The following is a 127,817-nucleotide window of genomic DNA, read 5'->3' as shown; positions in this document are numbered from 1 at the left end:
CAGTGCCCGATGCGGGCTCGAACTCACGAACCCGTGAGATCATGACCTGAGCCGAAGTCGGAGGGTTAACCGACTGAGCTCCCCAGGCGCCCCCTGAGCTTGTGGTTTTAAATACGCGAGTGTAGATCACGCACCGCATCTGTCTTTCCCTGTACCGCGGTCCAAAGAAGGACAAGGTGAGCCTGCAGCATGTCCTCTGCGCCGGAAACTGCGGGGACCGGCAAAAGCACACGGGGGCCGGCTGGAGGACGGTCCCCCTGGCCAGCCTGGCGACAGGTCGAGCGTCAGAAGGAATCTGCGACGGGAATTTCCGTGCGAGGCCCCGACTCCGTACCCGCGCGCAAGGCGTTTCGCTGTCCGCGTCGGAAAGGCTCGGGTTTCCCTGCGGGCTCCCCGGCGGGGGCCTGGCGGACGGGGAGGGCTCGCCGCGGGGCCGCGCTACGGCTCTCGGGCGCCCTCTCCCGGCGTCGCCGTGCCGCCCGCCCGGGGCCGCCTCCGCCGTCTTCCCTCCCCCCCGCGCCGCCCGCCTCGCCGCTCCCCGGCGTGCGTCCACCGCTGTCAGCCTGCGGGCTCGGGCCCGGCCGCGGGGCGCGTCCTGCTCGCTGCGCCCTGGGGACCGCCGGGGCCCTTCGTGCCGCCCCGCTGCCTGGCCTCGCCCGCCGTAGCGGCTTCTGGTGCTGCGGATCCCTCTGCTTGCTTCCTGGTCTCAAGAAACACGGGCATTGCTGGGGGGGAGGGGGGGCTCGGGAGCAGTGTCACTCGAGCCCCTTGTGTTTTTGTGCTTTTAGAAGTGGGGGGGGGCAGGGGGTCCGGGTTTTCTGCTGCCTTCCGAGTCCTGCCTGAACCCAGAAATCTCTGATCTTTTTTTTCAATCGACTTTTACATTGCGGTAAAGTACGCAGAACATTTACCGCCGTAACCATTTCTAGGTGTGCAATTCAGTGGCGTTGGTACATTCCCGTTGTCTTTATTGTCTTCTTTTGTATTAAGATCGTTCATTCAAGTTGTGGTCCGGTTAATTGGTTTTTTATTTTCGTTTCCACCGACAGTGGGAATCGGACAAAAGCTTACACAATATACTTGCAATTAAAATTATCAACAAGATGTGCCCGTCTGATATGGTTCCCTTTAACTGTCCGCCACCGTTGGGGAAGATATCGCAAACAAAAGCCCAGGGTGAACCCATTTTAACAGTAGCTCAGGGTCCTTTGTTTTTATTGTGTATATTCCCTTTATCTCTTACTGCCTGTGTTCTTTATCTGTCCTCCCTTTTTTACACAGTGCAACAAGAGATACGCTTTGTTTCCATTGTTCTAGAAATGTTCTTACTGGCTTTGAGTCAGGGAGCCAAGGACAGAAAGCTTGACCCCATTGGGTCTCACTGCAGGGCCCCCTCTTCTCTGCTGGTGTGACATACGCCCTCTTGTGCTGTGACCCTCTATGTCTGTAGGGGAGGCCCCAGGCCATTTTCCGGGCGGGCCCTCCGCACCTTGTTCTGTAAGGTGGGGGGGGGGGTGTCTTGATCTGATTACTTAAGCTTTACCTTTACAAGTGACATTTCTGGTAAGGTGGTGATCGCTTATAGTCTACAAGGCAAGAGGGGTGACCGATTGGCTGATGCAAATAACCACTTTGCTCATAAGCCCAGCAGCCCGTGGGGAAAGGCCCAGCATGCTGCCCGGGCTACAGCGCTTAGGGTCAAGTTCTCCTCTGACTTGCTACAACCACCGCCCCCCCCCCACACACACACCTGAGGTTACTTACAAATGTCTCACAATTTGCGATGACCTGAATGTTTGTGTTCGCCCCCCACCGCCCCGCAACTCTTATGTTGAAATCATAATGGTCGGTGTGCTGGTCTCAGGACGTGAGGCCTTTGAGAAGTGATTGCATCATGAGAGGGGAGCCCGGCTGAGTGAGATTACGCCCTTATCGAAGAGCCCCGAGAAAGACCCCTTCCCCTTCTCCCACGGCAGGACACAGTGAGAAGTCTGCCACCCGGAAGAGAGCTGTCACGCAACGGTGCTGGCCCTCCCATCTCTGCCTTCCAGCTTCTAGCACCGGGAGAAACTACTTTCTGTTGTTTATAAGCCAAACCAATAGGTGGTATTTGTTATAGCAGCCCAAATAGGCTAAGACGGTAAGTTGGTACCAAATATCGGGGCGCTGCTGTAACGGATCCCTAAATGTGTGGAAGCAGCTTTGGAACCGGGTCATGGGGAGAAGCTGGAGCTCGGAGGCATATGCTAGAGAAAGCCTGTGTTGCCATGAAGGGACCTTCGAAGACGATTCTGATGAGGTCCCAGACATTAAAGAGGAGAGCTGGAAAAAAGTCCTCATCTTCTCAGACGCTACCTAAGGGTCATGAGAAGAATGTTGGTAGAAATGAGGGACAAGAGGACATATCTTTGGACATGGCAGGAAAGGCCGCCCTTGCAAAACGGCCAAGAGCATGGCGGAACCGCGCTCGCATCGTAACGTTGTGTGGAAGGCAGAGTTGGCAAGTGACAGGATTGGGTACTTGGCTGAGGAAATATCTCAGCAAAGGGATGAAGCTTGCCTTCTCTTGAATGCTTGTGGTAAACTTCGAGAAGGAATGACTTCAAGATGAAACGGTTAGTCCAAAGAGAAGCAGAACTTAAACATTTGGAAAATCTGCAACCTAGCCGCGTCACAAAATATGAGAGAGCACATTTGGAAGAGAATGCTACGGGCGTGGCCAGGTGAGCCTTTGGGAAGGCGTCTAGTGTGGGTGTGAAACCCTGGACCTCATCGGCCACCCCAGCGGGCACACTGCCACTTTGCACCGAAGGGGAAGGAGCCAGGCAGGCAGGCAGGAAGGCTGGGGACAGGTCCAGAGAGCTCTTCTTCAAGGCAAAGGAAGGACCCCAAAATCGCTTCAGAGATTGTCAATGCTGCCGCCTCGGCGTCAAAGGGGGGCCACTGCCTGGGTTTCATCGGGCCGGTGCGCCCGCCCAAAGCTGTGGGGACGGGGCCTCCCGAGGCCCCAGAGACGGGGCTGCCCAAAGCACGAGGACTGACTACTGCCCGGCAGAGCTGTGGCGGGGCAGGGCTCCCTCCACCTGGGTTTCCAAGGATGGAGCCCCCTGGAGATGCAGGCATGTGACCCCGGCAGAGGGCCGTGGCCAGGGTGAGGGCCAGCAAGAACCGTGGGGTTGGGGCCACCTGTAGCTCAGGGACCCACACTGATAGAGAGGCTCCGGGCATGCGACCCCAGTGTGTGAGAGCTGCCGTGGGGGCTGTGCCCAGCAGAGCTGTGGGGACAAGGATGCCCATGGTGTCTGGAAGGCAGGACCTCCACCCCAGTGGGCCTGGTGAGCTATGTACTTGCCTGGGACCTTTCAGCCCTTTCTTTCCAATTGCACCTCTTTAGAATGGGGGTGATTACCCTCTGCCCATCCTCCCAGCGCAATTTGGAAGCCCTGAACTTGTTCGCTCTAAAGGCTCACAGCTGGGGGCGCCTGGGTGGCTCAGCCGATTGAGCATCTGACTCTTGATTTCAGTTCAGGTCGTGATCTCACGGTTCATGGGATTGAGCCCCACGTCGGGCTCTGTGCTGACGGCGCGGAGTCTGCTCGGGATTCTCTTTCTCCCTCTCCTCTGTCTGTCTCTCAAAATATGTAAATAAAACATTAAAAAACATTCACAGCTGGAGAGGAATCTGCCTCGGCGTGAATCAGACCTTGAGTCTTACTCATTTCTGATTTTTAGAATATATAGATGAGACTTTGCGCTTGGACTTTGGGTCAGTGCTGGAAGACCTTTGGGGCTGTTGGGACGGAATGAATATATTTTGCATGTGAGAAGGACATGAATTTTGGCGGTGCAGGGTCAGAATGCTAAGACACATTTGAATGACTAGAAGTCAAGGTGACTGCTCTCAGCACAAATCTCTCTCTCAAAACATGGGCGTACTCGTTGTCTTGAGAAGTACTACAATGCAGAAAACGGATAAGAAAACCCGAAGACACAAATGTCTGAACCTCCATCCGTTCTCATTGTCTTCAGGTTTTCGTATCCGTTTTCTGCATTGTAGTATTTCTCCTTCCCGTGGTGGCAGCCAGGGAATGTGATGTGATCCCGCTATCCGTGGGCCGCCCGGACTAGTCTGCACCGGCGTCACCTGGTAAACTAGAGGTAAACTAGGCACCAAGGACAATGCCAAAAATATTGTAGGAACGGTTTCACTTGATCCCCGAAAGGCCTCTGTAATTCTGCCCGACTCCCCCGGTCGTGGGCCAGGAGTCTTTGGTGTGGACTTGGTCCTAGGCGTTCTGGGCTTCAGTCCTTTACAAGCTTTTCAGGTGTGTTGTTCGAGAACTCTGGGGCTGTTGTCAGGACTTCACGTATATTCTGCGATTCCGTCTGGATCTCAAGTGTCTCTGCTGACAAGCCACGCTAAAACTTAGTGGCCTAAAACAGCAATGATTTGTCATGTGTCGTGAGTTTGTGTGTTGACTGGGCTCTGGGGGGTGGTCCTTCGCGCCACATGGTGTCGGTTGGGGTCCCTCGTGTGACTTCGTCCAGCCGGGAGCACTGCCGAGGAGGCTCCGTCTCACGTCTGGCAGTCGGTGCTGGCTGTTAGCTGGGCTGTATTATCCTCCTTTGCGAGGCGGCTCGTCCTCCAGGGCCTCTGTCCTCGCGGCCTCTCGAGCACGACGGCCCAAACTTCCTGCCACGGTAGTGCTGGGTTCCGAGAGGGCAAATAGACCGCAAAGCCTCTTCTGGCTTAGGCCCGGAAGTCGCCCAGTGCCATCTTCTGCCACATTCTGCTATAGTCAACCCAAGTCACCGGCCGGCCCTGGCCAAGAGAAGGGGAAATAGACCCCACCTCTAGTCGGGAGGGGGAGGGGTCAAGTACAACGTGCAGAACGGGAGCGACCGAGGCAGCCATCTTCGGAAAGTGTCCACCTGTCCTGCGAGAAGTGCACTGGCATCCCCACACCCGAGAGGAAAGCCAAGGGACCAGAAGAAGCTGTTGAACAGTTGGCGCTGAGGTCTCTGGTGCGGGCGCCTGTGGGTCCGTGACAGCGGCACCGCCCTTCCCAAGTGTTGGTGACCGCGTCGTCACCACTGGACAAGCCAGGCTGCGCGCCACAACCCCGTCCTGCTGGCCGCTTGTTTGCAACCACCTCGAGCCCGACAGTCTGTCCATTCTGTGTGTCACTGAAGCTATTAATAAACAAGGGGATTTTAAACGTTGGAATATGATCTTTCAGAAGGTATAAAAGCCATCGTGCCAAGAGAACTTGTATTCGCTCTTTCGTAAAAACACGAGCATTTGAACATTCACCCTGAGAACTTTTGCAATGGCCGAAACACAGTTTGAGTGTTTTCTTCTTGAAGAGAAATTCATATGACATGAAAGTCACCATCTTAAGATGTACAGTTCAGTGGCATTCAGCACATTCACAGTGTGGTACAACTATCACCACTAATTCCAGAACCTTTTCATCATCCCAAACAGAAACCCTGGACCCATGAGCAGTCACTCCCCAGTCCCTCTTCCCCTACCTCCCCAGCTGCTGGCACCTACCCGTTGGCGTTCGGCCTCCGTGGATTTGCCCGTTCTGGACATTTCCCGTCCGTGAAATCATGCACCATGCGGGCTTCTGTGTCCGGCTGCTCTCACTCCACCCCGCCCTCCAGGTCCTGTTGTGGCAGGTCCTGTTGTGGCAGGGGTCAGAACCGCATTCCTCGTTCCGGCCGAGTCGCCGCTGTCGCCCGGACAGACCGCATTCTGTGTGTCTGTTCACCTGTTGACTCGCTTTTCCACTGTTTCTGCCTTTTGACCTCTTGTGAGGTGCCTACTATTTTTGAGATTCGCCTACAGTGTGTCAGCACTTTATTCCTCTTGGCCAAAACGTATTTAAATTAATGACGTCTTAATAAATGCACAGGGGAGCTTTGATCATCCCTCTGCTTTCAATAACTGTGGCGCATCGTGATCCTGTCTCATTATTCCCAACGGCCCCCCTTTATCCGCATGCAGCGTACAATGGGTCACCCGGGCCAGCCAAAGGAGCAGACCTTGGCGCCGCGGAGCAGCCTTCTAGCGAGGGCAGTGGCGTGGAGAACACTCTCGTGGACGTTATTAATGTGAGGACTCATCTCGGAGAAAGGCAGCATCAAAGAGAGTTGTCAGAGGAGTCTGGGCAGTTGCTTGGTAAGAGCACAGGTGCCCTGGAACCAGAAACGCCCACGGCCTTGCCAGTGTAACCAGAGTCACAACATTTGATAACAACCCACAGGAGGAAGAAACATGATAACCAGTTGGAATTTTAGCTCCTCCTCTAAGAAAGAGTCTTGGCCGCTTGGTTTGCTTGTTTTCTTATAACTGGCCTCCGTTGTGAAGGACACACACCTCCCTTGACAGAGTTTTGGGCTGTGAGTTCCTACTAGGCTAGCGATTACTTCAGGACCCAGGCCTCTCTACTCTACTGTACGTAAGCTTGTAAAACATCTATTGACTTGGGGCGCCTGGGGGGCTCAGTCGGTGAAGCATCTGACTCTGGGTTTCTGCTCAGGTCACGATCTCACGGTTCTCGAGATCGAGTCCTGTGTCGGGCTCCTGCTGACCCTACAGAGCCTGCTCGGGATTCTCTCTCTCCCCCTCGCTGCCCGTCCCCTGCTCTCTCTCAATCTCTTTCTCAAAATAAAAAAAAAAAGAAAAGAAAAACACATTTATTGACTTCATACACCTGTATACGTATTATACAAATGAACACTCATGTCCAGTCACGGTAAAGATGTTCAGATGGTGATATTATCTAAAACTTTAAGTCTTTAGGGGTTTTTTTTGTTTAATTTTTAATGTTTGTTTATTTTTGAGAGAGACAGAGAGAGACAGAGCATGAGCAGGGGAGGGGCAGAGAGAGAGGGAAACACGGAATCCGAAGCAGGCTCCCGGCTCCGAGCTGTCAGCACAGAGCCCGATGCAGGGCTTGAACTCACAAACCGTGGGATCATGACCTGAGCCGACTGAGCCACCCAGGCGCCCCTAAGTCTTTAGGTTTTTAAAATATATTTAAAACAACTGGGTGTAACACAAAGCAATGTTTATACTATGGTGATTTTCTGAGTTTGAGCCGTATGTGGGGCAAATGTGTTTATACGCAGACAACAATGTGTAAGTGAAAAGTTCTCCATTTTCTGTCTGTATGAATTTTAATTCCTTTGGAAATTGCCCAGGTAGAGATTATGTACTAACCACCTCAATTTATTGTTCACCCAAGGTCACAAAGTCAATGGATTAAGAAATTATAGTAGATTGACATTGAAGAACAATATAATCACACTTGATGAATAAAAAATAACCCAGTTTACAAAGTGGAGTAACTTTGGACAACTAAATAATTACTGCTATTGTTAGACATTTAAAAGGATCAATTTTTCAAATGAAGACATTAATTATTTTAACTCAATTTCATTCAACTCATGTGTACACATTTACATAACCATAGATATTTAGTGTAAGAAATGATAACATATCTGATCTATAGGATAAGTACGACAAGTTTAGGAAGTTCCATTTAATAAATCTTCTTGTAAGAAATTAATAGTAAATGCATCTCAAATCTGACAAAACCCCAAATGTAGCATTTGCATATGGTTTTTAATGTTTACTTATTTTTGAGATAGAGAGAGTGAGCAGGGGAGGGCAGAGAGAGAGAGAGAGAGAGAGAGACAGAGAGACAGAGGATCCGAGGCTGGCTCTGCGCTGTCTGCACAGAGCCCGATGCGGGGCTCAAACTCACGGACCGCTGCGAGATCATGACCTGGGCTGAATTTGGATGCTTAACCGACGGAGCCACCCAGGCACCCCTGCATGATATTTTATACTGTAATAAAATTTGGGAGGAGACATAACTATCTTTCAAATTAACATTAATAAAACAATTTATTCAGGGGTTTACCTTGCAAAGAAATATTGAAGGAACTCGGGAAGCTTGGATTGTTTTCTTGGCTTTATTTTACCAAGTGGAGTAGAACAAAAGCCACAGCTTCAGAAGTAGGGTCCGAAACTTTGAATCACAAGTAATGAGGGGTTGCATCATGTGGAGATGGATACAATGACCAGGGCCTGTGCCCCCCAAGGCCACCCAGTCCCCAGCTCGAATGGCCAGAGAATCCCATGACCGGTAGGGCCTGCAGCCCCCCTCCATTGGCCCCATGGAGGCACGTGAGGCGGGGTGAACCTCTCTGCCCTCCCTTTCCTGTCAGGCTGGAGGCCACTTCCCCATTTGTCTCTTACGTTGTTAAAGCCCCTGAAATATCAGTAAGAGTGTTTAATACAGGAGAGGTTCCCGAAGCTTCTTCGCAACTGTTGATGTTTGGCCTGATAGCGGTGTGTGTTTCCTCGTCCCTTATCCTCTAACTTAGCAACCAGGATATCATGGCAATTAAAACACACACACAACAAACCCACTTCTCATTTTCTCTTACTCAAAACCTTTTTGAGAGAGAGAAAAGCAGTGTATTGTGGAAACAAGACTACTGTTTCGGGCTTTTACTAATAGCTTGGTTGGTTTATATGGTTATACATACATATTTTATCCTCACTTATTAGAGTACAGTAACCAAAAATTCAATGATTTTATTGATCAATTTTTCTCTTTACCCTTTTGAGCACTTGGAGATTGCCTTTGTGCATAGAAAAAACCATGATATTAACGAGGGAAACAAAGGTAAGAAAGATGTAGTTTAAATTAAATTCCCCTACAGCGTGCAGCCCATTGGTAGATGTCAGACATCTGTAGTGAGTAACACTCCCCTAGATATTTATGGCTGCCTTAATGCCCTAACGTTTACACTCCCTTAAAAACTAAAAGCAACCTTATCTTGACACTAGCTAAATCTTCAGGGTCCTGAGAGTCCCTGCTTTCAGCATCCAGAAATTCCTTGGAGACTCACGTTATCTATCCCTCCCCTCCCTCCACAAACTTAAGAGTATATCATCAGTCTCTCCTCACACTCCCAGCGCAGCTCTTCTGCCCGTGGGTCCTGTCCCCGTGCTGTAATAAAACCACCTCGTGTACCACCGATGTCTCAAGAATCCTTTCTTAGCCGTTTGCTCATGAACCCCACTTCAAATTTCATCAATGTGATTTTTCCCCCCTGTAGGATCAGTATCTTTTATTTATTTAAATATCTGAAAAGGCATACCAGAGGATAGATCCGCATTGCACGGGGACTGATGTTCACACAATTGGGGTCCTTCTTTAAGAAAAAGAACACAGGGGGCACCTGCGTGGCTCAGTTGGTTAAGCATCCAACTCTTGATTTCGGCTCAGGTCACCATCTCACCGTTCTCGAGATCAAGCCCCATGCTGGGGTCCGTGCTGACAGTGTGGAGCCTGCTTGGGATTCTCTCCCTCCCCCTCTCTCTCTGCCTCTCTCTCTTTCTCTCAAAATAAGTAAACAAACTTAAAACAAAGGAAAAAGAATACAAAGTTAGTTTCAGAAACGTCTGTTTATTTGGCAAGAGAAAAGAAATCACAACAAATCGCTCCCTGCTCTGGCACCAGCCCTTGGGCTGTGGCCTGGGGTGTGGGCTGAAATGGCCCATCTCCCTCCTCGTGGCTGCTGGGTCACTGTCAGGGGAGCGCCATCCCTGCTGCTTCCACTGCAGGACCATCCTCGTGACCGTGACCGTTGCAGCCTCACGTGACCACCCTAACAACCCACCCTCAACCTGTGGCCCCGTCCCCTCGAGGTCAAAGAGAAGTCAGGCTCCTTGAGGAGGCCTTCGAGCCCTGACCAGGGTGTGATGGTAGGCTGGGCCTCTAGTGTCTGCTCCCTGATCCCGGGGACAGCCCTCCGAGCTGTCAGGGGACTGGCAATGAGAGTTTTGCTCAGGAAACCTGCCTGGGCTCAAACCCAGCCTGTGGCTTCTTGTTTCCTAACCTTAAGGAGCCAGCACTTTCACAGCGTCGGAGGTGTGGGCTTACATTTGTTCGTTTCCTCCGGATGTGGGCAAACGTACCTTTTAGGGAAACTCCTCCCACCGATACGCATACAGACAAAATGCCCCGCCTTCACCCAGCTGAAGAATCTGGAGACTGTCCAGGCGGCCTCCTGCGGAGGATAGAGGTGCCCCCCACCCCGCCCCCACCATGGCGACCGTGCCCGAATCGGGGATCTTCGTTGGGTACCAAGTTTCAGCATCTCCGTGATAAGCTCGCTAACTCCTGGGTGCAGACTGACACTTCGTGGGGCTCCACGGGAAGTTGGTACTTGGTCGGAGCGCACTGTGGGCAGGCTAGGAATCGGTGCGAAGGTTCCACATCAGACTGGCATCCACAGCTTCCCCTGCCATCCCGCCTTAGCCTACATGTGTATTTTCCTGAAATTCCTCCGGTTCTTCTGAGGGGGAGAAATAAAGAGAAACAGAACCAGCCTCGGGGAGCTTGGGTAGAGAGTGGGCTCATGAGCTGGCTGGAGCTCACTGCTTCCCTCCCAGTATAAGACTCAGAGCCGCAACAGCCATGCTCCAGATGTCACAGGTGCCCTGGACTCCGCCAGGAAGCACACTCCTCCAGGAGCCCATTCGCATGCAGGCACCTCTCCTGCGAACCTGTCCCATTTCTACAGCTACTTGCATGTACCTTTCCTTAAAAGACACAGACGCACAGCGCGCCCCAGTCCCCTGGACTCCAGGGAGCACAGCTCCTGGCAGGCAGAGACCACAGGAAACAGGCAGAACCAGTTCTGCAGCTAGAGCTGGAGGTTAAGTGTAAACAGACCCCCCCCCCCCACGAGGTCACAGGGAGGGCCACCAGGCTGGGGCTGGCCCTGGGCACAAAGCATCAGCGCAGGGGCACAAAGACTCTGGCGTGTCACTTCAATCTGGGAGAAGGACACCTCACCCATGCTTGTGATTTCTAAACTGGGAGACGGACCCGCTAAAGTGGTCCGGTCAGTTTTGCATCCTGGGACACGGTCACAATTCACAGAAACAGCACTCTCACTGTCTCTGCATGAAACACCAGAGAAACTAACAAGGACGGACCAGGAGACCGGAAACGTCAGGTAGCCACCAGACTTTGACAGACAAGAACCCAAAAGCCTGCTCAGTCACTGCGAGCAACATTCAACTCCCCAGTCAGTAGCCACCCTCCCGGAAGGAGGGCTGGAGACTCGAGGACCCTAACCCCCAGGACTTCGCAAGGGCCAGGGCTCCCCTTCGATGGCAGCTATCGTGAGGTGAGTGACAGTGGGGGAAACCTCTAAACTGTGAAAGTGACGGTCTCAGCCAGAGATATGATATGTGATGAGGGAAACCAAGGCAAGAAAGATGTAGTTTAAATCAAATTCCCTTACAGCCCGCAGCCCGTTGATAGACGTCAGAAACCTGCGGTGTGTAACACTCCACTAGACGTTTATAGCTGCCTTAATGGTTACACTTCCTCAAAAACTAAAAGCAACCTTATCCTGACAATAGCTAAATCTTCAGGGTCCTGTGAGACCCTGCCTACAGCATCCGGAAATTCCATGGAAACCAACTTTATCGCTACCCTCCCCCCCCAACCTAAAAGTATATCATCGGTCACTCCTTACAAGCCCAATGCAGCTCTTTCTGCCCACGGGTCCTGTCCCTGGTGCTTTAATAAAATCACCTTTTTTTTTTTTTTTTGCAACAAGTGTCTTCAAGAATTCTCTCTTAGCCATTTGCTCGTGAACCCCACCTCAAATTCCATCAATAACAAAAGACGTATAAGCAAAGGGCAGTGAGGCAGCCGGCTAGAGAAGGCTGCCTTAAGGTGCAGCTCTCAGGGACAGGCTGCAGCGGAAGAGGCACGTGTCGACAAACTTCTTACATAGGTGTAAAGCATGTTACTTTCCCAAGGGCATGATCTTAGGGTTGTGGGATTGAGTCCAAAAACAGGCCCCAAAGATAGGCTCCACGCTCAGTGGGATTGTCTCTCTCTCTCTCTCTGCCCCCTCCTGCTCTCTTTCTCTCTGAAACAAAAAAAAAAAAAAAAAAAAGAAAAAAAAAAGGAAAGGAAAGCACCCCCCCCCCAAAAAAAAAGACAGAAAGAAATACAGTGGAAGAAAGTCCAGTTTATTTCTCATGAAAAAGTCCTGCTTAGGTTGGGAGACATTCCATTTTTTTCTTAAGTTTAAATAAAATTTACCCACTGCACTTGGGGTCTTCGTGTCGTTCCCACTTCAGACACCAATCTGGACTGTTGTCAAAAGAATGGTGACATGATCGGTAGAGCAGGGGGCAAAGCAGATCTGCCTGGCGGAGGTGGAAGCTTCAGGATCATAATAACATTTGAAAACGCTGTTGAAATGAACAAATTCCAAGAAAAAAAACAATGACCAGTATTGACTGAAGAAAAGACAGAGAGTATTCAGAGCTCCTTCCACATGTGTGTCTGTGCCTGTTTCGTGGACTGTCCTCGCAGCATGGCCCCCAAATGCCAGTCGTCGCTCCCGCCGCCTGGAAGAAAGAAATAAAGACTACCTCCCGCCCCCAAGCTGGAGGAGACATCCACCTGTCAGCACGTGCCGAAGGGAGAAAGGGAACAAGAAGCAGTTGAACATATTGATGAGGTACAAAATGAAAGAGACAGACTTAATGAAGAAACCAGGGAGCCCGTTTTGGAAGTAGAATCGAAGTGTAACAAACGCCGCCAACCACGTTTTCAGAAGCGGTCAGAATTGATTGCCCGGATCCCAAGTTTGGGGGTGACGACGTTCATCAGCCATCCACAAGTGTGTGCTTCTTGGGGAGGAGGATGAAGGGCACTGTGTTATTTGACAAGAGTTGAGGGGACAGAATTTGAAGATGTTAAGTCAGGCGACAGAATAGATTTCTATTTTGCTGAAAACCCTTATTTCTAAAATAAAGTTCTCGCCAAAGAATTCCATCTGAAGGAGAGTGGTGACCCATCTTCCAAGTCCACGAAAATCAAGTGGAAATCTGATGAAACGTTCGAGTCAAACGCAGAGTAGAGCCAGCGGGGAGAGACCGTGTGAGGGACCAGAGGGCAGATGAGTTACGAGAGGCCATCAAAGATGCTATTTGGCCAAATGCGTTGACAGCGCTACTTGGTTCCCGATACAGATGATGAAGGAGAGAAAGGAGTGGAAGATGACCGTGACAGGGAGAAAAGACCTTTTGTACTGTTCTCCAGTCCCGGGGGGGCAAGCTGCTGTCTTTTCTTTTTCCCTCCTCTTACGCTGATTTTTGAAGTCTCTTTTCTCTCCCTTTGTACCACGGTTCTCAAATTATTTTGGGGGGAAATACCCGGAGCAGAACAGCGTGGGAAAAGAATCTCCCTGCTTTTCTGTTCCAAATTTATTTTTAACCCCTCCCTGTCTCAACGCAAAGTGTATGGAATCAACACACTGTGCTTGCTCTGTGGGTGAAAAGAAAACCCTTCTGGTCCCCTAGCTCTGCCGGAAATGGGAGGCTGCGAGGCCCCTGTGCAGTAGTATGTATAATCCTAGCTGTCCCCTCCTTTCTCTGTATATTGTGCTCAGAGATGACATTGTGTCTCTGGGAGAATATGGACAGTTAGCATTTACCAACATGTATCTGTCTGTTGTCTCTTTAAAAAAAAAAAAAAAGAAGAAAACCCTTAGAGAATAGGGTTTTAGAAGGTCCACAAAGGGTGGGTTTGAGATATTTGGGTGGGTTAAGTGGGCACTTTGACAACATGGCTTCTCCTCTGGCATGTTTAATTGTGATGTTTAACAGATATCCTTGCAGTTGAAGATGACACTTTTATTTATTTATTTATTTATGTTTATTGATTTTGGAGTAGACAGAGGGAGCGCACGGGGAGAGGCAGAGAGGGGGGGGACAGAGAATCCCAAGCACGCTCTGCACTGTCAGAACAGAGCCCGACTCGGATTTCGAACTCAGAAACTGTGAGATCATGACCTGATCGGAAATCAGGAGTCGGATGCTTAACTGACTGAGCCACCTAGGCGCCCCTGTTCCTGTTTATTTAAAAAATTTTTTTTTGTTTCACTGAAAAGGAAAGATAATGCTCAGTTTTAAATGTTAAAATGTACAGTTGCTTTTTTAAAATAAAACTTAATGTGGACACACACAAAGAAAAGGCAGAAACCCTATGTAGTCATATAATCATAAAATTATTTTTACCAGTAAATATCCCCCCTATAGCAAACTCCAGGCCCAGATGACCTTGTCAGCAAGATCTGTCAAATATTGAAGAACAAACAGTTCTAGTTTTATACACATTCTCTCAGAAAATAACAAAAAAGAATACAATTTTGTTAGAAGGCAAACATAACTCTGACTCCAAAATGTGTCAAAGACATTACAAGAAAGAAAATTATTGGCCGAGCTCACTCGTGAGCACAGATGCAAAAAATCCAAGCAAAATATTAGCAACATCTAAAGATGATAACACGTGGTGACCAGGTTGCATTTATCTGTGGAGTGCAAAGTTGGTTTAACAAGAGAATATAATTTATTGGGGCACCTGGGTGGCTCAGGCAGTTGAGTATCTGACTCTTGATTTCAGTTCGGGTCATAATACTGGCTCATGAGATCAAGCCCTGAGCCGGGCTCCTCACTGAGCATAGAACCTGCTTGAGAGTCTCTCTCTCCCTCTGCTCCTCCCCACCTCTCTCTCTCTCTCTCTCTCTCTCTCTCTCTCTCTCTCAAAAGTAAAAAAAAAAAAATTAAAAAATAAAAAAGAATCCCTCTTAAAAAGAGAGAATAATTTATTGTAATCAACCACATTAATAGGTTAAGGCAGAAAAATTACATGGTCATCACATTAGGTGCAAAAAAAAAAAGCATTTGATAACATGTCTACTATTCATTAAAAAGAAAACTCAGGAAACTGGGAATTAAAATGAGCTTCCTTCGCAAAAGCCCTATAAAAATAGTGGTAGAAAATGAAAGCTTTGCCTGGAGATCAGAAGTAAGAAAAGGCTGCTTGTTACCGTCGCCACTTTTGTTGACATTGTAATGTCCGTTCCAGTCAGGACAAGAAAAATAAGTAAAAGCTAAAGGCGAGGGAAGGCTGTCATTATTCACCGGTGATTTGATGTGTATTACGATACACCAAAGAATCTAGAGATAAATTATTATACTTACGAGGAGTGTGTAACAAGGTTGCTGGATGTAAAATCCATATATAAAAATTATTTATATTTCTATTGGGAGCGAAGAGTTCAAAAATGAAATTTGAAAAAATAATACACCATTTGCAATAGCATTATATATTTTTTCAATGTGGAGAGAGAGAGAATGAACGGGGGAAGGGCAGAAAGAGAGGGAGACAGAGGATCCGAAGTGGGCTCCGTGCTGACGGCAGACGGCCTGATGTGGGGCTTCAACTCACAAACCACGAGATCGTGACCTGAGCTGAAGTCGGGTGCTCAACCGACTGAGCCTCCCAGGCGCTCCTGCAATAGCATTAAAAAAAACACAAGATAGGGGCGCCCGGGTGGCTCAGTCAGTTGAGCATCCGACTCTTGATCTCAGCTCAGGTCACAATCCCAGGGTTGTGAGTTCAAGCCCTGCATTGGGACTCTGCGCTAGGCACGAAGGCTACTTAAAAAAAACACTTAGGAATACATTTATAAAAGACTTGCAAACCCTTTGTGGAAGAAGTTATAAAACTTTAATGAGGGACGTTAAGGAAGAAGACCTAAGTAAATGAGACACATACATGGCCAGACTGGAAGCGTCAATACTTTAAAGGTGTCAATTTTCTCCAAGTGGATTTATTACACATTTGATGCGATATCTATCAAAATCATAATACAACAAGCTGATTCTAAAGTTTACTCCCCTGCTTGCACTCTGTCTCTCTCTCCCTTTCGAAAATAAACAAACATTAAAAAATTTTTTTTAAAAGGGGGCGCCCGGGTGGCTTAGTCGGTTAAGCGTCCAACTTGGCTCAGGTCATGGTCTCACGGTTTGTGAGCCCCGCGTCGGGCTCTGTGCTGACAGCTCGGAGCCTGGAGCCTGCTCCGGATTCTGTGTCCCGCCCCCCGCCCCTGCCCCACTCCCGCTCTGTCTGTTGAAAATAAATAAACGTAAAAAAATTAGGGATATCATACAGGAATGAAAATCCATTAACTGTGGCTATATTTAATAACATAAACATAAAGGTTAGTGAAAGGAGAGAGACACGAACTAATGTATACGAGGCAGTGACTATCACAACAGCGCAGGCTGGAGTGACAGCCGGTAGCTGTGGACGGGCACCTGGCGGTGTTGATTTATTCAGCTTCGAGGTGGCGACACGGCTGTGTACCTCAGGATTGTCCTTTCAACCGTGCAGTATATTTGATGCACTGTATTTCAAACAGCTTTATTCGGATGGAACTTACATACATCAAAGGGTGTTGTCTAAAGTATACAATTTGGCACATTTTGACACTTGTTTACTCGTGTAAAACCACCACAATCGGGATGATGAGCATAGCCAGAACCCCCCGAAAGCTTCTTCGTGCCCGTCTGGTCTGTGAATCCCCCCTCTCACCACTCCCCTTAGCCCAATCCCCGTGCAACACCGATCTGCTTTCTGTCACTACGTGTTCCTTTGCCTTTTCTAGGGTTTTATAATAAATGGAATTGTGCAGTGTAGACCCTTGTTGTGTCTGGCTTCTTTTCGCTAGCATGATTACTTTGACGTCGTTGAGTAGCATTCCCCCGCATGGGTATAGCGCGATTTCCTTCTCGTTCATCCCTCTGAAGGATGTCCGCCCTGTTGCACCTGCTGAGGGTGCTGAAATTCTACCTGGAACAGGGAGACCCTGTGAATGTCTCCAGCCTGGGTGCTCAGAGTGGAGACCCCTCCTCCGCACCCTGATCCGGGCCTCCAGGTGCGGCGTAAGCCTTGTCTTCTCCAGGGAACTGGGGTGGGACTGAGCTTGTAGCCACTCTGTCAGAACTGAAGGCCCACAGAATGCCCAGCACGTGGGTGAAAACAGGTGCATCCTTCTAGATGCCGGAGGAAAATCACTACCAGCCGGGACTTCTATAAAGTAGCCAAATTATCACTGATATCTAAAGGCAGAATACAGGTTCCAGGTCCGGGGCGGCCAGTCTAGATCGGAAAAGTGTCACAAAAAAGACAGACATATGCGGTCCTTAATCCTCATCCCAGCCCTGCCGGATGCCCATCTGGGGAGCCCTGTTTCCCAATGGTCACTCATGACCTTGCCCACTGGCTTCCCCGGAAAAGAACTCCCAGGGAGGGTGAGGCCAGACCCCAGCCCAGAAACTCTGTCCGGCTTCTCTCCAATGATGCGGTTGCCCTCTCCTTAGTTATCACTCAGCTTTTATATTCATCAACCTTCTCGTGCCTTTCTACCAAGTGAGCCTTCCCTGTCACCCTGTCCAGACTTGCAACACTCCCTCCGTGCATCCTTCTAGACCCGAGCTAGCGGAGTGAAGAAGTCTGATGAAGCTACTAGTTCCTTCTTGACACTGACAACAAAGGCATTAGGGACACAAGTGTGTTTGGGGAATGTATCTGTTAGGGCACCTGACATTTGAGCGCTGACTGTGGGCCAGGCACTTTTCTGGCCCCGGAGAGAGCAGAGGACAAGGCACAGCCCTGTCCTCATGGCGTTCACTTTTCGGTGCAGGGGACGAAAGCTAACACGCATCCAGACTCTATAACACTGGGGGGAAATAGGTGCCTGGAAGGGAAGGAGAGCCAAGGCATAGTGCAGGCCAGCACTGCCGCTATTTTACGCGGGACGCATAGTTTGCTACGTAGACAACTAGTGTCACAGATTATAGTGTTAGCCAGTAGGGGCGCCTGGGTGGCCCCGTTGATTAGGCGACCGACTTCGGCTCAGGTCATGATCTTGCAGTTTGTGAGTCCGAGCCCACGTTGAGCTCTGTGCTGAAAGCTCAGGGCCTGGAGCCTGCTTCGGATTCTGTGTCTCCCCCTCTCTCCGCCCCCTCCGCTGCCCACAGTCTGTGTCTCTCAATAGTAAATAAACGTTAAAAAAAATGTATAGTGTTAGCCAGCTCTATTGGAAAGATTTTTAAATTTTCTGTGTATTATGATGTTTTGACATCCAAAAATGGACAGACAAAAAAACCCCTTTCTGGCCGGGGAGACACTGCCCTTCCCATGGCCGGCCAATTCTTCGGCTCAAGCCAGGAGCGTGTCTGTGGTATGCAAACTAGCCGATCCGGGTCAGGTCAGCCTCTAGCTGGCCCCTACAGCACAGCAGGCTCTGTTCCTCTGCCTTAATCATCCCAGGGTCGGGTGTCGGGCAACTAGAGACACCCCCCATAGCCCAGGGCCTACTGAGACTATTCAAATCAGTCAATTCTAGACTCTTAGGCCTGTCCCGCCTTGCCGTCCTCGCGGAAGCCCCGGTAAAGTCTCTGGCCTAAACCGTCCCCTCACTCCTGTCGTCTGCCTCCTGACAACCTGACTCGTCATCCCGTAAAAGAATACAAAATGCTAACTTGTGTCCTTCTCTTTGTTTTGCCCCAAGAATAGGACTGTCCTACTTCCGCCCATTTCTTTAGGGACTTCCAGCAAATTGTGCAAGTTCTGCTTCAGTGAAATCCTGCTCTGTCCGTAAGCATTCGTTACAGTGGCTTCTTGATGGCAACGTGCTCCCTTTATTGACATACACGGAGACTGTGTGGGTGCCACTGAATATTCTCTGAATTCCCCTCTGTCAGATGCTAATATTGCTGTTTCCATTGATTCAAAAAGCGGCAGCTGAGAGCAGACCGGTCTCTGAGGAGTTCAGCCAGTGCACGGGCTGTTCAAATGAGCCGGGACATTTGTCCGTGAAGACCGAGAACCGCGAGACACAGAGCCACGAGGGTACAGAAATGAGAAGTCAGAGAACGGAAGCAAGCATGGAGGGAGGAGAGGTGGGAGAAAGATTCCCCGATGCCCTGAGCTCTCGACAAAAGTTGCCCTTGTCAGTGGATATCGTTCAATGTTGATCAGTCGCGTAGTAAAGGTTTGACTGCATTATTTAAAGGCATAAATAAAAGCACGAGAAGATCTGAAAGCAATACCGTAAACACAAAGTTCGCCAGAGAAGCAGGCAGAGAAGGAGGAGGGAAGAGTGTACTTACTTCCTAGACTTTCATTTATTTATTTATTGAGAGAGAGAGAGAGAGAGAGAGAGAAAGCGTGTGTGTGCGGGGGTGGAGAGAGAGGGAGACAGAATCCCAAGCAGGCTCCATGCTGTCAGTGTAAGTCCGATGTGGGGCTCGAACCCATGAGCCATGAGATCGTGACCTGAGCTGAAACCAAGAGTTGGACGCCTAACGGGCTGAGCCACCCAGGCGCCCCCACTTCCTAGGCTTTTAAAGTTCACCCATGGGCCTGTTTGTCCTGAGATCTGCTGCTCACCTCTCCCTCACCCTGTGGGGAGAGGCCTTGCTGCCGGCCCTTCCCAGGCTTGGGGCTTAGCCAGTTTCTGGCAGGGATTGATCATGGAAGGCATGAGCAAGACTAGAGAGGAGGAGGAAGGGGACTCTCTTCCTCTTTGTCTCAGGGGCGGCAGCTGCAGCTCTCACCAGGAGCCCTCCTTGATTCCGCCCTAGGAATGGCAGTGATCTCCTATCCAGGTGGATCTCTAAGCTGCCTGCACATTAACCTCCCAGTAGTCCTAGGTGACCCTTTCCTGGCATTCAATGCCCTCACTTGAAGTGGTTTCTGTTTTCCTGGGAGGACCTTAATGCCTAAAATAGCCAGTTTGAGACCACAATAAGGAAAAGCCCATGCTGGGCATCTTGGCAGAGGGAAGGAAGAGACGAACCACTGACCGCATACTAAGCCAGAAAGGGTCCTGAAGAAATTTCAAAAAACAGAAAAGAATATGAACACATTGTTGGAATACAATGTTAGCAACTAAAATGGAAAACAAAACAGAAGCCTACCCTTAGAATTTAAAGCTCCCTTTAAGGGGCGCCTGAGTGGCTCAGTTGAGCGTCTGACTTCGGCCTAGGTCATGATCTCATGGTTCATGGGTTTGAGCCCCGCGTTGGGCTCTGTGCTGACAGCTCAGAACCTGGAACTTGCTTCCGATTCTGTGCCCCTCCCCCACCCACGCTTTCTCTATGTCTCTCAAAGAATGAATAAACATTAAAAAAATTTTTTTAACTCCCTTAAAAAAAAATCTTTCATTAAAAAAAGTCAAAGAAAACTTGCCAAATGCCTAGAAAACAGGAATGATGAGAACAGAAAGTACTGAGCTGGTACACAGAGAAACCAGAGAACTGATAATCTCAAAACTGGTTCTTTGAGAACCCAAAAACAAGACAAAAAGATAAAACAGTAGCCAACCTACATAAGGGGTAAAAAAAAAAATACAAAAGAAAACAAAATTAGGGGAGCCTGGGTGGCTCAGTCGGTTAAGCCTCCTCCTCTGGATTTCGGCTCAGGTCATGATCTCAAGGGTTCGAGAGTTTGGGCCCCACGTCAGGCTCTGTGCTGATAGCTCTGAGCCTGGAGCCCGGAGCCTGCTTCGGATTCTGTGTCTCCCTCTCTCTCTGCCCTCCCCCACTCGTGCTGTTTGTCTGTCTCTCTCTCTCTCTCTCTCTCTCAAAAATGAATAAATATTAACATTTTTTAAATAAAAAAAAAAGAAAACGAAATTGAAAGCCCAAACTGGGAAATAACAGATACCAAGGAAGTCTCTAATCCCTCCAAGACCTCACAGAAGGGCCATAAGCCCCCCAGGGTCACAAACAACTTGTGATGTAGGCAACAAAACCTTTAACCACAGGGGAACCCTTAACCACAGAGAACGTTCTCCTAAAGACATCCCTGATGCCTCAGTGAGCTATCGCCACTGCTTCAGAAGTCACCTCCGGACCCAACCCAGCCCAGGAGGAGAGAGGGGCTGTGGCTTCCCAGAAGGCCCCAGAGGACTTGCCGGAACTTACCACGGGCCGGACCCAGCTTAGTGGCCCCCACAGTTTCCCACAGCAGGGTTTCTTCCTGAGGCACACAAGAGCGGAAGCCAGAATCTAAGCAGGGCTCTACAAACAGGGGGAAAGGGGCATCTGTCCCGAGGGTGTCTGGGTCTCTTCGGGGCAGCTCTCAGTCCCACTGATCACTTGCCTCTTTCAGTAGCAGAGCTGTGCTGTCTCATCAACGCGTTGAGTCACCGTTTCCGTGGCCCATCTTGCAGAGTTACTCCAATGAGACCTAGAATCGTATCGTCACGTTCCATGACACTCGGGGAAACAATGGGCATCACTTCTCGGACCCCTTCAGAGCCCAATGTTTCTGATCCCCTTCCCTCCACTCTCTTACTTCTCGGAGATTATCTTTTCACCTGTATCGGGATGACACGTAAATGTTAGCTCCGACAGCGCAAAGGTAAAGCGAAGCTGCTGTCGAGTGGTCAAAGATACATTTCTATTGAAAGTTAACAGCACAGGAGGTTCGAGTGTATTATTATACTTACAAACAACTAAAGAGAGCAGTATGACTATCAAATCTGATGCGGCAGGGGTTCCCCAAGGCCTCTCTCAGGAGCACACGGGCCTGCTGAGTCAACCCTTCACGCTACACATAAGGAGAAGGGGGCCGTGTCCCATCCTGCCACACAAGCCTGTCGTTCTGCGTTTTGTGCATAGGCTGACTCTACCAGGTGAAAACCAAAGACACAAATATACGTTATGATGTTTATGTAAATATATATTTTTAATTTAATTTTTTATTTTTTAAAATGTACATCCCAATTAGTTAGCATCTAGTGCAACAATGATTTCAGGAGTAGGTTCCTTAGTGCCCCTTCCCCATTCAGCCCATCCCCCCTCCCACACCCCCTCCAGTAACCCTCAGTTTGTTCTCCATATTTGTGAGTCTCTTCTGTGTTGTCCCCCTCCCTGTTTTTATATGATTTTTGTTTCCCTTCCCTCATGTTCATCTGTTTTGTCTCTTAATGTCCTCCTATGAGTGAAGTCATATGATACTTGTCTTTCTCTGACTAATTTCACTTAGCATAATAGCCTCCAGTTCCATCCACGTAGTTGCAAATGGCAAGATTTCATTCTTTTTGATGGCCGAGTCGTACTCCATTGTCTGTATAGACCACATCTTCTTTCTCCATCCATCCATCGAGGGACATTTGGGCTCTTTCCATACTTTGGCTATTGCTGATAGTGCTGCATAACCGTGGGGGTGCCAGTGTCCCTTCGAAACAGCACACCCATATCCCGTGGATAAATGCCTAGTGCCATTACTGGGTCATAGGGTAGTTCTATTTTTAATTTTTTGAGGAACCTCCATACTGTTTTCCAGAGTGGCTGCAGCAGTTGGCATTCCCAGAAATATATTTTGATGCCAGCTGAAGAAGAGACATGCTAGGATTCCATTTCCCTTGTATAAGTCAAATTTGGTGAGCCCTGGGCCATCAGGAAAGACTTGTTTCAGCATCGAGTTATTTGTCTCTTCTTATGCACCATCGGTTGGTAAACTTATGATATGTTTTGCTTTCTTTCCTATTTTGATTGTAAATTCCTCATAAGTTCTTTTTTTATCCTGTTTCTAGGGCTGTTTCTAGTTGTTTTTCCTTATTTTCTCGTACTAATTACCATCGTCCCATTCAATTTTCTTCCAACTCCCAATCGCAACAGCTAATACATTGAGTTCACATACACACGCTCTTTCTTTTTTCAATTCTTGGAGTCCTCTCTCCCAGGGCCTGCCATTCTCCTAGTCCAATCCACGCTGATTGCCAATCAGGCCTTCTGCCCAGTTGGCATCTCCAGTATTTCCTATCACTGTGGTCCTGGATTAGATCCACTGTTTTGTGGATCCCACATTTTCCTTTTTCTTGGCTTCCACCCTTGTGTTGCTGGAGAACATCCTCAAGTAGATTCCTAAGAAAGTATATTTGGGAGGTGAGTTTTCTTAGCCCTTCCATATCTAAAAATAGTTTAATTCCATTGTCACACTTGATGGATATTTTGGCTGGAATTCTAAATTGAAAATCATTTTCTCTTGGAATTTTGAAAGCATCACCCTATTACCTATTATTTTTTTAAAACTTGTTGCCCTATTGTCTTTTATCATCCAGTGTGGTAATGAAGTCTGATGTGACTTATTCTGATTCCTGTTCTTTTTTTCTCAGTTTTATCTTACAAGAACTCTTGTTAGTTGCCTGCTGGACTTCCTAGATCATTCTTTGAAGTCCTTATATTTCCTCTCATATTTTTTTCATCTGTGTTGTTTTGTTCTATTTCCTGGGAGATTTCTTCAGTTTTGCCTTTTGATATTTCTACTGAAACTTGAACTTCAATAATCACATTTAATTTCCAATAATTCTTTCTTGTTCTCCACTCCTTTAAAAAAATTTTTTTTAACGTTTATTCATTTTTGAGAGACAAAGAGAGGCAGAGTGCAAGCGGGGGTGGGGCAGAGAGAAAGGGAGACGTAGAACCCGAAGCAGGCTCCGGACTCTGAGCTGTCAACACAGAGCCCGGCGTGGGGCTCAAACCCATGAACTGTGAGATCATGACCTGAGCCAAAGTCGGACGCTTCACCGACTGAGCTATCCAGGCGCCCCTTGTTTTCTGCTCCTTTCACATACTATTCTATTCTTGTTTTGTGGATACAATAGTTTCTTTCAGTTCTCTGAATATGCTAATTAAATTTTTCCATATGTTCCCTGCATTTTCTGGGGTTCCTCTGAGCTCATTTTTCCCTACAGATTATACTTGATTTAAAAAGAAATAATTTTATTTATTTTTGAAAAGAGAGAGAGTGCGCACAGGGGAGGAGCAGAGATTCCGAAGTGGGCTCCACACTGACAGTCCCCGACGTGGGCCTCGAACTCACAAACTGCGAGATCACGACCTGAGCTGAAGTTGGATGCTCAGCCGACTGGGCCACCCAGGTGCCCTTATACTTGGTTATTTTTAATGTTGAAGACCTTAAAATTTCTGATGATCCTTCATGGTTGATTTAAATTTAATAAAAAAGGGCTGGGTAGCTATTTTGGATTTAATCTGCTTTAGGGCAAATAGGTGTGTTTTTCCTGCTACGACTCTTCTGTGTAGGACGGGGAGCCAAAGAAGCGTGTTCGCATTCTGCAAATGCTAGAATGAGGAGAAAATTGCCCAGGAGTTGCCAACATCCATGCTGGCAGCCCTGGCTCTCTACAGACATTTCGTTCAAACTCTTTAGAGAACTGTCGGGTATTTTTCCTGCGGGCCTCCGCCAGCTGTCAGCCCGGCTATCCGGTAGAGAGGAGGAGGGGACGTTCCCACTCTCCGGTCCCATTGATTTTGATTTTGCCCTTGTACCACAGGCCTGCCGATTCAGAGCCTACTCTCTGGTCTTACATCGGGCGAACTCGCTCCCACGTCTTCTGTAGCTCCCTTATCACATATGCTAGGCTCGATTTTTTCCCGCCTAATTCTTTCAACTAATTCCTACCTGCTTTCCAAAAAACTTGAAATCTGCCCATTGTGGAGAACCTCCCGTCTTCGCCACACTCTCTTCACTTTGATGGGTTTATTTCTTTCTGTTCCTCAATACTGTTCTTATAGCGAGTTTCTTTGGGTCAAGAAGGAAAAACTCTGCGTGTGGGCACGCACGAGAGTGACCATGATGTATCAAAGTCTATTCATTTCTGGCCTATTTTCCTGTTTTCTAGTACAGGTAGTTAAGGTTATTAACTTCTTCTAGATGACCATTTTGGCCACACAGCTTAGGTTTTAATACGTGGAACTGTCACAGTTGGTCGTTTCTGAAGAGCTTATCATTTTGGTGCTGTTTCCCCTTTAACCAGAGAGCTATTTTGAAGTCTGTCTTAACACTTCCAAGCAGAGAGTGGTTTTCATTTCGTTTTGTTTTGTTTTACTTTTGCCCACTCTTTTGTTTCTAAGTTTTCATTTTATTCTATTGTTGCCAGAGACTGGACTGCACGCTTTCTACAGTTTGGAATTGACTGAGACTTTTGGTTTGAGGAGTCTAATTCATAAGTAACTTTGGGAAATGTCCCATAGTACTTGAAACAAATTTATGTTTTCAATTTTTTGTGGTATCATCTGAGATGCTAGCTCTAAGACTCTGGACCGTCTGTTTTTACCCTTCTTATTTTCCAGTGTCATTTTGCATTTGCTTTTTAAAAAATATATACAATCTTATCAGTTCAAGGGATTTTTAGACAGATTGAGTAGAAGTTGGTGCTCTGTCTGTTTTATCGATAAAATCCTTCTGGTTGTTGTTTTTTTGTCAACTGCTATTCATACTGTGTTTTCCTGGTTTTTATCTTGTACAGTCTGAATTTTGAGGGGACCCATTTAAAAAATAGTATAACCCAATGTTTTAAATGACACATTTTTAATTCTACCAGTGAATATTTTTTTTTAAGTTTGTTTATTTTGAGAGAGAGAGAGAGAGAGAGAGAGAGTGCACGCAAGCGCACACACACACACACACACACACACACACACGTGAGAGATGGGGAGGGGCAGAGAGAGAGGGGGAGAGAATCCCAAGCAGGCTCCGTGTTGCCAGCGCAGAGCCCGACGCAGGGCTGGAACCCACAAACTGTGAGATTGCGACCTGAGCCGAAATCAGGAGTCAGGCGTGTAGCCAACTGAGCCACCCAGGCGCGCCCCCCCCCACAAGTGTATACTGAAAACTCTAGTATATTTTTCTACTTTTCAATGGTAAAAGTGCATTTGGATTATTTAAGCCTCATTTATTGAAACTAAGGTATTTAGCAAGACCCTCTTCATTGGTTTTCTCTTTCAAAAATGTTTTGACTTCTAGTCTTGTACACTTACTCTTCCCAATCTTGAGTGAACTTGCTCCAGTCCACAAAAACTCCTCGATTTTGACTTGGGAAAAAAATTTCCAGATTAATTCCTGAAGAATTGACACCTTCTGGCGGCGGCAGCTCCAAAGCAGAGTTTGCGCTGTGGCGGCCAGAGTCAAAGCAGGACAGGCGTTTAGAGAGTTTCTTCCCCTCTTTGACCGGCTTTTGGTTGAAAGGAGTGCAGCCAAAACTATAACTAAAGGAGGCATTGTGCTTCCAGAAAAATCTCAAGGAAAAGTCTTGCAAGCAACGGTCATTGGCTAGGGCTCTGAAGGAAAGGGTGGAGAGATTCAAGCGGTTGGTATGAAAGTTGGAGATCAAGTTCTCCCAGAATGTGAAGGCACCCAAGTGGTTCTTATTTAGAGATGGAGACAGTCTTGGCAAGAATGGAGACTGAAATACGTAATTATCAAAATGGCATCAAGTGAAGCTGCCCATTCCAGTGAATTTGTGAAAACTTTCATCAGGTAGATAATTTTCATGGCTCTCTTTTATAATAAACTAATGACATCCAGTGTCTCTCAAATTAGGTTTAGGGTGCTGTTATAAACATCACCAAATAAAAATGCATAAATGAATGGTTCAACAAAATTGATATCTTTATTATGTCGACCTCCTTCTAGGAGTATGATAGTTTCTTTCTTCCTTTTTTTTTTTTTTTTTCAGGTCTTCTTTTATGTTTTTCGGTAAAGTGTTATAGCTTTTAAATATAGGTTTTTGGCATTTCTTAAGTTCATTCCCAGCTGTTTTATAATTTTTGTAGCCAGAGTGAGTTGAATCTTTAATTACATTTTCCAGCTTTTTCAAAAATATTTGTTTTGAGTGAGTGAGAGAGAGAGAGAGAGAGAGAGCATGAGTCGGGGGCGGGGGGGAGAGAGGGAGAGAGAGAGAATTCCAAGCAGGCTCCGCACTGTCAGAGCAGAGCCTGATGTGGAGCTCGACCTCACGAACCTTGAGATCATGACATGAGCCAAAATCAAGAGTCGGATACTTAACCAACTGAGCCCCCTGGGCACCCCACATTTTCCAGATTTTCATTACTTGCTGAGGTCTTTCTCTACGAGGTCTAATGGCTCTTTCTCCTCACAGTGAAACACAAAGGATGGGGTTTAAAAGAGAATCAGAGGAGGATACATGTGTTTTATTTTACATGAATGATGTTGCACCATAGCTCCTGTTCCATTTCTTGCTTTTTTCCCACTTCACACCATTAAATATGTTTACGCTAAGTTTTTTAATAGATACCTTTGATCAGATTGAGGAAGCTGCCTTCTATTCAGAGCTGTCTAGGTTGTTGTTGTTTTTCTCGTAAGTAGTCGCTGTATTTTACACTTGTATTAAACACTTTTCCTGTATCTATTGAAATAATCATATAATTTGTTCCCCTTAAATCTCTTAAGGTTGATTTTCTAATTTTAAACCATCCTTGCATTCTTAGGATAAATCTCAACTTGGTTATATCATTATATTCCACTGGATTCTGTTTATTTGGCTAGAATTTTTACATGTACTTACACATCCTGTGGCACACTTTCATTGGCTCATTATAGTAGTTATATTAGTCTCATAAAATAAGTTTCGAGGTTTTTTCCTCAGTGTATGGTTGGAATTACCCATTCATTAACAATTTGGTAGAATTCATCTGTAAAGCTCTCTGAGCTCATTGTTTTTCTTTTTTTTTTTTTTTGGCAGGGGGTAGATTTTTACAATATGGTATATAGTCAATTTCTTTGTGGTTATAGAGGGTCTATCCAGGTGTTATGTTTCTAGAGTCAGTTTTGGTAATCTGTGCTTTTCCAGGAATTTATTCATTTTGTTTATGCTTTCCAATTTTCCGACATACAGTTGTTCATAATATCCTTTTAAAAATGTATGTTTTATCTATTATCTGTTGTATAAGCTGTTGTATTTGCGGTTACGTCTCTTTTTCATTTCTAATATAATTTGACTTTTCTCTCTTTATAGCTAGACTGTTAAAGGGTTGGCTCTTTCCCCCAGCTTTTCAAAGAATCAGCTTCTGGTGTTCTCAATCCTATCATTTCTTTCTGTTTCATCGATTTCTACTCATCCTTATTTTTCTTCCTTCTATTTTCTCCAGGTTTACTCTGCTGTTTCTTTGATAGCTTCTTGAGTTGGATGCTGAACTTGTTGAGTTATTAACCCAAACACCTACTCAACATCTCCCCTTGCACATCTAATGGGCGCTCCAAGCTTAACATGGCCAAAACAGGACTCTTGGTCTATACCTCCAAAAATGTGTTTTTCCCAGTTTTTCCCATCATAGTGAAAGGCACCAGTTCATTCAGTTGCTCAGTGAAAAATTCAGGAATCATCCCTGTTTCCTCTCTTTCTCTATACTCCACATCCAATCTTTTCTGCCCAATTTTAAAAATATAGCTCGACTCTCACAACTTTGCAGAACCTCCCCTGCCACCACCCTAGTTACTGCCATGATCACCTGTCCTAGACTGTTGTCAGGGCATCCTGACTGGGCTTTTCCTCCTAGTTTTGTCCCTCCATGGAAGTTCTCCACACCACACGTACAACATAGATCTGATGATGTTAACTCTCACTTCAAAATCCTCCCGAGGCTTCTCATCTCAGAAGATCCCAGTTCCCAAGGTGGCTCTAGCTGCCTCTCCAACTGTGCACCCTACCATTCTCTAGCCACATAAGCTTTCTCCCCAATATTCCAGGCATAGTATCTCCGCAGGGCCTTTCAACTTGCCAAATGGATATCTCTCCTCAGATATCCATATGGGGGAATAAAATGAGGGCAAAAGCCTACAGATATCTAGATAGCTCCTCCTTCACCCTTGTTTTATCTGTCTCAAAGCCCTTATCATTATGTAACATTATATTATATACTTATTTATTGTATTATATGTTTAGTATAAATCTTTGCCACAAGAATGTTAGTTTACAGTCTTGTTCAGTACCGTGAGTCCAGAACCTGGCATATAGCAGGTATTTAATAAATGAAGTGGGGGGGGGGGGAAGAAGCAGAACTAGAAGATTCCTTGTTAAGCACAGAACTAGTACAAGGAGCATTGGATGGATTGGATGGTGGCTGGAATCTGAGTAAGGTTGCCTTGAGAAATAGTCCTGTCCTGAACACCCCATTAGATAAAACTTTTCTCATACTCTTAAATATTTTTTCTGACACAGAATTGCTGGATCTTAGCTCCCAAATCAGCTCCTCTAGGAAGTCTTCCCTCTCCCCTCCTGGCAGAGCTAAGTGCTGCTTCCTTTGTGCTCCCAATGCCCCTTCGCCACACCTCCAGCAAACCATCTGATAAAATGACAGGTCTCGGTGCAGTCCTGGCATGCACCGTCTTCTCCGACCAGAGTTTCAGGAAGGCCAGGGCTGTGATTTGTTATTTATTCCTTGATCCTATGAGAGGCAGGCTCAGATGAAAGAATGCAATGGGTAGGCCCCTGAAATGAAGGTCCCTCGAAGGTCCCTCGTCTGGAACAACGTCAGGCTCCAGGGCAGGCAACTTTGCTGCTTCTACTGAAGGTGACGATATTGAGAAAATGCGGGTGCGGTGAAACTCTTATGGCAGTGCAGTTTGTGCGGTTGTGTACAGAGGGTCAACGGCCCGGAAGGGCCACACAAAAAGACGTGCGAAGCCTAGGCCTTTACTTGCCCCAGCATCCGCAAGGGCCTATTAATCCTTAATATTCAAATTCCTCCCACTAAACCTGCCCCTCCGCGCCAAAGCCGCCTCTTTTCCCCAAATGACGGTCGATGGCAACCAATCGGGAGCTTGACACGGTTTCCACCCCCTTTTCCCTGGCCGGAATGGACACAAACCCCAGCCAATTGGTAGCGTCGTCGCCGAGGCCCCGCCCCACCCTGGCCGCCGCACCCAATGGCGGGCGGGCTCGCGGCGGCGCCGGGGGCGGGGCGCGGACGCGCAGGTGCAGCAGCGCGCAGGCCGGCCGGGAGGGCGGGGCGCGACGTCGGCCGTGCGGGGTCCCGGCGTCGGCGGCGCGCGCGCTCCCTCCTCTCAGAGAGAGGGCTGTGGTAAAAGCCGTCCGGAAAATGGCCGCCGCCGCCGCTGCCGCGCCGAGCGGAGGAGGAGGAGGAGGCGAGGAGGAGAGACTGTGAGTGGGACCGCCGTGGCCGCGGGCGGGGACCCTTGCCGGGGGGCGGAGGGTAGGGGCGGGACGTGGCGCGGGAGGGGCCCGCGGGGTCGGGCGACACGGCTGGCGGATGGCGTCCCTCCTCTCTACCCTCCCCCTCCCGCCGCCACCGGTGACGGCTCCCCCCTCGGCCCGTCACCCGCACTCGCGGTGACCGTCCTCGGCGCGGTCTCCCAGGGCAGCCTTCGCCTGGCGCCCCCCTCCCTCCCGCCTCCGGCGCGCATCCCGGCCCCCGGGCCCGCGGGCGCCCCTGTCGCCGGGGTTTTGCCTGTCGGGGCTGCGCGCGCGTCGTGCCCTTCTCGGGGCTTCGGGCCCGCGGCGTCGTCGCGCGCCCGCCGCCCCAGCCTCTCCCTGGATCGCGCTCTCCCCTCTCCCTCCCTCGCGCGCCCCCTCTGCCGTTACTCGGCCCCCCCACCGGCGCGCGTGCGCAGTCCGCCTCCCGTCGGGAGAGTGCGCCACAAGGGCTCCTGCGCTCTCACCCCCATCTCCAGGCTTTGCCTCCCCCTCCTTCTCGCCCATTCCATGACTTTCTGCCCCCACTGCGAGCGAGTCGGTCCACCATCTCCTTTTCTTTCTAGCAGGAGCAAGTAGGTGGGAATTATTGTCCACCCACCAAAGGGACTAGACATTGTGTTCCTGGTCCCACAACTCATCATAAAGAGGCGGTTATAGTTCCCATCAGGAGCCGTAGGTAGGGGACTGCGTGTCAGGGAGCACCAGAGGCTCTTCGGTGGGAGTGCGCCCCCAGGGTCTTTGGGGGGTTCCGTGGCCTCAGAATATGAGCGCCCTCCCATCCTCCCCGCCCCCCTTCGCCGGAGATCTTCCAGTTACATAAGTGGAGTGGGACATAGTATGTAACCGGCTCCTATGGTCCTGGAGCGCGCCCTGCTCAAGATCATCATTACGATGGGGGCAAGTTCATCGCATCGCTGTGGTTCCTGTCATTTGCCCCTGAAAGTTTATTTCCTTTTTAGTTTGGTTATAACTGAATCACCCAGACTGAAACTCAGGTGACTTTTACGTGGTGTGGCATTGTTTCTGTGGGTTTTGCCCTTAAGACTTAATGTCATCGTAAAGAGTCTAAAAAAAATTGCTTTCACCGAGAAGACCGTTGATGACCTTGCTAAGTGGACCCGAGCCTGGGAAAGCTTGCTCTGGAATACCTACCTCTGTGGTGGTCGCCTGTGTCGTGAGTGTGTTCGTTGTGGATTGGTCACAGCAGAAATGGGCTCCACCACAAAAGTGATATTCCTGACTCATGGTCAGGCAGATGTGTGCTTTTGGTTCTTTTTCCAGGAACAGGAATGGACTCTGCAGAGCCATTCACACATTGTGTCTCTGTTGTGTGGGATCAGTACCCCAAATTGTGAGATGGTAGGCTCGAATTCAGGGGGGTGGTTGGTGATGGTGGAAGCAAATCTAGCAGTGCGTGATGCCGAGTGGCTTAGACTTTGGAAGACTCTCACAAGTTTCAGGTGTTTTGTTATACTAGAAGAATGAAGCTTATTGGTGCCATGGTAGTAAAATTGACTGTTGTTAACAGGCAGTTATTACTTGCGGAGAAATTTGGGGTTCGTGGCCAGAATTTTCATTTGGATCTCAGCGATTTCAGTTAACAAGATTAAGCTGACCTCTTGGGTATTTTGAAATATGCTGGATCCTTATGAAAACAAAAACGGTGTCTGGGTTTTTTTTTTTAGGTCTTTTAGGAATTTCCACCAAGGATTTAGGGAATAGGCTTATTTATGGGTTTTTTTTAGAACTTCTATTTCAAACTCCAGTCAAGAAGCCTAGGAAACACTTTTATTTTCTTACCCGGACACAGAAGAACCGTAAGGGGCACAGCCAATCTAGTAGAGTACTGTCAGTTAAATAAGTTGCCACAGACACCGATTTGTGGCATGTCAGCTTCATGGCCGAACACTGAGGGACATTCCTATCCACAGACACACAAAGATTCCAAGGTTTGTGCATCTGAGCCACTGATGTGACAGGATGAGGACTCTGCTTTGTTTTGCATCATTGGCAATGCGCTTGCCTCCTCGGGTGCCCCTCCAGTTAGCTGTCCGTCATACCCCCAGCCTTCTAAACAGCACAGGCTGCTTCCAGAATATAGTCTCTTCGAAAAGTGCCTGGTGGCATCTGAACTCTGTATTCCGACAGCTTGACTCTATGGCTTTTTTGCTATTAGGGGCCTATCACACTGTCCTATTTCTTGTTGTTACAAATGTGCCTGGGATGCTTGAAACCTAGAGTAGCAAGTCTTTATTTCACCTGATAGAGCATGATGTGCTCAAACCTTACTCCCCCTTTTGTGCTGTTTCCCTATTGGGAGGGTTAGAATACAATTTTGCATTCTATATGCAGTCTCCAGTTAGAGTCATTGTTTCTTCTTTGCTCTGTTTCTATGTAGCCAAATCTAGATGGTGGGGAGGCACCCTGTGGAGTTTGGCTAGATAAGTCCAATATGATGTCACCCCCACTGGAATACTGCTTCTCCCATGTGGACATAGAATGAAAAGAGCAGAGGTAAAATTGTTAGTTCCTTACTCCAGTCCTGTTTCCACCGCTAATGTATCTGCCTGGGACTATTTGCATGATAAATGTGTGTCCTGGAACCTGTAATCTTTTCAAAAGGCAAATATCAGTGGACATCTTTTAATTGGTTAGGAGCAGTGTGTCCTAGGCTGCTTGAGTTATCGATGAGACTACCTACCTCTGTGGTGGTCACCAGGAGAGAATCACAGAAAATGTTTCACGTTTGTAGTAACTACAGTTGACTTTTGAATGATGCAGGGATTAGGGGCCCTGACCCGCACCCCCAATGCAGGTGACAATCCACGTATAACTTTTGACTCCCCCCAAATTTAACTACTAATAGCCTATTGTTGACCGGAAGTCTCACCATTAACATAAACAGTTGATTAACGTATTTTGTATGTTATGTGTGTTATATGCTGTATTCTTACGATATAGATAGTAAAGAAGACGTTAAGAAAATCATGGGGAGGAGAGAATACATTTACAGGACTGTACTGAAAAAAATATCTGCATATAAGTGGACCCGCATAGTTCAAACCTGAGTTATTCAGGGATCAACTGTAGTGTCTGTAGTGTTTTAAGTGCACGGGATTGGACGGGTGGGGGAAACACAGTCCTAGACTGGTGGTGAGTTCCAGGGAGCACAGCAGGACACCTGCTTGTTTTCACCACCCTCTGCTTTGGTGACGTGCGTGCAGACACAACCTGTTTTCTTCCGTAGAGCATTATTGCTGTTCCAACAGAAGGACCTTGTCCTCAATTTTTCTATACCAGCCTTCTCCAGTCAAATTGCCGTTGTCACCACTGTGCCTTTACCTTGTTTCCAGCAGGACAGATGTCTTCTTCCTTGGGCTCACTTACACAAAAGTTACGCTCTTATGCCTTTATCTGTTCTCTTCTGCCTTTCTCTTGCAAGGACCTTTTTCCTTTTGAAATCTTGATTCGCATGCCGTTACTAAGTACTTGGCTCTACCATGTTTGATGGTAGGTAATGGTGTTCGGGGGAACTGAATGGGAATTTGGCAGCAGGCAGGGTATCCCCACTCCCATAGCAAAAGAGGGGTGGTTATTCTCATGAATAAAGCCTTGGCCTTTATAATTTCTTCAAGGCACACTTATGTTGGGTCTGCTGGCATATGAAGGTGTCCTCACCGTGGCTATTTTGCAGTTACTCCAGATGTCTGAACTCTCAGGAGCGAGCCTTAGGAAGGGTTCACTTGTCTTCCTTGCCTAGGAGCTGGGGGCACCATATATGTAGACCTACAAATTACTGCTTTATTGGGTGTTTGTCTACCTGCTTTCATTTGCTGGCTCTTTTTTTCCATGAAATCGTGAGTTAATCAAAGATCTTAAAAATTTCAGAGCTGGAAGGCACCTTAGTCCAGCTCCCTCAGTTTACAAGTAAAAAACAGATTGTGGCTGTGAGAAGTTGTGGCTTTGCCAGGGCCTCCCAGCCAGGGTACCAGTTTGATTTTTATGATATAGCTGAGTAGTACTGTTACCTTGACTTCTGGATTTCAAAGCATTCTATGACTTGACTATCTAAGGGAATTGTAAGGCCTCACTGCACCTCAACAGATAATTCTAGGTGGTATCCTGGTAGTTATAGACCAGTGGTAAAGACTTAGTTGGTGTTGCCCTTCCTCTGAGTTTAATTACATGAGTAATTGCTTGTGTGAATAGTCTCGAAGTCATATGCTCTAGGCTTTTTTAGTCTAAAGATAAAAGTGCCGCTCTTGGGCCAGTAAGGGTACCAGAGATTAGCTAATGTGGGGCGGTTTAGGTTTTAACAAGGAAATGATGGTTATATTGATGAAAAAAATGTAACGACAAAAGTCTTTTGAACATGTTCAAAAGCAAAACAGAAACTATCAAATTAATAACTTAGTTTGTTGAACATCACGATTTACTGATCTGAGAGGCTTAACAGTGATCGCTCTGAAGCACACGTGCGTATTTTGGAGGAGGGCTTTGGATCTCCCAGGGCGCTTGGTTTCTGTTGGTGCTGCTTTCTCTCTCTCTCTCTCTCTCTCTCTCTCTCTCTCTCTCTCTTTCTCAGGGTTAAAGCTCCTTTAAGCGATGTTACAGCAGCGTATTTCAAATTCAGCTGCTTGAAAAAAAAAGGGGGGGGACACTTTGTCTCTGGATTTTGCATGTTCTTTTTGGGATGACATTTTGATGTTGCATGTTCTGTTGAACATGTGTTCTCTCCCTGAGTATTTCTGCATGACATAGCGCAAGAAATACTTACCGGGGATCACCACTAACGGTCTGCTGTATAAAAGTGTCGAAATGTCCCTCAGAGGTGACAAGGCTTGTGATAGTGTTGATTTTAACACACACGAATCTTTATTTTAGTAATGTGTGTTATGTTCTAGTAGTCGGTTTATCCTTTGTTTCTAGTAGGTAAGCTGGGAAATAGTATAGTACTTTGTCTATATGTTTATCTTCAGAATGTCCCAAATAGCCCTGGGAAAAAGGTCGTGCAGCACAATGGGGGCTTTCAACTTACGATTTTCTTTGTTTTAGGCTCCATAAAAATACAGACTCACCAGTTCCTGCTTTGATGTGACATGTGACTCCCCAGAATACATCTTGCTTCTGTAGACCAGCTCCAACAGGATTCCATGGTAGCTGGAATGTTAGGGCTCAGGTAAGTAACCTTCCTTTTTTTTTTTTTAGTATATGTCCTGGTTTGGCCATCTGTTTTTAAAAAAAAAAAAAGGAAAAAAAAAAAACAAGATATACTACTCTTGGACAGTATAAAAGTACCCCAAAGACTAAAGATATAACTGTGCCAAACTGTGCCATATAATAAAAAAAAGTCACTTCCCTGAGCCCTGAAAGGTCAGTTTGGGTAGGGTTACTTGGTAGCCACAGCGTGATCTGGGGGCGGGCGTCAGATTAGAGCCGGAACTGGTGATCTGCAACTTCAGTTCACCTTGAAGCAGGTCAGCTGAGCTGAGAGCCCTTTGACTGAGCTCTTCACCTGCCACTGCTGCTGTCACCTAGCAGTCTTCAGCGTGGTGCTTTGTGTGCTTTGGTCTTGGGTAAATGACTTCCTGGTCAGTGTTAGTGCTCAGTGGGAAAACATGTTCAGTTATGGGGACTGATGAGTGGTCCCCTAGAAGGACGGCCTCCTGAAAGCTGCCCCAGAGCAGCAGAGCCCATGGCTAATAAGGTGTGCACGGGAACTGAAGAGAGCACCCAGACACGGGTCTGGCTCTTGAGACTCTAGAGCAGAATGAATGTCTTTTGAAAAGCTGAGGATCTAAGCCAGACAAGGTCTGACACTCAGGTGCTCTCAACCACACTTTGGGCTACTTTGGTACCATCGTGTGGACTTTAATTTTGTAAAAATTAGTGGTTCCTTAATTTCTCAACTGTCAGGCTCAATATCTCCAGCTTTTTTAAAATCAGTGGTCACTCCCCGTTTGATGTTTTGACACCTGGATTTCAAACATTCCATGTGGTAAGGCAGAACATACTAATTGATTTTTTCCGTTCTTTTCCTTAAGAAAAAATGTGAGTTTACACATATGCTGCCATTATGATTCCAGCTGAGACCCCCCCCCAGTAGCACTTTGTTGTGTTTCTCTGGTAGTTTCGGACGCCTCAGTCTAAAGCTTTATGGACATCCGTGACATAGCCTGTTTGGGGACTATGTAAAGGGCTGGGATTTGGGTGGAGGAGAATAGAAGGTGTGAAGGAGTGAAGAGCCTGGCACTGCCTGCAAGTCCCAAATTTGGTTCCACTTCTGATCCTGTGACTCAGATTGTCATTTCTCCTTGATTGCTGCGGGGTGTACTCTGGGCCCTGCTGACAGGACGTTCTTTGTGAACCACGTATTTATGCTGGTGGGAGTTGTGTGGCTGGCGCTTTGTGCATTGTCTCAGAAATTGCGTGGACTAAATGTCATATGGGCAGTGAATGGGTTTCTTCTGGTAGATATTAGGCCTGGGGGATGGCTTATGTTTTTAATAGTCTTTTTCTCAGATTATGAATGGATTTTATAAAACAGGCAGTGGTCACTCTATCTAGTTCCTTCTAAGAAATGTAAAAAATATCTCTTAGTACTTATGAGTGGGAAAGACACAGCCACTTAAGCTGCAAGAAACTTGGAAAGGAATTCTCCAAGGATAGAACCTGTGTTTAGTAGATAAGTGTTTGATATCTTGTTATTTTCCTTCTTTTCCTTTTTTAAAAAATTATAAAAATAATGCATGCTTTTATGGAAAACAAACCATTTTAAAGCCTACCGTGTAAAAAGATGAAAGCTCCCTGTTAGTCTCCGTGCTCATTACCCAGAGTAACCACTATGAATGTAGATCCTTCTGAGTCTTCTCAGGCTCTACAAATATGCACTCTTTGTGTTTTTAACAAAATGAGGATAATATCATACATATTCCGCATCTATCCAAATCCATGTGATACGTTTCTTTCTGCCTCACTTCTGTTAAGTAGCAGTGTGATCTGGTGCTGACTTACTGTCCTGCATTGTCCTCCTGTTGGTTTTCCCACTGGTTTGCTATTAAACATACTACAGGATTGAACTTCCTTGTGTGCCACTCTTTTTGAAGAACGGCTACCTAGGCTTGGAATTGCTGATGGGTGCCACCACATTGCCTTCCAAAATGGCTGTCTCAGTTCTCATGACAGTCTGAGAAAGTACCGCTTCCTATACCCTCCCTGAATTGGATGCCCATCTTTTAAATTTGTGCTCCTTGGGTTATTACTGAGGCTGAACCTCAGTAATCATCAGCCATTTGTATTTGGTCTTTGTGAATTGCCTATTCATGTTCTGCGTTTATTCTTCCATCAGGATGTTTCTTTTTACGTTGATTTGTAAGAACTTGTATTAAGGATATTCTTTGTCGTCGTGCAGATGTTTTCCTACTTTGTCATATATCTTTTGATTCTCTGCTTGTCATGTTGCCGTATCCAATTTCTGTTATGATTTCTTCTTTTGATTTTGTACTTAGAACATCCTTTCCCACTTAAAGAACGTGTGAATATTCGTCTATATATTTTTTCTTCCTAAAAAAACGTGATGTATTGATATATACAAAAGAATCTTCTAGGTAAGTTGTCCTTTGTTTTTCATATGGTTATAAAAATGCCTGGTTTTGTATTGAGCATCGTGTAAGGATGGGATCGAGAGCCCACTTAGCCAGTCGTGTCATAGCCGCGTGGGGATTCAGTCAGTCATCTGGTCTTCACCTTTATCATATGTCGACTTCAAGTAAACAAACATCTCTTACTTTTCTCTTTCCGAAGTTTTTCTTTGTGAGACTTGATGGCAAGCCTGTCAGCAGATAATCATTTATTCATTCACCCAACAAATATTCCAGGCAGGGGCAGCGTTGGGCCCTGCAAGTGCTGCCTTCTCCTTGACTTGGGGCAGGGCTCTAGAGGCTGCAGTGCCAGTGGCTGCGGCCGCAGCGCTCATTCCAGAAGACTCAAGAAAATAGTGGATCTTCACAAAGTAGGTTTTGGATCAACGAGGAGGAATCCAGAGGGTGTGTGCATGTGTGTGTGTTTAAAATTCTGACACAGAAGTTAGAGCTTAGGGTAGACTGAAACATAAGCATAGTTTGTTTTCTGTCTCATGTAATTGCGGGCTGATTTTTGTCTTGAATTATGAGGGCTTTTTGCTGTTGAAACAGTTCTATATTCGGCTATCTCGGTTGTGATGGAATAAAAGTTGTGTACTGATAAAAATGGTAATTTTCTTCTATGATTTTGAAGCATTTCTGTAATAGCTGATAAAAATAAAGTCAGGCTTTTGGTGAATATATTCTTAGGGGAAAAAGTGTAATTTTTTGCAGCTTGCATCATTTAAATCTAATAAATAACCTTAAAACTGAAGTGGAATCCTGGTTTGGAATGAGAAGTATTTTTTTACTTAGAGAAAGGATATGAACAACTTATGATTAAGGAAAAAGCTTCTTGTATGAGGCTGCTTTTTTCATGAATTTTAAAAATAAGTATATGATACAGAATGAGAAAGGTTGTATAAAAGGTTATATGGTGGGGCGCCTGGGTGGCGCAGTCGGTTAAGCGTCCGACTTCAGCCAGGTCATGATCTCGCGGTCCGTGAGTTCGAGCCCCGCGTTGGGCTCTGGGCTGATGGCTCAGAGCCTGGAGCCTGTTTCCGATTCTGTGTCTCCCTCTCTCTCTGCCCCTCCCCCGTTCATGCTCTGTCTCTCTCTGTCCCAAAAATAAATAAATGTTGAAAAAAAAATTAAAAAAAAAAAAAAAAGGTTATATGGTTAAAGAGCTCCTTGCCACCCTGTCCCCAGATATCCATTTCTCTCCCTGGAGGCAGCCATTGTTACCAGTTGTTTTTTTGTTAATCTCTGTGTGTATGCATGTATGTATCTGTGTGTGTGTGCAGTTTTTAAATTGTGGTAAAATATACATAACGAGATTTACCATTTTAGCCATTTTTAAGTGGACACTTCTGTGACACGGAGTACGTTCTTGTGCAGCCATCCCCATTATGCATCTCCAGGATCCTTTTCATCTTGCAAAACCAAAACCATCTCCATTAAACTGTAATTCCCTATTCCCCCTTCCCCAGCCCCTGGCAGCTACCCTTCTCCTTTTTGTTACTATGAAATTGATTATTCTAGGTACCTCATATTATATTATATTTTATAATCGTGTTTATATATTTTGTGGGCATATGCACACAAACAAGGGTGTGTGTGTGTGTGTGTGTGTGTTTACACAAACAGTGAAATGCCATGCACATTTCCAGAATTTGCTCTTTTTAGTGAATGTATCTTGGAGATTGGTATCAGTTTCTATAGAGCTGTATCATTCTTTTTAAGGGTTGCTTTACTAGTATAGAAGAAATTCCTAGAGATGGGGCTTGCTTGGTCAAGGGGTATGTGCATTTTAAACTTGGAGAGATATTGCCAAGTCAAGGGTGACCTTTTAATTGCATAGTTTTAAAGAAAAGACTACATATGAGGAGATGAGCACACGAATTTATGTCTGCAGTGCTATATGTAGAGAGTAGAGAGCTGTTAATTAGGCTAGGAAGAAATAATTTTTAGCAGTTAGCACTAGAAAGCAAAACTTTGGAAGCTTCCATTTCATCAGATGTGACCTCATGTGAGCAGAGCCTGTGAGGCAGGACCCTTTACTTGACAAGGGGAACTTCAGCCAGTTCTCGTTTGTGAATATTGAAGAAAATGGAGCATTTTTATTTTGCTACTAAGTTGCAGTGGCTCCTTGGGACTCAGAGTTACAGGGTCTCCTGAAGCTGCTGGACCTTCTGTCTCATTTGTATTGTAATATGCATAAGGAATATACTGGAAGTATTCAGGACCAGAATGCTGTTGCGTCATTCTCTTTGATACTTTATAGAACAATACTTCATTAATTTACCCTATACCAATTGAGTGTCTATTCTGTCATTTACTGTACTAGACGGTACAGACTTCCACTATCCTCAGTGATCTTCTGATCTAAAAGAAGATACAGATCGGCAAACAGACGTTATTTACAAGGGGCCAAATGCTACGATGGAGGAGTACTGACCACTGAGGGAACACATCAACGTTAGAGAGGTCCCACCTAGACTTGAAAGTGAGATTGGGGAGGAGACTTCTTTGAAAAGTGACCTCCACGACCTGAACCATAAGGCAACATTAGCTAGTCCAGGAGAAGGTGGAACATAGGAGTGGGGGAGAGACCAGCATGCACAGAGGCTCAGACAAGAGAGAACTGTTGGGCTGGGCCTGAGGAGTTTGGAGGATGGAGATGAGACAGGTGCAGCAAGCCAGGCCTAAGGGCTAGGAGCAGTTTGCAGAGTGTGCTGGTAGGAAATCAGACACACCACACCAGCTGTGCTAAGCAGGCTCTGCTTTCCTTCTAAGTCACACCCCATTCTGAGATGTTCCCACGCCCCAGAAGGCAGTGTAAGGAGCTCTGGCCATCCATCTTGTCCCCTTGCCATCCCCATGGCTCTGGAGGCCATCTGCCCTGAACTGGCTTCCCACCCACCCATCAGGGCCCCGGGGCCCTCCCTCCAGGTCTCTTTATGGAACCTTCCTTCCCTCCACTTCTGCCCCAGGAGACCCATGAGGAGAGGGCTTCCCATTCTCCAGCACACTTCCTTCTGTGATACTCCATGCCGAGAGGAGGGCGGGAGCTTGTGTGGCATGACCGTCCACTGTGGTGCCAAACTCACTGCTTAGTTCTTCTGATTTTTATTTATTATTATTATTTTTTACCAAGACTTTCATGGTGAAGAAAGCAGTGCATAATCAAGCTCACTCTGTCTTGTCAAGGGCCAGGTCCACCCTGATGAGCCATCACGGATGGCACTGCTGCGATTCCCACAAGCCTGGGCTCAGGAGGTTGGATCAGAGCCCTCTTTACCTCTTCTCTGTGTGGCTACTCCTTGGCCCTCCCTTAGGCCATCCTGACCCTCCCGTCTTTGAGGTCTTGCCTTCCTGCCGTCCTCCTGGCCCTCTTCCTCCCCAGCCTCTGCACTCTGCTCAAGCGTTAGCTACTCCGGTGCTTTCCACTTGGACCTCAGAAACGTTAGCAGTTTGCCCTGTTCACATCAGCCTCCTTTATGGAGCTCCATGTGACGGCTCCCGTGAAGTCCCGGGCACGGTTGCACTTGCTTGCCCTGCCTCCCTGAGGTGGCCTGTCCTCCGCAGGTGATGGGGATGCTCTCCATGCAGGCTTTATGCTGCGTTACACGTGAGAATGTATAACGTTCAAAACTGTTTTTACAGGCTTGCGGGAGGGTGTCCTACTGGATGTAACATTCTGCAACTCGCTCTTTTCACTCGGTACTTGGCTTTTGAGTTTGGTCCGTGTTGCTCTGTACAGACCTTCATTCAACATGTCTCCTTGTGCTGTAGAAACATCTTTACAACAGAAGCCCCACCAGAGCCCAGAGGGAGAATGGAATTTAGAGAAACGGGGATTGACATCTGGTTTATGTTTACATCCTTTGGTCCTATTAACCAAGAAGATATTTTTATTTCTTTGTTTGTGAAGGCTTTCCACACAAAAAAAGGCATCCATTTTCTAGATTTATTAATAGGGCAGTCCGAAGGTTTTATTTTTAGATTTGAAAGAAAGCAAAGCAGGCTTCTGAGATACGCACGTTTCCCTTTGTTCCCATCTTTGCAGCATTCCACACTGCTGCTAAAACACAGACATGAGCACTTTAAAGCATGAGCTGACCTCTACATGTGGATTCTTCTTGAAAATATTAAAGTATTTTGATTTCTTTGGGGCCTCTAGTGGTACTCAAGTTTTGATAGTACTTTGATAAGTTATATTTTAATTTTGTCTATACATATTCAATAATACAGTTTTAAAGTATAAATTTGTGTGTTTCTGGTTTTTGTGTTTTTGTAAACAGCAGAAGGTATCGGTCCATATTAGTGCTAATTTGCTCTAATATTTTCAGCTGTTTTTGGAATTGCACTTGGCAAAAAAACACAAACGTCTGCAGTTGTGACAGTTTGTCTTTTTGTTCCACTTAACTCCAGAATAAATAATTCTAGTGATTTTTTTTTTCTAGGCTCGTAAGAACATAGGAATGATTAAAGTCGTCGTAATACTTAAGGAGTTAGGGAAAGTTGAAAAGTCTTTAAGTGGTCACCCTATAAAAAATGTTAATATAGCTTGTATGCAGCTGTCTAAAATTGCTTAGCCATTCTTCTAAGTTGTTTAAGACAAAAATGTAGTATTTATTAAGCTCTTTATTTTTTAATTCCACAAGTAATTTTATCATTGTGGAAAACACATATGGAAATGACTGTGGAAATTCCACCACGTGGAGAAAACTGCCGTTACTGTTTGGTCTGTATGTTCTTAGACCAACAGTTCTGACTCATGGTTGAAAATCCACGGGTTCCGTAACCTTGGATGGGAAAAATACTTCATCTTGATTTTCACTAACCTCTCACTGAAAATTCAGTTTTCCTTCAATGACAAATGTAGGCCACAGACCATGGTAGTGTTAGGAGTACCTGTGACTTTGTCACCAGTAGAGATGAAAGATGCTTTCTTACCACATTACAGTTACAGATATTTTGGAAACATCATTTGTCCTTATCATACTTCAAACTTAGGGTAGTTATTAGACCTAGGTGTTTAATGGTTTCCCAAAGAAGCACATAATACTCCAGCACCATCTCGATGTGCATAATTCATCACTTTCTGTGTATTTAATTTTATGCATTTCAAAACATTCTTCTGAGAAGGGTTGTGGAGAGCCAGAAGGGCCCGCGGCAGAAGAAGGTTAAGAACACCCAGTGTGTATGTTACGCCGTGCGACTGCAGACATCGGAACTGCCAGCCCTTGAGTAGTCGTATGTGGGGAAAAGAGTAAAGAAAGCCCTAGAGTACAAGTGCCAGAAAGGGAGACAAAATGGCATTTAAAGCTTACTTCAAACTATTCTGTCAAATATTTTTATGAACCCATTTAGTGTTTTTGCAAAATCCGTGCAAAGTGTAATGCAACTAAAACTGTTTAAGAATGCTTAATACCACATAAATTTCTTGATAAATAATAGTCTTAAAGTTACCTTTGCTGTTGGCATTTTAAACATTTTTCTTGGAGCCCCTGCATGGCTCAGTCGGTTAAGCGTCTGACTTCGGCACTCAGGTCACGATCTCACGGTTTGTGAGTTCAAGCCCCACATCAGGCTCTGTGCTGATAGCTCAGAGCCTGGGGCCTGCTTCGGACTCTGTGTCTCCCTCTCTCTCTCTGCCCCTCCCCCACTTGCACTCGGTCTCTCCCTCAAAAATAACCATTAAAAATTAAAATTCTTCTAGAGTCTTCCTTATGCACCCTGTGCATACGTACATACTGTTTTAAATAAATGGGATGATATTATAAATGTACTGTTGTAACTTGCTTTTTTTCCTTAGTGATGGGTTGTAGATATCTGTCTGTGTCAGTAAAAGTAGATTGATAACACCACCTTTCTCTAAGATGAAAATAATGTGATTGTATTTACTAACTATAAAAATAATATCTGTTCAATGGAAATTTTTTTTAGAAAAGAAAGAATTGCCCATAAATCTGGCATCTACAGATAACATCTGGGTAATGTCTTCACGCCGTCATTTTTGATGATCACATGACATTTCATTGATGACTATGCCTCGATTTAATTTGGGGCATATCCATTGTTTATGTGTTTCCATTGCTTTGCTGGGTTCAGCTGTGTGCTGGTGATTCCACTCTGTGCCTGCATATCTAGCCTCCCTCTTGAACCCCACATTGGATGGCCTCTTCAGTATTTCCACTTGAGTTCCTCATAGACATTTCAAACTTAACAAGTCCCAAACAGTTCCCTTGCTTTTTTTTCTCCCCTCAAATCTGCTTTTTCTCCTGTCTTTTCTAATTTTTTTTAATGTTTATTTTTGAGAGAGAGAGACAGAGCATGAGCAGAGGAGGGGCAGAGAGAGAGAGGGAGACCCAGAATCCGGAGCAGGATCCAGGCTCTGAGCTGTCAGCATGGAGCCCAACTTGGGGCTCAAACCCATGGACCATGAGATCATGACCTGACCCGAAGTCGGACACTTAACCCACGGAGCCACTCAGGCGCCCCTCCTCCTGTCTTTTCTATCCCAGTAAATAGCATCAGTATCCATCCAGTTACCAATGCAGAATTCCAAGAGTTGTCCTTTGCCTTCTGTTCTTTCCCTTACCAGCGACTCATGTGGGGATCCGTGTTCAAAATGGACCTCACAGCCAGCCGTGTCTCACCACCTCTAATGCTAAGGCCTCAGTCCAAGCCCCAGGTCACCTCTCAATGGATGCAGCGGGACCTTGGGTGACATTGAACAGCTTCCTCACTGACACTCATGAAACACCACACATTTCATAGGACTATTTGTTATACTGACACTCAATTCTGAGTGACAGGACTGTTCCATATTTAGTAACTTTTTCATCTGGCTGATACAGTTCAGTTTAAATACTGAATTCCTTGCTGCTCCATGCCGAAGGATCTGCAGTTCATCAGGCTGTCCCCCAGCCATTCATGCCACGACGGAGTTAGGTGTCTCCAGTACCTCAGGCACTGTAGTAGGCAGGTGGAGACTGCTTGGTACCTTTCCTCGTGGAACTTAAGTTTGGCAAGAGAAACAGACTTAAATAATTCACAAGTAATTATGTAATTACAGCAGGTTAAGTGCTCTGAAGGCCAAGTGGCGGTGGCGGGGGGAGGGGTGGTTACTCACCATGCTCATGAGTAATGGGGGAACAGTGAAGCCTTGGGAGGGATAAGGAAACCAGTGCTAAGGAGGCAGTGCTGAAGCCAAGACTTGAGGGGTGAACAGAAGTGGGCAGGACACAGAGTGGGGGAGGGCTTTCCCAACTGGAAAGGGCATGTGTGAAGGCCGCGAGCCTGGCAGGAGCTTAGCCCTCTAAGGCACTTACAAAGCCCTGTGTGGCTGGAGCAGAGTTGGGGCGGGGCAGGTGGCGGTGATGCAGGCAGAGAGAGGTTGACAGGCTAGGTAGAGGATTTTTTATGTTAATCTCAGAGCAATAGAAAACTACTGGAGGGTTAGGTTGTTTGGCGTTTGAGTTTTTATCAAAATACTATGGCCACTCAATATAACTCCTCAAAAGAGGTTATGGTGAAAACAACAGCCTACCCCTTCCCCTTCCTGTTCCACAACCCAGATAGGACAGCTTTTAACTGTTTCTACTTTCAGTTTCTTTAATGGTTACCTTCAAAATTAAATCATCTGCTTATCCATCTCTCTTGGTTTACCAACTTTGCAGAATTAACTCCCTGAAATGGAAGAGGATGGCTTAGCTTCCATCACCTCCCATGTTGAGACTCACACTCACATTTTCTCTCTGACTCCGGACGGTGCTTCCTCTTCTGTCAGCTTGCGGCCGTGTGGCACTTCCCCTCTGTTAAGATGAGGATACTAGCGACCCTGCTCTTCCTCCCACCTTGACCTAAAAGCTATACTTGACCTGGGCACCTGGCTGGCTCAGTCGGTGGAGCATGCAACTCTCAATCTCGGGGTTGTGAGTTTGAGCCCCATATTGGTGTAGAGATTATGTAAAAATAAAATATTTTAAAAAATAAAATAAAAAATAAAAGCTATACTTGATCATATTCATTCTTACAATTACTAACATTTGTGCTCTGCCCTCCAACTACATCCACGTGGTCGTAGGTTAATTCTAAAGTTGAATGAACACCTGTCAACATCCTTGACACCGTTACACGTACATAAATATTGTTACCCTGAGGCCAAGTCACAAGTGCTAGGATTACATTCCCTTCTTTATAGGTCTGGAGTCACAGTCGCTAGACCACTCAAAGGAGAATGACCAAGCAAGGTAAAATGGATTCTCCTTTCTTACACTCCCATCACCTGCTTACAATCTTTGCCAGAATTTAACGTGCTTCATGTTTGGACCTTGGCTTTCTTGTACAGATCTTTGTTTTCCCCACTGTTTCTGATGGCCATTTGCTCTTCCTTAATAGTATTTCCTGGTTTTGTAAAATCTTTCCAGCCGTGCTGTTTCTTTCCTGTAGTTCTGCATCGTCCTCTCTCCTGCCCCCCTCCCAGAGGGGGACAGAGCTCTCTGTCCCCCTCCTGCAATCTGGATGAGTACTTGCTCTCTGAGGTGGTACACAGCTGCCACCTGGGTCTTCCCTTCGCTGAGATCTTGGGTTGGAGCCACTGTTTCTCAGAAGCCATGTCTTTTACATGGTTTATTCCTCATTTCCTGGATACTGGGATAGGGTGTGTGGGTAGTAAACTGTAATGGACACGGTTGTTCCTCACCACATCCATTCCCTCTTTCCCCGTTCCTAACAGGGCCCTGGTGTCATCTACCTTTCTACCTTGCTGCCGCCACCAGCAGGGATCCTTAAGACATTCCACACATTGCATTCCCTTGGCAACTGATACTGTGTTTTAATTTTTTTAGAGAGAGAGTGTGAGCCGGGGAGAGGGGTGGAAGGAGGGAGGGAGAGAGAGAGAATCAAGCAGGCCCCGTGCTCAGCACGGAGCCCAGCACAGGGCCCAATGCAGGGCTCGATCCCACGATCCCTAGAATCATGACTCAAGCCAAAACCAAGAATCGGACACTCAACCAAGTGGGCCACCTACGTGCCCCTTGGCAACTGTTACTGATCCAGGTTAGACCTATGTTCTCAGTCCACTCAGAATGAAGGGAAGGGCTTTGATGGCATGTTCAGGGTAAACCGACCCTCACTGGGTATAAATAAGGAAGATGCTGTTGGCGGCTTTGGTGTAACCTCAGACTGAGGTGTCAAGCCTGAGGACAGCACTTCCTCACCAAGGATCTGGGGGCAGATGGACAGGAGGAGCCTGGGGCCTGCCCCCGCTCTGGGCTTCCAGTTGTAGGAGAGAATACATTTTCTTACTGTGTAAGCCAGTTTGAGTTGGCTTTTCTGTTACTTGCAGCCAAAAGCATTGTAACAGACATGTCTTCCGAGTCACTGCATGTCTGAAATGTCCTTCTTCTGCTCTTCTAGTCAATTGACTGAGCATAGAATTTCAAGTTGAAAATCATTTTCCCTCCTAATTTTGAAGGCATTGCTTCCATTGTCTTCTAGCATTCAAAGTCACCGATGGAAGAAACATCTGATGTCAGTCTGATTGGGGTTCTTTTGTAGGTGTCTTTCTTTTCTTTTCTTCCCTGGAAAATTTTTAGGATTTTTTTTCTTTTTCTTTAGTGTCTTGGAATTTCATGAGAATGTGTCTGGAGTTGTGTCTTTTTCATTCATTGTGCTGGGGTCATTCAGTCAGAATACTTTTGTCTATTGTCAACTCTTTTCTAAAAAATGTTTCATTTTTCCATTTTCTCTTTTTTATGGAGATTCCTCTTAGCTTAATTTTGGACTTCTTATATTGGTCCTCTGTCTCAATCTTCTCTCATATTTTCCTTTTGTTTTCTTTCACTCTAAATTTTGGAATGTCTCCTAGACTCTATTTCCATCCCTTCTGTTAAATTCTTTATTTCAGCCAAATCTTTTTTTCTACTTACTGTGAAGCCTGTGTGCCTACTGCCTAGATTCAACAATTGTTAACATTTTGACATATTTGCTTGGTCTGTTTAGATGTGTGCATTTTTAGGGGCACCTGGGTGGCTCAGTTGGGTAAGTGTCTGACTCTTGATTTCAGCTCATTGATTTCAGCTCAGGTCATGATCTCACGGTTCATGGAATCGAGCCCTGTGTTGGGCTCTGCTCTGGCAGTGCGGAGCCTGCTTGGGATTTTCTCCCCCTCTCTCTGCCCTTCGCCTGCTCGCGTGTAGGTGTGCTCTCATAATAAATAAACTTAAAAAAATGTGCATTGTTATATCTTTATGCTGACCATATGAAAGGAATTCGCAGACATCATGACATTTCCTCCCTAAGTACTTCAGCATACATCTCCTAAAATTAAGGATATTTTCCAATACAACACAATGCCCTGAGCATACCTAAAAACATTAACAGTTCTCTAATGTTATCATCAGACAGCCATTCTAAATTCTGATTTCTCCCAAATGTCTCTTACAGCTGTTTGGGAAGAGGGGAGCTAGAGAGCAATTAAGATTTATTCGTTATATTTGAGTATGTTTCCTTTTTCTCTTTTGACAAGAACAGCCTCCCCACCTCCAGTCCACCTGTGACATTGGCTTTATGAAGCAACTAGCCCACTTGCTTTACAGAAGACCCACATTCTAGATGTGTCTCTTTCCCTGTTTATCTTTTATATTAATTGTAAATGAGAGGTTAGATTTTAGGGCTTACTTAGGCAAACATTTTGGGCAAGAGTATTTTGTATTAGTATCAAATCAGGAGGCACGTTCTGGTTAGTTCTCTTGTGGCTCCTGATGCTGTGTTTTACCACTTGGTTGAAGAAGTGGATGACTACCAGATCTCTCCATTGCAGATGTACAGTTTTCCTGCTGTAATTGATAAGTAATATGTGGTATGCTTTGGCACCATACAAAGATCCTGTTGCCCAGCAGTTCACCTAATGATTTAGCATTCATCGATGATCCTTGCTTCAATCGATTACTTCATTGGCAGTTACAAAATGATGGATTTTCTAGTTCTGTCCTCTCTTCTACATGTAGTATTGGCATTCTTCTGTAAAGAACTTTCCCTTACCAAGTAAGGAGGAACTATATTTCCTCCTAAAAAGATAGTATAAGCGCTAAATCTTTGCCTTTAATTACTAAATTAATTACTAGATTCCAGAGCAAGGAGTTGGTGTAATAGTCACCTCCAGGTGGTGGCAAACCCTTTGCTGTTGTGTTTTCTCTTCTCTTTTATGTCAATATGAACTCATGGATTTTTATTTGTTGAATGTTTTGCAATTCAGCTACAGTCACTATCTTTTTAATAAAATTATTCCTAATTTGATCAGTGGGAGTCCCTTCATGCTGGCACCTGTGTCCTCTTGGCATACTCTCATTAATTAGTCTTTGAGTGATTCTTTGCTTTCTGGCACAAGACATTCCATGTGTGCTTTTCCTGACCCAGAACTGGTTCCAAGAGCTCTGATTCCTTTTAGTGGAAAATGGTATTTAGGAGCCAAGCTTTGGGTGCTAGATGTGCTCATTCTTACTGGGGTGACATTCTCTCTAGGTTCTCTCAATGGACAAAGCTAAAAACGCTGAAAAGATAATTTTTAGACTTCATGAATACATAATGATGTCTTTGGTGGAAATTTAACATTTGAGGGTTTGTCTTTAACTTTTATCCTTATATATCAACTGAAAACGTTGACTCCTAATTAGCCTACTTATTTGCTTTATCTAGTAATATATAAAGTAGTTACAAAACTATAATACCAATATTACTACTAACCTGCAGTCTCAAGGGCTGAAGAATCACAGGACAGAGAGTTCACAGCAACCACAGCAGCTGAAAACCAAGAGCAGAAATCCCGGAAAGCAGATAGCCACAGGCAGGGGGCCCACATTCTCCATATAACTCTGCTAAATTCCAGCGAAGGCAAAAGAAATGAACAGAGATTTCAGATGCTGCCCACCATAGGGAACACAGTTTGGAGTTTGAATTCTACTGAGTTGACTTCCTGTTAAATCCGTGTCTTTATTGCAGTATAGCCGAATCCAAAGTCTGACAGTGTATCATTCACAATGTCTAGACGTTTGAAAAAATAGGAAAATGTGACCCTTACTCAGGAGCAGGGGTAAGCAAATTATTTTCTGTACATAGTAACTATTTTAGTCTTTGCCAGTCATATAGTCTCTGTTACAGCTACACAATTCTGCTGTTGTAGTGTGAAAGCAGCCATAGACAGTATATAAATGAATCGGCCTGACTACATTCCAATAAAATTGTATTTCCAAAGATAGGCAGTGAGTCATATTGGGCCTGCAGGTCATAGTTTGCCCACCCCTGTTCAAGAGAGAGGCAATCAGGGGCACCTGGGTGGCTCAGTCGGTTCAACGTCGACTTCAGTTCAGGTCATGATCTCGTGGTTTGCAAGTTCGAGCCCTGCGTCTGGCTCTGTGCTGACAGCTCAGAGCCTGGAGCCTGCTTCAGATTCTGTGTCTCCCCTGTCTCTGCCCTTCCCATGCTCATGCTCTGTCTCTCAATAATAAATAAACGTTAAAAAAGTTAAAAAAAAAAAAGGCAATCAATGGCAACCTACCCCAAGATGACCCAAATGTTGGAATTAACAGGATTTTATTTTATTTATTTTTGAGAGAGAGAGTGAGTGCATGCGATGTGGGGAAGGACAGAGAGAGAGGGAGAGAGAGAATCCCAAGCAGGCTCCTCATTGTCAGTGCAGAGCCTGATGCAAGGCTCTATCTCAACGACCCTTGAGATCAAGATCTGAGCCAAAACCAAGAATTGGATGCTTAACCAACTGAGCACCCCCCGCCCAGGTACCCCTAGCAGAGAAGGATCTTAAAGCAACTGTTGTAAACTGTGCTCAAGAATGTAAAAGAAAATATACTTGTAATGAAAGGACAAATCAGTAATCCTAAATCCACTCATATCAATAATTACATTAAATGAAAAGTGGATTAGACATTTTAGTTAAATGGCAGAAACTGTAGGCTGGATTAAAAAGCAAGGGCCAACTTTTGTTGTCTATAAGATAAGCAGTTTTTTAAAGTTTATTTATTTATTTTGAGAGAGAGTGTGTGTGCACATGCACATGGGAGGGGGGGAGAGAGAAAGAGAATGAATATTCTAAGCAGTCTCTGAGCTGTCAGCACAGAGCCCAATGAGGGGCTTGATCCCATGAACCATGAGATCATGCCCTGAGCCAAAATTAAGAGTTGAACACTTAACTGAGTCACCCAGGCGTCCCTGTAAGAGAAGCAGTTTTAATGCTAGACACAACTAGATTAAAATAAAAGGATGGAAAAAGGTATACCGTGCAAACAAACAGTAAGCGTAGGAAAACTGGAGTAGCAATACTAATATCAAAAAAAGAGACTTTAAAACAAAGGATATTACCGGAGATAAAGAGACACACACTTCATAATGAGCAAAGGGTCGGCTCATCAGGAATACATTAACAGTCATGAATGTGTATGTGCCTAATTATAAAACTGCAAAATACATGAAGAAAAATTGGCAAAATTAAAGAGAAAAAGACAAATTTCATAATCATACTTGGCAATTTTAATACTCTTCTTTCAATAATTGTTAGAACTAGACAAAAGAATTAGGATACAGATCTGAACATTACCAGCCACATTGACCTAATTGATATTTATAGAATAACACACTCAACAACTGCAGAACACACAGTCTTTTCAAAAGTACATAATATAGTTCAACAGTGTAACATTTACTGGACCATAAACAAGTCTCAAGACATTTCAGAAGTTTGAAACATAGATTATGTTCTTTGATCAGAACAGGATTAAAATATCATAACAATAAGATCTAGAAGAAAAACCCCTGCTATTTAAAAATTAATACATTTCTGAATAGAAATAGAAGTCAAAAGAAAAATTAGGAAAAGTTTCAAGCAGTAACAAATTATAATGAAAATAAAACATGTTAAGATTTATAGGATTCAGCTAAAGGAGTACTTAGAGGGAAATTTATATGAGGTATGAACAGCCAAATTAGAGGTAATTAACAAAGCCAAAAGTTGGTTCTTTGGATATATCAACAGATAATCTGCTGGCCAGACTAATCAAGAAAAAAAGAGAAGTATGTAAGTTACCTACATCAGGCAGAAAAGGGATATTACTGAAGCCTTTTCAGACATTAAAAGGATTATAAGGGAATGTTATAAACAACTAAAGTTGGCAAATTGGATGAAATGGATAAATTCCTTGAAAAACAGGACATATCAAAACTGACATAATATGAAATAGAAAGTATTTAGTAGTCCTTCATCTAGTGAAAATATTTAATTCATTATCAGGGCACCTGGCTGGCTCAGTCAGTAGAGCATGTGACTCTTGATCTTGGGGTCGTGAGTTCAAGCCCTACATTGGGCGTGGAGCCTACTTAAAAAAACAAAAAAAAAATTTAATTCATTATTAAAACATTTTCCCAAAAAGAATATTCTAGGCCTAGATGGTTTGGTTTCACTGGTCAATTTTATCAAACATTTAAGAAATAGCACCAATCTTAACATAAACATTAGCTTTTAGAAGAGAGAGGAGGAAGAAGAAACACTCCAGCATAACCCGGATACCAAATCTTATGAAGACATTACATGACAAGAAAGTTCAGACCAATATCCGTCATGAACATAATGTAAAAATCTTAATAAAATATTAGCAAATCACATCCATCAGTATATAAAAAGATAATGTGTCACAACCAGGTGAGGTTTATCCCAGGAACACAAATATGATTTAACATTCAAAACCAGTCTATAATTCACCATATTAAGAGAAAAAAGGAGAGGGATGCGTGGCTGACTCAGTCTGAAAAGCATGTGACTCTTGATCTTAGGATTGTGAGTTCAAGCCTAGTGTTGGGTATAGAGATTACTTAAATAAAAACTTTCTGAAAAAGAGAATAAAGGAGAAAAATATGGTTATCTCAGTAAACATAGAAAAAACATTGACAAAATTCAGTGCCCATTCATAGTAGAAACTCACCAGATTAGAAGGGAACTTCCTCATTTGATACAATGCATTTATGAAAGCTACAGATAAACTATTTAGTGGTAAAATATTGAACATGTTACCCCTAAAATCAGGAAAAAGGCAAAGATATCCATCCTTAATACTTATGTTCAATATCGTACTAGAGGTTTAGGCCAGTATAATAAGGCAAGAAAAAGATAAAAAGCATGAATGTTAACAGGAAATAAAACTTTCTTTTTTGGAGGTAATGTAGAAAATTTGAGTCTATAAAAGAAAGAAAGAAACACCTTTACTAAAATTAAAAAGTGAATTCAACAAGGTCTCAGGACACAAGGTCAATTATACAAAAATTAATTAGAAAGTGAATTTTATAATGCAGTACCTCTAAGAATAATTTAATGAAAAATGTACATGGTCTATACTCTGAAACTGAAAAACTTGCTGAAAGAAATTAATGGCCTAAATAAATAGAAAGATATACTGTGTTCACAGATTGAAAGACTGATCGATCTTTGCAGTGTTAGTTCCCCCATATTGATCTGTAGATTAAACATAATTCCAGTCGGAGCGCCTGGGTGGCATAGTCAGTTAAGCGTCGACTTCGGCTCAGATCATGATCACACGGTTCATGGTATCGAGCCCTGTGTCAGGCTCTGTGCTGACAGCTCAGAGCCTGGAGCCTGCTTCAGATTCCGTGTCGCCCTCTCTCTGCCCCTCCCCCACTCGTGCTTGGTCTCTTTCTGTTTCTCAAAAATAAATAAAAACGTTAAAGGTTTAAAAAATATAATTCTGATCATAACTAAAAGCTTTTTTTTTGTAGAAATTGACAAGTCAATTCTAAAATGTATATGGAAATGCAAAGTACCTAGAATTTTCAGAGCAATCTTGAAAAAGAACAAAATTGGAACATTTACAGTACCTGATTTTGACTTACTATAAACCTACAGTAATCAAGACTGCTTGGTACTTGCATAGGATAAACATGTAGTTCAGTGGAATAGAATAGAAAGCCCAGACTTGACCAAAGTTCTATGATTATTTCATTTTAACAGAGGCACCAGAGCAGTTCAATGGGAGAAAGGAAAGCCTTTTCACCAGATGGTTCTGGATGATAGCAAATGACATTTATACCAGACAAAAATGAACCTTGACCCTATCCATATTAGTTTCCCGGAACTGCTGTAACAAAATACCACAAACTGGGTGTCTTACAACCCAAGGTGTCAGCAGAGCCATGCTCCCTCTGAAACCTGTAGAGAAATCTTTCCTTGCCTCTTCCTAGCTTCTGGTGGTTTGCTGGCAATCTTGGATGTTCCTTGACTTGCAGCTGGATAACTGCAGTGTCTGTCTTTCTCATCACATGGTGTTTTCCTCATAATATGTGTCTTTGCATAGCTGTCTTCTAATAAGGACACCAGTTATAGTGGATTAGGGGTCCACCCTATTCCAGGACGACCTCGTCTTAAGTGATTGCATCTGCAAGGACCCTATTTCCAAATAAGGTCACATTCTTAGGTACTAGGAAACTTTAACATTAAAATTTAAAACTTTTGTTCTTTAGAGGATACCATTAAGAAAATGAAAAGACAGATCACTGAGAAAATAGTTGAGACAAGTCATAGAGAAAATAGAGAGTCATATATTTGACAAAGGACTTCTATCTAGAATATGTAAACTACAGTTAAATAATAAAAAGAGGCAAGATTTTAAATAGATACCTCGCAAAGGAAGGCATCTGAATGATGACCATGAGAAAGTGCTTAACAGTACCCATCGGAGAAATGCAAATTAAAACCACAATGAAACACCCCTACACACCCCCAGAATAGCCAAAATTGAAAATTGACAATACCAAATGTTGAAGGGGATATTGAGTATGACTGAATGAGAAGTGGGGCCAGGGAACTTTCTGTGGCCATAGTGATGTTTTCTATCTTAATAGAGATTTGGCTTCTACAGATGGATGTACTTGACAGAACTCATTAAATGATTTTGTCACTTTACTGGATGTAAGTTTTACTAAAAAAATGAAAATAAGTTTTCAACTCTAGTTAATGATACACATGCTAAAGTGTTTGGGTGTACTAGTGTGAGAACTTTGAAATGCATCAAAAATAAGATGGATTGATGGATAAGTGGCTGATGTCAACAGCAGCAGAATCGAGGTGATGAGTATGTGGGTATTCTTTGTGCAGTTTGTTCAATTTTTCTGTATGTTTGAATATTTTCTTTATAATATGTTAGGGAAAAGTCACTTGGAATAGTTCTTTTCTGTGTGGTTATGTTATTTGATATACAGCTAGGTTTATTTGTTTTCAGTGTTGGTTGCGCTTTTCTCTGTTTTTTGAATATGTCAAGTATTTAATGGTTCAGAAGTCAAGTCTAATTTATTATGGGGATTGCTACTTTACTGAATGAACCTTGTTTAGTTATGATTGTAGAATAACAAAAAGTTAACGATTGTAATAGTGATTCTTTACGTTAAGGGTTTATATGCACACATTTTATATACATGTAAACAACATTAAAATGCAAGTTGATGTCTGTTGAATCTAGTATAATAGACTAATTTTTTTAAAGCCCCGCCTATGTAAGAAATATACACTTATAAGTCATATTTCCATTTTATTCCCTTGATCCCCTTTTAATTAAAAATTTTTTTAATGTTTATTTATTTTTGACACACACACACACACACACACACACACACACACACACACACACAATCTAAAGCCAGCTTTCAGGCTTTGAGCTGTCAGCACAGAGCCCGACGCAGGGCTCAAACCCGAGAACCATGAGATCATGACCTGAGCCAAAGCCAGGATGCTTAACCAACTGATCCACCCAGGCGCCCCTAGGTGATCATTTTATTAGTTCTTTGCTCATCCTACTAATGTTTCCTTTTACAAAGATAAGCTATAGACATGTATTCTTATTTCTTCTTCTTTCTTACACAGAAAGTTAGCACGATGGATATACTGTTTCACATTTTGTTTTCAGTTTGTTTTCATTTGGTCTGTCCTGGAGATCAGTCCGTATCAGTGTAAATTCCCTCCTTTTTTATGGCAGTGTGGTGTTTTCCCTTCCTCATTCTTATGTCCCTGCTGCATGGACTCTGTTGTATAGATAAACTATGCTTTAGTCGAGCAGCTCCCTGTGGATGGACATTTGGAGCCTTTTGAGCCTTTTCCTATTGTAAACAATGCCACCCTGTTGTTTTGTATTTGTAGCTAATCCGTTTTTAATCTCTGAACTCTTTTATTGTCTGTTTCTTTGTTGTTTGTGGACACTTCTGCTCTGGTTTTAGGGCTACGTTGTCTTCTAGAATTTCTCCCAGAATATTATATTTCCTCTAGGGACAGAATTGGTCTCTCTTCCATGTTGCTGGATCTCTTCCTCTGGCCCTGGAAAGCCATTCAGGTTGGGGACGAGAGGCCTGGGTAGCTGGCACCCTGCCTCTGCTCTGGTGGAGTCCTCCACTTCCTGTGCGGTCTCTCCCCCAAAGAGGATTTGGAGTAGGGTTCTATGGAGGGCAGGTAGGGCAGGTTAACCAGCAGTTGGCTTTGCAGGGTAAGCAGATAGGGGTCACCCTCATGCCATGGACTCTGAGAGGCCAGATAGAGGCGGGCTTCACCTGGGCTGCTGCCTGCCATACTGGGAGCCTTGCCGGGAGGAAGGGAAGGTTCAAGCCACAGATTTAGAAAAGACCCTTGGTTTCTTGCCCACGGGAGAAAGGGGCACCTTGCCACTCAAAGTGTGCTCCACTGACAGGCCCCAGTATCATTAGCCTCACTGGGAGCTTTCTGGAAGTTCCCTGCCCTAACCTTCTGGATCACAGTCTGATGCTCAACAAGCCCCCTAAGTGGTTCATATGTATGAGAGTTTGAGGGGCTGCTTGTCCCTGGTCTCCTCTGCTCTGAGAGCCTCTTTGGGCTTCTGACTGGCACCTGGGCTCCCATATTCTTTGTAGTACATTCTGTTCTGTTCCATTAGTCAATACATTCCTCCTACTTCCAGCATTTAGAAATTTGTGAACCATATCTGTTCATAAGTCCCCTCCTGTTGTCATCTCTGTTGGAGGTGTCTTTCTCTTCATACATCTATACTTTGTTTCTTCAAGGTTTGAAGGGCTAGGTAACAAGTGCATGTATATAGTTGCTTATTCTCTAGGAGCGAAGGATTTTAAGCAGGGACCTAGCTGTAATATGGTGAACTTCATCAGAGGCGATGGAGACAGAAGCCAGGTTGGAGTGAGTGGGAGGTGAGGCAGTAGAGAGCAGGTATAGACAACTCTTCTTTTTTTTTTTTAATATTTTTATTTATTTTTGAGACAGAGAGAGACAGAGCATGAGCAGGGGAGGGGCAGAGAGAGGGAGACACAGAATCCGAAGCAGGCTCCAGGCTCTGAGCTGTCAGCACAGAGCCCGATGTGGGGCTTGAACTCACAGACCGTGAGATCGTGACCTGAGCTAAAGTCAGACGCTCAACCGACTGAGCCACCCAGGCGCCCCAATATAGACAACTCTTCTTGAGAAGTTGGGCTATGATGAGGACCATAGAAATGGGAGTGGGGTTGAGGGTGATGGGGTTGCAGAAGGTCTTTTTCAGGTGGATGGCTATGAGAGCTTGTTTGCATGAAGAGGAGGAGACAGAGCCCTGGAAGAGCAGAGTCCTTGCACGGAGAGTGGCCATTGGAGGGTGGGCTTTGGGTGGGAACTTACTCTTTGGTAAGAGTGGGGAGAGTAGAACATGGATCCTTGGTTAAGGCTCAGGAGTCCAGTGAGACTCACTAGACTAGAGCTCACACAGTGCTGGAGGCCAGAGGTCCAAAATCCAGGTGTTGCAAGGCCTCACTCCTTCCCGGGGCTCTAGTGAAGAATCCTTCCTGCCTCTTCCAGTGGCTGGCAACTGCCTGGCAGTCCTAGACTTTCCTTGGCTTGTGGTCACGTTACTGCAATGGTGCTTCTGTCTGCACTTGGCTTCTCACCGTAATCTGGGAGGAACTCATCTGAAGACCTTTCACTTAACCATGTCTGCAAAGACTCTTTTCCCAGATAAGGTCATGTTCACAAGGCCTAGGGGTTAAGATGTGTACGGACCTTTTTGTGGCCACCATTGAACCCACTATAGAGGCCTGTCCACCACAAGGGCAGAAGGGCCCAGGGAAGGCCAGGAGTTCCCACAGAACAGTTGTTTTCCAGTGGAATCCAGGCCCTAAGCAGAAGGACAGTGGCCATTCAGTTCTATTTTGTGTAGCATGACCCACAGTATTTTGGCTAACAGAGTTCGTGGTAGACTTAATGAGATGTTTATCTCGTCCTGAGTAGTCTTCACACAGCACCCATGTAACTCCTGACTGACTGGCTGCCACAGTTTTGGGGAGCTATAACAGGACAACCTTGTTGTTCACTGGAAAGTTTGTGTAGTTAAAATCAAGGGTCCCTTTAAGTCTGTTCTCATACTCCTGTACCCTGTGCTATGACCAGACATGGAGATGGAATATTAAAAAATGAAAGTGCTGGAGCACCTGGGTGGCTCATTCGGTTAAGTATCTGACTTTGGCTCAGGTCATGATTTCACAGTTTGTGAGTTCGAGCCCCACATCGGGCTCTGTGCTGACAGCTCAGAGCCTGGAGCCTGCTTTGGATTCTGTGTCTCCCTCTCTCTCTGCCCCTCCCCTGCTCATCCTCCCCCCCTCCCTCCCTCCCTCCCTCCCTCCCTCCCTCCCTCCCTCTCTCTCTCTCTCTCAAAAATAAATACACATTAAAAAATTAAAGAAAAATGAAAGTGCTGGGACGCCTGGCTGGCTCAGTTGGTAGAGCATGTGACTCTTGATCTCAGGGTCATGAGTTTAAGCCCCACGGTGGGCGTAACGCCTCCTTTTTAAAAAAAAAAAAAAGTGGAAGTGCTTACAATTGTGCTCTTCAAAATGACTTTTTTTTTTTTTTAAGTTTCTTTTGAGAGAGAGGAAGAGAGAAAGACTGTGTGTGTGCACGGAGAAGGGGTAGAGAGAGAGGGAAAGAGAGAATCCCAAGCGGGCTCCATGGTGACATGGGGCTCAATCTCAAACCGTGAGATCATGAGCTGAGCCGAAATCAAGAGTCTGACGCTTAACCTAGGCACCCCTATATGACCTTTTAAAGATGCATGTGCTCTGAAGGATAGCCACACCTTTTTCTTCTTTCTCAAAGTCACACAGCTTTTCCAGTAGCCACTGGTGCCAAAAAATGTAGCCCTAATCATTTCCATCATCTGCAAAAACAGAGCTCCTTCTATGTGTCCAGCCGACTGCCTCTGTACCCAGCTCCCATAAGCTTTTGTCTTTGCAGGCACTCAGACACCAGTGAAGGCTCCATCTGCTCTCTGGCCCAGGCTTCCCTCGAATCCTCACTCCTCTCCTTCCCAGTGTGAACGGCATGGGCAGTTGTCTTAATTCTCTGGCACACCACCTCCACAGGCTCACCACTTTCATGCTTTGTCATAGTCTGTCGTCGAAGCGTGAACCCTGGTGAAATGTAGTCATCGCTTGCCCCACACCTGTTCTGCCATGCAGCTGAATAGAGCCCCCTGCCTTCTCCGGCCAGCATACCGCAGATCCCAGTCTCTCTCCCTGCCTCTCCCACCCACCCTCATCAGCTGTCTCACCATCTCGAAGCTGATACCTCATTTCCTAGTTCCTGGAGAGCAGGGAAGCGATCCAGAGAGAACATCAGCAGGCCCTGAGGCTCCTCGCCAGCACCTACCCCCACCCCATGCCCTCCTCTCCTGGGCCCTTGCTCCTGCTCCGGGCCATCTCTGCCGCCCTCTCCTGTGCCAGAGATTCTTTCCCCGATGCTGCATCCTTCCCAGCCCCCTTGAAGCTTACTGCTACCTCTCTAACTTGAACCAAAGTGGCCCTTGACCCCACCATCCTTCCAGGTTTGCTTCTTTTTTACCAGCGGGACTCCACTTTTTCTCTCTACATACTCTCTTGAGCTCTCTCTAGTCGGCCCTTTCCTGACACGAATGATGGCCTTTGTGTTGTTAAATCCAGGAGCCAGTTATTACTTCTCTTTCCTGATGCCCAGTTATCCACATGACTCGGTCCCTTCCCTCCCTTGACGCTTTGCACCAATGTGTGTCTTCCCAGTGGGGCCTACTCTGACCACCCTGGTTTTTTCCCAAACCACAGCTTTGGTCCCTTTCTAACAGAATAGGTGACCGACCGTATTTGTCTGTCATCCCTGCTGGGGCAGAACTCCGCAGGGCAAGATTGTCCACTGTGTTCATTAGTAGTCCTCAAGAGGTCCTTGGTGAGTATGTGCTGGCTCTTCCCTGCACCCCACGTGATACTGGAGGGCCTCAGGCTCATACTTCTCTACCTTCACTCCTGAGCTGATCCTGTCCACCCTTGGGGTTCTCTATCCATTTGCAAACTTCTGGCTACCAAATTTATATCTCCAAGCTGACCAGGTCCCCTGAGCTCCAAACCCATGCTCCCAGTGCCACCTTAATATCTGTTCGTCTTCTAACAGGTTTCTTTGGCTGTCCCTGTTCAAGCCTGGGCTTCAACACCCGCCCCCCCACCGCCCCCCCCCACGGATGCGTTCTCTTTCCCTTCCCAATATACAGCAACTCCCATCTTCTTGTTCCTTAGGCCAGAAACCTGGTGCTAGTTACCCACAGTGCTTTCACATTAGGTCCTCTTCGTCCACAGGCCCTGTTCGTTCTCCCTGACGAGTTCTCCCCATCTTTGCCAGTCCCATCCTGGTCCAGGCTCCCAGCCTTCCTGCTTGCCACCTGCATCTCTGTTCAGTCCTGCAACATGCAGGCCAGAGTGTGACCCTCTCCTGTTCAGTACCCTGCCCTGGGCTCCCCTCTCACTCAGAATTAGAGCCAAAGTTCTTATAGTATGATCACCTCTCCTGTCAGTCATCCACTGCGGCCTCCCTAACCTCCCTGCCTGGACCCTCGGGTTATACCTCTGCCCTTCCCTGTCTTGGGGACATTCTTCCCCCAGGTATCACATGGGTCCCTTTATGGTCTCCTTCAAGTCTGCTCAAGCGTCGCCTTCCCAGCGTGGCCCTCCCTGAAAGTTGAAGCCTGCCTCTACCCCACCAGTTTTCCCTGCCTAGCCTAGCGCTTGTCACCATCTTCTGTATGCTCTTTTACCCGTTGGTTTTATTTGTGTTCTGTCTCTGTCTGTCTCTTGCACTAGCATCTAAGCCCCAGGAGGGCAGGAATTTTTTTTTTTACCTCTTTCATTGCTGTATCTCCAGTGCCTAGAATCGTGCATACTTCTCGCATGGGTGGATGAATGGATGAATTCTGTAGTGGCACCTTGCCCTAAGATTTTGTCTTCTGCTGAGAGGGACAGAATAGAATGCAGACTGCTCTACTGTTGACTCATTAGCTTCTCTGTGGCCAAGAGGAACGATTTTGTTTATGGGTTAATCAAACCTGCAGTCTGGAGTCAGAAGGTACACATAAAGGGCAGATATGTGGAGTGATTAGTTTGAGTTACTTTTGGGGGGTTTGCAGTTATCTGAAAACATGGAACAAATTGATGAAAAGTCTACAAAACACCCACACAGTTCCCCCACTTTTTAAACATACATCTTCGAGGAGTGTATAATTTAATAGCATGGTTTTCCAATGCAGCTTTGCAAAACAGGAGAAATGAACTTTAAAGGCTGTCAGGTATCTTTGCAACCCGTGGCTTCGTATTTGTGTAACAACATTTGTGTTTTCCCAACAGATGTGCTGCTTAAAGTACCCATGAGAATGGCCTTTATGGTTTTCTGCCTGACCAGACGGAACTCAGGAACTGATTCCTGAGAAGAGGCTGACACCCCCCACCCCAGCTCCCAGGCCTCAGGAGCCTGACCGCTCCCCTCCTTGGGCCCTTAGTGACCCCTACAGACATCCGGTGCAGCCCATATAGCTAAAAGGGACAGTGGTTTTCTGGCACATTGCTCTTTCCCTAGTGGCCTTTCCCTTATGAGCTTCCGGAGCAGAGACCCCATGGGACCCCTCGGGACCCTCCCCTGTGTAGTACAGTGCCTGGCATGAGTAGCTGGCGGGGTCACTTGGAGTTTCCCAGGAGTGGTAAGGGGCAGAGTTTCCGGCTCACCACGCGGCCTCCAGGCACGTGTGTGTGTGTGCCTGCTACCTGGATCTGATGTCCAGGCTCCCTCAGCAGGCTTGGGTTGCTCCTTTTCCTGCTCAGTGGCTACAGTTTGGGAGAGCAGAATGATCTGGCTAATTGAACTTTCGGAGTCTCGGCAATTTGAACAATGTTTTTCTTTCCCTTCTGGGCAGGTTCTGACACCCATTACTGTGAAGGCAAGGAAAGGAATCTGGTGTTGTAGGTGGTAGTGTGTTTTGTCATTAACTGTTTTACTTTTAGGTTTTTTACATTTTTTGCAATGAAGCAGGTTTTTTTGAATAAATAATGTTGAGAGCTTATCGCATAGAAGACATGTGTGGTCCTCGGTACATTCTGAATTATCTGGGTTTGTTTTTGTCCCTCGAATTCACTTATAAACAAATCAAAGGCTGCATTTTTAGCCAACAGAAATAGGAAGAATCTCAGAATTTGTCAGTTTTCAGTAGCTTGAATTAATAGTGATTGTGTTAACTTCAGTGAAAAAGCCATGTAATGAGTAAACCTCACATATAGCTTATTTTGAACATGTTGTCGTGGGTTTTGTTTGTTTGTAAGCACCTTGATACCTTTTTTGTTGTTAAATTCCCCATTTTGTGGATCTTGGGTAGAAGTAGACCTTAGCTTCTACTCAAGAAAGGGATTATCTTCTCTCCTATGCCCTGCAGTCTGGAGGCAGGTTGCCCAGGGCCCCTGCAGTGGCTCCATAAGTATCTGGGATCCCTCAGTCTCTTTCCTCCATCGCCCTAACCAGGTGACTTCTGTCCTCAGGGCTGCCCGTGCTCACAGCGGGGCAGCTGCGGTTCTAGCCGTTGCGCCCCCCTCTCCAGGCGGGAAGGAAGAGGCATAGAGGAAGGGCGGAAGAGCGGCTGCTGGCTCACCCTCCGGGCCCGCTCAGTAACTTCCGTCTCTAGCTCCACATCTCTCATTTTGCACTGAGGGACAGGCGGTGCCTAGAACAGCAGTCGTTTCTTTCTCACTCACGGGCCCAGGTCAGCTGCCAGCTAGGGTTCAGATCCATTCCCGGGCCTGTCGTTCCAGGACCCGGGAGGGAGAAACAACTGCCGGGGACAGTCTCTTCTTAAGCAGACGTCATCCCCAAAAGGATCGAGGAGGGACACAGAAGCCATCTAAAGTCTCTTCCTCCTCAGGCTCATCAGTGGAAGCCAGACCTGTGAGCAAGTGCAGGGAGGTGTGCTCTGCCCGCAGTTCACGGGGCAAGAGCAGGCATGAAGAATAGGACAGGCAGTGCACTCTGCCACTGTCTCGTGGGCCAGTGTGTCATCCCAGCTCTGCTGGGAAGCTGGAAAATGTCTTTTCTGAGCACAGGGTCCTGTGAGGATGGCTGACGGCGAACTTGGGTGTGGACGGGTGGCTGGCAGCGCCTGCTACAGGGGACGAATGTTCCCTCTCCTTGCTCCCTGGAAGCTAGGGGATGGTCGTGAGATGTAGGCTTGGCCAAACCCATACTGTCCTCAGGCACCTCAACTCTTGAGGGACAGTGAGAGAGAAGTCATGGTGGTGGCACATGTATCAGGAAGCCAGCAGTAGGGGCTGATCCAGTGACGAGGTGATGATGATGGTGGTGGTGCCCAGGGTTGGGTGTCCACCCGGACGACCCCGGTGGTATAACTGTGGCTGTGTTTTCAGTTGAGCAGTTGCTTTTCTGGGCTTGGTTCTCTAGTCTTTTCTACATTTCCAGATCTGCCGAAGAATTCCTTTGTGATTGAAGTTAACTAGCGTTAGTTTCTGTTGCTTGCAGCACAGGACCTTGATGTAATACACGGGGTCTAGGGAAGGTAAAAACTTGCTACTTTCACAATTTTATCTTAAGTATAGTAGACAAGCATAGGTTCTTGAGCCATGTCACCTTAGGATTAAATCCCAGCTCTCACCTACTACCTGTCCGGTCACTTCTCCCTCCTTGAGCCTGTGTTGCCCTTGACAACATTGCTTTGCTGTGTTGCCGAGCATTCAGTGAGATGGTCAAGTGATGATTGTGAAAGTATTGGGGAAACCGTCCTGGTCTGAGCTGTTTGGTTGACTATATATTGTCTGGGTAATGGCCTAGTAACTTAAGAGTACTGACAGCAGGTCAGAGGGCCCTTCTGGAAAGCAGGTGAGGAAGGATAGGAAGCACCACTGGTGCCCGCTTTGAATGACCCTGGCCTCCTTCAGAGCACAGTGCTTGACAAACAGAGGCTATTTGGTGAATGAATGCACGCATGCCTGTATGTTTGGGTGCAATTTTATGGGATTTGGGTGAGTCTGAAGTGTTGGAATAGTTCAGTTGCAGATCACCACCATCCAGTGAATCATTCTAGGCTTAACGCTTCCAGCTGGACACTGGGAACAATGATCTTGGGCTATTCCACAGTTGCTTGTTGTGAGTGCACTTGGGGAGAATTTTAAATTTCCTTTCCAGTCTAGACTTGAATGCAACAGCTCTTACTGCAAACTTACAACTAGTCAACTGCTAACAAACAAAGAGTGTGAACAGGAAATTTATAAAAGAAGAGGCACAGGGGGCTTCTGGGTGGCTCAGTGGGCTAAGTGTCTTGAGTCCTGATTTCAGCTCAGGTCGTGATCTCACAGGTCGTGGGTTCGAGCCACGCGTCGGGCTTTGCACTGACAGTGCGGAGCCTGCTTGGGACCTCTCTCTCTCTCCCTCTCTCTCTCATGCTCTCTGTCTCTCTCAAAATAAATAAACTTAAAAAAAGAAGTACAGCTGTCCAGTGAAGATAGCAAAAGAATTCTACCTCAATGATAATCAGAGACACAAGTGAAAACAAAGATGCCATTTTTACCTACCAAATTTGTAAAGGTGAGAAGGAGCGAGAACACCTAGTGCCAGCTAATACTGGGGGTTTGCTCCTGCCACACAGCTCACTCCCCATCAGCCTGCACACCCAGCCAGGCAAGGCCTTTCCTTGTCTACAGGCGTGTTTGGATCCACTGTTGAGTGGGTGACCTATTCACATTGTTCATAACTCACAAACTGCACACTCTAGGGTGACCCTTGGTCTGTGAGTGTTCCTGCTGCCACCCTGGCCCCTCTGCAGGGAACAGCCACTTCCAGGATCTGATAGAGTTCCTGTGAGGTGTTCTGTGCACGTACACACAATTTGAAACCTAATTTTATTTTCCTTCACCTGCTTGGGTCAGTGTGGCTAAGGTATATTTTTGTCCATTTTTTCTGGACATGCTAAGTTTACTAGCATGAAGTTGTGCCTAACTTTTATAAACTTCTGTAGCATCTGTATTTATGTCCCCTTTTTTGTTCTAGTATTGTTTACTTGTTCCTCCTGTTTTCCTTGTCTTGTGGAATTTTGTTGGTTTTATTACTTTTTCAAAGAGCAAACTTGGGGCATTTTTGTCCTGTATTGCTGTGTGTGTCTACAGTTCATTATGTTCTGCTTTTATCTCTGTATATCTTCTACCTTCTTGGAGGACATTCTCTGGTTTTCTTTTTCTTGCTTCTCAAATTATAGACTTCACCCATTGATTTCCTTCTTTGTAAATATAAACACTTAAAGCTGACCTGCAGACTATTTCACATGTATGCATCAAGTTTTGATGTGTACTATCATCACTTAAAGTCAGCTGAAAGGGTTTTTTAATTCCCTTTATGATCCTTTATTTGACTCCCCCAAATTATTTTTAAAAAATTTTAGGGGTGCCTGGGTGGCTCAGTCGCTTCGGCTCTGGTCATGATCTTGCAGTCAGTGAGTTCAAGCCCCACGTCAGGCTCTGTGCTGACATCTCGGAGCCTGGAGCCTGCTTCGGATTCTGTATCTCCCTCTCTGTCCGTCCCCTGCTCGTGTGCGCACGCACTCTCCCTGCCTCTCTCAAAAATAAACAGACGTTAAAATTTTTAAATAAAAAAAATTTTTAACGTGCATTTATTTGAGAGAGCGAGCGAGCACACACAAGCAGGGGAGGGGCAGAGAGAGGAAGGGACAGAGAATCCCAAGCAGTTTCCATACTGTCAGCGCAGAGCCAGATGCAGCAGCTCGGTCTCATGAACCTGTGAGATCATGACCTGAGCTGAAATCAAGAGTTGGACGCCTAAGTAACTGAGCCACCCAGGTGCCCCCGGAAAAACTATTTAGAAATGTGGGGTTTTTTCTTTTTTTCATTTCCAAGCATGTGGTTTTATGGATTGTTTTCTAGTTGCCGTTGTAAAAATCCAAGTTTCTAGCTAAACTGCACCGTGGTCTGAGAACGTTGTCTGTGGTATCTGCCCTTGCAGTTTGCTGACAAGTACGTGGCTGCCTGAGCAGAATGTCGGGCTCTCAGGTGGGAGTGCGGGGGCCCCTGTGAGCTCACCTCCCCAGTCTCGTTCACTGGGTTATGAAAGTATCCTCTCTTCTTACTGTCATTTTGTCTGCTTGATTTGCCCACCGCTGGGGGACGTGTCTCAGTCTTCTGTGCTGGCAGACACATCAGTGTTTTCATAAGCTTTGTTGATTTGGGCTCTATTATTTATTTCGAGGGAAATGGTTCTGTCTTCTGGGTGAATTGAACCCTTTGACATTATCAAGTGACTGTCTTTATAATTAAGAGTGCTTCTGGCTTGAATGTGACTTCATCTGGTGGTAGTAGCACAGCATCACCTGTGTTTTCCGTCAGCACTACCACTTTTCATTTTCTTCACTTCTGTGTCTTTGTGGGTTAGATGTAGCACTTTAAAAAAAAATTTTTTTTAATCTTTATTTACTTTTGAGAGAGAGACAGAGTGTGAGCAGGGGAGGAGCAGGGAGAGAGGGAGACACAGACTCCAAAGCAGGCTCCAGGCTCCGAGCTGTCAGCACAGAGCCCAGTGTGGGGCTCGAACTCATGAGCCGTGAGATCATGACCTGAGCCGAAGTCGGACACCCAACCGACTGAGCTACCCAGGTGCCCCAGATATAGCTCTTGAAAGATGGCAGATAGCTGGATTTTTATAAAATCTGTTTCATTAGTTAACATCTATTTAATTAGTAATGTAGTTTTGTTTATGCCATTTTGTACATTCCGATTTTTCCTCATTTTCTGTTATTTTTTTCTTTCTTGCCTTCTCTTGGACTGAGGCTTTTTTTTTTTTTTATTGTGGTAAGATACATATAATCTTTACTATCTTAACCATTTTTTTAAAATATTAATTTATTTGGAGGAGAGCGCAAGTGGGGGTGGGGGGCAGAGAGAGGGGGAGAGAGGACCCGAAGCGGGCTCTGCACTGACAGGCTGACAGCAGTAAACCCAATGTTAGGCTCGAACTTACAAAACCGCGAGATCGTGACCTGAGCTGAAGTCAGCTCAACCGACTGAGCCACCCAGGCTCCCCCTATCTTAATCATTTTTAAGCGTACAATTCAGTGGCATTAAATACATTCGCATTGTTGTACTAACATCTCTCAGATTGAGTTTTAATTGGTGTCACACAGTGTACATAGTGCCATACACTGTCTTTTCATTTTCCATTTAACAATAGAAAATATCTCCATTGTTATGGACTAAAGTGTTTGTCCCCTCCCCCTAGGATTTATATGTTCCCTCCCTAACTCCTAATGTGATAGTATTTGAAGATGGGGGCGGGGGGGGGGGCTTTTAGGGGATAATTAGGGTTAGAAGAGGACGTGAGGGCTGGGCCCCATGATGGAATTAATAGCTCACTCCTGCCCTTCTACCATATGAATACGCAGCGAGGGCTGTAGCTCCTTATTTTGTCCCCAGAGCTAAGACTTTTCGCTAGGAGTTTGGTTTTTGCATTCCCAGATTTATAAACCTAAACCTAAAGGTGGCACATGAAACACTAGAACCCAAAACTGAGCTCAGCTAAACTCAAGTACCCCAGAATTTTTGTCCACCAAGTAAGAGTTTCATGGATGACAACACAGTGGTTTCCTCAGTACACTTCAATTTGACAGTTGGTCCTGGGAGCGCAGAGAAATCAAGGTCAGAGCATGTCTGGAAAACGATCATAGGTTGAACAAGGTATTTCTAATGAGTGAGTAGCTCTGTGAGCTCCAGGAAGCTCTGATCTTCTAGTCGGGGGTCCCATGGCCCCTAGAGATGGTGTCACACATGTCAAGTTAGCTGGGCAGGCCCTTTTCCACCCAAATGTTGCCCCTTCCCCGGCCCCGCTTCAGGAGCTTCCCACTGCCCACCGGGCAGTCCACAGGTAAGTCTCTGGGTTTCAGCTGACATCCCATTAGGTGGCGACAGAGGGCACTTAAAAAGAAGTTGGAAGGAAATAAAACTTGTTTTGCTTCATGTGAGAAAAGGCACGTGGGGTTATGTGCACATTAGTCAGATTTTACCCAAGGCATTTGAAGTTTTTTCGCCCTTTGTTCTCCCTCCTTTTCTCCTCAACCCACTGCCTGCCCTACCACCTCCCCCAAAGTAAAGTGGATAGATCTGAAGACCAGACAGCCAAACCCCATGTCCTCTGGTCTCTGTCACAGTTGATAGCAGCAGCAGGCATGCAAACTGGGACCCGACCCCACCCTTTGCTGTCCACATCCGGGGAGCCAGCCCACCCTTGCCCGTTCCTTTATTTCTGCCACCTCTGTCTTCTACATCCCGTCCTTCACCAACCTGGTGTAAGCCCTCGTCTCCCAGGACTCCTGCAGTAACTTGCCAACTCTCCTCCACGACGTCCCCAGAGTCAGCTCTCACTCCCCTGCTTTAAACCCAAGAACAGCACCACTGTCTTCAAATGGCAGTGGGGCCCCTGACACGACCCCTGCCTCTTTCTGTCCTCTTCTGTTGCTGTTCTTTTTCTCATACATGTACCCCTCAGCTGCCTGCCCTCATACTCCTGGCTATGTCCATGGTTCCCTTGCCACATTTACCCTTCTTGCTTATTTTTTAAAGCTTATTTATTTATTTTGAGACAGAGAGCAGGGGAGGGGCAGAGGGAGAATCCCAAGCAGGCACCACACTGTCAGCACAGAGCCCGGCGCGGGCTCGATCTCACGGACTGTGAGCCAAAATCAAGAGTCTGACGCTCGACCCACTGAGCCACCCAGGCGCCCCGCCCACTTACTCTTGAAGACTCAGTTCAGGTGTCTCTTCCTGAAGAGAGCCCTTACTAAGCCCCCAGGCCTTATTTGGGTTACATCCTTCTCTTGCAGTCCTGGCTCCCTGCCAGTACCTCATGCAGAGAGAACAGACTGTTGACTGCACGTTGGGGTCGCATGGGTCAACACAGCCCATAGACCCCAGGGAGAAGGAGAAGCTGTGTCCTCTGTATTCAGGACCCATGCTCATAAAAAGCACGCTGTGACACTCATGCCACTCCGCTTTGCAAGCTCACACACTCCCTGTCGCAGGCTTGTTTGCTGCCCCAGACAGTCCCCCTCTGCCGAGGATTTGGTGCCAGGCCCACAGTCTTTGTTCCTGTGTCCCAGTCCTTTCCATTCCAGAGGTGACTTAAGTGTGCATATAAGATGGCCCTTAACCTCCTCTGTTGCAGTGACTTTTGCCACCCACTGCCATCATCACAGCCTGGACTTTGTCATCACTGGAAACTGCTCTACCCACAGAGCTCTAATAGCTCCGCTGGTGACACAGACTTCCTGTGCTCCTAGCTCACCGATTCCACTCTCCCCGGGACCCTGTCAGTTTTCTCTCTCGTGACTCATGCCCATCGCCATACAAACATGTTGTAGAATCTCCCATCTTCACTGTGCACTCCCTCCTCAGCTCCCACGCAGTTTTCTGTTAGCCCTTTGGCCAAGCTCTTCAAGACTTGACTCCTCGCCTTCCCCCTCCTCACTTGCCACTCTGCTCAGCCCAGTCCGTGGAAGTTTTCCTTCCCCCACAGTCCAAGGAGCAGTCTTGTTAGCCCCCCGTGGATGTCCCCCCTGTGGGAGGCCATGTTGCCACGGCCAGTGGCGAGTCTTCCTCTTGACGTGGTTGTTCCCTCTTGGAAACCCTTCCTTCCTTGTGTGTCTCTTTGGAGACCCCACCCTTACTGGTGCAGCATCACTGGCTTAGTTTTATTTTTTAGATACCTCATTTCACATCTGAGCCCCCTTCTTTGTTTGGGGGAACTCTCCCTCCACCTTATGAATTTGATGGGAGGCCAGATGACCTGACTGTAGTCACTAAAATGCCAGATGCTTTCCTTTTTAGTTTCCCTTTCAGCCAGGGCAGCAGTCGGCAGACTATATCCCAAGGTCAAATCTGGCCCACTGCCTGGTTTTATAAATAAAGTTTTATTGCATCCCAGCCCCACACTTCCTTTATGCATTGTCTGTAGCTGCTCTCCCAGTATACCAGGCAAGTTGAATGTTTGTGACAGAGATCATGTGGTCTGCGAAACAGAAAGTATTTACTGTCTGGTTCTTTACAGAGAGAATGGCCTGAGCTATGCACAAGCGTATGGGTGTGTGCCCCGTATGCTGGTCAGACCCGTCCTCAGTGGGGATCAGGGCCAGGAGAGGAGCCTTTGCTCAGCGTCTGGGCTGCAGAAAGGACAAGTTCCTGGGCCACGCGTTGGCCGTGGTGCCGGTGGTCAGCGCTGCCCCCTGCAGGGTGGCAGAGGCAGCGCTAGCTGCCCTGCACCTGCCTGACAGCAGTGAGATTTGGAATGTTGTTCCTGGCCAGCTAGACTCAAACCTCTGCCTCCAGCCTTCTAAGGATAGTCTGGCCACCAGGGAGCCTTTTCTCTTTAATTTTTGTTATTGTGGTAAAATACACATAACAAAACTTACCATTTGAATCATCTTTAAGCGTACAGTTCTGTGGTATTAAGTACATTCTTGTCATGGAAATGTCACCACCTTCTATCTTCCAGTAGCCTATTGATCAAGTCCTTGTCTGCATGAGTCAGCCAGAGTTGGTCTCTGTCTCTTGCCACCAATAATCTGGGCAGATACACCTAACCGTGCTTCCTCTGCCTTGGTTCTCTTCCTCTACTTCCTTTGCTGACTCCTTCCCATCACAACTACAGATAGTGGGGAGAGGGTTGTCCACATTTGGCGTCCAAGGTGCCCCAACCTGCCTCTTCAGACCTCTGTGTTGAGCACCCCCAGATATTTGTCTCTAGCCCAGACCTCTCCTGCAAACTGCGAACTCACATGTCCAGCTGCCCTTTAGATCTTTAGAAGGTGAAATGCCTCAGTGTTGAAAACATCAGATTTGGAGGTCAGAACCCTTGATCTGTGCTCCCCCTGCCCCCAGCGCACACACGCCCTCTACTGCCAGTGCCTACACCCTGCATTGGCCCCTTTGCAGAGCAGAGGTCACTGCAGGGAGTGTGGTCCGCAGGCGGCCTCCAACTCCTTTGGGCTCTGCTGGGCTCCAGCTGCAGAATCCTCCTTGCCGAGGTCATGTCGCCGCTTTCAGGGCAGCACTGAGGTGACTGAGGTGGGGTTACGACGTCCCACCCCGCCATCTCTATCCAAGGTGCTCAGGCACTTTGTTGGGCCTGTGGTACACTTCAGCTTCTTCCTCTTCCCAGGTCCACTTCCTGCCCCCTTTTTTCACAGATGTCCATCCCTCGTAAACATTTACTACCCCAACTGTGAGCTCACCATGCAACATCTTGTGTCTCACTGTCCCTTCACCCCTCTTAACACTCTCTATCTTCCACATCGTTAGAATGATTTTTTAAAACTTTATTTGGTCATGTCACTCCTCTGGGGGCCTCTTATCTCTCAGAATGAAATCCAGGATCCATTGCCTGGAAGCAAAGCCAGCTTCCTGGGCATGTAGCCTCTATAATGTCTGGGGCCTAGAAGAATCAGGCTTGGTTTATTTATATATTTTATTTATTAAAAAAAAAAATAACGTTTATTTATTTTTGAGAGACAGAGCATGAGCAGGACAGGGAGACACAGAATCCGAAGCAGGCTCCAGGCCCCGAGCTGTCAGCACAGAGCCCGACGTGGAGCTCAAACCCACTAACTGTGAGATCATGACCTGAGCCGAACTCAGACGTTCAGCCGACTGAGCCACCCAGGTGCCCCTAACCGGGCTTGGTTTAATGTCTTACTGTAGCCATCTCAAAATTCTCCATTTTTTATTTTTTTTTAACGTTTGTTTATTTTTAAGAGAGAGAAAGTTTGAACAGGGGAGGGGCTGAGGGAGAGGGAGACCCAGAATCCAAAGCAGGCTCCAGGCTCCGAGCTGTCAGCACAGGGCCCAACACTGGTCTCGAACTCACGGACAGCGAGATCATGAGCTGAGCCAAAGTCGGACACTCAACTGAGTGAGCCACCCAGGCGCCCCCTTGTCCATTTTTGAACAAGAGGTCCTGAGTTTCCATTTTGCACTAGGCCCTACAAATTACATGGGCCAGCCTGCCTCATTTTTAGTTCATTTTCTCCTCCTTGTTCACTTGGCTCCTGCCCACTGCTCTTGCTTTTCCTAGAACATGCCAGATTGTTCCTAGGTCGGGGCCTTGGCTCTTTCTGCTCCTTATATCTGGGCCCCACTTTATATGACCCACTCCCTCATCCCTCACTTCCTTCAGGTCTGGGTTCAGACTCCTCTCAGAGAGGCCTCCCCCAGGGATCAGGCCCCTGCCCATCTCCCTGACCTCACCTCTGACCTCTGCTCGGTGTGTGTTGCACACGCATGGACACAGCACAGATGACCGTGCTAGGATTTGAGCTCATTGCAGGCTGGCCCCAAGCCTGTGCTCCCACCACTGCACTGAGCTGCCTTGGGACCATATAGATGGTTAGAGCTCCTGGTCTGCTGATGTCTGCCCCTTGGAAGTCGTTTGCTTTTTCTTTTTCCCTCAGGATGCCAGAAACATTCTTTCTTTCTTTGTTTCTTTTTTAATGTTTATTTGATTTGTTTTTTAAATTTACATGTAAGTTAGTTAGCATAGAGTGCAACAATGATTTCAGGAGTAGATTCCTTAATGCCCCTTACCCATTTAGCCCACCCCCCCCACAGCCCCTCAGGCAACCCTCTGTTTATTCTCCATATTTAAGAGTCTCTTATGTTTTGTCCCCCTCCCTGCTTTTATATTATTTTTGCTTCCCTTCCTTTATGTTCATCTGTTTTGTACCTTAAAGTCCTCCTGTGAGTGAAGTCATATGATATTTGTCTTTCTCCGACTGTCTCATTTCACTTAGCGTAATACCCTCCAGTTCCATCCATGTAGTTGCGAATAGCAAAGCAAGATTTCATTCTTTTTGATGGCCAAGTAATACTCCATTGTATATATATACCACATCTTCTTTATCCATTCACCCATAGATGGACATTTGGGCTAAGCATTCTTTCTTTTATCCTTGAAGTTGAGGAGGTTGAGCAGAGTGTGTCTCACTGAAGTGTTCCTTATCACATTTTCCTGGGAACACATTGTGTTCTTTCAAGATGCAAATGTAGCTCATCTTTGTTTCAGGTCTGTTCTCTTACATTTTTGGTAGCTTCTTCTGTTCCATTTTTTGGGTTCCCTACTATAGGGACACAAATTATCCTTATGTTGGATTGTCTTTGTCTCTCTTCCAATGCTGTTAGCTTTGCTGTAATTGCTTTAGCTCTTGTTTTTTCCATCTGTATTCACTGTTTGGCTGATTTGATTTTCAGCTATATATGTTCTGTTTCTGGCTGTTTGTGAATGTATTTATTAGCTCTGAAATGGTGTGTTTTAGTCTGAAGTTTGTCTAGGTTGCGAATTTGTCCCTTTCATCTTACTGTGTTTTATCATCTCATCTTTGCCTTCTTATTGAGAACATGTTCTTACAAAGTTGTGAGGAATTTCCTTCTCTTCCTTGCAGTGTGTTCTCTTCTTGGTGGGAGACTTGGCCTTTCCTGAGCCATCTCCCTCCCTATTCCTTTTTTTCCCCCTTCTTTTGGCCATAATATGTTTGCAGAGTTACCATGCTGTTTCCAGATATTCTGTTTGCTTTGGTACAGTGGGGGAGTTCCTGGCTTTTTCTTTCTGGTCTCTTGGCATCCTTTCTCACCGCTTTCTCTTCTGGGCTCTCATGGGCCCAATATTGTGTGGTCAGCAAGAAGTTGCACACTGGGAGAGCTGTCGTTAGCAGTATTCTGGATTCTTCTCTCTTTCCTAAGAATTGTGTTAAATGTCTTATAGCAGGGCACCTGGGTGGCTCAGTCAATTAAGCGTACAACTCTTAGTTTCAGCTCAAGTCATGATCTCACAGTTGTGAGATTGAGCCCTGTGTTGGGCTCTGTGCTGACAGTGTGGAACCTGCTTGGGATTTTCTCTCTGCCTCTCTCTGCCCCCTTTCCCCCCACCTCGCCCGTGCAGGTGCACTCTCTGTCTCTGTTTCTCAAAATGGATAAATTTTTTAAAAATGTCTTATACCAAGGTTCATTCCAACTGCTTGAGGGACATCTATACCGTTCCTGTAGGGATGCACGAAGGGTAACCCCAGGCTCTGGGCAGTTCCCTGGGTCTGTGTTCTACTCCAGAGCAGTCGAGCCCCCACCCACCCACTTTGCTGGGTACCTCCCAGCAGGAGGTTCTGTAGTCCCTGGGTCTAAAAGGAAAAGTGACAGACTTCCACCCAGTTGCTTCTCTCCAGCTTATTGGCTAAGGTCTCTGGGTATTTTTGGCTCCCCAGCATGGCTTCTGGGGGCAGGGCAGGAACTCCAGTAGGCTGCTGAGCAGGTTTTATGTCCCTTTCCTTTGTTTGACAGAGTCTTCCCCTCACACGTCTTCCCACCTTTGTTTGTTTCTAGGTTTTATTAGAGATTGGGAGGGAGCAAGTCCGTGGGAGGTTGTAACCAGCCATTTGAAGCTAATTCTCTAACCCATGTGGAATTGATCCTGTTGTGTGGTATGTGATGCAGTGGAAGTGGAAGTGGTCATAGGAAGCAAGTCACAGCCCTGTCCCCCATACTTGCTCTGGCTGTTCACACGTGCTCATTCCAGGTAAATGCCAGCTCCGAGAAGGGAGTTCCAGTGGGCTCTGGGCTGCAAGAACGGTATTCAATCTTCCTGTTGTATTTTCTCCCTGGTTAGTGTTTAGACACAGGGAAGTGACTGAATGTGAATTTTTTCTTGTCACCAGGTGTGTTACTTTTTTAGCCAGTCCCCAGAGTTATCTATAGGGTGGAGGTTTTAGTCCCTGCTGCTTGCCCACTGCTTCCCCATGACTTTGAACCCCTGTCATCCAAAGCCAGGGTCGGTGTAGGGCGGGGGCCCAGGCTGCTGCTGGGGAGGTTGCTGGGACAGGTGGAACCTCCATCCGTACCTGTGTGTCTCTTTCTGGGTGTTCCAGCAGTGCGGGCTCCCTGGGGCACTGCAGCCCTTCTCTGCTCTCCCCCTTCTCAGCAGTTCCCCGGGGAAACCCCCCAGCCTATTAACTGGCCTTTCCGTGGAGGGCACTAGTGGTATTTCAGGCCCTTCCATTTGCCACCAGCAAACTGCCCTCAGGCCAGCCTGGCTCCGAGGTCCTGTTGTTGTGACCTTGAAGATTTCCTAGGGCTGTTGGGGAGTCCTGTGTGCAGACCTCGCTGACGGGTCCCTCCTGCACTCCCATATCTGAGCAGGGTAGAGCAGTGCGACCAGTACGGGACTCACATGGAGCCCGATGGCGCCGTATCTACAGCAGTCTCTCGGAGTACCTCAGCCGTCGCTGGCACCCTTATTTGCCAGCACCGATAGAGATTTCCCTTCTTTTTTGTATTTTGTTGGCCGTTTCAGTGGGCTCAGACGTCATCACTGGGAAAAAGAAGCTTGTCGGGCGTGCAGATAGGAGGTGACCTACACTACAGGGGGAGGCACAGTAAGGAAAACAAAGTGAGCTGGCTCTTCTGCAGAGTTCTCTCATCCGTTACTGGAGATCTCCTTTCTGCCCCTTTTTTCCCCCAAACACATATTGCTTCTGCTGAAAATTTATTTTGGCAGATATTCTGTTCTTCAACAAAAGCAGCCAACGTTCTGATAAAAGTCTGTAAAACTTAAAGTATACAAAGGTAAGAAGAAAACAGCACCAACAGAAAAGTGGGGGAAGAGGTAGCTGTGGGAATGTACTGCCGGGGACCAAAAAGGCAAATATGTGAGTGCACGTGGAAACTGGCTGCTGGGATGTTGAAGACTGGATATTTGTCGGGGCGCCTGCATGGCTCAGGCGGTTGAGCGTCGGACTTCAGCTCAGGTCCTGATCTCGCGGTTCGTGGGTTCGAGCCCCGCGTCGCTCTGTGCTGACGGCTCGGAGCCTGGAGCCCGCTTGGGATTCTGTGTCTCCCTCTCTCTCTCTCTGCCCCTCCCCTGCTCCTGCTCTGTCAATCTCTCTCTCAAAAATAAATAAATGGTAAAAAAAAAAATGTTTTTTAAAAGACTGGATATTTGTCATGAGGACACTGGAGGCCCAGGGTCCGGGCACTCGCGCAGAGGATCACCACGAGCACCCTGGGGAACGTGATGGAAGAGAAATTGCTGGCTGTGGAAGGTAGAGAATGGAGAGCAAGGTCAAACAACATGGGCTTTCCAGAGGAAGAGACGAAATAGCAGAAACATCAGGAATGAGGATTGGGTTCTTGGTTTCCTCCCATTCTCCTCTCCTCTGGCCAGCTCCCCGCACAGTTGCCTTCATGGAGACAGCTGCGGGTGAAGCCACCCTGCTTGGGTTGCCGTCATGACCCACAACCTCACCAGCTCTACCATCTTGGACCCTCCCCCCTGCCGCCAGCAGCCTCACATCCTCGGGTCACAGTGTTGCCATTTCATCCATATTCTGGAGTTCTTCCCCTCCCTTCTGGGGTCTCCCCTTTCACAACACTCCTCACAACTGCCGATTTCAGTACTGTCTGCTTTAGAAGATGGTCAGCACCAGCAGAAAGAGAAGCGGGTGCCGGTAGAAAGCTTGTCTCTTTGCTGTAGCGCCCCCGGCCCTGGCACAGCTTATCTGCCGTACCTCGAAGGTGCTTGAAGGATGTCAGCTACTGAATGAGTGAGTCGGTGAGATGAAACGTTGCTTCGTGCCACTCCCAGCGGCCTCGCTGTGATCACTTCTGTTTAAAGCTTGCCCCTACCCGCTAAGCATTCCAGAGTGGAAGCGGTTTCTGCTGCCCTCCGTTACTTCTGTCTAGTTCCAGACCATTTTCATCAACTCCAAAGGAAACCCTGTGGACAGCAGCCCGGCAGTTCCTCAGAAGGTTAAACATAGAATTCGCATAGGACCCAGTATTTCCACTCTAGGTACAGACCCGAGAGAATTGAAAACACATACCCATGCAGAAACTCGTACACAGATGTGATAGCATCTAAAAGGGGGAAACAACCTGGGTGTTCATCAGCAGACGTACGGGATAAAAAAGTGTGGTGTTCTCATACAATGGAGCGTTGGCCGTAAAAGGGGATTAAGTTCTGATACACACTACAGCGTGAATGAACCTAGAAAACATGCTGAGTGGAAGGAGGCAGTCATGAAAGGCCATATACCGTATAATTCCATGTATATGAAATGTCCAGAACAGGTAAAATCCATAGAGACAGAAAAATTAGTAGTTGCCGAGTGCCGGAAGTAAGGGGGCCTGGGGGAATGACTGCTTAATGGGTGTGGGGTTTCCCCGAGGGGTGATGAGATGTTCCGGAACTAGATAGTGGTGATGGTTGCACAACGCTGTGAATGTACTAAGTGCCGCTAATGGTAAATTTTATGTGTGTTTTACCACAGTAAAAAAAAAAAAAAAAAAGATGGATCAAACGCCCTCAATATTTAGCCAACAACCTTCAACTCGGCTAAATGCCTAGTCATTAAACTTTTTTTTCTTTTTATGTCATTAAGCTTCTTGAACTAAATTCTTTCCAGCTGTCATGGTTACCATGTCCTGGGCTTCAGAGATGGCATTCAGGTCAGCTTGGTCCAGTCTACTGGCATGTATCACCCTTGGTTCCACGCTGGCCTCTTTTCCTCAGACAGCACGGCCACTTGCCTGGGCTCCTGCGGCCAGCCAGCCAGGGTTGCTTGGAGACAGATGCGGGCTCTGAGTCCTGCTGGGGCATCATAAAACCTACCTTTATGATTTAGGGCAATAGACAAAGTCAGCTGTCATTTTAGCGGGATGTTACAAAAATCGGGATCTAATTCACATACCGTGAAATTTACCCTTTAACGTGTACAGTTCAGTGGCATTTAGTATGTTCACGGTGTTGTGCGACCATCACTTCTGCCTGGTCCCAGAACATTTTTATCACCCCTAAAGAACTCTGTACTCGAGAAGTCCCTCCCTGTTACCCACTACTCCCAGCCCCTGGTAATGACTAATCTACTTTCTGTCTCTGTGGATTTGCCTGTTCTAAACATTTCCTATGCATGGAATCGTATAGTATTTGTCTTTTCGTGGCTGGCTTATTTCACTCAGCACAGGGTCCCCAAGGTTCATCCATGTTGTAGCCTGGGTCAGAATGTCCTTCTTTTTTAAGGCTGAACAACATTCCAGTGTATGGATAGACCACATTTTGCTGGTCCACTCGTCCGTCAGCAGACACAGGCGTTGCTTCTACCTTTTGGCTGCTGTGAATCATGCTGCTGTGAATACAGGTGTATAAATATCTCTTCGGGTCTCTGTTTTCAGTTCTCTTGGGTCTACACCTAGAGCGGACTTGCTGGGTCATGTGGGAACTCCATGTTGGACCTTTTCAGGAGCTGCCGCCTGCCTGTTCTCCACAGCAGCAGTGTTGGTGGGGCCCTGCTTGTCTTTGCCCACGTGTGACGGCCTCGTGCTGTGAAGAGGAGAGCTAGTGTGTGGCACCAGGGGCCATCACTTGGGGAAGATTCTCCCTTTGACTGTCAAGAGCTGTATTTTATTTAGTTTTTGAAAACATAGGCGGTTTCTCTTGCATCTTCTGAAAACTGGGGTATTAAAAAAATACACTGAATTCAGAGCCACTGAACTTCAGGTTCTACAGCTATAGCCTTTGAGCGGAACCCCATTTGCTCTTTTGCTCCCCAGACACCACTGAGACTCTCTTCCAGTGCCAGTTTGATTTCTCTCAGATCTCTAAAGGGGCTGAAGCTGGCATCTCAGAGTGCTGCTGCCTTTATTGATTCATGCAGAGAAGCCGCCTCGATTCTGAGATTCTGCGGCTCAGACCGAGGGTAGGAAGGATTGGAAGCACCGAGTGAATGACGCTGCAGGGTGGAAGCAGCCCCTGCCAGAAGGCCGTTTCTGTCTCCTCTGCTGCCTGGCCTTTCGCCTGAGGAAGTAGCCACCACCTTGCCCTCATGGGTCGCGGCCCCACTGTGATACTTGGGCTCCTTCTGCAACTCAGGGGAATGGGTGACTAGAAATGAAACGTGCTGAGAAATGCTATATCCTGACATTGGCCCCATGCGAACATGACTGAGATTGGACCGGGATATTGCTGTGCCTCTGGAAGGTTCCCTGGAGCTCACTTTGGAGGGAGCTGGATGCCAATTCAGGTGAAAAGCACCTTTCAGCCGCTGCTTTCACCTGGCTTTGTAGCCTTTTCTTTTGTAATCCGAAAGCCTTGGGGACTGAGTAGTCCTTCCTCAGTCTCAGTTGTTGGGCCAGCCGCACCTGCCAACCGTTGGTTGCCTGCACCCCTGTAATGTACAGGAGCCTGGGGCCAAACGAGTGCCGGGTGCAGCTTCCCAGAGCGGTCTTCCGCAGGGTTACTGTAGGTTCCTTCCGTTATCAAAGTACAGGCAGTGCTCACCATCAAACCCCTTGGGATACAGTGATTTGGCTCGAAAACAAGATTCCTGCAACTCTGATTTTCTTTCACCAGATCAAAGAAAAGATTGGATCTAATGTTTGCGTTCTAGCAGCACAATTACTAGATAATGTTTTATTACTCAAGAGCTTTTCATGCTTCGTAGATACTTAAGGTTAGTGAAGGCCTTTCTGTTCCAATGTGATATGTGCATTTCTGGAAAAAAAAAATCTCGTGTTCTACAAATGACACAATAAAAAGAGTTGTTATGGGGAAAAATGCGTGGGGTACACCACGCCGAACCTATGTGATTTGGTAACCAGGGCTTGCTAACGACACCAGAGATGATTCTGGCTAAAATTTTCATTGAAACACAGAACACCAGGGCACACTGAGGTCCCTGCTGGCATTTGCGCCCAGCATTGCCGTCAGCCGACCCTTTTTGCCGTGGCCCCCAGATTTGTGCTGCTTTGCACATGAGACACAGATTCTACCGCACAGTTCTTTTGACATTTAAAGTAGGGTCCTAGGCAGGGCTGCCTTCAGCAAGGATTTTTTTTAAAAACACCGGAAAATATCTTGACACCTTCCCTTCATTCACGCTCACAGCTTCACCATATAGAGCATAACACTGTGGAAAACATCGTGGGCCTTTGAGCCACTAAACAAAGGTACTTCCACAGGGATTCCAGCTGTCCCTCTTAATGTATTCGTGTAATGTGAAGGTGTTCCCTTTCATTGTTAGAAAGCTTGCCCGAAACTGCTTCAGAATATTGCTGTCAACCAGCACAGCTTCGGTGACACGGATGTCTTCCGCACACCCCTTTTCAGCCGTGCTGCCATGTCAGTACTATGCGTTTCCCTGAGTCACGGCCGCTGCATCACACTCCTAAGAGCATCCGGTGCACTTTGACCCTCAGGAGTTTGGCGCCGTGCTAACATGGGACCATCTTCATGTTCCCCACATGCCCCATTACTACCCATTTAGTGCCTTCGAACCAGGGGCCGGTACCGGATCGCTTGTTGCCTCGTGCTGTCTGTCCTCTTTAATTGGGAGCTGCTCCCGAACTTTTTCTTCCAGGCCGCAGACGGTTTTGAAGGGTCCAGTTCCACAGTTGGGTGGAATGCCCCCTCTCTTTGGACTCTTCCAGTTGTTTCCTTATGACCTTAGTTACCTCTTCTTGCAGGATGGGACAGTGTTGATGGTCCTCCTGCATGGCACTTCTGCCATGGCCAGTGGTGCTCAGTTTGATCACCTGTTAAGGGGGGCGCCTGCCAGATTTCTCCGTACAACAGGATCCCCTACCTTCCTTCCCTTACTCTTTAAACTGTATATTCCTTGCTTTTTCACCAGCTTGCAAGTGCAGGTAAAACTTTTTAAAGTGTCTTCTCCAGTGTCTTCTAGAAGACGTTCGGTCTAGCATTTTACGTAGTTTGCACAGGAGGAGCATCTACAGACCTGATGCTGTTCCTTGGAAGCCTAGAGCCCATCCTCCCAGTGTAGCCATCCTCCATACTGCTGCCCCCGTGACCCCACCCTCCCCATCACCATAGACTGTCACTGCCTGTGCTCCCAGGCCCTCACTGTGACTGCCCCAGCCTCGTCCCCTGCCAGCTCCAACCCGCCAGCACTCAGCAGGCTACAGTAGCACCCAAACTCATCATTTATTCGCTTACTCAGAGCGTGCCTGCTTGGTTGTTAAGCTAGCCCGTGCTCGTCAAAGCTGTTAGTCAAAGGGATACAGCCATCAAAAGAAGCATAGGTAGTACAGCGTCTGGGTTGTGGTGGCCACTTGGCACTCCTGTGCCTGGCCCTGTGCATCGAGTGGAGAGATGACGGTTAAGGCACACGCTGTCTAGGGGGCATTGACCTACATAGTGGTGTATTCCAAGTACACTGGGGTGCGTAGGGCGTTCTTGCTCTTGGGATTGGGGGGTGGGGCAGGAGTAGGGACGGCTTCTCAGAAGTGCCATCTTAACCCAGAAGAAGATGAGAAAGGGGCCAGTCCAGAGACATTGCTTACACAGGATAGGCGTCGTTAGTCGCTCTTCCTCCTAGAGATGGGGCTGTCGATATCGCTGGCCTGTCCTGAGCCCTTCTTGCCAGCTGGTGGAGCTCCATCAGCCCCGAAACCCAGCTCAGGCCTTCCTCCTCCGGGGAATCCACATCTCTGGGCTTCCCCTGTGCCTGGAGCCGGGAAGGCTGCCACTGTTTTTTTGTTACTTCGTTGTCCCCCTGACTAAACAGGGCTCTTGAAGACCAAAGAATGATGTTAATTCTCCTCTGACGTCCCACCCCCTGGCAGAGTCCGGCTCAAGGCAAGGGTGGTTGATGAACACACATCAACTCAACTGTGACCTCAGATGAGTTGTCTTGTGTGGTTGGACTTCCTTTGCATCTGTAACCCTGAAGAGTTGGGTGGGTGGCTTTTCTGAGGGTACTCTCAACTCCAGAATATATGAACTTGGGAACTAGGTGCTCGCTCCGTTCTCATCTCAAGATTGTGTGTGTGCATGCATATATAAGTGGTCTGATTCAAGGGATGATAAAGAGGGCCGTTTGGTGTCTGAAAAAGTATGTGTTTCAGCAAACTCCATAAACCCCTGGTGGGGAGGCCTTAGGGAGTTGGGGCACCCTAGGACTGAGCAGGTGGATTACCTGTTTTGCATTTTTACCTCCAGTCCACGCCCAGTGGAATGGCCTCCAGGCTTCTTTGTGGGCTTTTATCATTTGTTTTTGTAGAGAAGTAGCAGTCAAAATAAAGTAGCCAACACCTGTGTGCACCTCAGTGCACAGAATTGAAAATCACCATATTGTCATAGCTGCTTCACAGAATTTTAACTTAAAAGGACTAAAATATGGACACCTGGGTGGCTTATTCGATTAAGTGTCCGAGTTCGGCTCAGGTCATGATCTCACGGTTTGTGAGTTCGAGCCCTGCTTCAGGTTCTCTGCTGCCAGCACGGATCCTGCTTCAGATCCTGTGTCTCCCTCACTCTCTGCCCCTCCCCTGCTTGCAGGCGCACACACACTCGCTCTCTCGCTCATTCTCTCAAAAATAAACATTTTTTAAAAATAAAAGAACCAAAATATCACAGAGTTAAAGGCCCTTTTATTCCTCAGCTTTGGTGCTATTAAAAGTTCGTTTATGGGGCACCTCGGTGGCTCAGTCAGTTAAGCGTCCAACTCTTGATCTCGACTCAGGTCTTGATCTCAGGGTCATGAGTTCAAGCCCTGCATTGGGGTCCACGCTGGGCGTGAAACCTACTTAAAAAAAAAAAAGTTTGTTTATTATGCACTTAGATAGGGTTTAAAGGTAAATTTTATGTTATAACTGTTTTATCACAATAAAAAGCTTTTTTAAAAAACCCAAACAGTTCACTTGGGCCCGAGTCAGAGTCTGGGCACAGCTTGGTCTCCCCTCTGTGACTAGTATCAAAGAGCTACGTTCTCCTCTCCTTGAACCTCTGTCAAGGTGGCTATAACCAGCCCCTGTTCCTGGCCCAGGATTCCCTGTCCTCAGTCAGTGGCACCACCATCCTCCTAGGCATTGGCCATGATCCTCAGTTCATCCCCTCCCCTCACCCACACCAGCCTGCCTATCAGCTCTGTCGTTCCACCCCTCATCACATCCCAGACCCTCCGCTGTCTGCACCCTGGGCCACAAGGAGACCACTGCAAGAGCAGGCTTCTCAGGGCGCCTGGGGGGTTCAGTTGGTTGAGCAGCCAACTTCGGCTCAGGTCATGATCACGTAGTTCATGGGTTCAAGCGCCATGTCGGGCTCTGCTGACAGCTCAGAGCCTAGAATGTGCTTCGGATTCTGCGTCTCCCTCTCTCTGCCCCTCCCCTGCTCGTGCTTTGTCTCTCAAAAATAAATAAACATTTAAAAAGACAGGCTTCTCACGGGTCTTCCCTGCTTTCCTCTCTGGCCTCCCCACAGTCTGCTCTGATCGAAAAGTAGAGTGATCCTTTGAAGATAAGAGCCCTCGTCCCACCCCCCACCCAAGGCGCCCCAGTAGCAACCTGACAAAGCCCTCCACATCTCTCTTGAGGACTCTCTGCTGCCCAGAACCTTCTGGCACATAGCCATATGGCTTGCCCCCTTGCCTCCTGTAGGCTTTTCTCTCTTTTGTCCCTCATTGTGTTCCAGTCAGTGTGTTCTTTTGGATACTCCCCTTGCCACAGTGTCATCTAGTGCAAGGAGCCCTTGCAGCCAGCCCCTGTGTCCTTTGACTTTCCTTTTCTCCTTCTAAGCACTCCCCTGCCTTTCCACCCCCACAGGCCACCTCAGAACCACAACCACCCACTTCTCCCAGGGGCTGGCCTGGTTCCCTCCATGGACACAGGGTGCATTCCCTGCCCCTGACGTGTCATACTCGATCTTAGATATATCCCACCAAGGATGTGCAGAGCACTGTGGTCAGAGATATTTGAAATAAATCTTTTCTCTGCGGTATGTTGTCAGTTTGATACACAGTTCATTTGTTTGTGTTTGTATTCAATATAGTATGGTTTTGTCACCGCTTATTTTCATTTTCATTTTGGTTATGATGTAAGCTCGTACGTGATTCCAAGACGTCTTACCTTGTGCCTGTACCTTCCCTCATTTGCACCCACCCAGGACTAGGAAGCGCTTCTTACCTCGTTGATCACGTGACAGGCGAAAGGCGGCCTATGATCCATCGATCTGTAGGCGATCTGCAGGGGCTCCACCCTCTCCAGCTGCATGGCTCTCCACGCTGTGGCCATGGTGTTGCCCATTCCTCACATCCTTGCTGGCAGCTGTCTTGAGTTGTCTGCAGTATCGGGCCACGAAAAATAATGCCGTTACAAATAACCTCCTACACCTATTGTGTTTTGCATTTCTGGGAGTGTCTCTTGAGGATAGAGTTCTAGAAGGGATTGCCATTGATGGCATCGACACCCTTGATAGTATCTAAGAGGAGTTCCTGGGACATGTGGTTTGTACGTGACCTTACAGTGGTTAAACTATTTGGGGAATATAAGTGAGCATTCTGAAGAAGCCAGACCTTTCCCACGGGTGCAGTGTTGTTCTCTGACTCCAGGACTGTCCAGCTTCCAGGGAGCAGCCCTGGCCTTCAGCAGCGCCCCTGTAGACTGTGTGAAAGTGACTGTTCCAGTCCATCCACCACTCTGATGCTGACAAGCTCCCTTTCTCCCCTATGTGATGGTGGGCTGCAGGCCACGCCCAGCTTCCCAGGATCCTTCTTCATTTCCTGCTGGGAAGCTAAGACTGTGAAAATGGAAAACTAAGCTCTGTGCTGTAACAGGCTAGGGACCCTCACTTTTCAGCAAGAAAAAGTCTCCTACGGGCCTTGGACTGAATCAGGGTGACCGTGAGAGCCAGGCTCAGAGCCCTGAACTGCTAGAGGAGGACCCAGGATGGGGAGAATCTCAGGGGTGAGCCTGTCTCCCTACCCCTGACTTGAGCTGTTCAAAAAAGGCATGTCCTAATGGTGCCAAGTCCTGATACTAACGTGCCTTTGGCAACTTACCCACATCATTTGAATCAGGTTTGCATTGCACACCACAGTGCCTTCATTGGAGTCTCCCCTGTGTGAACAAGGGGGAAGTTGCTTGGGGCAGACCGGCCGTGAGGCAGTGACCAGTGCTGACACAAGCCATATGGGACCGGACAACTCTAGGGCTAAGCTACTGAGGACAGGAATAGTCTGATTCTTTTCTAGAATGAATTGCTGAGAGACCAGCAGACAGCCGATCCCGAGCCCACAATTCCTCCCAAGCCTCCCCGGCCCTGGGTCATGTTCCAGCCCTCTAAGCCCTGCCTGAGAACATCGTGGCCAGGCTCTGATTCCAGGGCCCAGGGCCTCGTGGTGATCATTTCTGACACGCACAAGGAAGGGACCCTGCCAGGTGGAGCCAAAGTATGGGGAAGGAGCTCTGCCAGTTGAGGAGGAGCGGGGAGGGTGCTCCTCTGTGCCTTGGTCTTTGCCCCTCCATTCCGGTGGTCGTTGGGTGGTCGTTGGTTGAGGCGGTCCTGTGTTATAAGGGAATGTCAACCGTTTGCGATTGCCCGAGTTGGCCAGTCTTTATATAGTGCCTCTGGGGTGTTGGTACCTATTGTTGAGATGAGGAAACTGAGGTATGGGATGTTGAGGTCACTTGCTCAGGTCCATGTTTAGAAATTGCCAAGTCAGGGTTTGAGCTCAGCTTGGCTGGCTCCAAACCTGCGTGTTCTTACCACAGCACTGTGCTGTGTGCCACCTCCCCGGGGGGTAGCGCTAGGCTGTGTCACCATCAGCGAGTCGTCCTGTGCCCCACAATTGCTTTTGGTCAAGCACGCATGGGAGAAAATCTAAAATACAGAGGCCATAGTAACACCCAAGCCAGGCCTTCATGAAGAGTAGCCCTGCCCACGCTTTGGGTGGGCAGCTCCCTCTCCAGCAGCCAAGGGCCTCTTGTTAGCCAGCAAGCCCAGAGGCCCCTGGGCACGGCTTGTAAAGTGGCCTCTTCCAAGACAGTGTACTAAGAAGCCACATGGTGTTTCTATCCAGAAGAATGCCACCTGTACAAGCTGTTTACTGTCCTGCATGCTAGGGGTGGGCGTGGGGCAGAAGGCCTCACAGTGGTCACAGCAGGGGGCAAAGCCCAAAGCCCCCAAAGACCTCCTGAAGGGAAAAGGCGTCAAGATCCGATGAGCTTCGGCTGGCGGGGAGCGGCCCTGTCTCTCAGAGCCCCACCCGCACCGGTGTGCTCCAGGCCTGCCGATGCTGACGTTTTCTACAGACTGCTGTTGTGTTCCCTGTGATGCTTACATACTTATTTAACACTTCAGGGAAGAAAAGTCAGAAGACCAGGATCTCCAGGGCCTCAAGGACAAACCTCTGAAGTTCAAAAAGGTGAAGAAGGATAAGAAAGAAGACAAAGAGGGCAAGCATGAGCCCCTGCAGCCACCCGCCCACCACTCTGCTGAACCAGCAGAGGCAGGCAAAGCGGAGACCTCAGAAGGGTCAGGCACAGCCCCAGCCGTCCCGGAAGCTTCTGCCTCCCCTAAACAGCGGCGCTCCATCATTCGTGACCGGGGACCCATGTATGACGATCCCACTCTGCCTGAAGGCTGGACCCGAAAGCTGAAGCAAAGGAAATCTGGCCGCTCCGCTGGGAAGTATGATGTGTATTTGATCAAGTAAGTAAGGGCAACTCGTGTCGTTTGCAGAGCAGGGAAGGCTGGGTAGGCAGGAGGCGGGGGGCAGGTGCTAAGAAACTAATGGGGATCCCTTAAGAGCGGCAGCTCTTCATTGCTTGTCGATCAGGAAAATGTGTGTGCATCACCCTATCTTGGGTCCGGGGAGGGGGGACTTCCCTAATGAACACCACTTGCGGGCCCAACCAGGTAGGTTTGGAATGACCGTGTGCAGAGATCACTGCCCTGAGTGAGACATGCACAGGGTAGCAGGGCGTGACTTTACCCCACCAGCCCTTGGGTCTTGTCTGAAGATGGCATAGCAGTAGGGCCTGCCCAGGGCCACAGCGAGGGTTGGAGTTGACGGGGCTCGGTCCACTCTGGATCACGTTGGGAAAGGTGAGCTCTCTGACAGGGCTTCCGGGGAGAGACACAAGTGAGCACCATGTGCCTTTCCAGCTGTCCTTTGTGCATTTGTCCAGCTTCGGGCTGGTCGTTGGGCATTTTCTATTGAAACAGAGTAACTTCCAAGCCAGAGCTTCAGAGGAAGACTGAATGAGTAGTGCATTTCAGTTCTGGCCCTTAGACGATCCAGAAAAGGTTAACAGACTTTGAAGGACATTTGCAGACAACCTCGTTTGATTCCAACAACTCTGAGAAGGGTGAGCAAAGCGTTATCCTATTGACAGATGAGGAAACTGATCCCAGAGAGGCTAAGCAGCATGTCCAGGTTCAGACAGAGGAGTGCTCTACTTACTGACTGGACCCAGGCACCAGCCAACAGGGTGGGCCCCAGCCTGGTGGCTCAAGAGGGTCCCTAGGCCTGGCCCCTTTGGGGGGCGGCCAGAGGAGGGGCCTTGGTGGCAGACGGATCGTCAGGGGCATCCAGGCAAGAGCCAGAGAGCAGCCAGCACTGAGCTGTTCTGTCATTGGAGCACGCCCTAAAGGGGCCCACCACCACCCAGCGTGACCTGACTGTGGCCGCGCCCCTCTGTTTTAGCCCGTTTGGCTCTCCTCTAATGTGACTGGCCTCTCGCTCAATAGCACCATCAGGCAGGTCGTAGCTGCAGAGCATCCTGTCGGAGAGTTCACCACATTCTGCTCTGCCCCATATCTGACATTCCTGTGGAAGCTTCTAATCATTCTTTGTGTCTCTCCATTTGTTCCCACAGTCCCCAGGGAAAAGCCTTTCGCTCTAAAGTGGAGTTGATTGCGTACTTCGAAAAGGTAGGCGACACCTCCCTGGACCCTAATGATTTTGACTTCACGGTAACTGGGAGAGGGAGCCCCTCCCGGCGAGAGCAGAAACCACCTAAGAAGCCCAAATCTCCCAAAGCTCCAGGAACTGGCAGAGGTCGGGGACGCCCCAAAGGGAGCGGCACTGCGAGACCCAAGGCAGCAGCATCAGAGGGTGTGCAGGTGAAAAGGGTCCTGGAGAAAAGTCCTGGGAAGCTGCTGGTCAAGATGCCTTTTCAAGCTTCGCCGGGGAGCAAGGCCGAAGGGGGTGGGGCCACCACGTCAGCCCAGGTCATGGTTATCAAACGCCCCGGCAGGAAGCGAAAAGCCGAGGCCGACCCCCAGGCCATCCCCAAGAAGCGGGGCCGAAAGCCAGGTAGTGTGGTGGCGGCCGCCGCTGCGGAGGCCAAAAAGAAAGCAGTGAAGGAGTCTTCTATCCGGTCCGTGCAGGAGACCGTGCTCCCCATCAAGAAGCGCAAGACCCGGGAGACCGTCAGCATCGAGGTGAAGGAGGTGGTGAAGCCCCTGCTGGTGTCCACCCTCGGCGAGAAGAGCGGAAAGGGACTGAAGACCTGCAAAAGCCCCGGGCGGAAAAGCAAGGAGAGCAGCCCCAAGGGGCGCGGCAGCAGCGCCTCCTCGCCCCCCAAGAAGGAGCACCACCACCACCACCACCACTCGGAGCCCCCGAAGGCGCCTGCGCCGCTGCTTCCGCCCCCTCCCCCACCCCCGCCCGAGCCCCAGAGCTCCGAGGACCCCGCCAGCCCCCCTGAGCCCCAGGACTTGAGCAGCGGCGTCTGCAAAGAGGAGACGATGCCGAGAGGAGGCTCGCTGGAGAGCGACGGCTGCCCCAAGGAGCCAGCTAAGACTCAGCCCGCGGTCGCAACCGCTGCCACGGCCGCAGAAAAGTACAAACACCGAGGGGAGGGAGAGCGCAAAGACATTGTCTCGTCCTCCATGCCGAGGCCAAACAGAGAGGAGCCTGTGGACAGCCGGACGCCCGTGACCGAGAGAGTTAGCTGACTTTACACAGAGCGGATTGCAAAGCAAACCAACAAGAATAAAGGCAGCTGTTGTCTCTTCTCCTTATGGGTAGGGCTCTGACAAAGCTTCCCGATTAACTGAAATAAAAAATATTTTTTTTTCTTTCAGTAAACTTAGAGTTTCGTGGCTTCAGGGTGGGAGTAGTTGGAGCATTGGGATGTTTTTCTTACCGACAAGCACAGTCAGGTTGAAGACCTAACCAGGGCCAGAAGTAGCTTTGCACTTTTCTAAACTAGGCTCCTTCAACAAGGCTTGCTGCAGATACTACTGACCCAGACAAGCTGTTGACCAGGCTTCTTAGGGTGTGCCTGCACCTCCCCTCCCACCCGGACCTCCCCCCTGTGTGGTCATTAGGGACAGTGAGTGCTTGAGAGGACACGCCTGTTTTTCGGTGCCGGTGCCATTGGTGCCCCAGTCTGCCCTCTCCTCTCCCCCTCCCCTGCCCCACCCCTATACCCCAGTTCCCCACCCACATTGGGACAAGGAGGTGTGAGGCAGGAGAGACAGTTGGATTCTTTAGAGAAAAAGACAGAGATGGCCAGTGGCTACAGCCTGTGTGATCTCACCCATGGTGGCACAAATCTGGCCCCACGCCAGCCCCAATCCAAAACCGACTAGGACATTTCACAGAACAGGGAAGTAAGCACCTGTTCGCTCCAGTTCCGGCATGGCTAGGAGGGAGTCAGTCCTTGAGCTGCTGGGTGTAGATTGGCCTGAGCCGCAGGAGAGAGGACGGCCGGGGGGGCCGTCCTCCAGTGGGTGGCGCTAGAGAGAGGCCGTGGAAGCCGCAGGACAGGGCGCGGGCAGGCTGGCCCCGACTCCTCCGGGTGGCAGAGAGCAGTGGGGCCGATGGAATTCCTAGTCGCTCAGAGCAGTCTGTGACTGGTAGACAGAGGCCTAGTGGACAGGTTGGGGGGCCAGGGGAAAGGAGGGGAAAATGTTCTTCCAAAACTTTCCAATTCTACTCCTTTAGGGACAGCTTAGAACTATTTGCACTATTGAGTCTTCATGTTCCCACTTCAAAACAAACATGCTCTGAGAGCAAACTGGCTTGAATTGGTGACACTTTGTCCCTCAAGCCACCAGACGTGACGGTGTTTAGAACTACCTGGATCTGTATATACCTGCGCTTGTTTTAAAGTGGGCTCAGCACATAGGGTTCCCACGAAGCTCCGAAACTCTAAGTGTTTGCTGCAATTTTATAAGGACTTCCTGATTGGTTTCTTTTCTGTCCTTCCATTTCTGCCTTCTCTCATTCACCCTTTCATTTCTTCCCTCCTCGTTCATCCCTTCTGCGCCAGGTACCCACAGTCTCCCAACTTTACCTGAGTTGATGCTGGTCAGCTCAGTCCCCCAGATCTCACCCTGCCCTTGGCCTTCCCACTGCCAGCCCCAGCCCCAGCCCCAGCCCCAGCCGCACCCTGTTCTGAGCCCTGAAGAAGCCCTGGGCTCTGCCGAGTCCACCTGGCCCTAGCACCTTGGCTTCTCTGAAGGGCAAGAGAGCAGCACGATCTTGCTCTCGTAGGGAGCTCCCTTCCCTGGTCAGACCCTGCATTCTGGGCCTTCTGAACCTTCTACTTGAGAGAAACAGGCAGGAGAAGTTGGGCGGATTTGGATTTGGGAGCTGAGGGTAGCTCAGAGGCCCCCTTGGCCTGCCAGAGTCATTGAGTAACCCAGCCCTGACCTTGGCCTCCCCCAGGCCCGGCTAGCACAGTGCAGTGCAACAAGGCAGCAGGTGGGAAGGAATGTAGGTGCCCCAGATCTGGGCCGGGACCAGCGCCTAGCCCCCTGGCCCCTCCGCTCCTCCTCTGAGTTGACCACGAGTTCTCTTCTGATGGAAAATGTGTGGCTTTTGCTTGCCGGAGACTGGGTGGGGCCAGCCCACCCCAGGTTTCCACCTCTGTGCCAGGGCTGTGGTGTGGGGGCTTAGAGGCTTGGCTTTGCTGTGGGTGTTCCTTGATCAGTCTCCATTTAGGACCCCATCCCCTCATTCTCTGTTCAGGAAGTCCTTATCTAGCTGCATATCTTCATCATATTGGTATATCCTTTTCTGTGTTTACAGAGATGTCTCTTATATCTAAATCTGTCCAACTGAGAAGTACCTTATCAAAGTAGCAAATGAGACAGCAGTCTTATGCTTCCAGAAACACCCACAAGCACGTCCCATGCAAGCTGCTGCCATGAACTGTCAAGTGCGTGTTGTCTCGTGTATTTCAGTTATTGTCCCCTGGCTTCCTTACTGCGGTGTAACCATGAAGGAGTGAAACATCCTAAAAACCGTCTAGCACTTCCTTGCCAGTCCTTAGTGATCAGGAACCATAGTTGACCGTTCCAATCAGTAGCTTAAGAAAAAATCGCGTTTGTCTCTTCCGGAATGGTTAGAAGCAAGGGAGTTTGCCCCCATTCTGTTTGCAGAATCATAGTTGGCCTTCGTAGTGTTTCTGTACCCATTCCCCTATGCTGCAAAAGCAAGTCCCACAACCAGACCCGCTCTGCTGTCGACCCTCTGGGCTTCACTTCTGACTCCTCCCCAGGAAGGGAAAGGGGGGGTGGTTGGAGGAGGAGGCGAGTCCTTCAGGACCCCTCTTCCTTCAAGGACAAAAGGCTCCTGACCCCGAAGTAGCCTCGCATTCCCGGCACCCACAAAGGATGCCTATCCACGCGAGTACAGCGTCCGGCCAGTTTGTCGTGGGGACGCCGTCCGTTCTGGTCGGTTGGGTTTTTATGCATTACACTTAGTCCAGTGGAATGTGACTCCTGGAACCAGTGTCAAGACAAGAGCTGGCCTCCCCATCAGCTCAGTACCATCTGGTCCTGGGAAGACGAGCGTGGGGCCCACCATGCCCCCCCCTTTCACCCAGGACCGTTCAGGGGCTGCCTGGGTGTTGGTGGTTGAGGGCACAGCGTTTCAAGTGTCATTTTCCTTCTGCCTGGCCTGACCTGCAGCCCCTCACTCCCCGGCTGCTTCTCCTTACAGTTCCAAAGCCGCAGGCAGCGCCTGGGGCTCTGTAGGGTTTTCTCTCCTCCCCTTTCCTCCACATTCCCTCCACCTAATAAAAGCACCACGAGTAAGTCACCATTAAGCAGGTCGCCGTGGTGGTTTGTCGCCCTGGCAGGCAGGGGCCCTGCAGCTCCCATGCCACCCCTGTCCTGGGTCAGGTTGATAGGAGGTTGGAGGGAAAGCCAGGCCATGGGATTCTCACCAGCTGTGTCCAGCCCAGTTTGGGGGTGTGACCTCAATTTTGTGTGTACTCGGCCGCCCCGAAGATTGAGGGCATCTTTTAGGGACTGTGTGAAGAGTACAGAAATTAACCAACAGCTTTTAGATACCTGTCTGTGGGGCTAGGTCACAGAGTCCCTTTCAGTCACCCCAGCCCTCGTTCTAGTTGTTAGTTACTACCTCCTCTCCCAACAGAATGCCATAGGCCCTCGAGCTCCTCCCACAATGCCTAGCCCAGCTCTGCCCTGCCCACTGGTGGGCCTGCCCTAACCAGTGGAATTGCTGGCCTTGACACTGTAGTGAAGCAGGGCACTGAGCCACAGCCAGGCTCTAAGACAGCTCCCTTCTGCTGCTGCTGTATTCCCACATCAGAAGGCACAGGACACACCTAGAAATGCCCCGTTCCCCAAGTCCGTCAGTGCCAAACTACCCAAGGACCCCAGCCCCTCAACTTCCTGGAGGGTACAAGCCGTGGTGGTGGCCCGGGGACCCTGGCCACAGCCAGCACCTGGCTTCTACTCCTCAGACCCCGTGCAGGTGTGGGCAACAGTCTTCAAGGGCACCCTTCCTGGCTCGAGGCCACCAGTGGTGGCACTAGGACCCGGAGGAGCCCCAACTTGTCACCTGCTTCTCTGCCCAGCTTTTCACTGCTGTGACGGGGGTGTGAAAGAGGGTACTAGTCCGAAACAAACTGCCATGTTTAGAGGGAAAGGGGTTTCTCTAGCTGACAGGACCTCTGCATCTAAGTAACTTTTAATAAAGCAGCCGAAGTGCAGGAAGGAGCAAAAGGTATGAACTGAATTCACCAGGTGGGGCCGACTGGATCTTACAGGGCCCAGGTAGAGCCCGGCAGCCGAACTCCGTGCCCCCTTTCCAGAGCATTCCCACCCAGCTCTCGGGGCTGATGGAGCCAGGGAAGGTCACAGGTGCCGGTTCTTGGAGAAGCCTTTTGCGCACCCTTTCCTAGCCAGTGTCACCCCGAATCGTTTCCTGATCGGAGTTTCACACACAGATTCTAGGACTGATGGGCCAGACCTCAGGAAGCGAGCTATGTCTAGAGCCCTGCGGGCCTTTGCCTAGCCAGTTCCCGGAGTCCTGGCTCGTGGGGGTGGGGGTGGAGGCAAGCAATGGCAGTGTTGCCCCGCCTGTGGTAGAAGCCCTGCTCCTGTGCCCCTGCGGCCCCACCGTGTCGCGTTCCTGATCTTACTCTGTTCTCTGTAAGGGCCCCCCCTTTGCTCTCTTCATCAGTAAACTCGTCCACTCTGGAGGGGTTTGTTGAGTCTCCATTTTTGCGTCTTTCTCTTTCAGCTACTGTTATCGATCTTTAGAAAAGGCATAGTCTAATTGTTATCAATCGCTAGGATACTGCCTCCCCCAGGGTCTGAAGTTACATATTAAATGGTAAAAAAAAAAAAAAAAAAAAAAAGTGAACACTGAAACCTGTTCTTGACAATTCAGAAAGAAAACCTAGAAAACATTTGGCAGAAAACCACATTTCAATGTTGCTGAATGAATAAGACCAAGTTTTTGCAGAAATGCTGATCTAAAACAACTTGGAGCTTGGCCTGACATGTGGTGAGTGCTGCAGGAAAAGGGGAATCCAGCCTGAAGCTGCTGGGTCTGAGGCTCGGGGCCATCCTGTCCTGTGGGGCCGCCCGCCTGGTCCCAGACCTGTAGGAGCCCAGCGCTTGGTGTGGGAAGCAGAGTTTCACCAATGAGTCCAGAGGCCTGCGACGTCCTCACCACCGAGCACCACCTGTTCTTTGCTCCTTTCTCATCTCGACAGGGCCCTCCCCAAGTGCTGGTTTTTCAGGAAAAAGGGAGTTCTAGGGTCCTAGGGCCCAGGCAACTAGGAAGGTGAGGGTGAGGTGTCCCTTTCAGCCTTGACCTGTGCCCTGAGGACATTCCCCCCGCTCTGCTCTCCCTGGGGCCCAGGGCCTAGGTGAAGCGGTGCTCCCTTCTGTGGTCGGAGGGGAAGACAGTGGCCTGAGCACCCACTGTGGTGCGTGTCCCCCTCGCCCCTCACCAGCGAGAGCCCCTGGGCCGGAGGGACGGCAGGTGTAAGAACAGGTGCCGAGCAGAACCGAGACCCTCCGGAAGGGAAGTCCGGCCTTGGAGTTTGAGAGCATCCGGGAAACCTGCAAATTGCCTTTGCTCCCCAGCCCCCTTCCGGCTCCCCTTTTCTCAGGTCCTCAGCAGCGAGAGACAATGAGATGAAAAGGCCAAGAGGTTTGGCTCCTGCCCACTGGTAGTCCCTCTCCCTCAGTGTTTGTGTGTCCAGTGACAGAGCTGTTCCTCCTGGTGACCCTGATTATATCCAGTACCTTATAGACTATACGCATAGGCCTGCTTGGTCTCTATCCTGGGCTTTTGTTTTGCTTTTTAGCTTCGCTTTTAGTTTTTCTGTCCCTTTTATTTAATGCACCAACTAGACACACAGAGCAGTTGAATTTATATATATATATCTGTATATTGCACAATTATAAACTCATTTTGCTTGTGGCTCCACACACACACAAAAAGACCTGTTAAAATTATACCTGTTGCTTAATTACAATATTTCTGATAACCATAGCATAGGACAAGGGAAAATAAAAAACAAAAAACAAAAAAAACAAAAAAACAACAAAAAAAAAACCACAAAAAACTACAAATCTGTCTGCTGGTCACTTCTTCTGTCCAAGCAGATCCGTGGTCTTTCCTCGCTTTTTTTAAGGGCTTCCCTGTGCCAAGCTAAGGAGGCTCCAGGCAGCGTCCGGGTTTTGCACTGTTTCTCCCATGCTCCGGAGAAAGGTCCCAGGATGCTGGTGCGAGTCAGTTCACCTCAGCGGGTGGGCACGAGAGCGCTTCCTTGCCCTGGCAAAGTCTGGAATGTAGTTGGCACCACCTGGCCCCCTTTGCCGTCTGGGTGGGGCAGCTGGAGTCCACGGGGAGGGGGGTGGCCTGACCCCCCGCCCCCGCCCCTCCCGGTGACGCAGTCAGAGTGATGGCGTCTGGAGGGCCGGCTCAACAGACCTCCCCACCAGTAGGGCTTCCGCTTTGCCGAGACTGGAGGGGAGCTGGGGGGCCTGTCACCTCTCTGAACGTGTGAGCTGCACCAGGTAGAGCACCAGGGACCCCAGAACCACATACGAGAGTCCACCGGGTCCCCTCTAGGAGGTGGCAAAGACTCCAGAAACATCCCTTTCTCTTCTCCCCCGTCCTACGAGTAACCGCATTTGCTTTTGTAATTCTTAACGAGCAATATCCGCTAGAGTTTAGCCGTAGCACTTCTTTTTGATCGTTTTTTTTAAGTAAAAAACACCAAAAAAAACCAAAAACAAAAACAAAAAAACAAAACCCAGAAACTTGTTCTTCCAAAGCAGAGAGCATTATAATCACCAGGGCCAAAAGCTTCCCTCCCTGCATCAGTACTTCTTCTGAGGCCTGAACCAAAAGAGAAACGCTCATAAGCCCTTTGGGTGGCCAGGCTAGCCGTGGGCCCCTCGGAGGCCCCGGGCCGGGGCAGCCTGTGGGCCCAGCGTGGGGCCGGCTCCAGCCTGTGGTCAGTATTAGCGGTGGGTCACAGCGTCCTTCCCACCCAGGCTGGGGTGGGGGCAGACGAGGCGAGGGGGCCGTTGCCGCCGGTGTTTGCCGCTAACAGGTGGGTGTCCACATGTGTCCACTGAAAGCACGTGCTTTCCGACTGAAATCAGCGCCCGAGTTAGCCTCACACGGTGACCTCTCGCCCGCCTGGACGGAGCAGGGCCCACCCAGTCGAGTGTTTCTGGGGAGCTGGACGGTGGAGTGCAAAAGGCTTGCAGAACTTGAAGCCTGCTCCTTCCCTTGCTACCAAGGCCTCCTTTTCCGTTTGATTTGTCACTGCTTCAATCAATAACGGCCGCTCCAGAGTCAGTAGTTGATGAATATATGACCAAATATCACCAGGACTGTTACTCAATGTGTGCCGAGCCCTTTCCTCGCGCTGGGCTCCCGTGTACCCGGACACTGTAACGTGTGCTGTGTTTGCTCTCCTCCCCTCCTCCTTCACCCTCCCATTGTTCTGGGGTTTTTCCGTTTGGGTTTGGTTTGGTTTTTCTTTCTCCTTTTGTGTTCCAAACATGAGGTTCTCTCTACTGGTCCTCTTAACTGTGGTGTTGAGGCTTATATTTGTGTAATTTTTGGTGGGTGAAAGGAAATTTGCTAAGTAAATCTCTTCTGTGTTTGAACTGAAGTCTGTATTGTAACCATGTTTAAAGTAATTGTTCCAGAGACAAATGCTTCTAGACACCTTTTCTTTACAAACAAAAGGATTTGGAGGGAGGGGATGGTGACCAAGATGAGGGGGGCTGTCCTTTTTCCCCAGGAGGGGAGTTCCGAAGAGATGACCCCTGCCCAGATCAGCCAGAAGCCACCCAAGGAAGTTAAGCCTAAACCAACGGACCAAATAGCTGATGTGTTGCCATTTTCAAAGAGCAAAACCAGGTTTCGTTCCACCCAGTGGATTCTGTTGCCTTTTTTCCCCCTGAGATTATTAGCATCATCATTACTTTCAAGGACAGACAAGGTTGGTGTCCCTTTGAAGGGAGACAGGTGGGGTGTGGGCAGAGCCGACCTCGCATCAGCGGGAGGAGGATAGGGCCGGCCCGAGCAGCACAGCTCAGATGAAAGGTGGTCACCTCCCTGGGGACCTCCACTGTGGCCAGAGAGTCAAGTGTGTGTTCGCAGGGCAGATGGCCACTCTCCACCCGATGCGGCTCTTCCTGGACGGGCCAGGTGGTGGGCATTACCATTTGGGACACCTCCATCACATCCCACCCTGTCCCAAAGTCCACAACACTTCATGTGACCTGTAGATTCTTCACCATCCGGGGTGATCTGATGATGGGGGAGGGGTGCACTCTCTTTGCTGTCATCTGATCCCCAGCAAAATTTGGGCATGACAAATTCATGCTTCCCTTTCCTTGGCAGAACCAGATCCTTCTGAAAAAAGCCATTACCCACACCATTGTTCTGGGCTCATGGAACAGGGACAGATGTGTGCTCCCTTAGCACGCAGCCCCCCCCCCCCCACCAAAGGCAAGGACAATGCTGACTGTCAAGACTATTTGCACATGGGAAGAACCAGGCAGGGTGGCTGCCCCCTCCTGATTCGCCGTGACACCGGTCGCCCTAGACAGAGGAGCTCCAGCCGGAAACCCGGCCGAGGGTGGGAGAGAGGTGTGTGCGGGCCAGGCCGGGGAGCAGCCCAGGACAGACTTGGTTAGAGATGTCTCCAAAAGCCCTCCATCACATTCACTTTTGGTTTTTGTGTTTTGGGACAATTACTTTAGAAAATAAGTAGGTTGTTTTAAAAACAAAAAATATTGATTGCTTTTTTGTAGTGTTCAAAAAAGGTTCTTTGTGTATAGCCAAATGACTGAAAGCACTGATATATTTAAAAACAAAAGGCAATTTATTAAGGAAATTTGTACCATTTCAGTAAACCTGTCTGAATGTACCTGTATACGTTTCAAAAACACCCCCCCCCACTGAATCCCTGTAACCTATTTATTATATAAAGAGTTTGCCTTATAAATTTACATAAAAATGTCCGTTTGTGTCTTTTGTTGTAAAATCAAGTGATTTTTTCATGAGGTTCTTTTACTATTTGAAAAGATGGGCAGCACGCAGTTTTATTTTATTTTTGTAAGTTTTTTAATACGTGTGAAAGCAAAGAATACTCAGCATGCCTTTCTAAGTGACGCGTTTGCACCTTTTGTTGGGAAGTACTGTATCCTGTGCTGTTAGCATTCTCGATAAATCTCTCTGTGAAAGTGACTCAAGGTCTGGGCTTTCATTATCAGACAGCTCACAGGACAGCACGGTGGTGTCTCCTGATTCCATCTGGCTGCCCCCGAACACGACAGCCAGCCGCTGTCAGGACGGCCTTGGGAGGAAAGAGCAGTCCCCTCCATACACCACCTCCCCCTGGCTTCCGAGGCTACGCCTTCCAGGCACACTGCTCCTGCGTGTGACAGGGAGCCCTGGGGTGGCAGGCCGGGAAGGGCCCGGTGCGGGGGCGGCCCACCGTGCCCCAGGTCCAGAGGCCAGCGGGCCACAGGCCTTCTGCACAGAAGCACAACTTTCCCGCTCCTGGGGGCTGTGGCGGGGGCGCCTTCTCTGTCCAGGTGCTTTGGGAAACACCCAGCCATTCCCCGGCTGCAGCTCCTCCTGTGCCTGCCGCCCAGGACCCTCCCGAGGCCTCTGCTGACCTGGCCCCCTGCCCACAGGGGGCGCTGTCATCACCGTGGGTGTGCAGACCTTTTGCAAAGCCCGCATTCAGGAGCTGCGCGCCCTGCCGCAGCTGTTCTCAGCAGGCTGTTGCCGGGCTGGAGGGAACGACGGCTCAGAGCCCGGCTTCACATGCAAATGTGGACACAGCTGCTAAAAGGTGCACTCCAATATCCTGGCCTTGAATGTTAAAACAAAGGGTTGAAATGCGACCTGTGTATACTGAGCGTTTCTCGCGTGCCGGGCCCGTCCTGGGAGCCGCTGTACAGCAGTGAGCAAGGAGGAGCGCGTTGCTCTTCCCTTAGAGCTCAGTGTGTGCGTGCAGGAGGCTTTCCCGCACCAGAGTCCGTTGTCTTTGTAAAGGCTGTCTCATGAGAAGCCACTGGGGCTCAGGGTGTGGCTGGCAATGGCCGTGGCTTCTGGGAAGAGCCTCCCATTGGAGGCCCATGTCGGGAGGACGGCCTGGAGAGGATCCCACTACCGGTCGGGACTGGGGGCGGGGGGTCAGGGAAGGACACCTGTTGCCTTGCAAGCACGCATCCAACTGGAGAAACAAAAGAGGAAGGCACCGCTGCTGCTTGCTGGGGTCTTCCCCCATCTAGTGGGGGAGGCAAACAAGTGCAGAGGCTCCACAAGGATGCCCCAGGGGCAGCAGGCAGCTCTGCCCAGAGGGAGCTAGGGGCCGAAGGTCCCCCAGGTAGCAGGGAGCAGTGAGAGCAATGGGCCTATGGGGAAGAAGCGGACTCCCGAGATGTTCAGGGAAATGAGCGGAGAATAATGGCTGCTGGAATGGAGGAGCGCCAGAGAATCCAAAGAAGTCCATGGCTGCAGACCACTGTGGGAAGGGGCAAGAGACACTAACGTGGTGAAGACCTCAAGGAGGCTGGGAGCCGAGCTTGGTGCCGGGGAGAGGCTGGAGTCTGCGGTCCCAGCAGGGGGGAACGCCAAGTGAGCCAGAAGCATGGCCACCAGAGGGAGGAGGGATGGCGGAAGCTGAAGGCCTGTTTTTAAGAGGTGTAAATACGTTTTATGGGCTAGTGGGAAGAGGCCAGCAAAGAAGGAAGACTTGCAAACACCGCAAAGAGCTAACAGTTGCTGGAGCAGGTTCCTCAAGGAGCGGAAAAGATAGGATGCAGCGCAGAGGAGGTGGGCAACAATGCCCTGAGCTGGGTAGCCTGCCCTGCAAGCTTCCAGACGCTTCTCCCTGCGCCCGGCCTTCCGGCCAGCTGCCGGGACTCGGCGGGGGTCCTCTGTGTGGCCCGTATCTGACCTCGCCCTGCCTGGATCTCTGACGACTCTGCACTGCCTCCCACATGAAGCCAGAAGTTCCTGCGGGGACCTCCCGGTGACTCTCCCAAGGCCCGGCTGTAGCCCGGTCTGGCGTGTCCCGGGCCGTGCCTCGCCCTTTGTCCCACGGCTCGGAACCGTGCTCCTCCATCCCTCGGGGCCCCATTCAGGCGGCCCCTCCTCCGGGAAGCCCGCCTGGCCGCCTCACAGGGCGAAGGGGCGCGGCCTCCGCGGGGAGAGACCACGCGCGGCGCCCCCGTCTGGCCGAGGGTCGCGGCGGCGGCGGCGGCGGCGGGCAAGATGGCGGCGGGCCCGGACCCCGCCCCTTCCGCCCCGCCGGGCGCCGCACGAGGCCGGCTTAAAGGGGAAGTGAGTCAGTGTCCGCGGACCCGGCCGGCCAAGGCCCGCGCCCGCCGCGGCCCCGAGAGGCCCCAGGAGGCCCTGGCGCGGCGGCGGCGGCGGCGGCCATGGCCGGTGGGCCGGGCCCGGGGGACCCCGCGGCCCCCGGCGCCCAGCACTTCCTGTACGAGGTGCCGCCCTGGGTCATGTGCCGCTTCTACAAAGTGATGGACGCCCTGGAGCCCGCCGACTGGTGCCAGTTCGGTGGGTGGCGGCGGGCTGGGAGAGGCTGGGGCGGGAGGCGCGCGGGCCCCGGGTGCCCGGGCCTGACGCCTCCCGCCCCGCAGCCGCCCTGATCGTGCGCGACCAGACCGAGCTGCGGCTGTGCGAGCGCTCCGGGCAGCGCACGGCCAGTGTCCTGTGGCCCTGGATCAACCGCAACGCCCGCGTGGCCGACCTCGTGCGCATCCTCACGCACCTGCAGCTGCTCCGCGCGCGGGATATCATCACGGCCTGTGAGCGAGCGGCCCCGGGGACCCCGGGATCCCGGGCTGACCCAGGACCTCCCACGGGACTCCTCCCTCCTCCCCTCCCCCGCCTGGGCCTAACCGCCCTTTTCTTCCCTGACATCCCAGGGCACCCTCCCGCCCCCCTTCTGCCCCCCGGCACCAGCACCCCGAGGCCCAGCAGCCCCCCTGCACCCTCTGAGGCCGAGGCCCTCCGCCCCCAGAAGTTGCAGACGTCAGCCTCCACACTCCCCTCCCCAGGTAAGAGGGGCCCGGTGTGGGGCTTGATGGTCTTTTGGAAAGGTCCGTCTTGACCATGGCCACTGTCGTAGACCATGCCGCTGGTCTCTCCCTGCCTCTCACTGGTGTCTTTATGAAGTTTTTCCAGGCTCCCAAACCCATTCTGGGGCTGAGCTGGGTCCTGTCCCAAGCCCTGCTGCCCTCCAGCCACCACCACCATATCCAGACCCTTCCTCTACCAAGGTAGGTGGGGCCTGCCGGCAGAGAAAGAGTCAAGACGAGGAGCAAAAAAGGTAGCCTTTGGTACACTTGTGAACCCCAGCCAGCCAGGAGGGCCGGCCAGGAGGCAGCTGGGGTAGCAAGAGCTTGTGAGTTTCAGGCGCAGGGGAGGGTTTGGGGCACAGAGGAAGACAGAGGACTTCACCTGATCCAGGGTATCTTCCCACAGCCTAACCAGGAGAGCCCAGTGTCCCTCCTGCAGGGGGCCCACCCCTCTCCATTCTGCTGGCCCCTCACTGAGATTTCCCAAGGCACCCACAACTTCTCAGAGGAGCTGAAGATCGGGGAGGGCGGCTTCGGGTGTGTGTACCGGGCTGTGATGAGGAACACGCTGTATGCTGTGAAGAGGCTGAAGGAGGTGGGTGTAGCACCCCCGCAAAGGCCCTGGCCGGTCGTCAGCAGACCCTCGCTTCTCTGGGCCTTCCCCGGGACACGCTGCCCCGTGTACCTCCTTCAGCCCTCTGATTCCCCAGTTCAAGGTCCCCAGCCCCTCGGTTGTTCTGGGCCCGGGTCAGGTGGCAGTGAGAGTGGCCGTCAAGCCTTGGCCGCAAAGGCTTCACGCTGCCTCCCGCCCTCGTTTTCCTTGGGGGCCGCAGGGGGCAGACCTGGAGTGGACCACAGTGAGGCAGAGCTTCCTGACCGAAGTGGAGCAGCTGTCTCGGTGAGCCTGGGGCGTCCCTCCCGGGTGGCGGCAGAGACAGCGCCGCGTCGGGGCCCCATCGGCCTCCAGGACCGTGGACCATGGTGCCTGGCTCCCTCGAGCCCCCGGGGACTGCCCACCCCCACGACAGCCAGCTGGAGAGCGTGGTGGAGGCTGGAGGCCAGAGCACTCAGGTCCCACTTTTGAAGCAGGTTTCGTCACCCAAACATCGTGGACTTTGCCGGCTACTGCGCTGAGAGTGGCTTCTACTGCCTCGTCTATGGCTTCCTGCCCAGTGGCTCCCTGGAAGACCGCCTCCACTTCCAGGTAGGCCTACTTGGCCCCACACACTTCCCCGGCCCCACAGTGCTGTCGGCACCTGGGCGCTCAGGTTCCATGAGTGGGTCCCACCGGCAGGCAGGTTTGGGTCCGGGGTTCGGCCCGAGGTGGGTTGCCATATTCCCCGGCACCCTTTCCCGGGGCCTCCCTCTGGCTGCTCCCGCGCGCTGGGAAGCCTGGGTCATGATGCCTCTAAACGGGGGGTTACTGGGGCACCTGGGTGCCTCAGCGGGTTAAGCGTCTGACTCTTGATTTCAGCTCAGGTCACGACCTCACGGTTTGTGGGTTTGAGCCCCGGAGGCAGGCTCTGCACTGACAACATGGAACCTGCTTGGGCTTCTCTCCCCCTCTCTCTGCCCCTCCTGTGCTCCTGCTCTCTAAATAAATAAATAAAGTTAAAGATAAAGAAATAAATAGTTAAGAATCAATCAATCAAATCAAATCAGAGGAGGGTTATTGACTCAGTGGCCGGAGTCAAGCTTCTCCCTTTTGCAAGCAGAGTAGCTGAGGGGTCTTGTCAGCATTGCCCCTGGAGAAACGGGGCAGCGGACTGCACCATCCGGACCCACGACTGAGCCCCCTCTCGTGACGTGCCCACAAGATCCAGGGGCTCACGGCGCTCAGGGACTTCAGCTCTGGAGATCAGCACGCTGTGCTGGGGGAGATGGAGAGAACGCCTCCCTCCCCCGACATCCCGCTCACCCCAGGAGGAAGGGCGCACCCCAGCCATCCTCCCCTCCTTGGAAGAGCTTAGCCTTGACCTTCTTGTGAAGTAGCTCATGGACTTTTGGCTCGTGGTTTTCCAGAAGGGGAGACTGTGGCCCAGGCAGTGAAGTGACTTGTCTAGACCCTGCAGTGACAGGCGGAGGGAGGCTTGGGGTCCAGGAACGGGGGCCCTTCCAGCCTCTTCTGCGCCCCTCTGCTTCCTCTGCCAGGCCTGCCCCCCTCTCTCCTGGCCTCAGCGACTAAACATCCTCCTGGGCACGGCGCGGGCGATTCAGTTTCTACATCAGGACAGCCCCAGCCTCATCCACGGAGACATCAAGAGGTGAGGAGGGGACACGGCCAGGCCCCTGCGGCCTCTGACGGCTGTCAGAGCGGAGTCCGCCGCAAGGGAATGATGCTCCCCAACCTTCTGCCGGCAGGGAGCAGTGGTGCTCGCTCTCCGAGTCCCAAGGAGCCCTGCTCTGGGTGTCCCCCATGAGAATAGGCCTGTCCTCTCCTGCCTGAGGCTGAGGTGAGGGACGGGCTGCAGCCCCGAGGCCTGGGCCATCGGAGCTGAGGGCCCCGGGTCACAGAGAGCCGGGCGCAGGACAGGTATGGAAGCAGAGGCTGAGGACGGGCCCCACCGAGGAGCAGGGGCTGGCCCGCGTGAGGGAGCCCCCGGGCAGCGGGACCGCCGGCCACCGCCAGCCACTTTCCATGGGCGAGGCGCGAGCTGGCAGCCCGGAGTCCTCTTCTGTCAGCGCCAGGCAGGTGTTGGGGTGTGGAGCGGGCTGGGGCCGAGCTGACGCCGCCGCTTCCCTCCCCCAGCTCCAACGTCCTTCTGGATGACAGACTCATGCCCAAACTGGGAGACTTTGGCCTGGCGCGTCTCAGCCGCTTCGCAGCGGCCAGTCCCGGCCAGAGCAGCACCGTGGCCCGGACGCGGACCGTGCGTGGCACTCTGGCCTACCTGCCCGAGGAGTACATCAAGACAGGGCGGCTGGCCGTGGACACCGACACCTTCAGCTTCGGCGTGGTGAGCCGCAGGCCCCTCTGCCGCTTTGGGGAGGCGACGGGGGGATGGGAGGCCGGGGCCCAGCGAAGGCACCGGGGCCTGAAGAGCTCCCCGTGGGGCCAGAGGCCGACCTGGCGGGAAGCTAACGGAGCTTCGGCTCCGGGGCCCCTCCCTCCCTGACACGGGCCCTCGCCTCCGCCCTGCACCTCACTCCCCGTGTGTGCTCCCACCGGAGCTCCGGTCCCATAACGCGCGGCTCCGTCCTTGCCGGCAGCCAGTCTCCATCTGCGCGTCCGAGGGCCAAGCCCCCGTCCGCCCGGATCTGTGCCTTAGCAGCCTCTTTGGGCCAGTCCACCCCACGAGCCCCCCCACCCCCGCGTGTGGCCCTCCCTTCCATCCCAGAAGCCACTGCCACACTCTCCATCCTGCCCTCTCCAGGTAGTGCTGGAGACCCTGGCTGGCCAGAGGGCCGTGAGGACGCATGGTACCAAGACCAAGTATCTGGTGAGCCTCCTGAGGTGGGGCAGCGAGGGAGGCAGAGGAGAGAGAGAGACAGAGAGGCGAGGAGACAGCAGGGAGAGAGGCAGAAAGGGAGGCAGGGAAGCGCTACTCCTGGTGACCAACAGGTGCAGCCCTGGAGGGTAGAATGATCTGGAATGCAGTGCCCCACAGAAGCCAGCCTCTGCTACTGCTGACTCATCTTTGAAAGCAGGCAGGGCGCCAAACAGCTTCCCTTGACCTTGCCGAGGAAAAACCTGTCTGTCTTCTGCAGATGCTATGGCCTCTCCAGCCCCTACCCGGGCTGTGGGCGGGGAAGGGGGTGGCCCAACAGGACAGTCCCAGAGCTCGGGGCCAAGAAGCTGTGGTGGGAAACAGAACCCAGGGCCCCAGGGGAGGCGTGGTGGGAAATCGGGCCAGCTGCTCCCCATTCGTCTCACCGCGGACTGAGACCTGGCTTCTAGTCCCAGCGTGACGGTCTTGGAGCAAATCCCTGCTCCTCACTGGGCCCGTTTCCCCACCTGCAAAGAGACTTTTTTGTTTGTCTGCTTGAGAGAGACAGAGACCGTGCAAGTAGGGGAGGGGCAGAGAAAGGGTGAGAGGGGATTCCAAGCAGTCTCCGCGCCACCAGTGCAGAGCCCGACGCGGGGCTCGAACTCCCAAAACCGTGCGATCATGACCGGAGCCCAAACCGAGTCAGACGCTTACCTGCCTGAGCCCCCCAGGCGCCCCTCCCCTGGGAACAGACTTAATCCCCGCGCCGTGCTCAGGCACTTCCTGGGCCGCTCCATTGATGTTGGTTCTGTACGTGTGACAACTGGTGTACCTCCTGCTGCCCCTGTTCCCGCCTCGGGGTTGCTTCTGTCTGTTCCCAAGTTTCACCGGGTCTGGGCCGGAACCGGGGAGCCGGACGGGAGCCATGCTTCCCTCGCCGGCCTCATCCATGAGCACATCCCTCTGTCCTCCAGACTCAGCCAGCTCCCTGCTGCCTGCCCCAGGGCCTTTCTATGAGCCCTTCCTTCTGAAAGACCCCCCACCCCCACCCCAGGTGCTTCCTCCTGGTCCTTCCCATGTCAGAACTCAAGATGATCTCCAGTCCTATTTGCGCCCCTGGGTACCTCTCTCTGGTCCACTCCCCTCCCTTCTTAGCTCTGACCTCTGGCGAGTTCGTGCCTTCAGATCCCAGCTCGAGTGCTACTTGCTCAGGCCCTCATCAGAAGCCCCACGGGCCTGTCCTTTGAAGTGTCCCATTGCTTTATGGGCTTGTTGGTATCTCTCCCACACCAGGAAGTCAGTTCTATGAAGGTGGACCCAGAGCGCTCCGTTTGTCACTGTGTCCCTAGGGTGTGTCCCGGCAGTGCTGGGCACACAGTGGGTGCTTAATAAGTCTGAACAAAGACCACAGGAGTCCGTGATGAGAGCCTGGGGAATGGGACTGAAGGTACGACCTCCCCCGCAGTGGCCACACTCATAGTATCCGTCCCACAGAAAGACCTGGTTGAAGAAGAGGCTGAGGAGGCCGGGTTAGCCCTGAAAAGCACCCAGACCACACTCCAAGCAGGTCTGGCCGCAGACACCTGGGCTGCCCCAATTGCCGCCCAGATCTGTAAGAAGCATCTGGACCCCCGGCCCGGGCCGTGCCCCCCCGAGCTGGGCCTGGCGCTGGGCCAGCTGGCTTGCTGCTGTCTGCACCGGCGGGCCAAAAGGAGACCCCCCATGACCCAGGTAGCCCTGCACAGCGGCGTAGGGTGGGAAGCACTTGGGACTCTGCTGCCCGTGGGGGACAGCAGCGTGTCGGGAGCCCTGTGTTCCCAGTGCTGCTCTGCGGGGAGCTGGACGTGGCAGCTGCCGGACCTCTTTCTAGAGCCAGGGTCTTCACACGTGTTTCGCTTGCCCTTCAATTCCGCTTGGGGTGGCCGGAGCCCCACCAAACCCCACCTGCCAGACACAAGCAAAGGGCTTTGCCACGCCCCCTTCTGGGTACACTGTGCCACTGCATCTGCCTTTCCCTGGCCCCTCCCTGCCCCTCCCCTCTTTCCCTCTGCCCATTTGAGGGCAGGGGGGCAGTGAGGTTTGCTTTCTGGAAGAGAGGGAAAAGCCATTCTTGGTCCTTTATCTTAGGGGCCGTGACTTCTCGGCATTCCTTGCGAAAGGGACAAAAGGGCAAAGGACAGATGCAGGACGTGCCAGCTCACTGGTCCCCGCAGCCCCCCAGGAAGCCTGAGCCCCAGGACAGACCACGGGTGGCCCGGAGCAGGGCCCTCTTATGTGAGGGCCGTGACCGGTCCGCGTGGCCAGTCCTGGCCTGCCTGCGGAGAGCCACGGAGACCTCACCCAGGCCACCCCCTCAGAGCGTCTCTCTGTCCTCACAGGTGTATGAGAGCCTGGAGAGGCTGCAGGCGGCTGTGGCGGGGCCAGTGCTGGAGCCTGAGGCTGCCGGCCACGGCCCCCCTTCCCCCCAGGAGAACTCCTACATCTCCACGGCCGGCAGCGCCCCAAGCGCTGCCGGCCCGCTGCGGCCCCTGGCGGTTCCCCCAGGAGCCCCAGCCCCGGCTCCAGACTGGCTCCAGAAGGGCCCCAACCAGCCCGTGGAGAGTGACGAGAGCGTGTCCGGCCTGTCTGCTGCCCTGCATTCCTGGCACCTGAGCCCGAGCTGCCCCCCAGGCCTGGCCTTGCCCGGCAGCCCCGGGCAAGGTGCCGCCGTGTGGGCCCCGGCATCCCTCGGGACGGCCGGCGGTACCGAAGGGGGTGCCACCCAAGCGTCGAGCTGGGGGAGCGGCCCAGGGCCCCGGCTGACAGCTATGGAAGGTAGCTGGGGACCGGTGCCCAAAAGAGGGACCAGGGGCCTCCTTTGCTGACGGTCCCCATACGCCCCACCCCCAGCCCTTTGGCAGGAGAGAACTGGGGGCCTGCTCTTATCTCCCTGTGTCCTTAGCGAGCTCCAGGCCCTGACCTCCGGGTGGGTGAGAAGAGGCCAGGAGCTCACTCCCTGAAAGCTGGGAACAAGGAGGGCTTTATGCAGGATGGGGTTCCTGGCCCGGCCAGGAGCTGGGGCAACGGCGTGGCCCCTTCCAGGCCCTCCCGTCAGAGACAGCACCGAGGACGTGTGTCCCAAGGGGCAGGGAACTAAGCTGGGGCTGGCCAGGAGCGTCCCTGACGAGTTCCCGGGGACAGCGGCCCCTGCAGCTCAGAGGACACTCTCTCCACCCCAGGACCGCTCTTGGGTAGCTCTCTGTCATCACAGCCACCACAGATCGTCATCAACCCAGCCCGGCAGAAGATGGTGCAGAAGCTGGCCTTGTATGAGGACGGGGTCCTGGACAGCCTACAGCTGCTGTCGTCCAGCTCACTCCCAGGTACCCCTGGGACCGGCCCCCATGGGGCCAGGGACTAGAGGCACGGGTGCGCCCTGCGGCCGGCCGGCCTCCAGGGCCGCTCGGGCTCGCCTCTTCACACCGGCCCCAGACAGCAGAGCGTTTGTTCCGATCGGCATGGACGCGGCGCCTGCTCCCAAGGGGGGTTGGGGGGTGGGGGCAGCTCCGAGGCAGGCCACCCCTTGCGACGATGGCTGGAGACAGGCCTGCCCCCCACACCTCCCTCTGGAAGTTGTGTATTCGGGGCGAGGCCTCGTCCCAGCTCCCTCACCTTCTCTGCCGAGAAGCCCAGCTCCACTTGCTGACTGCCGTTTCCTCCTTCTGCAGGCTTAGGCGTGGAGCGCCAAAACAGGCAGGGGCCAGAAGAGAGTGACGAATTTCAGAGTTGATGTGTTCACCTGGCGGATTCCCCAAACCTGGAAGTCAAAGTTCTCATAGTTGCAAGTTCTCGTGGCTCTCGAATCCTCAGCAGCCCGTGGGCGGTGGGGGGTGGGGGTCTCCTCCTCGCAGGGGACAGCAGAAGGTGGCCCCAGCTGCTCCAGGCGCGCGGGCACAGGCTGGGCTCAGAGCCGGCTGCTAGCTGTCGATAGGCAGGACACCGCAAAGGCCTGCCTTTGTTCCAGCGTTTGGGGGACGGGCGAGCTGTTCTCATCGGAGGGGTGCAGGGGTGTGGGAGGAATGCGTGTCTGAAGGCTGCCGGCCTCGCAGGCCAGGGGAGAGATGTGAGTGTGGCTGCCGGGTGGAGCAGGGAGCTGGCTCCCCTAAGAACTGGGCAGGGCAGCCCTTAGCCCTTCCCCTGGGACTCGGCTGAAGCCCTGGGGGAAAGGGGCCACCGTGTAGGACAGAGCCAATGAGGCTGCGCCGCACCGCCCCCCCCCCCCCCCCCCCCCCCCCGCCCCGGGCTCTTGTGATTCGGAAAAGTGAGGTGTGGCCGTCCTGTGGTTCAGTTCACTAGCTAGAACGAGAGTTCGGAGCCACCCCAGAGAGCCCAGTGGTGTCCCCTCACCGGGCTGGTGTCTGCAGGCTTCACCGGGGACCTGGGAGCCAGCCTAGCGTGATCGCCTGGCACTCCGGCCCACCTCCGGGGGCGCCTGCTGACGGGTGTCGCGCCAGCCCCAGCTCCGGAGGCCACAGGCTCAGCCTCGGGCCCGGGCGCTGATTGTGACAGAGGGGCCACAAACCCAAGGCTGGGCTAAGCCCAAGCCTTGTGTTACCCGGCCGGTGAGGAGCCCCAGGAAGGGGGGGCGTTGGAAGCGAGGCAGAGAGGGATGAAGAAAACGGGACTCACGTTGTGAAAAGCAAGTCAGGTTTCATGTAACTGAGTGTCTTCAAAAGTAGCACAGGCTCACAGTGATTTTGTGTCTGCGGTCACGAGTCACACTACGTGCCCCATGAAGCTAGGCGTTGGTGAAGTCCAAGCCGTCCGGAGGAATAAAAGCTTACGTTTCCATCTCTGCCTGTGCTCGTGCAGTTTTTTTGCCCTGAAAGCCTCGAGTTCTTCCAATGCTTTTCGTCTCGGGGTTCATAACTATCCAACCCAAAACATTGGACACGCTCCCCTCCCCCCAAAAATCGTCTGGAGCCTCTGGTTTCCGCTCCCATTGGTATCGTCCTTTCATTTTTAATTGATCATTGAGAGTTTCTGGAAATACAGTTGAGTTTTTAAGAATGGCTTTGCATCTTGAGCCTCGCTCAGGCTCACTTACTGGCTCTAGTAGGTTTTTTAATGTATTTACTTATTTTGGTGCCAAAGCCAAGGAATGAACCAACCTCTAGTCGTTTTGGGAGGGCGGTAAATACCTTGCAGTAGTCTACTTACACAGTCAGTTCTTCTGGAAATACAGAGACTTACTGCTTCTTTTCCGATCTGTGTGCCTTTCTTCTTTCCTTATTGCACCAGTTAGGGCCTCTAACCAAGTGTTGAATAGAAGTGGTGAAAATGGACGTCCTTACCTTGTACTCAAACTTGGGTGCAAAATGTCGTCTTTCACCATTGCTAATATCCCTGGGGAGGTTTTGCGTCTATGTTGATGAGAGAGGTTGACCTGCATTTTTCTGGTAATGTGCACCTGGCTTTAGAAAGTGTTCCCTCTCCTCTTACGTTCTTTAAGGGCTCGTGTATGCTTGGTGTTACTTCATTAAGTGAGTGATGGGTTTGCCAATGAAGCCGTTTCTATGGGAGTTTTCTTTGTGGGAAGGTTTTTAGTTATAATTTCAGTTCCTTTAGGGGCACCTGGCCGGCCCAGTTGGTAGCGTGTGTGACTCTTGATCTCAGGGTTGTAAGTTCGGGCCCCATGTTGGGGTATAGAGGTTACTTTAAAATCTTTAGGGGCACTTGGGTGGCTCAATCGGTTAAGCATCTGACTCTGGATTTTGGCTCAGGTCATGATCTCACTGTTTGTGGGTCTGAGTCCCACGCTGGGCTCCATGCTGACAGCACAGGGCCTGCTTGGGATTCTCTCTCTCCTTCTCCCTCTGCCCCTCTCCCCGCTTATGCTCTCTCTATATAGAAAGAAGAAAAAGGCATGGAGCCTGACGTGGGGCTCGATCTCACCACCCTGGGATCGTGACCCAAGCTGAAATCAGATGCTCAACCGACTGAGCCACCCAGGTGCCCCAATCTTTTCCAGCTTCTTACAGTATAACCTCAAGTCATTTATTTTAAACCTTTCCTGGGGCACCTGGCTGGCTCAGTCAGTGGAGTGTGTGATTCTTGATCTCAGGGTCATGAGTTTAAGCCCCATGTTGGGCACAGAGCCTACTTGAAGAAAAAAATTAAAACTTTACTTGTCTAGCCTAAGCATTTAAAGCTATAAATTCCCTTTAAGAACATCATTAGCTGTATTCTATGCCCTTAGATATGTTCTATTTTCATTATCATTGAGTTAATAATGTTTTTTTTAGTTTTTTTTTAAGGTTTATTATTTTTTGAGAGACAGAGCATGAGCAGGGGAGGGGCAGAGAGTGAGGGAGACACAGAATCGGAAGCAGGCTCCAGGCTCCGAGCTGTCAGCACAGAGACCGACGCGGGGCTCGAACTCATGGACCGTGAGATCATGACCTGAGCCGAGATTGGATGCTAAACCAACCTGGCCACCCAGGCGCCCCTGTTTTTTTGTTTTTAATTAAGTAGGCTCCATGCCCAACATGGGGCTTGAACTCACGACCCTGAGATCAACAGTCACGTGCTCTAGCCACTGAGCCAGCCAGACACCTTGTTATGCATTTTTAATTACATTGTAGGACAGAGAATTTACAATGGCTAATTTCATTTCTTTTAAAACAATTGAGACTTGTATGGTTTAGCAGATGGTTCAGCTCGGCGAACATTCCGCGTGTATCTGGAAAGAGTGGATATTCCGCAGTTGGTGGCGCGAACTACAAGTGTCATTTGGCGCGAGGTGATTGGTAATGTTGTGTATGTCCTCGGTAGCCGTGCGGATCTTCTCTCCACCGGCTGTCTCTGGCCGACTGAAAGAAAAACATCACAGTCTCCAAATGCACTTGTGGATTTGTCTTTCTCCTTTCGGTTCTGTCAGATTTTACTGCATCTGATTTGAGGCTCCCTTTGGGCGCGTACACCTTTAGGACTACGATATGTTCTTGATAAGTTGACCCTTTGATGACCAGGAAACGGCCGTCTTTTTCCCTGGTAATGTTGCTCCTTTCGACATCTGCTCTGTTCGGTGTAGCCACTCCAACTTCCTTATGCTTACTTTATTTCTTGGTGTGACTTTTTCAGTTGTGTTCTTTTAACCTGTCCGTGTCTTCCTTTCAAGTGCACCTGTAGACGGCCTGTGGCCTGGTCTCGCTTTTGTAACCAGTCTCATAATCTCTGCCTTTGAATTGCTCTGTTTAGGGGCGCCTGCATGGCTCAGTCAGTTGAGCGTCCGACTCTTGATCTCAGCTCGGGCCGTGGTCTCACAGTTTGTGAGTTCGAGCCCCAGGTCAGGCTCTGTCCACACAGAGCCTGTTTGTGATTCTCTCTCTGCCCCTCACCCACTTGTGCTCTCTCTCCCTCTGTCTCTTTCTCTCTCTCTCTCTCAAAATAAACAAAGAAACTGGAAAAAAACAAGAGTCAGACACTCAACTAACTGAGCCACTCAGGTACCCAATCCATTAACACTGTAATGGTTGGATTTAAGTCCACCATCTTGCTATGTGTTTTCTATTCAAATGTTTCCGGTCTTCTGTCTTTTCTCCACTATTGGCTCGTTAGCTGTAATAGCGGAGACCACAAGTCCTACTCAGGACACCCCTTCCTGCACCGTGATCTGAGAAGTGCTTCGAGGCAGAAGTCCAGGCCGCTCATACGGGTCACGGCATCGGGTCTGCTTGTGATCACGGTCTGGCACAGCCTGTTGTCTGCGGGATTTTGCCTAGTTTTCTAGCTCTTTACTACCAGAGGGCTATTCTAGTAGTTGTTATCCCACCATGGCCAGAATCACAAATTTCTCGTCTGTTCTGAGGAATTCTTCACTCCTGACGTCACCCCATCTTTCTCCTGCGTCCTCAGATAGGTCCCAGTAGCATCCACTCTTGAAGAACTTTGAGGCAACACCTCTCTCCAGTCACAGCCCCAACTCTTCGCTCCTCTTTACGGCGAAACTTCTCCAGACACCTGTTTCCTTACTTCTTCCTGTTGCCTCTCCAACAGGAGAGCTTCTAACCAGGCTTCTAACCTGGCTCCTACCCCACCACCCCGCCAAAGTGGCGTGTCGATGTCACCAGGGATCGGGTTGGCTAGTCCCTTTCTGACTTCATCCTATGGGCCCCTCGGACTGCCCTCCTCTCATGACCTCTGCCACACCGCCCTGTCCCCTCTACAAGGTGGGAGTCCCTGGCGGGTGGGGGGGGGGGGCGGGGCCCCCTTCGCTACCTCTACTCACTCCTGTGCTGACCTCGCTCATTCTCGTGGCCCTAAACACCGTCTGTGGATTGATCATTCCCAAATGACATCTCCAACAATGAAGTCTCCGCTGAGCCCTTCACCCGCCAGACGAGTCCTGCGTGCCGTCTCACAGATATCACAAGCCGGACATGGAACTTTGGCCTCCCGGTCGCCACCAGCTCCCCGTCTCGGTGTGTAGCACCACCCTCCATCCGCTGTGCAAGCCCGGCGCCCCAGCGGTTACACTTTGTTCACAGACTTCATTACGGAGGCACGACTTGAAGGCAGGCAAGTACTCGGCGTCTACCGTACGGCTCAGTGACTTCACAGGGGTACACAGCCACGTGACGGCCACGGCCTGGGCCAGGAAACGTCTGCTATGTACCAAACCACCCCGAGATTCAGGGGGGAGGCGATGATGTGTATTTCTCCCACAAACCCGCAGTCTGGGCAGGGCTCAGACAGGACAGCCACCTGCTCCACTCAATATAGCTGGCCGTTGACGCAGGCTGTCAGCGGAGGACCCCCTGGGGCTAAGACACCTGAACGTTCCATGGGGCTTCGTCCTGGGGGCGGCTCTGTCACCTCTGGTGGCCTGGCCTGTGCCGCAGTCCCTTCATTGGAAGCAAGTTGCTAAGGGCGGTCCGTCGTCAAGGGGAAAGGAATTAGTGTCCCACTTTGGATGGAGGATGGCCAAAGAATTCGTCGGCGTGTTTAAAACCAGCACAGGGGCACTTCTATCATTCCAGAAAGATCCCTCACACAAAAGAAGCACACACATAGATTAGTTTTCCGTGTTCTTAAGCTTCACTTAAGGGGGACCGTGTAGGGGCACGTGGGTGGCTCAGTCGGTTAAGCATTTGACTTCGGCTCAGGTCATGATCTCGTGGTTCATGAGTTTGAGCCCCACATCGGGCTGTGCCCTGACAGAGGGACTCTGCCCCTCCCCCACTCGTGCTCTGTCTCTCTCTCAAAAATAAACATGCATTAAAAACATGTTTTTTAATGGACTCACATAGCACAGGCTCTTGCGTCTGGCTGCTTTCACTGGCTACCGTACTGAAACGTAGTGTTGGTTCTGACTTCCACGTAGCAGCCACTGTGCGACGATAGCACGCTGTGTCCCTGCGGCCCTTGACAGACATCCGCGTTGTGTTCAGCAGCGGCCGCCGTAAATAAAGCTGCTGTGAACATTCTAGTGCATGGTGACACGTGCCCTCGTTTCTTTCAGGTGTTTTATCGGGGCCAGCACAGCGAAGACAAGAATAAATACGGATAGGGTCAGACCCGGCGGGTCCTCAGAAGGCTGTGACTTCCGCACCGCCTGCGGGCCTGCGGGTCGGCGGCACTGGTCCCCGGAAAGCAGACGCGGCCCTCTGCGGGGGGCAGACCAGCCCAGCCCTCATCCCAACGCCGACAGTGCGGGTGGCCTACAGAACCAGCGGGCACCTTCCTCACGGCCTGTGCCCGCCCCGGGCCCGGAATCTGGAACGGCCAGGATCGGTACTGGCAGCCGCCGCCCGGGCCGCACGGCACCCGGCGATACACCAGCCTGTATGGCACAGGAACGCATGCGACGGAGCTCTCGCTGGCCGAGCCCCACGCGGATTTCTCCTGCGGCCACCCCTGCCCCAGGACCGCACAGGGGACCGGATCCTGAGGAACAGGGCTTCGGCGGAGCCAGACCGACACGGAGCGAAGGCGGCACGGGCACCCGTTCTGGCAGCAGGGGTGCTGCTCCTCAGGGCCGCCTGGTGGGCCCTTCCGGACGCTTCCCTGTTCCAGGCGCTCTGCATCTTCGGCAACGCTTGACAGCGTCAGCGTGTCCGACCCAGGGTCGTTCCGACAGGTGCCTCGCTGTGGCCTCTGCGTCTCTGTGATGGCCAGTGTGGCCGCGAGCAGCGGCGCACGTGCTCACGGGCTGTCTGTACACGAAAGGTGCATTCCCGGCTTCCGCACGTTGTCATCCTCGTTGATATGGGCTATGAGGCTCGGACGTCCTCTGTCGCTCCAGAGTTTCACCGTTTCACTCTCCTAATGCCGACTTTTGATGAATAGCTCTTAATTTTGGGGAAGTCCAACTTATCAATCTTTTCTGTTTTGGATAATGCTTTCTGTTTTCTGCGTAAGAGGCCTTTGCCTATCCCAAGGTCATGAAGATACTCTCCTCTGACTTCTAGATGCTTCCTTGCTTTCCCTTTCATATTTAGGTCCATGTCACATCTCCAATTGATTTTTGTTTCTGCTGGTAGACAGCCATCGAGATGTCCTTCTAACCCCCCCCCCCCCCGGACGTCCACTTCATCCCATCCCAGTCAGTAAAAAGACCATCTGTCCCCAGGGAACCAAAATGGGGACTTTGTCATCAGTCTGCCCGCTGTGCCTGCACAGGCCTCTCTGTAGCCTCTGTTCTGTCACATCACTGTATCCAGGTAGCACTGTCCCCACAGCACACTAGGCTTGTTACTGTAGCCGTAGAGTGAGTCTTGATCTGTATGGGCTGTGAGCCCACCAGTTCCTTCTTCTTCCTTATCATCTCACGTATGGTAGGCCCTTTGCATTTACATGTGGATCGCAGAGCAGTGGCGACACTTGTGCAGTGCCGGTGGCGATGTGAAACGGTTTGGCCACTTTGGGAAACGCTTTGGCAGTGCTTTAAAATGTTACCATCCACCCTAAGATGTTACCATCCACCTAAAAAGGGTACCATCCACCTCAAAATGTTACCGTCCATCCACCCACCCACCCTAAAATGTTACCATCTACCTGGAGAGCCTGGGTGGCTCAGTTGATTAAGCAGCCAACTTCCGCTTAGGTCATGATCTCACGGTTTCTGAGTTCGAGCCCTGCATCGGGCTCTGTGCTGAAGCCTTAGAGCCTAGAGCCTGCTTCGAATTCTGTGTCTCCCTCTCTCTCTGCCGCTTCCCCAGTCACACTCTGTCTCTCTGTGTTTCAAAAATGAATAAATGTTAAAAAAATTTTTTTAATGTTACCATCCACCTATACTATTTGATACAATATTCCACTTGTGGGATGCGTGTCAGAGAACTGAATTCATACATGCACACGAAGACGGGCGTTCACAGCAGCTCCGTCCACAACGAAACAGGCAGACGGTGCAAAGAACTCGGAGGGACGTCAGGCGCCTGGAGAGACAAACGGTGTGTCGGTACGATGGAAGACTAGTCAGCAGTAAGAAGAGAACTCTTCTGCTCTCACAGTAAGTACGCTGAGCGAAAGGAGCAAACCGCAGCATACGCACAACCCGGGTCCATCCGTCCCTGTGCAGTCGTAGGCGGTGCACGCTCACCTCTCGGGACAGAAGCCTGGTCAGCGGCGGCCTAGCAGCGGGTGGGGCGGCAGGGGCTGCGGGGCGAGGTTATAGGCTTTCAAGAACCGCGCGGCGTGCTGTGTCTCCAGTCGACCTCCATAAAGTTGTTTTTCAGAGATACAGCGTGTCTTTCAAGCCGCAGTTTGTTGTTTCTTTTTTCCCTCCAACCCGGCCTTGCCATCGTTGTTCCCACCCACACGTTACCACATTTACCAACTGGGTTGCGCGCGCGTGTTTATCGTGGCAAAACACACAGGCAATACTTATCGTTGGAAGTATTTGCACACGATTCAGCTGCGTTGTGGAACCAGAGCCACCCCCGCGCGCCCCCACATCCACCCCTCTCCCTTGCCTTTGACACTGTTGTTTTCCTAGATCCCGAACCCCAAAGGCATGACGGGTGTTGAACGGTCCAGTTTTCCTGCCGATGGGTTCCTGTGTCCGGGGTCCCTCCGTCCCTCCTTTTCTTTCGCACATTACTTCGTTTTTTGGCAGAAAGTTAGGTCAGGCAACGAACGGGAGGGTAACGTCACTATGGGGGACTCAGATGAATATTCTGGTCTCGGCGACTCCTGTAAACACCGCCAAAGACCCTGTGTGGGTCCCACAGCGGAGACGTGAGGATGTTTCCGGTGGCAGCACACAGGACAAACACGCTACGGGGGACGCGCGCGTGTCCTCCGGGTGTTTCTTCAGGGCTGGGGCGAACGCGCCGAGGTGTTGCACCACCGGCCGTGGGCGGGAGTCGTCCGCGACACTCGGTACTGTCCATCCTTTGGACGGCGGCCATTCCGGTAGGCGCGAGGTGCTACCCTACCGCGAGTTTCCCTTCCGCCCCAGATGACTGACGGTGTCGGGCATCTTTTCGGGCGCAGGACCCTCTCCCTCGGCCTGAAGGACCACCTGCAGTGTTTTTTTTTTTTTCTGATATTTTTTTCAGAGAGAGAGAGAGAGAGAGGGCACGAGAGCGAGCGTGGGAGGGGGCAGAGGGAGAGGGAGAAAGAGAAAATCTTAAGCAGGAGCCCGACGCGGGGCTCGATCCCACGATCCTGGGATCACGACCTGAGCCAAGACCAAGAGTCGGACGCTCAACCGACTGAGTCCCCCTGGCGCCCCTTGCCCTCACGTTCAGAGGTTCCTCTGCCGGGTACAGGACTCCAGGTTGGCCGCCTTTCTGTCTCTGACGCCGAGCCGTCACGTTTGGCCGTTCTGGTTTCGGAAGGTTCTGGTCAGCCCTTCCCCCTCCCCTCCCCCTCGGTCCTTCTCAGGTCCTACCCTCATCGGCCGGCCGGGTCGCTCTAGGTGCTGGATTGTGCGGCACTGACTGGCTCGGTCCCCTTGCGGGAGGCGTGGTCTGTAGCCTCCGGGTCCTTGTGGGCCATACGTTCGTTCCGCCGTCTTATTTTTAGCCAGGTCTTTAGTGCCTGAGGGGACCCTGAGGGGAGTGGGTGGGGTCTGGTACATTCTCAGGAGGAACCTTAAGGCTGAGGGGTCTGCCGTGGTCACACGCTCTCAGCCTTGTTCCAAAATCTGTCTTTCCCCGCCAGCGGACCTCTGGTCCTCACCTTTCCCTCTCTGCCCCCCGAACGCCAGCTTTCCCTGTCATAACGTGCCTAGTTGTGATTTTGTTCGTGGCTCTGTTGTTTGATGTTCGCGATGCCGTACCCTCCCGGAATCCGGGGTTCAGGAAGATTCTCGCCATCCTCTCCTCGAGCCCTCCCGTCAAGGGCCGGAGCGCCTCCAGTCGTGCTCCCGCTGCCCGTTGTCCGGAACATACCTTTTGTCCGGCTTTGGCAACTGCTTTCTGGGAGGCTCGGTGTGACGCGCTCTGGCGTGGCCTGGGGACCCCCAGGAGGATCCTGTCCTCTCCCATTCGCGTTTGTCTCCCACGCGCCTTGCGGCCCCTCCGCGACCCCCCGCCCGGGCCCGAGCCCCCACCCTGCGAGTCCTGCCCCTGCGGGCACCCGGGCCCTGCCCAGGCCATGAGGCCTCCTCCCCCGCGGGGCCCAGCGCGCCGCATCCTCTTCGACCCCCCGCTCGCGCCAACAGCGGGGGCGCCTCACGCAAACCACACGTTCGACTCCGCCCGTCGGTGTACCCTCGTGCAGGACAGATCTGTGCCCAGGCTGCTTTACGACCCGCATTCGGCGGGTGGGTTGTCTGGCTTGGCTTTCGGGTTTTTTTTTTAAACTCGCCAAGGGCCAAGCCCTTGCTCTCAGGCCCGCTGTGGCTGCGGCCCCCCGGGGGGGGGGGGGGAGGGGGAGGCGGCGAGGGGGGCGAGCCGTGCGCTGTCAGCGGGACCGGCCAGAAGGCAGCGCCCGACTCGGGGCCGCCACTCGACACCGCCAACGGCCGGCAGCGCCCGGGACCGGGGTCCCCCGAGGATGGGCCAGCGCAAACACACGATGCCGCCGCTGTCCTCCCGGCATTTCCCATCAACCTTCTGCTGTTTTTCTAGAAGAGCATGGGACTCGGCGGGCACAACCGGTGAGCGAGGCCTTCCTCTTGGGTGGGGTTTTCTGCTGAGTCACGGGCTCCGTGGCTGCCCGAGGTAACCGACTCCCCCACGTTTTGCTCGTTTCTAAGGCAACCAGCGAGCGGGCCGGGACCGAAGCCAACCTGGGATCAGACGGAGTCCCGCTCCCGGCCACCATGCCCCCCCCTTTTTCCCTAGCCAGGACATTTTGAGACACCACTTTTTGAAGACAAACTTTTCCTTTCAAAAATACCTGCTCGTTTACAAACACGCGCAAACGGTACAGACGTGTCCTGACCGTCTCAGCCTGGAGTGTCCTCCCCCAAGAGTGGCTGCGCGAACCTCCTGTCATCTCCCGTAACTCCTACACCCCGGCCGCGCACCTTCCACCGCCCCCCCCCCCAGCACCGTCCATAAAGGCTGTTCCCTGTGGCACAGAAGGACCCGCTCCGTTCCTCCGGAGACCCCAAAGCAGACACCGTGTGGGCTGACGACACATGCACTGCGCCGGGACTCTCTGGGAGGTCACCCAGGCTGTTCCCAGATTTTCTGACTGTCGCGAACAATCCGGAGTCCTTGCGCGTGTGTTTTTGCACACTTAGGCCAGGCTGTGTTCCGCGGAGACTTCTAGCAGCCGGATTGCTACATCATTTTGCCAGATGTCGCCCAAGCGGCCTGCAAAACACTGGCTTTGGCCAGAAGTTTCACCTTCGCAAATATCAGTGAAAAAGCTGAGCTCGCTTTTTATTTGCAGTTTCTTCATTATGTTCATCAGCCTCTGAACTTCTTTTCTGCGTACCATCTAGTCCTATCTGTGCCGAGAGTTCCACAACGTTTTCTCTTTTTTTAAGTTTATTTATTTTGAGAGAGAGAGCACGGACAGGAAGGGCCAGACAAGCGGGAGGGGAGAGAGAGAACCCCAAGCAGGCTCCATGCTGTCAGCTCGGAGCCCGACGCCGGGCTTGAACCCACGAACCTTGAGATCGTGACCTGAGTGGAAATCGGGAGTCGTGACGCTTAACCGACCGTCTAAACACCCAGGCGCCCCTCACAACTTTTTCTTGTTGGTTGGGAGAGTTCTTTGCATAGTCGGCATCATAGCTGTGACCTATTCACGCACGTGTGGCGAATATTCCATCTGGGTTGACGATGTGTCTTTGACTTCGTTCATGGCGGTTTCCATGCAAAAATTTACTAATGTTTTTCTTCGTGGCTTCCGGTTTGCACCATCAGGCTTTAAATGGCTTTTCCCAATTCATGATCATTTTGAAAGGTCGCTCATGTTTCCTCTCTTATGACTTTATCTTTTAACGTGTAAATGTTTTATTCAAAAGACCAACATTGATCTGGCACAGAGAACTGTGCCCCACAAACAGGATACGCACTTTTCCAACGTGTACAAAACATTCCAAAAACTACTTGCTGAGCCAAGTGCATATTTTAAAACACGCTTCTAAATAAGGTTCAGGTTGAGGAAGAAATTCAAACAAAAACTACTAAGTACTAATGATAACTATGCCAATACCTTTTAGATGAACGACTTTCTTTGCAAAAGAGAGATCTCCAAAACTGTCTGCAAAAGAAGTCAAAAACTCAATAGGACAAAAGTCACACAGGCAGCCACAGCCTCTAAAGGTCCGGAGGCACAGTCTACGCTCGTGGTAAGTGAACCGTCCTTGCCTTTCAGACAGGCAGTCACGCAAGGTGGCGAGCCCGGGAAGAATGCTCGCAGGCCCTGCGCACAGGTGAGGCGTGCAGGGGATCGGGGCACCCGTCTGGCTTCCGACACTTTTCTGCCTTTTGGACTGATTCACTCGGGAACCGAACACGTGTGTGGTTTCTTTCTACCTTGTGCGCAGCCGCCAAAGCCACCAAGCCCGTCAGAGGTAACAAAGGGGGTCCCCCCATTTCCCAGTTGTAGCTATTGGTGACGGGTCCCCCAAAACGACCACCGGAAAACCCCGTTGAGCAAAGCTGAGTCTACTGGGGTCAGTGCAGTAGAAACAGAGACGCATAGAGCCTCAGAGCCTGCGGCGATTTCAGGGTAGGAACCGGAGGCCAGGCCGAGGCTATGACATCGTCACCTTGGATTGGTGGACACAGCCTAGGGGCGTGACTCAGGAAGAGCCCAGATGAGGCTCCACAAAGTGTTGGGTCTTACCTTCCGGGAGCGGGTATGTTCTGGAGCCAGAAGTTCATTTACTTTGGTCTTACCCAGTTTGACGGTGGAATGGGGACAGGAAGTCATGTCTGCCGCCAGTGTGGTTTAACACAGGGCTAGGAAAGGATGTTGGTTTCACATTTCCCAGCCAGGACCCCTACGCCCGTGGTGGCTCCCACTCCCCCCAGAGTCAAGCGAAATCAAGCTTCTTGGAAGTGTGAGGTCAACGGCAGGGTGTTTTCAAGTAGGTTTGTCGAGTCTGGTTTAAGGCAGGACGCTCAAGGACGGCATCTGATGGGGGTTGAGTGAAGTTGTTTAAGATCAGTGGCTGCCTCAAAGCACAGGCTTTGGAGGGAAGGTCCGAGAATAAATGACCCCCTGAACACTGACCCTGGTGAGGGCTGGCTGACTAATTGGCTGATTTCAATTTCATGTCTGGATAAATGGATTTGGGGGAAGTTCCTGAAATAATCAAGTTTCTTGCAACTTCCTCTTCCTAGACAAGAATTTCCTGGCATAGTAAAGGCATGTGAGTGCTGGGACACCAGAAGCCGGGTGACTGTCTTTGGTTTCAGTTCTCTGCTGAGCTGCTCACATTCTGAGGTCAAAACCTGCTGCGTGTGGGGGAAACCACCGCCCTGTGGAGCTTGCCGGGAGGCGTAACCGAGCAGAACTGGCCCTCCCCGAGACCTCCCGCTGTCACACTCATGCCCTGGCAACAAGGGGCTCCGGCTGGTGTGGCATTTGACGGGAAGGCATGGGGGTCTCGTCCCCTGCTCGGGTCACCCTGTCTCATCTAGAAGTGGTGGAGGTCCCGGCGGGCAGGGCTAGCGCGATGAGTAGCCAGGGAGGGCCCAGCCACGGGCAGCCCGCTGGCCACCATTCGGCACAGCCAGGAAACGGGGGTTTCCGGTGGCTTGTCTCACTGGCTCTACCCACAAGCATGTCCTACTGAAAGGGCCACTGGCAGCAAGGACTGTGCGGTAGGTAGGGCTGAGGGGCGACTCGGGAGTCCTCGCGCCGGTGAGCGCTTCAAATCGGGTACAAGGGTCATGCTTGAAGATGGACGCCATCGTAAGAACCAGAATGACAGTACCTACAGGAGTCCTGGAAAACGATGCACTTGGCCTCCGACAGCTTAAGGGGGACTACGTGTGTCTGTTTCCGTGGCGTTGAGGCCACTCCCGAGACTGGTTCAAGGGGTGAACCCGATGCTCCAAACGGACGAGCCCCAAGAGAGAGTGGGACTGGCCAGGCTGCTCCGGCGGACGGGACCCCAGGACCCTTCCCCGACTGGTAAAGGTGCCCGCTGGGCTTGTTGCCGCCTTGCTGTCTCCCGCCAGTCGGAGCTGGGACCGGGGACCAGCCCTCGACAGGGGTGGGGCCTGGTCATCAAGAGAAACAGCGACTGACATCTCGGCAGACGACAGTTTTTGTGGGTGGTGGTGTCGCTGCAGGAATTGGGTACCGAACAGGGTTCCCCGCTGCATCCTGTAACTTGACTCTGCGTAGAAACCACTCTGTTTGGGGGTTAATTCTGACGGCGTTCGCTTCTTTCCTGGAATTCTTTGGCACTTGATTCTCTTGGAATTCTTGGCCGTACAATCATCTGACCTGCCTTCTGCCTTGTGGCTTGATACATATATATATGTAAACAAAATATGGCTGGAATAATACTTCCCATCCCACTTGCTCTTCCAGAACATTTCCACTACCGCATCAAGAGGTGGAGTGTCCTTGACCCTGGGTGGCCCTGTCTGTGTCTTGACTAGATGGGGTCTGGGAGAAGGGGAACTAGTGACCTCTGAGGCCAGATCCCTCTCGTGGGATGCCCTCCCTTGGAACCGAACACTATGCTTCGCTCCCAGCTGACGTCCGGCACCAACCTTTCTTCTTATATTTTGCATCGTGGCAAAATAGGCACGTAAAATTTACCATTTCAGCGCGCCTGGGTGGTTCAGTCGGTTAAGCGTCGGACTCTTGGTTTTGGTCGCGATCTCACGGTTGTCAGATGGAGCCGGCGTGGGGCTCTGTGCTGGGTGTAGAGCCTGCTGAAGATTCTTTGTCTCCCTCCGCCCTTCTCCTGCTTGCTCTCAGGCGCGCTCTCTGTTTCTCTCAAAAAAATATTTACCATTTGGACTATTTTAGCTGTGCCGTTCACAGTTCAGTGGCATTTAAGTTCAGATCATTCACCCCCACCGTCCATTCCCTGAACGTCGCCATCTTCCCCGACTGAACTCTGTCCCCACAGAGACCCGCTCCCCAGCACCCATCCCGTGCCCCCACACCACGCCCGCCACCCTACTCTGTCTCTCTGTTTGCCTACTTCAGAGATCTCATAGAATGGAATCGTACTCTATGCATCCCTTGCTGTCTCGGCTTATATCACTTAGCAGGCTTTCCAGGTTCACCCGTGTTGAAACGTGTATCGGAATTTTATCCCTTTTTGGGGTGCCTGGGTGGCTCAGTCGGTTAAGCGGCCGACTTCCACTCAGGTCATGATTTCGCAGTCCGTGAGTTCGAGCCCTGCGTCGGGCTCTGTGCTGACAGCTCAGAGCCTGGAGCCTGTTTCGGATTCTGTGTCTCCCTCTCTCTGACCCTCCCCCCTTCATGCTCTGTCTCTCTCTGTCTCAAAAATAAATAAACGTTTGAAAAAATTTAAAAAAAAAAGAATTTTATCCCTTTTTGGGGTGCCCGGTGGCTCAGTCCGTGGACCATGTGAGTCTTGACCTCGAGATTGTGAGGTTGAGCCCCACCCTGGGTGTAGAGATTACTTGAAAATAAAATCTTTTTTATTTAAATATGAAATTTATCGTCGAATTGGCTTCCATACAACACCCAGTGCTCATCCCACCAGGTGCCCTCCTCGATGCCCATCACCCACTTTCCCCTCCCTCCCACCCCCCAGAAAATAAAATCTTAACAACATAGAATTTTGTTCCTTTTTAAGGCTGAAGAACGTTTCGTTGTATGTCTCTTGTCACATTTTGTTTATCCGTATGACATTTTGTTTATTCATTCGTTATTGGTTGCTTGGGGTACAAATATCTGTTCCAGTCCCGACTTGCGATTCATTTGAGTTTACGCCCAGAAGCGGAATTGCTTCAAATATCTCTTAGACATCTACTGACGGCATGTTTTTGCCCTCTGATACATTCATATTACTAATTATAGTAACATAATTCCTAATTGAATCATCTGTGCACTCTTGACATGAACTTCACTTGATTCATTCTTCCTTCCTTTCTCTCTCTTTTTTTCTTGCAACAGTACCCTTTTATTATTCTTTTTTAATGTTTATGTACTTATTTTGAGAGACAGCATGAGCGGGAGAGAAGCAGAGAGAGAGAGGGAGAGAGAGAATTCCAAGCAGGCTCCTGGCTGTCAGTGCACAGCCCGACGCAGGGCTCGATCCCACAAACCGTGAGATCGTGACCTGATCCGAAATGAAGAGTCAGATGCTGAACTGACTGAGCCACCCACATGCCCCCCCATTACTCTTGAAATCGTCGTTCTATAGATGATAAATTATATGGGCACAGTTCAATACAGTGAAGCAACAGTTATCATTTCTATTGTATAGGTGAAAGGGGGAAGGTTCAGAGAGGTTAGCTGACCTGCTCAAGGTCACACGGCTAGAATTTGTCTGTTAAAACACAGCTGCAGAGCAGGCTGAGTGCTATTTCTTGTGCCCCGAAATAGTCCTTATACCCCCACCCCAAATACAAATGTCATACTTTCTGACTATATATTTGTGGGGGGGCTAAATTATTTTTTTATTAAATCCCTCTCCTCGGGGAACCTGGGTGGCTCAGTCAGTGGAGTGGCTGACTCTTGATTTCAGCTTGGGTCGTGATCCCAGGGTCATGAGATCGAGCCCCAGGTCCACACCCAGCGTGAAGCCTGCTTGGGATTCTGTCTCTTTCCCTCTGTCCTTGTCTCCTGCTTGTGCCCTCTCTCTCTCTCTCTCTCTCTCTCTCTCTCAAATAAAAAAAAATAAATAAATTCGTGTCCTCTATTAGATCAGGGGCCCCAGGGGAGCCCAAACCAGACCCGTCTCATTCGTGACTGTACTGCAAAGTATATTCACTTCTTAATCTGCTTTGGAAATTATATCAGCAATATTTTTATTTTCAAAATGTGCGTTACTATTTATCAGTGATAGTGATCTGCAGTCTTCCTCGTTGTTGTCTTTGTCACGTCTGGAGACCAGTTGCGTCCATTCGTCAGCCTGGACTCTTGCAACCAACCCACAGACGGGGCATCTGTGGCGCTAATGTTCTCCTGGGAGGAGAGGTCCTTCCGCTTTCATAAAACACATTTGGAAGCTTTTCTTTCTTTTCTTTCACACACCAGAACTACCTGCTTCTGAAAGGTCTGAGACTGACGTCTCTCCCCATTTTCTTCTCCGCTCGGCTGTTCTCTTTATCCTGGGGCCCATGTTGGCAATGTCCATTTCCTCGCCTCCCTAGCCATCCCGCTGCAGGAGTGTGCCTTAAAACCCCGAGGCCCCTGCCCTGGCCCATGGGGGCATCGGGGGCCCCTCCGTCTGGAGCCAGGAAGCCTGGAGCAAAGGCACAAGGGGCCCCGCCCAGAGCCCGGGAGAGAGCGAGGAGCCCAGAGCCTGGCCCCTGGGGAGGGGGGGGCAGTGCTTCTCCCAGCTGGGCTCTGCCCCTCCCCCGGCCTTCCTGCCCTCTCCTTCCAGGAAAACCCCTCTTCCCGGCCTGTCTGCCGCCCTTGTCTCTGGCTCTGCCCACTCTGGCGGACCGAGAGGAAGAGAAGGTCCACCTCCTGAGTCAAGGGGAAGTGCAAGAGAAAACCAGAAGACAGTTCACACATACTGACGAATGCCTGATGCTAGAGGGACTGGTCATACCAAGTGTCGGTGAGGATATGGACCCGGGGCGGGGGTGGGGGGCGGCTCGGGCTGTGAGCTGGGACAGCCACTGTGGACACCTTATGAAAGAAGTTCTTATGGACTTGAACTTCACCCACCCTAAGCAATTCCACTGCTAGGTTCTACCAAAAACACATGAATGCATCTGTCCCCACAAAGACGTGTGGGTGACTGTAGCAGCTGCAAAGCAACCGAATGCCCGTTAGCAAAATGAGCAGGTCGACAAAACTGGTGAATCCGCACTGATGCAGACTGGCTGGATCCGTGGACTCAGAGGGGGTCCCGCGGGAGCAGCCCAGGCGGTCGCTGGTTTCGCACAGGATAGAAATGAAATGCGAGGCAGAGGAAATGAGAGCGGGGTTGACTGAGAGAGAATGTACATACAGACGGAGCATCGGGGACGCTCAGAAAGGAGAGGGGGAGGTGTCTCATCTTTGCCTGGGGCCTGGCCTTGTTACTGAGGACAGCGGCCCGGTGCACGTCTTCTCCGTAATTCAGGAACAAGGGCGAGGGTCGACGTGTCCTTGAGAAGTCACCGGCGCCCTGGTGCCAGGGGTCTTGATGAGTCCGTGGGCTTGGAAAGCCTTTGTGACAACCCTGCCCGTGACTCCTTAGGTGTCACCTGCTGTGCTGGAAGACTCCAAAGAAAGCATTAGCTCTTGAACAGAAGCAGGAAAAGCAGGGGGGAAAAAGGCAGTTTTTCACAGGGTCCCTCTAGTTTCCCTGTGTCAGTATTCTGGGACGCCACTCACTTCTAGAAAGGAATAGATGTCCTGTTATGTGTACAAATGTCACAGGTCATATGCTTCCATTTAGGCGAAGTTGTCAAACACGCAAAAGCAATGTGTAGGGATAGAGGCCACAAGGGTGTTTACCTTTGGGGGTTGGTTTCACGGAGCCTCCGCTGTCCACGCAGGGAAAGGTCAGGTCGCACAGTTAATATGCTTTGGCTCAGCGGAAAAACTTTACTTTTATTAATGTAGTTCTAAGTGTTTTTAAATTCTCACCATGATCTTGAAAACTTTGCAACATACGGCGATTGTGTGTGTGTGTGCGCGCACGCGCGCGCTACTACTCCTGACCTAATTGTGCTGGGCTCCAAGAATGCTTTGTGGCTACAATGCTCTCATTGGCTTCGGATGCCGCTCACAGACATGGGGGGACAGCAGCCTCTCAGAGCACCCCAAGTCACAGGCTGGTTCACATTTTCTGCAGCGTCATAGACTGTTTTCTGTTTGACTCCGATACCTTCCAGGGAAGCCCACAGAAACCTCCACGATGTTAGATTTGTCTATTTCTCCCTGGAGTTCTGTCGATTGTTGCTTTATGTATTTTGAAACTATTTTAACATTATTCCTAAAATGTTGTTTTGTGCCAGAGTCGACTCTGTCCCACAGCTCTCCAGTTCCCTGGGCTAGCAGGTGCCCAACGCTATCTTTTTCCTCATCCTTTCACACCTAATCTTCTGCAGTCATGTGTTAGGTGTGCCTCCAGTAAGCAGCGCATGCCTGCATGTTGTGGTTTTGATATGCCATGACAATCTCTCACCGCGCCCCCATCTGAAGTCCCCTCAGAGGTGACATCTGTCGGGCCTGCCTTGTCTGCACCTGGCCCACCACGCATCCTGCCACGTGAAAATCAATCACGATCAAAAATCAATAACAAAAGCCGGCGGGGCTGTGGAGAAATTGGACCCTTCTGCCTGGCTGGTGGGCGTGCGAAATGGGCTGCCCCCGTGGGAAACGGTGTGGCGGCTTTGACAATCACACGTGGAATTAGCGTATGGTCCGGTCCTGGCACCCCAGCTGTGCTCCCAGGAGGAAGGAAAACATCCGTGCACGCCATGGCGTAACCCACAGGGACCAAAAGGTGGAAGCGGCAGGACGAACGGATAAGGGACGGTTGTGCGTGCGCACGACGGAATACTCTGGGGCCCTTACAAGGAAGAGAGACGCCCCACAAAATGGATGAACCCGGGAAACACACTGACCGAAAGGAGCCGCACACAAAAGACACATACTGAGTGATTCCATTGCTATGACACGTCCATAACATGCAATCCATGGAGGCAGACGAGTGGGTGTCAGTGGCCGGGTGGGGGGCAGGGGGAGAGGGACTGACGAGTGACTGCTCATGGGTCCAGGGGCTCTTTTTGGGATGATGGAAACGTTCTGCAATGAGACAGGGGTGATGGTTGCACGACCCTGAGCATATACCAAAACACCAGTGATTTGTACCCATTAAAAGAATGAATGGCATGGGATGTGATGTAGATCTCAGTTTAAAAGTGTATTTTCAGGGCACCTGGGAGGCTCAGTCGGTTGAGTCTCTGACTTCGCCTGAGGTCATGACCTCACAGTTCTTGGGTTAGCCCCCCCCCCCCCCCCCCCCCCGTCGGGCTCTGTGCTGACAGCTCGGAGCCCCGAGCCTGCTTCGGATTCTGTGTCTCCCTCTCTCTCTGCCCCTGCCCCGCTCGCGCTCTGTCTCTCAAAAAGCAATAAATAAGCATTTGAAAAATAAACACTTAAAAAATTAAAAAAATAAAAGTGTATTTTCAAAATGAGATTTGGATCCCAAGTCACGGTGGTGAGGGCTTCAGTCACAAA

At 50.0% G+C, this 127,817-nt stretch overlaps 2 protein-coding genes and 1 pseudogene across 4 annotated transcripts; all 3 read left to right on the top strand.

Annotated features, from left to right (window-relative positions):
- Nucleotides 1-12,435: 12,435 nt before the first annotated feature.
- LOC106989541 (protein SET-like) lies at nt 12,436-26,197 on the top strand (annotated as a pseudogene).
- Nucleotides 26,198-29,754: 3,557 nt separating this feature from the next.
- On the top strand, nt 29,755-97,780 carry MECP2 (methyl-CpG binding protein 2). 2 transcript variants are annotated; one of them, XM_027053279.2, is made up of 3 exons: nt 29,755-29,910; nt 86,137-86,487; nt 87,657-97,780. In XM_027053279.2, exons 1-3 carry the CDS (start codon nt 29,849-29,851, stop codon nt 88,738-88,740), a joined length of 1,497 nt encoding a protein of 498 aa, XP_026909080.1. In that variant the 5' UTR covers nt 29,755-29,848; the 3' UTR covers nt 88,741-97,780. The 2 variants fall into 2 exon arrangements, with proteins under 2 accessions (XP_026909080.1, XP_053057862.1); XM_053201887.1 differs by lacking the exon at nt 29,755-29,910 and having other exon boundaries at nt 86,403-86,487; nt 87,657-87,711; nt 87,821-97,780.
- Nucleotides 97,781-99,890: 2,110 nt separating this feature from the next.
- Nucleotides 99,891-108,327, top strand: IRAK1 (interleukin 1 receptor associated kinase 1). 2 transcript variants are annotated; one of them, XM_027053276.2, is made up of 14 exons: nt 99,892-100,123; nt 100,207-100,374; nt 100,495-100,626; nt 100,745-100,848; nt 101,054-101,242; nt 101,481-101,545; nt 101,737-101,851; nt 102,799-102,911; nt 103,397-103,604; nt 104,022-104,087; nt 105,570-105,806; nt 106,454-106,889; nt 107,294-107,437; nt 107,783-108,327. In XM_027053276.2, the coding sequence occupies exons 1-14, from the start codon at nt 99,988-99,990 to the stop codon at nt 107,842-107,844; spliced, it is 2,175 nt and encodes a 724-aa protein (XP_026909077.1). In that variant the 5' UTR covers nt 99,892-99,987; the 3' UTR covers nt 107,845-108,327. The 2 variants fall into 2 exon arrangements, with proteins under 2 accessions (XP_026909079.1, XP_026909077.1); XM_027053278.2 differs by lacking the exon at nt 105,570-105,806 and having other exon boundaries at nt 99,891-100,123.
- The last annotated feature ends 19,490 nt before the right edge of the window (nt 108,328-127,817 follow it).

Source organism: Acinonyx jubatus, chromosome X (genome assembly GCF_027475565.1).
Source record: "Acinonyx jubatus isolate Ajub_Pintada_27869175 chromosome X, VMU_Ajub_asm_v1.0, whole genome shotgun sequence".
NCBI lineage: Eukaryota > Metazoa > Chordata > Mammalia > Carnivora > Felidae > Acinonyx > Acinonyx jubatus.
This window is presented reverse-complemented; position numbering and strand designations above follow the sequence as displayed.

What these genes read in the sequence shown, in the direction of transcription:
- MECP2 (XM_027053279.2), top strand. Translation starts at nt 29,849, where the DNA reads ATGGCCGCCGCCGCCGCTGCCGCGCCGAGCGGAGGAGGAGGAGGAGGC. An exon ending in GGAGGCGAGGAGGAGAGACT is followed by an intron (nt 29,911 to 86,136) that starts GTGAGTGGGACC and finishes TTAACACTTCAG; the next exon opens with GGAAGAAAAGTCAGAAGACC. An exon ending in TATGATGTGTATTTGATCAA is followed by an intron (nt 86,488 to 87,656) that starts GTAAGTAAGGGC and finishes TTGTTCCCACAG; the next exon opens with TCCCCAGGGAAAAGCCTTTC.
- IRAK1 (XM_027053276.2), top strand. Translation starts at nt 99,988, where the DNA reads ATGGCCGGTGGGCCGGGCCCGGGGGACCCCGCGGCCCCCGGCGCCCAG. An exon ending in CAGACCCTTCCTCTACCAAG is followed by an intron (nt 100,849 to 101,053) that starts GTAGGTGGGGCC and finishes ATCTTCCCACAG; the next exon opens with CCTAACCAGGAGAGCCCAGT. An exon ending in CCGGCTGACAGCTATGGAAG is followed by an intron (nt 106,890 to 107,293) that starts GTAGCTGGGGAC and finishes TCTCCACCCCAG; the next exon opens with GACCGCTCTTGGGTAGCTCT.